We start from the raw sequence: 144,179 nt of genomic DNA on the forward strand, positions 1-144,179 counted from the left end.
GCTTTCGGAATCCGGAACGGCACCAGGCAGGGATGCCCGTTGTCGCCACTCCTGTTCGCAATTGTTGTAGAACACCTGGCTCAAGCCATCCGAAACAATCCCTCCATTCATGGGATCAACACCCCCTCGGCTCCCCGCAAGCTGTCACTCTATGCAGATGATCTGCTCTTATACATCACTCAACCCCGCATTAGTCTTCCAGCCATCCTAGAGGAGCTTGCCCGGTTTGGCACTCATAGTAACTTTAAACTTAATCTAAACAAGACGGAAGCTTTGAATATCTCTTTACCCCCGAAAGATCTGGACTTTGTTCGGGAGCGGTTCTCCTTTAAATGGCAACCACGCTCGATCAAATATCTTGGGACAGAGATTCCTTCAGCTGATCATGACGTATATACCCTAAACTTTAGCCCATTGCTGACTTCTATCAGACGTTCCCTCGAGAGCTGGCACAACCTCAAGCTCTCCTGGTGGGGGAGAATGAGTGTTATTAAAATGGATATCCTCCCGAAGGCATTATATTTATTTCAGGCTCTTCCCATTCTTTTACCGGGGACTTTCTTTCGGACGCTACGAGCTTTGGTAAACAAGTTCCTCTGGCAACACCAACCTCCCAGACTTAAGCATAAGATTTTATGTGCCCCCAAACTTAGGGGGGGTACGGGCCTCCCGGACTTCCAACTATATCATACATCAGCGGTATTTTCCCGACTTCTAGACTGGTTTCCGCAATCGAACATCAAACCTTCCACCTCAGTTGAGCAGGACATGGCAGGGGTGGACCTGCGTGCCCTGCTATGGGGGTATAACACCAGATATCGCACGATGCAGGGGCTCTCCCCTTTAACGAGGGCGGCCCTTACATTGTGGTACACTAAAGCTACTCCTTATGCCTTATCCACAGATCCCAGCCCATTAACGCCCCTGTTTGATAATCTGGCCCTCTCCTCCATAGCAGCTAAAACGTCCTGCGGGAACTACAAGCGTGACAGTTGGCCGACAGCAAACCAGTTTGTCCACCCCACCACTGGACATTTCCGTCCTCCCTCTGACTCACAAGCAGCCACCTCTCCGGACTGGTTGACCACGATTTCCTTAAACCAGCTATGCAGAGACCTTCACCTCTCGGGCAAAACACACAGACCACTCACGTTGTTTGAGGATCTCTGCAAACTAGCCCAAACCCCCAGACACACTCTGTCATTAATTTACAAAGATGTTCAATCTCGCTCATACGACGCCCTTCCGTCCTATACGAGTAAATGGACTAGAGACCTGAATTTAGATATCACCCCAACACAGTGGACTACCTCCTTCACCCACACGCATCACTCCTCTAGGTCAGGGTTTTCCCAAGAGAAGAACTATAAATTGCTCTCGAGGTGGTACAGGGTCCCGGTCTCGGTGCACAGGATGTTCCCTTCAACCACAAACATGTGTTGGCGCTGTCACGGAGCACAAGGTTCTTATATTCATATGTGGTGGGACTGCGATAAGGTTCGCCCATTTTGGAATAAAATATATGAAATTTATAATGAGGTATATCAGACCACGTTGCCTCCTTCGCCTTTGTCTGCTCTTCTATCCATTCTACCAGGGACAATTCGGTCCCAGAAAGGTAGTCTTTTAAGATTCTTTCTTTCAGCAGCCCGTCACACCATTTCCCTGTGCTGGAAGAGGGAATCCGCTCCCTCTATTTCAACTTGGGTGGATAACATTAATGACATCATGCTCATGGAGGAATTGCAGGCGAAGGCGGATGATACTTATGATAAGTTTACTATGCTGTGGTCTGTCTGGCGGCATCACTCTCAAAAGGAAATATTTCTTAACAATCTTAAACTCACTTGAACAATCCTTCTGCCATGATTGAGCAGAGAGTGGTGGCGCCGGGAGAGCCGCAGGTAACACCGGAAGAACATACATAATTGTTTCCACAACTGAAACTAGGCGACTGTGGTGCTTTTATCCTTCACATAAACCAAGTATTTTGATACATGTGTTGATCATTTCGTTTCCACTAAATGAATCTGCTGTGCACTCCCCCCTTTCCCCCTGACCTGTCTTCTTTTCTTTCCCATCTTCCTCTCCCCATCTCCCTGTAGTACTTACCTTCTCCCCCCCCCCCTCCCTTGATCTATTGTGTTTAACAATGTGCATTAGTAGTCGTTGTTGGTGACATGAGTTATATGCCTACTCATTATCAGGTACACTATGTTATCCCACCTGGCATATAGTCGTACACAAGTTTTCAATATTAACTTTGTAACCTTACCCTTCCCCATCCCCCCTTCCCCTCCCCTCCTACCTACCCTTGGGTTATACAGCATACTATGTCCATCTACTTGGACATGTTATACGCTCAGGAAAATGTTTGCAACTTTCTGCACTGTTAATCGCGTTTAAATGTTCATACGCTAAGTACCATCTGAATGGTTGTAATTGTTTACCACTACCCCCCATTTCCCCCCCCCTTTTTCTCTATTCTGTACCCTTAATTATTTTTACTGCAAAATGATTAATAAAATATATATTCAGCCTTAAATATAAAATGCTACCAAAAAACCTGTTAGCGATGGCAGGGATCAGGCCTGACTCTGCGATCGCTGCAGTTATGTGTTTAGTGTTTTGTAAGTGACAGTGATCGATCGATACTGCACTTGGGTGGGCTGGGCAGAGGGGCAAAACGCAGGTGCTAGCAGGTATCTGGGCTGATCCCGCTAACAATGCGTTTTTTTGGAACCCTAAACTGCTGGGGACGCTAGTATAGATCTGATCAGATTCTATAGCACTACGGGAGGTGTATGCTTTGCGTGTGGGTGTTAGCGGTATTGGCACTAACCTAGCGCTGCCTGGGGCGACGCAGACCCTGACCCTAAAACCTAATTGATATCACCCGCCGGGTGATCAGGGGGTTAAACCTTTATTGGGTAATAAATGGTGGGTGCCCTGATGCTATAAAAAACAAACTAACCAGAGTCACCCGTAACACTTATACGGTGATCAGTGGTGAAAGGGTTAACTAGGGGCAATCAGGGGGTTCAAATTTTTATTAGGTAGTATATGGGGGTCCCTGGCACTATATAAAAACCTGACGGGGAACCTAAATAACTAACTGGCTAACCAGCGTCACCAGTGACACTTATACTGTGATCGCTGGTGAAAGGGGGTGAAAGGGTTAACTAGCAGCAATCAGGGGGTTAAAACCATTATTGGGTAGTATATCGGGGTACCTATCGCTATAAAAACCTGGCGGTGAACCTAAAAAAATAACTAGCTACCTAGCGACACTAGCGACACTGATGCAGCGATCAGAAAAATGATCGCTTAGTGACACTGGCAAAAGGGGGTGAAAGGGTTAACTAGCGGCAATCAGGGGGTTAAAACCATTATTGGGTAGTATATCGGGGTACCTAGCGCTATAAAAACCTGGCGGTGAACCTAAAAAAATAACTAGCTACCCAGCGACACATGCAGCGATCAGAAAAATGATCGCTTAGTGACACTGGCAAAAGGGGGTGAAAGGGTTAACTAGCGGCAATCAGGGGGTTAAAACCATTATTGGGTAGTATATCGGGGTACCTAGCGATATAAAAACCTGGCGGTGAACCTAAAAAAATAACTAGCTACCTAGCGACACATGCAGCGATCAGAAAAATGATCGCTTAGTGACACTGGCAAAAGGGGGTGAAAGGGTTAACTCTAGGGGCAATCAGGGGGTTAAATCTTTATTGGGGGGTGATAGGGGGCTACCCTGGACCTAACACTAACTGTCCTGACAGTTTTTACTGTCACAACTGACACTGAATGCATTGATCAGTAAAGAAATGATCAATGCAATCAGTGACACTGTGACTGGGGGGGGGAGGGGGGGCGGGGGGGGGGGAGGGGGGGGTTTGTGTGCCTGTGTGTACCTACATGTCAGTGTAGTGTTGGTGCACACTTACTATTAGTCTTCTCCTCGTAGTCCGGTCAAAAAGACCGCCCCGAGGAGAATGACATCACTTCCTCCTTCCTGTGTAAACAATACTCAGTGGGAGGAAGCTTCTCATTGGCCAGGAGCGATCCAGAGGGGGTGGCCGAAAACCAACGGCCATCCCCTCATCACGGAGCGCTCCTGGAGCGAACCGGACCGTCGTATCCAACGGGAGGGGGTCCGATCGGACCCCCCACCCGCTGGAAGGCAATCACGTACATCTACGTGATTGTGCCTGCCTGTGCCATTGTGCTGACGTACATTGGCAATACGGCGGTCCTGAAGTGGTTAACAAGGATTCAACTACAGTTAAGTCTATTTATTAAACAGGTGTCCAGCAGACAGTTGATTGTAGAAGGGCGTTAAAGAAAACCCCTTCCTATTTCATGCTGTCAGCAATGGCACCACATGGAAGACAAATGTCACAAGGCCAGAGACAGAAAATTTCTTTGCATAAGAAAGGTGAAGGCTACAAGATCAGATCAGATCAAGATCAGCAAAGCTTTAATTATCAGTCAGAATACTGTAGTAAAAGTGATACAAAAATTTAACAGATGCAACCATCTCATAGAGACATTTAGGCCATTCACGGAAGTTAACACCTCAACAATGACGTCTTCTGTTGAGAAGGGTTAAAGAAAATCACCATACAAGATTTACTGCAGTTAGCTAAAGAAGGGGAAAGCCAAACTGGGGTCATTGTTTCCCGTGACACAATACGGAGTACACTGTAGAGGAAAAGGCAAGGAGTAAAGAGAAAAATGCATGGTGCCTACAGTAAAACGTGGTGGTAGTGTCCTTCTGTGGAGCTGCATGAGTGCTACTGCTGTTGGGGAGCTGCATTTATTTGATAATTGATTGCATCATGAATTCACAGATGTACTGCTCTATAATGAAAGAAAAGATGCTACCATCACTCCGTGCCCTTGGTCGTCATGCACGTTTCCAACATGACAATGATCCAAAACACACATCTAAGAACAGGGTGAAAGTGATTCAGTGGCCTCCTGCTCTGAACCCAAACACCTATGGGGAATCTTGAGACAAGTTGAGCATCACTCTCTGTGCAGCACCCAGGCTCTAAAAGAGGTCGTTCTTGAAGAATGGAAAAAGACAGATGATGTAATATTTCACCAACTTGTTCATTTCATGCCTAGACAGCTTGGTGCTGTCCTTACAAATCATAGAGGTTATACAAAATACTAGATGTAGTCAGGGCTGGTGCAAGGCTTTTTGACACCTCCTTTTGCCTCCCCCCCTTAGCTCCACCCCACCTTTTTAATGAAGCACCCAACAAATGCAGCCCACCAACGCCCATCAAATGCAACCCCACCAGCGCCCATCAATGCAGCCTACCAGCGCCCATTAATGAATGTTTGATCGTTTCCATTTATTCGGGAGTCGGGACACAGACACAGTCCTCTGCCGCCACTGCGCCTCTGACACTATGTGCAAACAGAGAGGCGGCTGATGCTGAGACTTAGTTGCTTGCTGCAGAGAGAAGAAACTAGGAACACCAGTGGGTGGGCACCCTAGGCAGCAGTGCGCCTTAGGCGGCTGTCTAGCTTGCCTAGTGGTAGCACCAGCGCTGGATGTATGGATGTAATCGTTTTTTTGTGGGATGTATTCATTTTTGCATCAGGTAATTTGAATACAACTGAAGATTTTTGTAATATAAGTTATATTATTAACCTTAATTTCATGTAGTGAGCTAAACAAATGTTTTATAAAAGTTTTCTAAAAATGTGGGAAATTGTTCTTGTATTCATTGAGAGATTAATTCAAAATCTTATTTTTCAAAAGGGGTGTACTCATTTTTGCAGAGCACTGTATATACAGTGGTGAATTATTTGACCCCCTGCAGATTTTGTAAGTTTGCCCACTTACAAAGAAATTAAAGGTCTATAATTGTTCATCATAGGTGTATTTTAAATGATAGAGACAGAATATCAACCAAAAACCCAGAAAAAACACGCTACAAATGTTATAAATTGAGTTGCAGTTCAGTGAGTAAATTAGGATTTTTGTATTCACCATAAAATCCTTTTCTCTGGAGTTCATTGATGGACACAGCACCCACCCCTCCTATTTATGTTTGTACTGCTTTTTGACAAACTGAGCTGCAGGAAGCAGGGTGAGGGGTTATAGCCAGTGGGACCGCCCCCTGGATGGTGCTGTGCAGTCTTGCCATTTTTACACGTTTTACATGTTCTGCCTAGTCCTCTCCCGAAGGTGGCGTGATAACCCTAAGGTCAAGAATTAAAGGAGCTGTGTCCATCAATGAACGAAAAAGAAAGGATTTTACGGTGAATACAAAAATCCTATTTTTCTCTTTCGTTCATTGACGGACACAGCTGCTTTAATTCTTGAACTTAGGGATGTGCCCAAGCAGTGTCAAAAAAACGAGGGGTGGAAACAGCAAAAAATAACTTCATCCACAACAAGAGGAACACCTCAACTGAGGAGTTGCCATCTTAAAAACGTCCGCCATCCAAACCTGCGGCCAACTTATGCATCTAAAGATGGTCACAACAAACTTGTAATTTAATGAAAGCGTGAATTGCAACGTTACTCAGCCACCTGCAAAACTTTGCGAAGTCCCCATGATGGAGTGCAGCGACCACGGAGCAAACATTCCATCCTGAACCTTTGCACCTTCACAAAGCTGTTGAGGGCCTTCAAGTCCAGGATTGGACGTACCCCTTTCTTTTTGGGGACTACAGATTGGAGTAGAATCCCTGAAACCTTTCTAACGTCGGTACAGGTACTATCACGCCGCGCAGCAGCAGGTCCTATACTGCCTCAAACAGAGATTCCCGACAAGCCGAAAGCAGAGGCAGGTTGGAGGGAAAAAATCTTTTTGGTGGACAAGAAAAACTATCTTGTATCCCGATGAAACCAGTTCGCAGACCCATTGGTTGGACAGCAGAGAGGTCCACTGAGCTGCAAACTCCTGAAGGCAAACCTTCATGCGGTAACATTTTTGCTCGCAGACTTGTTTGGCTTGCAAAACCAGGGATGCTTTTGCCCTTCAGCAGGCGCCTTATCGGACTGGGAACGCTTACCTGCTGACCCGGGCAAGTGAAAAAGCCGTTTCTGATCGGAAAAAGAGGGCCCTTGCCTACGGCGTGGCTCCTTACCCTTCCTGAACTGTGGGAGCAACGTGCTCTTCCCACCAGTAACATTTTTAATGTCATCCAGCGAAGCTCCAAATAGCCTCTCACCTTGGAACAGCACATCCACCAGTGCTTTTTTAGATGCCTGGTCCACAGAGAGCAGGGGGACCGTATCCAGAGCCGCATCACAGACATACTTAAGGCCATGCACCAACTGATATGCCAGCTTTACACAGACCGGGGGAAGTCTGCTGCTTCTCCAATTCACGGTGCAACAACTTTTCCCATTCAGTAAGTGTCTGCGACACCAAGGCCGTGGCCAGCACAGGTCATACCGCTGACCCCACCACTGTAAATATGGCCCGGGCCACTGCCTCGGCCCTCCTGTTGGTAGGGTCCTTGAAGGCAGGAGTCCCTTCTACCGGAAACGTGGTTACTTTATTTAACCTGGATACCGGTAGGTCAACGACAGGAGGAGGCGCCCATTTTTTCAGGAGGCTCCCCTCAAGGGGGTAATGCACCACCATTCTTCTTGGGACTGAAAAGACCCATTGCATTCTCCCCCAATCCTTGTAGATGAACTTATCAAAATAAGTCAAATACGGAAACACCTTAGGCATGCGGGTCGGTTTGCGGTACCCAAAAGGGACAGCCACCTCAGAAGTTCCTGCTGCAACCTGTATCTTCTGGGTATCCCGCACCGCTGTGATAAGTGCTCCTACTTGGGCTTTTTCCTGCGCTAACCCGGACACAGAGTCAGAGTCATTCCCACTGTCCAAACAGTCATGGTCCGCATCCTCTGACACGTCAGAACAGGGGCCGCCAGTCACCTCGGGGCTAGAGTTTTACATCTTTTGCGTAGGTTGTAACCGGTTGCAATAGCAGGGATGTTTGGAGAAGAAGCGCCAGCTTCTGACACCATGCTGACCCTCACTCGTCTGCCACAACTTAGGGACTTAAGTCAAGGTACACAAAATCCCACCCTCCTAGCTGCTCGCAGACTGAGAGCCCCCCCGCAGGACTCAACACCGAGTACTGCGCTGTGCTGCTGCCGTCCGCTCTACCCGGTCAGTCACAAAGTGCTGAGAGTAAAAAATCTGTTCTGAAGTATACAGACATCAGCACTAGAGGTAAACTGAGCTGAGGCTACAAGAAAATGGACGCTGGCCGTCCTAGCAAAAAATATAAAAATCAAGAAAATGGCGGCCGAACCTTCTAGAAAATGGCTGACAGCATACACACTGCATAAGGCTACAGGAAAATTGATGCGGCCTCAGCAAAATGGCGACTGCCTCCCCTCATGGCAAACAGCCTGAGTACCTCACTGTGAAGGAAAAAAGTAGGGAAAAATAGAGCAGACCTTGACAGTCAGTGCAGCCCCCCCCCCCCGCCAAGGCCTGGAGCCCCCCCGACCAGGTACATACACCGCACTTCATGCCCAGTCACACAGCGGCCCCAGCAGGGGGAGGAGGGAATGAGGAAAATGGCCGCGGAGTGTGCGGCGACCTCCCCACCTGTCAAACACAGCACAAACACCCCACCATGGCCCAGAAGCAGGGAAGGGGACGAGCGGACCCCCAACACCCAGTGCAGCCCCCTGCCAAGACCCAGAGCTCCCCCTGGAGGACCCCTGGCCAGGTACATGCACCGCACCCAAGTGCCCAGTCACACAGCGGCCCATAGCATGGGGAAGATGGAAGGGACAGGAAGAGAAGAAAGGGAGAGTGAGAGACCCCCTAGTTGACCTCCCAGGGAATGCCCAGCTGCTCCGTCCTGCCGAGGCAGGGGGAGCCATACTTACCCCTCCTGTTGGGACTGCTGGACGCATTCCACCACAGACCCATCACCCGAGCAGTACGGGGTGGCTGTTGGCCGTGGCACACTGTGACACGGACAGCAGTAGCCCGGTCATATGTGTGCCCGGGAGCATATAACTCACCGGTCACCCCTGAGCCACAAGGGGCCTGTCGTGGCTGACCCAGCGCATAGCTAGGCTCTGCTCAGGCTCGATGGCCAGACTGGGGAGACTACAAGGATCTATATTATCCAGCCTGTCACCCAGCCCGGCTGTTTATTGTAGATCACAGGATCAAAATTGCAGAAAAAATTAAAAAACTTCCAGGAACAATGATCCCCTCAGGGAGCCAGGTCCTTCCCCTACACTAGGCAGAAAAAAAAACAGCTGCAGGAAGCAGGGTAAGGCGTTATAGCCAGTGGAACCACCCCCTGGGCGATGCTGTGCAGTCTTGCTGTTTTTACATGTTCTGCCTAGTCCTCTCCTGAAGGTGGCATGATAACCCTAAGGTCAAGAATTAAAAGAGCTGTGTCCGTCAATGAATGCAAGAGAAATAAGTGTTTGATCCCCTACCAACCAACATTAGTTCTGGCTGCCACAGACTGGCTACAGTATGTGCTTATGTGGTACACAGCTTAGTCCTGTCAATTTAAGAAGGTGCTTTTAAAGACAACTCTATGTGTATAAGACACTTGTCCACAGAATCTCTCTTTCATTCAAACCCACCATCGTGGGCAAGACCAAAGAGCTGTCAAAGGACGTCAGAGACCAGATTGTTTCGGAAAACTTTTGGATATATTTATCCAGATCATCACCAAACAAACATTCCCCATGGAATGGGAACCGTGCCAATAACTTACAGGGAAGCTCAGCTGACCAGTTCTTAAGCCACACAAGTCTGGGCATGTGTACAGATAGGAGAGCCAAACAAGAAACCTGCTGTATAGAATCCTTTAAGGCATCTACAGCAAAACACAGTGCTTGGGGAATATCTGCCCTGTTTTCAGCAAGATCATCCTCCTGGTTAGGCCTGTCAGGCAATCTGACCTGATCCTTTAAAGGACTGGCAGACTCCAATTGCTGTGACAGCTGTCTGAATAGCTGAACTGGCCAAAGAAAAGGAAATCTTTATTAATTACTCCAGTTTCTTGTCAACAGGGTCTTTCAAGCCCTGTGTGCGTTATCCGCTGGACAAGTTAAGTTCTTGTTTAAAGGAAGAGACTGCCAAATCTACAGCTGGCATGCTCCATTTCTTAACAAACTTTTCCTCCATGGGATTTAAAAAGGGAAAACCCTGTCAGGATGTTTCCAATCAGCATACACCGCCTGTTCCAACAGCGGGTGCAAGGGGAAAGCCTGTGCAGCCTGAGGAGGCTTCAGGGACCCCAAAGAAGGCAAGGGAGGCTCAGAAACCTCTGCAGGAGGCCACTTAACCACTTCTGGACTGGTTCACACCGATATACATTGGTACTTTGAAGAGGGATATCATTGTTATGGCAGCAGCTAGCTACCATAACCACGGTATCATCTTCAGTGAGCGGTCCAGTTTCAGATAAAAAGTGGTCTCTGCGGAGGATTTGCCACAAGATCACTTTTATCAGTGGCGGGAGAGGGGGCCCCCTCTCTTCCGCCACTCTCTGGTGCCCTCTGCTTACCGGAGCAAATCAGTAGCAGCAGAGGGGATCGGGTCCTCTCCCTGGCTTGGTATGGAGACAAGTGAGGGGAAGATGGCCCCTCTCTATACCATTGCAGGGTGCAAGAGAAGTCAAAACATCACTTCGCCCCTAGCTCTTAAGTGCCCGTTCACACAGGGGCGACGCGACTTGCAGTGCGACTCACAGACGCGACCTGCACACGACTTCAGTGCAGACTTGCAAAACGACTTCTGTATAGAAGTCAATGCAAGTCGCCTGAGGTCGCCCCAAAAATAGTACAGGAACCTTTTTCTAAGTCGGAGCGACTTGAGTCGCTCCTATTAGAACGGTTCCATAGTACAGAACGGAGTCGCCTGACAAATCGCGGTAGTGTGAACGAGCACTTAAAGGACATTGTTTTTTTTATTTTTATTGCATTTTTGTGTAAATATGAGATCTGAGGTCTTTTTGACCCCGATCTCATATTTAAGAGTTCCTGTCAAGCTTTTTTTATCTATTAGAAGTGATGTTTACATTCCTTGTAATAGGAATAAAAGTGACCCTTTTTAAAAAAAAAAAAAACAATGTAAAAATAAAAAGGTAAAATAAATAAGAAAAAATAAAAATTAAACGTGCCTGTCCCTCCGAGCTCACGTGCAGAAGCGAATGCATACGTGAGCAGCGCCCGCATATGAAAAAACGTTCAAACCACACATGTGAGGTATCGAAGGGATTGGTAGAGCAAGAGCAATAATTCTAGCCCTAGATCTCCTTGAGCGGGCGTAATTTTGAAGAGTGACATGTTGGGTATCAATTTACTTAGCGTAACATTATCTTTTACAATATAAAAAGAAAATGGGCTAACTTTACTGTTGTCTTAATTTTGAATTTAAAAAAGTGTATTTTTTCACAAAAAAAGTGTGCTTGCAAGACCACTGTGCATGGTGCAACAAAGTATTGCTATTTTATGCTCTAGGGCAGTGATGGCGAATCTTGGCACCCCAGATGTTTTGGAACTACATTTCCCATGATACTCGTCTACACTGCAGAGTGCCAGAGCATCATGGGAAATGTAGTTCCAAAACATCTGGGGTGCCAAGGTTCGCCATCACTGCTCTAGGGTGTTAGAAAAAAATGTATAATGTTTGGGGGTTCTAAGTAATTTTCTAGCAAAAAACCTGCTTTTAACTTAAACACAAAATACCAGAAAAAGGCTTGGTCCTTAATTGGTTAAAGGCAGAATGAACCATCTCGGCAAGTATAGATCAAAAGCCTCTGCGATCGAGAGGCTGATGCCAATTGGACATCTTCAGGCCCCGATTCCACAGAAGCATACTCATCTGCCTGGCCATCTTCTAAGTCCTTAGCATCTAGCTCATGAGTGCTCAACCTGTGGCCCTCCAGCTTTTGCAGAACTACAAGTCCCAAGAGGCATTGCAAGCTCCTGTGAGTTACAAGCATGATTCCCAAAAGCAGAGGCATGATGGGGCTGGAGGGCCACAGGTTGAGCACCCATGATCTAGCTCTTCCCCTTCCTCAACCCATTCCTGCTCCCAATTAGGGGGATCTGTCACGCTTCTTGCAACCCTGTGGTATGGAGGCAAACATGTCAGCAATCCTGTGCTCTAACCTGGCTAGGGCTGAGAACAGTTCATTCCTGGAGATAAAGGGTGAAGCAGCAGCGTTGACTGTAGCCACAATACCAGACAGGCGTAGCGGCTCAGATTGCCTGGAAGCCTCGGGTCTCTCAGGGAATGCAACACTAGAGTTATGACAAGACTCCTCAGGAGCTACTGACATAGGTGTGCCTTTCCCTTTAATGTTAACCCTGCTCCTCTTTTTTGAAGACATTGCAAAAAAGGAGTACCTGGATTTAGTATTTTGCCCCAGAAGGGAGACCCTTTAATAGGGCTCACCAAGCCCCTATGCAACAATCTTGCTAAGCACTTTAGCCTGCCAACCAACCAACACTTGGGGACTCGCGTGACCCGGGTAAGGAGGAATGAGTTGCTATAAAAGGGAATGATACAGGCCCTACTCAGTCCCACAGCTGTCCCCTGGAAGCACCCCATGTCAGCCATTTACTGTTTAAATAAGATGGCTGTGCGCTGGGACACTCTGCACATGCGTACACGCGTGTGCGGTCAGGGCAGACACACGCGGCTGTGTACGCAAACAAATCCATATACGCCGTCTTAGAGCTACGGCGCATGCGCGGCACGGTGTACACACAACATACTGCATGGCAAGCCACGTGCGCCATGGCCGCCCAGTAGCCACAAACAGTCACGCACTCTGGTAAACGCACATGTGCCATGGTGAACCAAGTTGCGCAGTGACGCACCTCTCCACAAGGTAAAATCACAAAAGATAACAGGAAAAGGGTACTCCAATTTAAACACCAGCAGCTAGCCCAAACTCCCTCTGCGGTCACCACTACACAGGTGTCCAGCCTTAGCTAGATTGACAGATTGTCACATACATAGGGCACCCCACAATAAGTAAATAAGGGTGGATTTCACTTACCTGTCCAGGCGCAGGGGAACCTTAAAAACGAATAGCCCAATCTTCACCCACCACGGCGGGTTCCTGTCACTTGAGGACCTTTAAGGAAAGGGTACCCTTTTCATGTTTTAGGGTCCACTCCCTTGGACCTGTATAGCACCCTGCAGGAATGCCTTATCTCTGTGGTGTCCAGGACTCCACTATGCAGGATCCAGCGCCCAGAGGTCGCATTACAGGTAAAACCTCCTAGGATCCTTGCGTCTTCTTTGCTAGGCTCAGGTACCATTTATCTTAGCATATAAGCTGGTTTCAAATTGATCTGATCGGTCAATCCTATGATTTATTTTAGAACCGTGCTGGGACTTCAAGACCTGGAACTCGAGAGAGCTCAAACAAACGTGCCCATCCACCTTGCAGACACTGTTAAAAAACGGAAGTACTTCCTGTATGGGAGGAGTTATATAGAGGATCACTTCCTGTCTAAAGAACTTTGGTCTACCAGTGTCCATTCAACTGGTGATAAAGTATAACACAGTAGGTAATGTATATTAGCCCAACTCTGTGTCACGTGATGTATGATGAAGAAATGATAGACCTTTAATTTCTTTATAAGCGGGCAAACATACAAAATCTGCAGGGGAATTATTTTCCCCGCTGCATATATTTTATCCTGGTCTTTACCCAATCTGATCTCTTAATAGCAACATCAACAAATCTTACTACAAATTTTCCTGTGACTAGCAGTAAGAAGTAGCATAGCCTTCGATCTCATACTCCAGATATACAGCTATGAAGTGCCTGGGCACACTTGCACACCAGGAAGGCCACTGCTATTTTCCAGGAAGAGCTATGGGCAAAGTGCACATTTTTCAGGGTACTGCTTTACAGACACAATTTGCATTTCTAGATGTTTATGAGTTTAAAATAAAGTCTATACAGCAATCTAACACATGCAGATTTTCTCTATTTCATGCTGTGCTGCAGTAACATCTTGTGCCATGTATAGCTGTAAAATGCTATGGTTTCTTAGAAACTGAAAGGGTCAAAATATCAAAAGTCTTAAATCATTTTAATTAATGCGATGTATATAGTACTTTACAGATATAGTTTAAGTGTCTATATCAGCCTCTGCCCCAGTGGAGCTTACAGTCTTGCGTCCCTTTCATAGACCCACACTGTTCATTGTCCACAGAAGCCAGTTTTCCTGCTTTGAGTCAATCCAAAGCTAGAACATGCGATTTTTTAGCCATCTGCAAGCTATCTAAATGAAATAAAAGTCCATGCAAAGAAATATAATTTCTTCATTTTTATTTTTTGTTCCTATAAAAACTCTTGCAAGAATTCCAATAATAAAAATAATACAAGACCAAATACCTATGCATGTTCATCGATACAGTTTCCAACCATCAAGTTTGGTTCAAAACCAATTTTTTTTTGATCGATACATTAATAAATACGTCTTAGACAATACAACCGTTGAATTGCAGAGGTTTTATGTGAAAGTGTCTTTTTTGTTTAGTTGGCAACTATGAAAAGCTCCACTCAAAACAACTTTGTTTTGGTGAAAGGGACAAGCTGTGGTAAAGTTATTCTTACAGCTCTTGGTATACACTCATGTGAGACTCTTCCCCTCCCCCCATTGCTGCTTCTTCCAGTCAACCACACAAAAGCCAAAAGGCAATCTTTGAGCACCAACACATAAAAGAAATTGTGTTGGGAGAAGCAGTGTGGGGGGAGGAAAGAGCAAATGGAACATCACTGAACTTGAACAAAGGCAGGTGCTATAAAAGTATAATTTAACTTTCCAACCCAAAAGTCAATTCGTTTAGGTGATGTCTCACATGAACCCAACCTTTAAACCATGCAGATGTTACTGTCTAGTCTATAAAGTCATTATTCAAGCAATCGTGTTTTCTTCCAACCTCTTGATGATCTAACGGTGTTTAAAGAATACCTTTAAGGTTATTTTATTTCCCAATAAGGGGACACATCGTTAATTGATGTCCAATATCTTATAGGGAAATGCAGTTCTTATGCAGTTGACAAGAAATACTGACATAAAATGGAGGGAATCAAATACTGTGTGGAAGACCCAAACTCTAAATGTCTGCCCTTACAAACACAACATACAAATACAGTATATGTGTACAATAACTATTCTCCTAGTGGAGAGAACACTTCAGATAAGACAAGACTAAAATAGCTGTAGTGTTGCTTCTGTACACAACGTCCTGTTAGCACAAAGACCTAGGAAGGGAAAGGCTAGACATACCCATTATTATTAATTTTTTTAATGACCTAAAAAGGGATTTGTAGAATTGGATAACATACACAAGTGGCCTATACCACTTAAAACATGTCATTCTCATTTTGGTCCTAAGAGGGTCTGAAGCTGGTCCAAAAAGGGTAGTGTTTGGAAAGGAGTGCAACAATGAACATATATTAAAACAACACTAGTGTTTAAATGAAGGCAGTGTAGGTAGCTTCTGATTTATTATTGGGGAAAAGGAAAAAAAAAACTTCCTCTGCTAATTCAGAAAGGGTCAGTGCAGCAAGCAGCAGGATTCTATCCTTGGTCACCATAATATTTAATAGTTCCATATTAGAGTGGGCTGTATTGTTGACAAGTACCTGTGCAATTTCAAAAAGACAGCCAAACTAGTCACTCCTACTGACCCTTTAAAGGGAAACTATATTTTTTACATGTAAACTGCATCATGTAAATATTCTTATCAATTAGTAAATTAATGTTTTATTGTCTTGTTTTGGGGTATAGCTTATAAGTCTATGTGTAGATATTAAATATGCTGGCTCTGCTGTGCTTTCTGCTTAGTAGTGCAGCACAATTACTGTGCTTTATTGTTCCTCTTTTCTATATGTGCAGTACTGAAAACAAGGATGCTATACATTTAACTGAGCTGTGAAAGCACTAACCACAGCTGTGCTTGAGTAAAAATTTAAAAGATTCAGTCTTGTTAGAACAGTGAAAGGATTACTTATGAAGTAACCACAAGCCCCCCAATTGAGCTGTAATTACTTGAGCCTGACTTAGCTTGACACTTAGGTATCAACTGAATTCACACACTGTCTTCAAACATCTCCAGTTATATGACCAGAAAACAGAGAGCCCTGCAATTGTTTACACTGTTCTTAAAGTGGAACTCCAGTCTCATCCACTTCTGTCCCATATGCCTCTGCCATATGCTTGGTGGAAAAACGTTAATTTTCTCCTGCTCTTTCATTTTCTCCCTCTTCGAGCTTTTAATTTTCCACTGAAGGTCATTGCCGCAGGCACACTTCAGGTCTGCAGACACCCAATCTCCTTCAAACCCAATGACCGTCTCAAGCCCCGTACACACAATGAGAATATCGGATGAATGATAGTCCTTTTTTTGCATGCTAGTCTCATATCAAAATGAAGAGGTTACTAGAGTTCCGAAAATTCTCGTATGACAGAATACAACTTCGGAAGTTATGAAATGTATTGTATTATATTGTAATGTATTCTTTCGTTTCCAAGCATGCGTGGTCTTGGTCTTCCAATTTGTTTATAGATGAATACTGTCCTGATTAAAACGTAAAACATATGATCTGCTATTGTACAAGAAAAAATTTTGTGTTTGTCCCTTGTGATACTTTTGCATCAACTCTCGTGATTAAAGCTCAAAAGCTGTGCACCAACGACCAGATTATCATATGATCCTTTTGAAAGCAGTATTTTTCGTCCAATTTTCTATTTGTGTGTACTAGGCATAAGACACACCCCCCGGGCTTCAGGGTTGTCAATTACTGTTGCTGTGTCCAATGTGGTGCAGACAACTTTCACAGAGCCATTTTTATCTAGATGAGAAAATGAATGGAAAGCCCACCTACTGCGCACACTAAATCCAGGAACTAAAGCCAACATATACTACCATAGGTTTCTTTGTTGCCATCTATGTGTAAATGCTGTGTTTCACAGGGAGTAGAACCAACATGCAGGTGTGCTGATCGAATATTATACATAAACAGTAAGGCTTATGGGATGGTAACTTGGTTTATGGTCTTCTAACATTCACGTTTAGGCAAAACTGTGTATCGGTTTAGATAGGTGTGATGTCTGTTCATCTTTTTAAAAAAGGTAGAAAACCTTGAATAAACATTAAAAAAAGAGAGGAAGAAAACTGTACAGCATACAAGGAGGGAAAAGGGTGAGGGGTCAGGAGTATAAAAATATAGTTTGCTGCAGACTGGAGTTCTGCTTTAAATGCAGTATTTGATACTGATATGCAGTCAATGTAAGTAGAGCTAAATAAGGGGACATTTTTTGTAAAAAAAGAAGGCCTGTGCTGCTATAATTTGCAATTTTAAAATGACTATGATCCTTCCATAAGCCCAGTTATGACTCTATAAAAGGAGGATGGCAAAATTCCCTGCTAAAGAAATGACCAAAACAAAGAGCATTTACGAATCTGTATACAGAATATAAAAAGAGCACGGCAAGTAGTAAAACTGTGAAAGTCAAGTCAAATATTCCTTTCACTCAAACGTTACAAATCAAAAATATGTGCTCAGTGAAAATACATGATAGTTTCCCTTTAAGAAGCTGGGAATTATAGGGGTACCTGCTAGAACCAAGAGAGTCAGCAGTGTCCTATGTAATTACTCTGGTTCCCACAAAGCATTTTTTGCCTGTACTTCCTTCTACTGTCCAGAAAGTAAATAATGGTAAAACACGTAAAAAGCCCTTCCAAAAACAGAATGTCATGTTTATAAATTACACTTTTAAAATGGCATAATATCACTTCCAACTTGCAAATTTTGAAATCACTTGCTAAAATAAAATAAAATGGTAAAGACATACGATGATTTAAAAAGGAAAAAAAATCCTTGTTCCACCCTTAACCATCAAAATAAAAAAAAGAAAGGGTAACTGCTTCTTCAGGCCCTCTTATACATAAAATACATACATACATATATATAATATATATAATATACAGCTTACAGATTCAAAGTTCTGTAATGCTTCCAAAGCTGAGTGTAGCCAGTGCTCTATCGTGCCTTGCTCACCATAAATAGTATAATCTCCACCTAACTTGAATCGCGAATAGTATACAAAACACTTAATGTGGACAAGAGAGAGTAAAGGAGGAGGCATTACCAGAGATTATTCACAGTGAAGAATACAGATTACTCCTGTATTAAACTGCTTGTGGATGGGGGGGGGGCTCATGCTTTCGGCAGGAAATCTGGAGATTAAATACTGAGCAACAGCCTCATAATACAAAGATACAATTTTACCACACATGTAAAAATACACAGATGGCTTCACTTCTCAATATGTGCTAAAATAAGAACAGTCGGTGTTGTCCACAGCTGCCAATCAGATTTAAACAGACATTCCAACAGTTCTGTGTTGATAAAACATGGCATCTTTTGCGACTTTAGCTTCTAGTATTCTTTCCAATCTAAGTTTCCAGAAGTTAATTTCTGATTGGCTGCCATTGATTATTGCCTACACTGATCATTGCAAATTATTAAACAAACCCATTACTGTGTTTGCCAATATATATTATATGCAGATGTGTTTTTCACGCTCATACACATCTGCAGATATCCTCTGAGGCAATGGGGTAGATTTACTAAAGGCAAATAGCTCTGCAGAAACTGCACGGTTAGCAAATGAGATGAATCTTCACTTTGCAAAGAATACCCAATCACATGCAAGGAAAAAAAAACGATTGGATGATGGAAGTCAGCAGCGCTTCACTCATTTACTAAACTAAGCAAATGCACTTGCAAAGTGCACAGTCTATTTGCCTTCAGCAAATCCACCCCATTGTTTTTCAACTCTGGTCTGCAAAGATCACTAATGCTGGCCACACACTTTGCAATTTTCTGGCAAATTTGGAGCCTTCCATCAGCTTTCAACTATACCCAACTACCTTCCACCAAACTTTTTCCTATTTTCCAGTGGCAAAAAAACGATTGAGAATGGCATTAACATTGAAATGCTAAAATGCTTTTCTGTCACTGAAATAGTACTGATCATTCTTCCCCAAAATTTTTCTCATTTGGTTACTCTGAACTAGAAAAGCATGAAATGGTAGCAGATTGCTTTAGAAGAAAGATGATAGAAAGCTTCAAAAAATGCTAAGATTTACAGACCATGTCTTTTAGATTTCTAAAGAAAAACAAAGTTGCATTAAATCAAACCTGTAAATGAAGCATTCTTATTATTTCACCTCCGATTCTCTAAAGACATCTTAAAAGCATGCACTGCCAGAGGTCCATGAGCACTGGAGTTTGAACCATTTCTACACCACTTTCTTACATAACTTGTAGAAGTTGTAGTGTTTTCAGTGCAGATTTATAGATGTAGTGTGAATGGAAAAAAATATGGTTTAAAATTTCTGGTAAAATATGTCACTTAGTAAAATGCAGCACACTGCACTGCAGGAACAGTCTAGAACAGATGATCCTATTTGCTGGGTTCAGCCCGATCAACTCCAAACGTGCACTGACCATGGTAACGTCAAGGAATAAGGGTGTTATGTCAAGAATACACAGCCCACAGCATGTTCTTCTCTCTCATACTTTCCCTTCAACCCCAGGGTCATGTGGCACCAGCTTCTAGGTAACTCTGTAGCTTGCGAACAGTTGTTTCATCCAATGAGAAAAGATCAAAGTCAAAAGTTGTGTTTGTGACATTGAAGTGGCCCGTTTCTTCTATAAGATTAACGATCTGGGGAGGAAGATCACATACAGTGAGAAAAACATTGGCTTTCAATTTGCATTTTGAATTGCTTTCACACAATGTATCTATTACAATTTGTCAAGAAACCCCAAAACTGTCAGTTACGTGCCTACCACCTGCCAAATGGGTGGAATATCTTCTAGAAATCCTAGCTCACATTGCAAGCAACAGTGTCACACACTCAGTGGTTACTGCATTTTTCTTTTATAATGGCAAATCCCCTGCCAATGTCCAACTCAGAAACAGGAAGAGGTGCAAGTGAGATAGTTTCTTAGAGTGTGGCAAGTTAAAATGACTGTAATTGAGGTAAGGGGTCTGTTGCACAGAACATAGTTAACATGGTTGTTGGAGTTATAGACCTCTTTCACACAGTGGCTGTTCTGCCGCTGTTAAAAGCATGTTTTGTTATTTTGAAATTCCAAAACTCCAGGCACAGCGATCACTTGCAGTTGAACATTGCGATTAGCAGGGTTTACATGTGGCTGCATTTAACTGCGGTGGAACATTCTTGCCATTTTTGATGTGCTTCCCGTTTTTCATTCCTTGTTGCTACTGCTATCCACAGGAGAAATAGTACACTGCGATTACGTGCAGATAGCTGCGCTAAATCGGTCCTGGACTCTCTCAAATTTATTTTTTCTAACTGCACAAAACCTCATGTAACGAAACCGTTGCTAAATGCAGTGTGTGAATGGGGCCATAGGAAAGCATTGTGTGAGTTTAGGTGCAGTAGATAACTTCATCTATCCGCAGCTAAAAGCTAGTGTAAAAAGGGCCTTATGGAATGATAGCCATGTTGCATGTGTTTATCAAAATAAGAAACCTATTCAAAACAATAACATTTTATTAAGATCAAAAGATAAAGTTCCCCCTCTTGCTAACAGTGACAGAACAGAATAATTTTACAATTAATGATTTTAATTGTTAAATACAGATATTCCATTAACCCAATCTACCGATTTCCACACAACTCCTCTTCCCCGAACTCATTCTATAAGAATATGAACAAACCTGTTGCAGGATATTCCTCTCTCGCAGAGCCATTAGTCTTCTGTGCAAATCAACCAGCTCATCTGTGTATGCCTAAAGAAAATAGGGAAAAAGAAGAAAAACAATATTGCAAGCTCCACTAAATAAAATAATTGACAAAAAAAGTTAGCTCAAGTTTACCTTGTCATACACTCCCTTCTTCAGCATTTTATCTGACTTGCTGCAAGTCTCGGGACTTCTATGGCCAGAGCTCTACATGGAAGGAATTATATGGATGTTATGAATAAGTAATGCATATTTAGAGCTGGGAAATATTTTTGATTACAGCGAACATACTGGGTACAACTTTAATATATGTATAAACACATGTGCAGCACTCAGTGTTACAAACTTTGTATTACTAAACAATGTTTCAATGGTACAAACTACTACTCCACCAAAATTTGCTTGCTAATAACAAACTCCATTTTTATTCATCTGAACTGCAAGCATCCCATCCTGTCACCTAATTTCTCAACACTTTGAACTGAACCCAGGCTATGTTCACCATCCCGTTTGTCAGTACAACTTAAACAAATATGGCCAAACTCCTTTAGATAGTTTATCCACTTCTACGGAAAGTGTAAGAAAGAAAAAATAGAATTTTGACTAAGCCATAGATGGATGGGTTATATGCAGCTACTTTCAGGTGAATGGACACTGGCAAGCAGAGCTATAAGGACTCTCTATACCCCTCCAACTGCTAACAATTCTAAATTTTTGGCAAGCAATAAGATACATAGATGGTGTGGGTCCTGTACTGTACTCAAAGAAAATAATTTTACAGGAAAGTCAACAGTACAGGACACAGCTGAAGCTATAGATGACAGAAGTCAATATGAAATACAACTTTGGGGTCGGCGTTACAGCAAACACCAACAGGCCCACAGAATAGAGAGGAGTACCCCAAACTAAACAGCAGCAGCTTGAAGCATCTTATAGCCAAAGTCGGCACCACCAAAGGCATGCATGCCCACCTGTTAGAACAAACTCATGAATAGACCAGGTGGCGGCCCTACAAATCTGGACTAGAGGTCGACCAATATATTGTCCGATATTTGGTGTTTTTTTAATTAATCGGTATCGGCCGATTGTGCTGATGTATTATCACTTCAGCGCGACTTGCAAAAGACTTCTGTAATAGAAGTCAATGCAAGTTGCCTGAAGTCTGTGGAGCGACTTCTCCCCTCTGGGCAGTCTGCCGAGAAAATATCAAAGAGATACAATGTTTATAGTCATCAATGAAATTAACTCGGTGTGTAGGAGTTCTCAGTTTAACCACTTTCAGACCGGACCATTTTGCTGGTAAATGACCAGAGGTCTTTTTACACTTTGGCACTGCGCTGCTTTAACTGGTAATTGCGCGGTCATGCAATGTTGTACCCAAACAAAATTTGCGTCCTTTTCTTCCCACAAATAGAGCTTTCTTTTGATGGTATTTGATTGCCTCTGCGATTTTTATTTTTTGCGATATAAACGTAAAAAGACCGCAAATTTTGAAAAAAAATGATATTTTCTACTTTTTGTTATTAGAAAAATCCAATAAACTCAATTTTAGTCATACATTTAGGCCAAAATGTATTCAGCCACATGTCTTTGGTAAAAAAAAAGTCAATAATTGTATATTTATTGGTTTGCGCAAAAGTTGTCACATCTACAAACTAAGGTACGTTTTCTGCAATTTACGCAGCTTTTAGTTTACGACTGCCTATCTCATTTCTTGAGGTGCTAAAATGGCAGGGCAGTACAAAACCCCCCCAAATGACCCCATTTTGGAAAGTAGACCCCCTAAGGAAATTGATAAGAGGCATGTTGAGCCCATTGAATATTTTATTTTTTTGCCTCAAGCGATTGAATAATGACAAAAAAAAAAATTTTTTTTTTTTTTTACACAAAGTTGTCACTAAATGATATATTGCTCACACATGCCATGGGCATATGTGAAATGACACCCCAAAATAAATTCTGCTGCTTCTCCTGAGTACGGGGATACCACATATGTGGGACTTTTTGGGAGCCTAGCCGCGTACGGGGCCCCGAAAACCAAGCACCGCCTTCAGGCTTTCTAAGGGCGTACATTTTTGAGTTCACTTCTCACTACCTATTACAGTTTTGAAGGCCATAAAATGCCAAGATGGCACAAAACCCCCACAAATGACCCCATTTTAGAAAGTAGACACCCCAAGCTATTTGCTGAGAGGCATGTTGAGTCCATGGAATATTTTATATTTTGCCACAAGTTGCGGGAAAATTACAAACTTTTTTTTTTTTTTTTTTTTTTTCACAAAGTTGTCACTAAATGATATATTGCTCACGCATGCCATGGGCATATGTGAAATGACACCCCAAAATAAATTCTGCTGCTTCTCCTGAGTACGGGGATACCACATATGTGGGACTTTTTGGGAGCCTAGCCGCGTACGGGGCCCCGAAAACCAAGCACCGCCTTCAGGCTTTCTAAGGGCGTTACAGTTTTGAAGGCCATAAAATGCCAAGATGGCACAAACCCCCCCCAAATGACCCCATTTTGGAAAGTAGACACCCCTAAATTTAGGGGTACACTAGTGAGACTAGGTAATAAATGGCGGGTGCCCTGAAACTATAAAAAAATAACTAACCAACCAGCGTCACCTGTAACAGTTATATGGTGATCACTGGTGAAAGGGTTAACTAGGGGGCAATCAGGGGGCTTTATGCGGTAGTATATGGGGGTCCCTGGCGCTATAAAAAGCTGCGGCGAACCTAAATACCTACCTGCCTAACTAGCGTCACCTGTGACACTAATACAGCGATCAGAAAAACGATCGCTTATTAGGCTGGGTTCACACTGGAGCGATGCGGGAACGCCACGAATGCGCGGCGGGTTCCCGCATCGCATGCCTCCCGGCGGCAGTTCACACTGCCCTATGCGAACTGCTGGGAGTGTCAGTGAAATGTTACTGACACCCCCAGATCAGTTCGCATATCGCAGTGCGATCTGCAAACTCGGATCGCATGGTGTGAACACCCATGCGATCCGATTCTGCTGCGGGCCAAAAAAAGGGTCCCGTGCGAATTTGCGGCGGGTGCGGCGGGTGTGGCGGGTGCGGCGAATGGCTGAACTCGAATCGCACAGAGATCGGATGTGATTTGCACTGCAGTGCGGTGCGAATCACATCCGTTCTCATAAACCGCTGCAATGTGAACCCAGCCTTAGTGACACTGGCGACGGGGGGTGATCACGGGGTTAAACCTTTATTGGGGGGGTTAGGGGGGTACCTTAGAACTAAAGGGGGCTAACCCTAACTGCCCTAACAGTTATTAGTCACAAATGACACCCGCCGGGTGATCAGGGGGTTAAACCTTTATTAGGTAATAAATGGCGGGTGCCCTGAAACTATAAAAAATAACTAACCAACCAGCGTCACCTGTAACAGTTATATGGTGATCACTGGTGAAAGGGTTAACTAGGGGGCAATCAGGGGGCTTTATGCGGTAGTATATGGGGGTCCCCGGCGCTATAAAAAGCTGCGGCGAACCTAAATACCTACCTGCCTAACTAGCGTCACCTGTGACACTAATACGGCGATCAGAAAAATGATCGCTTATTAGGCTGGGTTCACACTGGAGCGATGCGGAAACGCCGCAAATCCGCGGCGGGTTCCCGCATCGCATGCCTCCCGGCGGCAGTTCACACTGCCCTATGCGAACTGCTGGGAGTGTCAGTGAAATGTTACTGACACCCCCAGATCAGTTCGCATATCGCAGTGCGATCTGCAAACTCGGATCGCATGGTGTGAACACCCATGCGATCCGATTCTGCTGCGAGCCAAAAAAAGGGTCCCGTGCGAATTTGCGGTGGGTGCGGCGGGTGCGGCGAATGGCTGAACTCGAATCGCACAGAGATCGGATGTGATTTGCACTGCAGTGCGGTGCGAATCACATTCGTTCTCATAAACCGCTGCAATGTGAACCCAGCCTTAGTGACACTGGCGACGGGGGGTGATCACGGGGTTAAACCTTTATTGGGGGGGTTAGGGGGGTACATTAGAACTAAAGGGGGCTAACTCTAACTGCCCTAACAGTTATTACAGTCACAAATGACACCAATGCAAAAAAAAAAAAAAAAATGACATTGGTGTCACTGTGACTGGGGGGCAGGGGTAATTGGGGGGGTGATCGGGGGGTAAAGGGGGGGTGTGAGTGTGCCTGGCATGTTCTACTGTGTGTGTAGAGTGTTGGTGCAACTCACCGATCCGCTCTCCTCCGTGTCGGAACGAAAAATACCGACACGGAGGAGAGAATACATCACTTCCTCTCCTGTGTTTACATTACAGGAGAGGAAGTGATGTCACGGGGGATTCCTATTCGTCGGGAGCGATCGCGAGGGGGTGGCCATGAACGAATGGCCGTCCCCTCGTCCGGGATCGCTCCCGCACGAATACCGACCGCCGCAGGCACCGGGCGGGGGCCCGATCGGGCCCCCGACCCGCGGGAGGCAAGGGACGTACATGTACGCCAATATGCCTGCCCGTGCCATGCTATCGACGTACATCGTCGTGCGGCGGTCGGCAACTGGTTAACCATTTAAAGACTAAATCTTTTCTGGCACTTGATGCTTACAAGAAAAAATCCTGTATTTTCTGCTAGAAAATCACTTAGAACCCTCAAAAATCATATATTTTTTTTAGCAGAGATCCTAGGAAATAAAATGGCGGTTGTTGCAATATTTTATGTTACATGGTATTTGCGCAGTGGTCTTTCAAACGCAATTTAAAAAAAAAAAATATTACACTAATGATTAACTTATCCTTGTGCAGTACCACAAAGTTTTCCTTGCACGATAAGGCCAACAGCTCCAAAACATGTCTGGTAGAGGCAAAAGCAGTAAGCAAACCTTGCACATGAGAGGTGGGGAGGCCTTTGAAAGGCTGACGAGACCAGGTTGATCCCCTGGCAATAGCAGAGGGTATCTGGGAGGAACTATGTGGACAACCCCCTATACAAAGGCATTTATTTACGTCTGCATGTAGTGAGTCTCCCCTCCTACATTCAAGATACTATCCACCTGCTCCAAATTCTTGAAGGAACAACTGTATCTCCATCGGCCATGCACGTGGAAGCATTATACAGTTCAATACTGCACAATCTAGGTATCGCATCTATTCGTAAAGTGCTATCACAATGCACCCGGTATGATTGGCGATACAATAATTTAATTGTAGGGTCTTTAGATTTTATCATGCACCATAACTTTTTTACTTTTAACTATTCCCACTTCCTCAAGGTGGGGGGTGTCGATGGGGACATGTTGTGCCCCATCATACGCTAACCTATACCTGGGGGAGTGGGAACGCACCTTTGTTGAGTCTGAGGAAATGGCTGCTTATGGTGACCATCGATGATGTATTTTTGGTTTAGGAGGGGCTGACAGAGCTCCGTCAGGAATTTTTAGGCATAATCAATAAAAACCCACTGAATCTTAGTTTCACCATGACTTTTCACCTTGAATCTATTCCTTTTTTGGATAATAATATCTACAAGGATGATAAAGGCTGCCTCTGCAGCAGTTTATATTTTAAACTCACAGCTGGCAACATCTTGCACGCCACAAGTTTCAATCCCAAGTAATTGATTAAATCAACACCATATACAGTTGCAAAAAAAAGTATGTGAACCCTTTTGGAATGATATGGATTTCTGCCCAAATTGATCATAAAATGTGATCTGATCTTCATCTAAGTCACAATAGACAATCAGTCTGCTTAAACAACACACAAAGAATTAAATGTTACCACGTTTATATTGAACACACCATGTAAACATTCACAGTGCAGGTGGAAAAAGTATGTGCACCCCTAGACTAAGGAGATATCCAAGAGCTAGATGGAGTGAGGTGTCAGCCAACTGGAGTCCAAACAATGAGATGAGATTGGAGGTGTTGGTTACAGCTGCCCTGCCCTATAAAAAAAAAAAAACACACGCCAGAAGCTCTCAGAAGACCTACGATTAAGAATTGTTGACTTGCATAAAGCTGGAAAGGGTTATAAAAGTATCTCCAAAAGCCTTGCTGTTTATCAGTCCATGGTAAGACAAATAGTCTATAAATAGAGAAAGTTCAGCACTGTTGCTACTCTCCCTAGGAGTGGGCATCCTGTAAAGATGGCTGCAAGAGAACAGCGCAGACTGCTCAATGAAGTGAAGAAGAATCCTAGAGTGTCAGCTAAAGGCTTACAAAAGTCTCTGGCATATGCTAACATCCCTGTTAGCGAATCTATGATACGTAGAGCACTAAACAAGAATGGATTTCACGGGAGGATACCACATAGCAAGCCACTGCTGTCCAAAAAAAAAAACATTGCTGCACGTTTACAGTTTGCACAAGAGCACCTGGATGTTCCAAAGCAGTATTGGCAAACTATTCTGTGGACAGATGAAACCAAAGTTGAGTTGTTTGGAAGAAACACACAACACTATGTGTGGAGAAAAAGAGGCACAGCACACCAACATCAAAACCTCATCCCAACTGTGAAGTATGGTGGTGGGGGCATTATGGTTTGGGGCTGTTTGCTGCGTCAGGGCCTGGACGGATTGCTATCAAAGGAAAAATGAATTCCCACGTTTATCAAGACATTTTGCAGGAAAACTTGGATGTAAACCCAATGTCATCCTTTCTAATCTACTGCCATAGGGGGTTATCTATAAGGATATACATGCCTCCTGCATGTATTTTTACCTGTCAAATGTCTCCCCTCTGTCTGTTACGAGACCCGAAAAACTGCATATTCTGTGAGTGGGTCTGTTGTCTGGAGCTCAGTGGATGGAGTCGTGATGTCAGTAGACTCAACGCCCACCTCTATACTCCCCTTTGTCAATATGCAATTTCTCCTGTGTATTTCTTAGACTGAACTTCTGCTATGATCTCTAACATCCAGTGAAAAGACAGGAAAGTAACCACATGACTTCAGCATGCCCAATTATGCTGAGGTGTGGAATATCCAATTCTGGCAGAGCAGCAGAAGAAAGGAGTGGGGGGAATTAAAAAATAATGCATGTCTCTTATCCACTTTAAGGCCATCTGTCCACTAGCTGAAGCTCAACAGAAGATGGGTGTTGCAACAGAACAACAACCCAAAGCATAGAAGTAAATCAACAACAGAATGGCTTAAACAGAAGAAAATACACCTTCTGGAGTGGCCCAGTCAGAGTCCTGACCTCAACCCGATTGAGATGCTGTGGCATGACCTCAAGAAAGCAATTCACACCAGACATCCCAAGAATATCGCTGAACTGAAACCGTTCTGTAAAGAGGAATGGTCAAGAATTACTCCTGACTGTTGTGCACATCTGATCTGCAACTACAGGAAACGTTTGGTTGACGTTATTGCTGCCAAAGGAGGTTCAACCAGTTATTAAATCCAAGGGTTCACATACTTTTTCCGCCTGCACTGTGAATGTTTACATGGTGTGTTCAATAAAAACATGGTAACATTTCATTCTTTGTGTGTTATTAGTTTAAGCAGACTGTGATTGTCTATTTTTGCGACTTAGATGAAGATCAGAGAGGGTCCATCTTAGTTCTCGACGTGGAGACTGCAGTAAAAAAAAAACGCTTACAGAGTGAATTACGGTGGATTTTTAAATATAAAGCAACTACATTTCCAGGGTTGAATGAAAACATTTCCTACAAACCATTCCTGGATGGCTTTGTATCTGGTAGATGGGAAAAATATAGTGTCTCCCACTGGCTTAATTAATTCTTAATATCCCCTTTATTTTTTCCCCACATTTTCCTTCTCCATTTCCCACTTCCCCTTTCTTCTTTATAGGTCTATTAGAATATCTAGATGCTAATTTAACCGTATAATGTATGATGTATTGATTTATACTGTTGTTCTTTTCATGTAAACATTTATTTTATCAATTTAATGTTTGGTTGTCAGAGGTGTACTGGCCAGGATCTGTTATGCCATTGTGTTTCCTTGGACACGGTGCTGATATTGCCTCTCCTTACTCTTTTCCATGTGTGGTCCATAGCTCAGTCTCTGGTACTGCCACCTGTTCACCGATGTGGCCTGTGTTGCTCCCATTCGGATGCCTCCTCACCATCGGCCCCTATGGGCTTCGTGCTGCTCACTCAGCAGCGGCATACCGCCCCATTAATTTTGCAGCCTTCTTGACCGTGCCTTGCCTTGAGTAGGCATTTCCATCTCCGCCTCTCGTATTTAATTGTGAAGGTTGGGTTCACAACGGCCCTCACTCTGGCCAAAGTATCCCCACTGGATGTGATATATATTTTTTTTTTGCATCGATGGCCACATGACGCCATTTTGCACCTATGGGCGGGGTTGCACCGCGCGGCCATAAGTTCCCTATTCTCGGCCAGACTGAGCGCATAGCTGGGATTCACGGATTGGCTTTCATTTAGGGGCCCCTTTGAAAGGGCTCTTTGATTTTCTCTCTCCACAATCAGGGTCGGCAATTAAAGCTGCCGCGCTGACAGTTTGTAGCAGGGCTGCTGTCTGGACTCTTTGTGAATCAGCCTCTTGTATTTAGTAAGATTACTATATTTGTATTCTTTGACCTACTATATTCTTGGAACTACATTGACCCATGTGTACACTCTACTATATTCCTCTTTGCCTCCACTTGGCCTGATTTATATATGGTCCTTTACTCAGCCCCCTCTTTGGAGAGTTGTTATAGCTACCCAGCAGAGGCCCACTGGACTTTTATCAATTCACACCTTGATCTTTATCATTGTGGTTGCTCATTACATCCTCTACTGCTTCTTGGAAGGTATTCAAGCATTTTTTGCTAGTGTCCCGTTAATGATATGTAGGCAACAGTTATACTGTCATTTTATTTGATTTTATTCTGCCAACTCTTATAGACTGGCTCTTTTCTTGACTTCCTTTATATTATCACTTCCAAGATCCATTGCCTCCGGTTTCTGGCCACTATTGGGGCAGCTTTTGCATGGTGATATCCAAGTAGGCCTCACAGCCTGGTAGTGGGCGTCCGTGGTGGTGCGGATGACAGTGCAGTCTCCGGCCCCTGATTTTTAAGCATAGTGACACACACATATGATGCAAACTTTATTACCTGGTCAGTATAACACCATCATTGAATCTACTTACATTTATATTTACCTTCAAGAGAATTATCCGCTTCGTTCTTTAGGACATCTCTGAAGAAGGAATCCCGAAATGCGTTAGTTATTGCTTTGTCTCGGAATTTTTCTGTATTGTTGTATGCTCACTTTTACGTATGTCTTTTTAAGTTTTTTACTTTTTGTACCAATGAAATTTAATTTTACTCTAATTGTACTCATTTAGTGCTGGTATAGTTCCACCCTTAGAGGGTATTCTTTTTTACTGACCAGGACTTGAGCCACAGGATGCAAAGTATCTGTGGAAGAGAGGGACCCAGTCATTGTCCAAGTTGGGTTCCCTATGGAGCAGTAAACCCCTTGCTTGACCCACTAACCAACACAGCAGAAGCCTGTGCTGTACTGAACACTAAAATTGCGCTGACCCAGGCAACATGTGGCTGCACTGTTCAACTGGGAAGTATAGTCAAGCCCTGTGGGCTTCATCACCTGCATAAAATCCCGTAGGGAAGAGGGCTGGCCACTGAGGTGTCCACATTTAACTCCAGGAGTGACTTGGATTTTAAGGGCACAGAAGGCAGCGCAGCAGGCAGACAGCTCCTGAATGCCTCCAGTAAGGAAGGGAGCCACAGCACAGACAATATCTGCAGAGAATTAAAAAGACCAGGCCCAATACTCACCAGTCAATGTTTGATGGCTGGCAGTATTTAGAGGGAAACAGAGCTGCATCCTTGGTTAACCCACTTTGGAAGGGCATTTCTCCCCTAGGGTTCTCCAGGGGCTGGAACTACTATGACATAGATCGTCACTACTCTGGACTAGAATAGCACCCTGTGGTTAATTCCACATGTTGCACTGCATCCCAAGGAGGAGCGCCAACCACAGGGTGCAGTGCCCAAAGTAACTTACAGACTGGTCCCACCCCTTCCATCTCCAGTGGGGTCCAGGTCTGGTCTCAGTGGCATGCCTAGGATACTGATCCAGAAACTGTGCTCTTATTATGCGAGGCTTGTGAGCAATTGAGTACTTGAATGATCCAGGAAGTAGAAAGTTCAGAACAGTCAGTAGTCTCACTTAGTCATATAGACGTAAAAAGACTAGCTAAAAACTGAGGACTGCAAGGAGTGGGATGAGTTTTATAGGGGTTCTTACATCTCTGTTTGCCAGAATCAAATCACCTAACAGGTAGCTTCCCCCATGTCCTTTCCTGCTTGGTTAAGAAACTCACTTTACAACCTGAGCCATTTATAACTTTCACAATTGCAATAGTTGTTAGGGGATGCACGAATTCCAGCAGCACTTGCGATGTTCAAGCAGGGATTGTGCAGTTTAGGAGTTAGCTTACCTGTGTTGCACAATTCAATTGCTAAGTTATTTTGAAACAAAAATGTTCTCAGATTGAAATCTACAAATATGTCACTAGGGACCTATGTCCCTTGGAACATAGGGGTTACTAGCCATTTTAAACACAAATGGCAGCAATAGTTGCCCATTTATTTCTTTCAGAACAAGTAAAATATGCAGATTTTTATTCTTCAAAAATATATTTAAATACAGTTAAAAAAGTGACTCGGTCAATTAAAAACATTCATAAAAGCTGTTAGCAGAAAAAAAGTGCAAGCACACTGAGGTAACTACACATACATTCAGCAAATTTCAATATCCTCTCCACACTCTAATACCGGGGCACTGAACAAAGCTTTAATACTACCATATCTGGAAATGTTGGAGCTTTGTCTGCTCCCTCTGGCTTTCTACATTTCTATTGGCTCAGTACTATTATGATCTGCCTTGCTAGCCAATAGAAATATGTGGGAAACAGAGGGTGTGAGCAAATTTTGATGGATGCTGTATGGTGAAAGAACATTTTTGGGGGGTTTTGGCCACTGAAAAATTCAGGATTAGCGAATTGGTGGAGAGAACCTTTTATTTCATCAGACACTTCCCTATTCACAGATCATGCTACATGCAGTGTAATCAACTCAGACTTTTCTCAATGGAGGGAGGGGGTGGGTCTCTGTCAGATCTTTTTTGCTGTGCTCACAGAAGCCTAAAGCCAGGTACACATATTTCGCTTTTTTTCGTTCAATTCTAGGGGTTCCAAGCGAGGTTAGTTCAGTGATCTCCCCCGCTGAGCTATTGTGTTCCGCCAGGGGGACATTCTTTATGGGGTCATTGGCTGAGAGCATGATCAGGAGTTGGTTAGATGCTGGTTTTCCAGCATTGCCAGCTTCTGTTGGACAGACCGACACACACACAGGCTGAATGTCGGACGTTTTTGTTTTATCCAGCTGTTGTTGCCTGACATTTGGCCTGTGTGTACCCTGGCCTTAGGGTTTATTAACACCAGTCAGCACTTTAGAACGCAGCGGCTGGTTTGCGGTGTGGTCTGTTGGGAATGACTGCTCTGTACTGCACATTTTCTTTTTTCTTTTTAAACAAACTTTACTGAAATGTCACGCAGACATTTCATAAAGTTCAATTGGTCGCAATGCGGTGCCTTTCTCTGCCCTGCCCTGAAACAAAGTAGTGCACTGTGCCCAAACAACACCGCAATGCAGTGGTGTAAATTGTGCACACAGGGGACAAGGTATTTTGTCATGCGGTGGGACTGGAATAACCACCCAGCGCAGTTCCACCACATCTCGCGCGAATGGAGCCTAAAGCTGGGTACATATTGTCAGTTTTCTTTCGTTCAGCCAGCAGGCAAGCACAGGCAATATGGATGCAGAAGCCCCCACTCCTGAGCTGTCAGAATACAACGATTAGTGTTGCAGCCTATGGGCTGTAAGCCGCTGATCAAACAAGGTTTTCCAGCAGTCCCACTCAGCAGCAGATCCAACAATTGGCTTCTGTCTAGTTGGAAGGGCTACACACAGATTGAAATGCTAGCGATCCCTGCAGAACCAGCCAAATTTCGATCCGTGTGTACCCAGCTTTAAAGCCATTAAGTCCTTAGTGCTAGAAGTTCAACAGTAGGAAAAGGACTGGCCATCAATGCACAGAAGATTTCTGCAGTATCCAACTGCCTGACAGACATGGGAAACAGTTCATTATAGGTAAGTGATATGACTGCAGCTATAGGCGCAAAAAGGACAATGGCAGACCTTTAGAGGACATGTCCGATGGGAGCCTCCCCTATAACCTAACCCACTCCATGAGTCCTCTGTTTTGTACCAAGCAATGGAGTAAACCAAAGAATGGAAAGGAGAGTGACCTGTGTTCTGTACGCCAAGATATGAAAATTAATGTTAAGTCAAAACTCCTCTTATCCTAATCATACAGTACAGGTTATAGGATTCAGGATATATCTGATGAATTGGGTGCATAAAATCACAGGAGGAGATTTATATTTGAATGTAACCTCTTACACTCAGATTTCATATCCATTGTTCAACGGTGGACCCTTGCAAGGTCCTGAGAACACAACACACAGGCAATGCATCTGATTGAAACAGTAGTCTTGAGGTATACTGAAATGGTTCCGACTATACTCAGGCGACATAGAAAGATTTCCTTTAAATGCTTAGGAGCAGAGCATGAGGGTGGGATAACAGTGTCGTCATTGAGGAGGAATGCTGAAACCACCTTCAGGAGAAAGGATAACCCTGGGTATAAAATAACCTTGTCATTGTGAAGTATGAAAAAGAGCTCTTTACAGGAAAGGGGCTCCAGTTCAGAAGTACGTCTGACAAATTCGACAGTGGTCAAAAATGCTATTTTGCATGAGCGATCCCCTCGGGCAGGGGTCTCCAAACTATGGCCCTCCAGTTGTTCAGGAACTACAATTCCCATCATGCCTAGTCATGTCTGTGAATGTCAGAGTTTTACAATGGCTCATTGAATGTGTAGTTCCGCAACAGCAGGAGGGCCGTAGTTTGGAGATCCCTGCCCTAGGGGATATTCCTGATGGGTTCAAATGGTGGTTTCTGGGCCACTTGTGACCCAGAGAGGCAAAATGTAACAGATAAAAGTGGTCAGCCTTCGCGCCGCTAAGTGGTAATAAGTGACTAAAGTGGAACAAAATCCAAAATCAGATATAATGAAACACAGATGCTGTGAAAAAGAGCCTGAGTGATATAAAGTGCAAATGCTAACTAAAAAATGCAGCAGGACAAAATAGTGAGCACAAACTATCAAATAATGAATATAAAGGGGTGGGTCCTGCGCAAATCGTGCCACTCAAATAAAATACACAAATTCAAAATAATATAAATATGTGCATACATACAATGCCGTGAAAAAAATATAGTCCAAAAAACAGCACGCATAAAAATATATAAAAAATATATAAAAAATGGAAAAAAGGTTTAATGATAGAACAATAATAAAATGTCCGCTACTCAAGGCTCCCAGAACTCTCACCTTTAACCAGTTGCCGACCGCCGCACGCCGATGTACGTCGGTACAATGGCACGGGCAGGCATAAGGACATACATGTACGTCCCTTGCCTCCCGCGGGTCGGGGGCCCGATCGGGCCCCCGCCCGGTGCCTGCGGCGGTCGGTATTCGTTCGGGAGCGATCCCGGACGAGGGGACGGCCATTCATTCATGGCCACCCCCTCGCGATCGCTCCCGACGAATAGAAATCCCCGGTGACATCACTTCCTCTCCTGTAATGTAAACACAGGAGAGGAAGTGATGTATTCTCTCCTCCGTGTCGGTATTTTTCGTTCCGACACGGAGGAGAGCGGATCAGTAAGTTGCACCAACACTCTACACACACAGTAGAACATGCCAGGCACACTCACACCCCCCCTTTACCCCCCGATCACCCCCCAATTACCCCTGCCCCCCAGTCACAGTGACACCAATGTCATTTTTTTTTTTTTGCATTGGTGTCATTTGTGACTGTAATAACTGTTAGGGCAGTTAGAGTTAGCCCCCTTTAGTTCTAATGTACCCCCCTAACCCCCCCAATAAAGGTTTAACCCCGTGATCACCCCCCGTCGCCAGTGTCACTAAGGCTGGGTTCACATTGCAGCGGTTTATGAGAACGAATGTGATTCGCACCGCACTGCAGTGCAAATCACATCCGATCTCTGTGCGATTCGAGTTCAGCCATTCGCCGCACCCGCCGCAAATTCGCACGGGACCCTTTTTTTGGCCCGCAGCAGAATCGGATCGCATGGGTGTTCACACCATGCGATCCGAGTTTGCAGATCGCACTGCGATATGCGAACTGATCTGGGGGTGTCAGTAACATTTCACTGACACTCCCAGCAGTTCGCATAGGGCAGTGTGAACTGCCGCCGGGAGGCATGCGATGCGGGAACCCGCCGCGGATTCGCGGCGTTTCCGCATCGCTCCAGTGTGAACCCAGCCTAATAAGCGATCATTTTTCTGATCGCCGTATTAGTGTCACAGGTGACGCTAGTTAGGCAGGTAGGTATTTAGGTTCGCCGCAGCTTTTTATAGCGCCAGGGACCCCCATATACTACCGCATAAAGCCCCCTGATTGCCCCCTAGTTAACCCTTTCACCAGTGATCACCATATAACTGTTACAGGTGACGCTGGTTGGTTAGTTATTTTTTTATAGTTTCAGGGCACCCGCCATTTATTACCTAATAAAGGTTTAACCCCCTGATCACCCGGCGGGTGTCATTTGTGACTAATAACTGTTAGGGCAGTTAGGGTTAGCCCCCTTTAGTTCTAAGGTACCCCCCTAACCCCCCCAATAAAGGTTTAACCCCGTGATCACCCCCCGTCGCCAGTGTCACTAAGGCTGGGTTCACATTGCAGCGGTTTATGAGAACGGATGTGATTCGCACCGCACTGCAGTGCAAATCACATCCGATCTCTGTGCGATTCGAGTTCAGCCATTCGCCGCACCCGCCGCAAATTCGCACGGGACCCTTTTTTTGGCCCGCAGCAGAACCGGATCGCATGGGTGTTCACACCATGCGATCCGAGTTTGCAGATCGCACTGCGATATGCGAACTGACCTGGGGGTGTCAGTAACATTTCACTGACACTCCCAGCAGTTCGCATAGGGCAGTGTGAACTGCCGCCGGGAGGCATGCGATGCGGGAACCCGCCGCGCATTCGTGGCGTTCCCGCATCGCTCCAGTGTGAACCCAGCCTAATAAGCGATCGTTTTTCTGATCGCTGTATTAGTGTCACAGGTGACGCTAGTTAGGCAGGTAGGTATTTAGGTTCGCTGCAGCTTTTTATAGCGCCAGGGACCCCCATATACTACCGCATAAAGCCCCCTAATTGCCCCCTAGTTAACCCTTTCACCAGTGATCACCATATAACTGTTACAGGTGACGCTGGTTGGTTAGTTATTTTTTTATAGTTTCAGGGCACCCGCCATTTATTACCTAGTCTCACTAGTGTACCCCTAAATTTAGGGGTGTCTACTTTCCAAAATGGGGTCATTTGGGGGGGGGTTTGTGCCATCTTGGCATTTTATGGCCTTCAAAACTGTAACGCCCTTAGAAAGCCTGAAGGCGGTGCTTGGTTTTCGGGGCCCCGTACGCGGCTAGGCTCCCAAAAAGTCCCACATATGTGGTATCCCCATACTCAGGAGAAGCAGCAGAATTTATTTTGGGGTGTCATTTCACATATGCCCATGGCATGCGTGAGCAATATATCATTTAGTGACAACTTTGTGAAAAAAAAAAAAAAAAAAAAAAGTTTGTAATTTTCCCGCAACTTGTGGCAAAATATAAAATATTCCATTGACTCAACATGCCTCTCAGCAAATAGCTTGGGGTGTCTACTTTCTAAAATGGGGTCATTTGTGGGGGTTTTGTGCCATCTTGGCATTTTATGGCCTTCAAAACTGTAATAGGTAGTGAGAAGTGAACTCAAAAATTTACGCCCTTAGAAAGCCTGAAGGCGGTGCTTGGTTTTCGGGGCCCCGTACGCGGCTAGGCTCCCAAAAAGTCCCACATATGTGGTATCCTCATACTCAGGAGAAGCAGCAGAATTTATTTTGGGGTGTCATTTCACATATGCCCATGGCATGCATGAGCAATATATCATTTAGTGACAACTTTGTTAAAAAAAAAAAAAAAAAAAAAAAGTTTGTAATTTTCCCGCAACTTGTGGCAAAATATAAAATATTCCATGAACTCAACATGCCTCTCAGCAAATAGCTTGGGGTGTCTACTTTCTAAAATGGGGTCATTTGTGGGGGTTTTGTGCCATCTTGGCATTTTATGGCCTTCAAAACTGTAATAGGTAGTGAGAAGTGAACTCAAAAATTTACGCCCTTAGAAAGCCTGAAGGCGGTGCTTGGTTTTCGGGGCCCCGTACGCGGCTAGGCTCCCAAAAAGTCCCACATATGTGGTATCCCCATACTCAGGAGAAGCAGCAGAATTTATTTTGGGGTGTCATTTCACATACGCCCATAGCATGTGTGAGCAATATATCATTTAGTGACAACTTTGTGTAAAAAAAAAAAAAATTTTTTTTTTTGTCATTATTCAATCGCTTGAGGCAAAAAAATAAAATATTCAATGGGCTCAACATGCCTCTTATCAATTTCCTTAGGGGGTCTACTTTCCAAAATGGGGTCATTTGGGGGGGTTTTGTACTGCCCTGCCATTTTAGCACCTCAAGAAATGAGATAGGCAGTCGTAAACTAAAAGCTGCGTAAATTCCAGAAAACGTACCTTAGTTTGTAGATGTGACAACTTTTGCGCAAACCAATAAATATACAATTATTGACTTTTTTTTTACCAAAGACATGTGGCTGAATACATTTTGGCCTAAATGTATGACTAAAATTGAGTTTATTGGATTTTTCTAATAACAAAAAGTAGAAAATATCATTTTTTTTCAAAATTTGCGGTCTTTTTACGTTTATATCGCAAAAAATAAAAATCGCAGAGGCAATCAAATACCATCAAAAGAAAGCTCTATTTGTGGGAAGAAAAGGACGCAAATTTTGTTTGGGTACAACATTGCATGGCCGCGCAATTACCAGTTAAAGCAGCGCAGTGCCAAAGTGTAAAAAGACCTCTGGTCATTTACCAGCAAAATGGTCCGGTCTGAAAGTGGTTAAACGAAGTGAATAAGCAAATCAAACAAACTCCAGGATTCTCTTATTTCATTCATAAATAATAAATAATAGCCATCAGGAAATCCAAAGGAGGGATGCAATGATACAATTCCGCCACTAGAGGGCCAGTCCCAGCTTCCAGAATAGGTGAAATGGATCTTCACTTCTATTTCACAGTGTATGGCTCAAAATAAGAGAGAGGAGGGGGAGAGAGAGAAACAGGAGACTTCCATAGTGTAGTAGTTTAAAAAACGGCAGGTAGATTTATTAAAAAGCAGTAAAGACTCTCACATTTTAATTGCAAAAACAAGCACAATCAGGAAGAGGGTATAATGACAACTTCCTCCCGCCTTACTCTACTTCCGGTTCGTCCTCTGGCCAATCCCTACGCGTTACGTCATGTGACTTCTTCATGGGGATCCCCATGAAGAAGTCACATGACGTAACGCGTAGGGATTGGCCAGAGGACGAACCGGAAGTAGAGTAAGGCGGGAGGAAGTTGTCATTATACCCTCTTCCTGATTGTGCTTGTTTTTGCAATTAAAATGTGAGAGTCTTTACTGCTTTTTAATAAATCTACCTGCCGTTTTTTAAACTACTACACTATGGAAGTCTCCTGTTTCTCTCTCTCCCCCTCCTCTCTCTTATTTTGAGCCATACACTGTGAAATAGAAGTGAAGATCCATTTCACCTATTCTGGAAGCTGGGACTGGCCCTCTAGTGGCGGAATTGTATCATTGCATCCCTCCTTTGGATTTCCTGATGGCTATTATTTATTATTTATGAATGAAATAAGAGAATCCTGGAGTTTGTTTGATTTGCTTATTCACTTCGTTTAAAGGTGAGAGTTCTGGGAGCCTTGAGTAGCGGACATTTTATTATTGTTCTATCATTAAACCTTTTTTCCATTTTTTATATATTTTTTATATATTTTTATGCGTGCTGTTTTTTGGACTATATTTTTTTCACGGCATTGTATGTATGCACATATTTATATTATTTTGAATTTGTGTATTTTATTTGAGTGGCACGATTTGCGCAGGACCCACCCCTTTATATTCAAAATGTAACAGATGTCTCCCCATTCTAGCAGTATGGGTGCCCCTGCACTATGAACAGGGGTTTGAGGAAATGCTTGGTGGTCCAAGCCTTGTGCTGAAAGGAAGGGCTGCACTTAGGTTTTCAAGCTGAATCCTGTTAAATTGGACAGGTGCTCTGCATTCAGAGGAGCAAGGGGGCCCCTGAAGAGGGTGATTTGGGGATTTCCACTGTAGAAGTCAAACCTTCCAACCTCTGGTCTGATGAATTGGTCAAGTGCCTCCCAAGCGTGAGTAGAATCAGTGCATCTTCCTTGGAAAGGCACACAGGTGAGGTGCCTTTTACAGGCAGCTTTATCTGTCCAAACTTTTAGCCATATGATTCCATGTATGGAATGGAGATTAGAGACATTTTTGAAATTTGTCTCATGGTATGTTCTAAGGCAGTGGTCATCAAATCTGTCCTCAGGGCCCACTAATCACGGTTCTAAGGTACCCACACAGAAAAGCAGTGTGGAAGGAAACTGCTGTAATTGCTCTATAACAGCACGATTCCGAACTACATGGTCCTGTTGGTTGTTCACTGTCCAAGTCCTGTAAGCTGTAGTTTGACTTACTGAAATTGCAGTGAGAGCTAGTTGCAGAACTGGGCTGGCAATGTTAAAGAGCATCTTTAGGAGAGCCTCAGATGTTCTATCAGCTAAATCTTTGAAAGAACATCTTTAACAGGAACAGCAAAATGTTTGGGTTAGAGACGATAGATCAACCATAGGACTAGCCCACTTCCTTGCAAACTCTTTTTCCACTGAATACAATGAGGGGTCTTCAGGCACTGGGTTCCATAGTGATGATTGATGCTCCCCACTGAAACCACTGACTGTGGAAGGCAATTCCACATCCTTGTCGCTCTTACAGTAAAGAACCCTCTACGCAGTTTAAGGTTAAACCTATTTTCTTCTAATTTTAATGAAGTGGCCACGTGTGTTATTAAACTCCCTTCTGTTGAAAAGTTTTATCCCTATTGTGGCCCAGTATGGCATTTGTACATTGAAATAATTTCCCCTCTCAAGCTTCTCTTCTACAGAGAGAGTAAGTTCATTGCTCTTAACCTTTCCTTATAACTAATTAACTAATGTCCTCCAGTCCCTTTATTAGCTTTGTTGCCGTTTTCTGAACTCGCTCCATTTCCAGCACATCCTTCCTGAGGACTGGTGCCCAGAACTGGACAGCATACTCTAGGTGCGGCCAGACCAGAGTCTTGTAGAGTTGGAGAATTATCATTTTATTTCTGGAGTTAATCCCCTTTTTAATGCCAATATTCTGTTTGCTTTGTTAGAAGCAGCTTGGCATTGCATGCCATTGCTGAGCCTATCATCTACTAGGACCCCCAGGTCCTTTTCCATCCTTGATTCCCCCAGAGGTTCACCCCCCAGTGAGTAGATTGCATTCATATTTTTGCCACCCAAATGCATTATTTTGCATTTTTCCACATAAACCTCATTTGCCATGTAGTTGTGCACCCCATTCATTTGTTCATATCTACTTGCAAAGTTTCCACATCCTGCGAGAAGTTATTGCCCTGCTTAGCTTAGTATCGTCTGCAAATACAGAGATTGAAACTGGTTACCCCATCCACCAGGCTGTTTATTGAAAAATTAAATAGGATCGGTCCCAGGGCAGAACTGTGGGGGATCCTACTTTCCACCCCTGACCATCCTAAGTACCCATTTATCACTACCCTCTGAACTCACCCTTGTAGCCAGTTTTCAATCCATGTACTCATACTACGGTCTGTGCCAACGGACCTTATTTTTAACAGTAAACATTATTGGGGAACTGTGTCAAATGCTTTTGCAAAATCCAGATACACCACGTCTACAGGCCTTCCTTTATCTAGCTGGCAGCTCACATTCTCATAGAAGGTTAAAAGATTGGTTTGGCAAGAATGATTCTTCATCAATCCATGCTGATTACTGCTAATAATACAGTTTTCATTACTAAAATCTTGTACATAGTCCCTTATCATCCCCTCAAAGAGCTTGCATACTATTGGTGTTAGGCTAACTGGTCTGTAATTCCCAGGGATGTATTTTGGCACTACATTGGCTTTTCTCCAATTAGCTGGTACCATTCTAGCCAGTAGACTGTCAGCAAATATAAGGAACAATGGTCTGGCAAATACTTGAATGAGTTCCCTAAGGACCCTTGGGTGAAAACCATCTGGTCCCGGTGACATATTAATGTTACGTTTTTCAAGTCTATTCCTAATTCTGTCATCTGTTAGCCACGAGGGTGCTTCCTTTGATGTGTCATGAGGATAAACACTGCAGTTTCACTTACTGAAGCCCCCCAATTCCCTTGTGAAGACTGAGGAGAAGAATAAATTCAATACCTTCGCCATCTCACCATCCTTTGTAACCAGATTTCCTTCCTCGTTCTTTATGGGGCCAATATGGTCTGTCCTCCCTCTTTTACTGTTTATATGGTATTGGGATTTTTTTTGCTCTTCTGCGCTTTTTCTTTAATGTTCTATCTTAGCCACCCTAATTGCACCCTTATATTTCTTGGTGCATTCTTTGTAAAGTTTGAACGCTGGTGATTTCCCTCAGCCTTGTATTTTTTAAAGGCCTTCTCCTTTGCATTTATATGCATTTTTACATTGGAGTTGATCCAGTCAGGACTTTTGTTCGCTCTTTTAAATGTATTTCCCAATGGGATGCACTGGCTAATGCCCTTATTTAATATGCTCTTAAAGCAAACCCATCTCTCCTCCATGTTCTTTGTTCCTAAGATTTTATTCCAATATCTTCTAGCAAGGTTCATAGTTTAGGGAAGTTGGCTCTTTTGAAATTCAGTGTCTTTGTATTACCCTTATGTTTCCTATTTGTGTGATTTATACCGAAGCTAATTGACCTGTGATCGCTGTTTTCTAAATTGCTCTGTATTTCCATATATGTGATCAGGTCTGTATTGTTGGTAATCAGTAGGTCTAGTAACGCCTTGTTTCTAGTTGGTGCATCTACCATCTGACCCATGAAATTGTCCTGCAAGACATTTAGTAACTGGTGAGCCTTAGACTAATGCGTGGTTCCCTCCACCCAGTCTATGTCTGGTTAATTTAAAACCCCCATTTTGATAACACTTACCATCCTTGCTGCTAATCCAAATTATGATAGGAGGTCTATCTCCCCCTCCTCCCTCAGGTTAGGGTGCCTATAGTTGGTGCATCTACCATCTGACCCATGAAATTGTACGGGTGTTAAGGGCTAAGTTCTGCTTAAAGTGGTTGTAAACTCTCCCCCACAACTTTGTCCCATGTAAATCAGCATAAAAAAACCCTAATGACTACTGCTTATAGATATCTCCTTACTTGCTTAGTATTGTAGTAATCCTTTTTTTTTCCTTTAGAATGTCATCACTGAGCATGCCCAGATCTCCCCTGATTTACGGCACACTCTCTATGTGCTTGTCTATCTGTTATCAGGACTTTCTACGGCACACTACTGATATCCCAGGAGACTTCATAATCACTCAGAGCTTCCTCCTACAACCCCCATGTGACCATGTGACATCACATGCAGTGTAAACCTGGCCCTTACTGCAGTCTTATCAGCTGAAGCTGAGAAGACTGACACAGGCAAACATTAGACAATCAGCCCAAGTAAATACTATGAAATAAAACAAGTCAGCTATGAACAGGGAAGCAGGGTTGCTATAGAAATGTTGGATTGAGAAGGAGGCTTGGTTAACAGTACAGAAAGTGCTCAATATAAGGGCGGAAATACACTCCACTGTGGACTCAGAAAACAATACTTAAGATGGCACTGCCTTACCCCTGGAAACAAGTTTTTTTAAAGTTTCTTTAAACAGTAAGTAATATGCGATTTGGGCTGGATTACAGTGGCTATCGTTTGATAATTACTTATTATAATGGATTAAATGAAAAGAAGCATCAGAGTGGAAGAGTTGACTTCCTCTTTAAAGCTAAGGGCGATATTCTTCCGTGAAGAAAAGGTCCATCACCTTTGGACACCAGCATAAAGCGGAGGATGCATGGAGTGAGGTAGAGTTATAGGGGAGGCACCCAGGGGGCATTTCCTCAAAATTTTTGCCAGTGTCCAATCACCTGAAGGTACACACCTATAACCCATGGTGAATGAATACTGTGCGTTGTGTCCCATAGTGTAGAAAGATATAATTATCTACAGATATAATTCTGTTACTAAACTTTAGCTTTCAAGTGAACTGCAAGTGAATATATAGATAAAAATATAATTTTTGTACCTTGTTATTTGTTGGAGGCATCTTCTGTATGGGGGTGGTGCCACGACTAGGAATACAGGAGTCATCACTGCTGTCACTGTCGCTGTCACTCAGGCTCATTCTGTCAAGGCACATACAGACAAACAAAATAGTTAGTAACACCTTAAAGTTGTAAACCAGATCAAAGCAGTTGCAGCGGCCCCGTACACCGCTGTGACCGGCGACACGTCTCTTGGTGTTATTCCCGGGTTTGGCGGTCACGGCACGCTGCTGAAGAAACGGTACGAGCGAGCCTTTCTTCAGTGCGTATGCCCTGATGATGTCGGCACAAGCGTACAGGGTAAATATCTCCTAAACCATGCAGGTTTAGGAGATATTTACAGTACCTACACGTAAGACTTATTATAGGCTTACCTGTAGCTACAAGTGGTGTAACAGGGTTTACAACCACTTTAAAGTGTTTTTCCACTTCTGCAGTATAATTTGAGAAAAACAAACTATATACTTGTTATGTTTTCCCACTCACACAGCATATCGAAAAATACAATTGAAACATATTACTTACCTTATATGTTTCTTAGGAGAAGATGTCATGGCTGACAACAATAATTTATAAACTAGTTCAGCATGATCTGTCTCAGTAGCTGGGCTGGGGACCGTCCAGTTCTCTTTAACATACAATGGAGAAGCCTAGCTCCTAAACTTCTAGGCTGGCCATGCATGGATCAAACTTCATCCGATTCAGCAGGGACCGGACGAATTTTGATCCATGTTTGGCCATTGTGGTTGAACAGAAGTCAATCTACTGACTGACTTCTGTTCCACTGCCTTGTCGAACTTCATCAGCACCACAGGCAATAGGCTTTGACCCTGATCAGTGAATCGTAACAGCCGGGAGTTCTCCCTGATGTCAGAATAAGATGACACAGCAAGGAGTCTCTCATCCACCTCAAATGTCTGGATGGTCAACTACAAAATAGATAAGCTGTAATTTTTACATTTTTTTTGTATAAGCGAATGGAGACATGTAACGTGGCTGCAAAAGTGAAAATACACTTTAAATGGTAACTGTAAACACATTAGCTCTCTTTGGTGAGGGGATTAAAGAGGAAAGTCAGACAAGAATTTGACAAAAAAAAAAAAAACCTGCCAGCCCAAAGGAGTCCATCACTGTCTTCCCGCAACACAAATACTTCTCAGGTCCTTCAGATCCAATGCCACCATCTTTGATTCAGGGGCCAGTTGTGATTTTCTAATGACTCTCAGTTAGGCTCCCCTACTGAGCATGCTGGTTCTGTTACCTCCTGGGATCTGTAACATGTATCCCAGGAGGCTGCAGCCAGGAGCGAGGTTGGGTTGCAAGGAATAAGGCAGTGGGAGCAAGTACCTGCTGGAAAAAAGTACTTTCCACTTCCGACTCCAAATGTGCAAAAAGGTGGGGGGTGGGATCTGATTTTTTACATAAGAAAAATGTAATCGAAGGTTTCGCCTTTAAGCTTCGACCAGATATGGGCTTTAAAGTACAGATCAGAAGCCTTGTTTTTATGTAGGCTTTTATTGCGGTCTGTGCCCTTGCTTATAGATATTCGATTTCTCTCTTTGTTTTTGTTTGTTTTTGAGTTGCCAGCAGAGCAGGGAAAAAAAATATAAAAATATATTATATATATATATATATATATATATATATATATATATATATATATATATATATATATAACAACCTGCGATCGCTTTAGGCTCGGTTCACATATAGTTATGTACATATATATTTGAACAAAGGCACAGGTATTTCAGGTATTTACCAAAATATATTCAAACTATAGTTCTATCATGGATATTGGCTGAAAGTGCACACACTCAGGTTTAATTTGAGGGTATTTACATCCAAATCGGGGGAAGGGTTTCGGAATTACAGCTCTTAAGGATAGCCACCCCCCCCCCCCTTTTTCAAGGGACCAAAAGTAACTGGACAATTGAATCAAAGGCTGTTTCATGGCCTGGTATGGGCTACTCCTTTGTTGTTTCTTCATAAATTTGGCAGGTAAAAGGTCTAGAGTTGATTCTAGGGTCTGATTCACACCTATGCAGGTTGAAATTTGCATATTCCAGGTGCATTTTGCGTTTTTCAATACAAATTTTTGATCCGTTGAAGTCTATGGAACCAAAAAACAGAGAAAAGTCCCTGGCCCTTTCCATAAAATGCTCAGATGTGAACGTGACCCAGAGGAAACCATGTTAAATGGACTGTAGTGTTTTCTGCAAAACTGAAAACTCATTAATAAACGCATAGGTGTGAACCAGGCCTAAATGTCGTATTTGCATTTGGAATCTATTGCTATGAACCTACATCATGCATTCAAAGGAGCTGTCTATGCAAGTGAAACAGGTCATTGTATGGCTTCAAAAACTAAACAAATCCATCAGAGATAGCCGCAACATTAGGAGGAGTGGCCAAATCAACAGTTTGGTACATTCTGAGGAAAGAAGAACGCACTGGGGAGCTCAGCAACATAAAAAGGCCTGGACAACCATGGAAGACAACAGTGGTGGATGATCGCAGGATCCTCTCTATGCTAAAAAGAAGCCCATTCACAATATCCAGACAAGTGAAGGACAGTCTCCAGGAGGTCGGCGTATCATTGGCAAAGTCTACAATCAAGAGAATTTCACGAGAGCAAATACAGAGGGTTCACCACAAAGTGCAAACCATTCATAAGCCTGAATAATAGAAAAGCTAGATTAGACTTTGCCAACAAAAAACATCTAAAAAAGCCAGACCAATTCTGGGAAAGCATTCTTTGGAATGATGAAACCAAGAACGATCTGTACCAGAATGAAGGGAAGAAAAAAAAAAAAAAAAAAGAGTGGAAAAGACTTAGAACAGCTCATGATCCAAAGAACAAAATGTCATCTGTAAACATGGTGGAGGCATGGGCATGCATGGCTTCCAGTGGCACTGAGTCATTGGTTTTTATTGATGATGTGACAGAAGACAGAAAAAATTAATTAATAAATTCTGCAGTGTTTAGAGATGAACTGTCAGCCTAGATTCAGCCAAATGCAGCAAAGTTGATTGGACGGCGCTTCATAGTACAGATAGACAATGATCCAAAACATACTGCAAAAGCAACCCAGGAGCTTTTGAAGGAAAAGAAGTGGAATATTCTGCAATTGCCAAGTCAATCACCTGATCTCAACCCAATTGAGCATGCAATTCACTTGACAAAACTCAAAGGCACAAAGACCCACAAAGAACAACTGAAGACAGCTGCAGTTACAGCCTGGCAAAGCATCAAAAAAAGGAGGAAAACCAGTCTTTGGTAATGCCCATGGGTTTCAGTCATTGCCAGTAAAGGACTCTCAACAAAAATATTAAAAATTAACATTTTATTTATGATTATATTCATTTGTCCAATTACATTTGAGCCCATGAAAATGTATAAAAATGGTTGCCATTCCTAAAATTTGTACTCGATATGTTAAACCCCTTGAATTAAAGCTGAAAGTCTGCACTTCAAATTCATTTGGATCGTTTCATTTTCATTTTATTCCGGTGGCATACTGAGCCAAAAGTATGAAAATCGTGCCCGTGTCCAAATCTATATGGACCTAACTGTATATGCGAATTGGATGCGTTTTGAACTGCATCAGATTCGCATGACATGTGAATCGAACCAGCATTTTATGGAACAGGTTCACATATGTCTGGGACTTCCGCAATCTGTTTTTAAAGAGTCCTGTACAATTTTAGGCCTGGGTTAAGGTGCAAATTTAAGTGTCATACACAAAAAAAAAAAAAATCTCAACTGATTAACAAAATCGCAGTGACTCCTTTGAAAAATCTCAAGGAAACCATGCCCAGATATATGTGAACCAAGCCTAAGTGGCATACTCAACAGTAAAGTATGATTAAAAGGTCTTTTTTTTTTTTAAGTTTTGGACAGAGTGAAGAGGGATTAGAACACTTGTCATTTCTTATTGCTGTCTGTACCCCAATTAGGGAGATTCAGCCTCTTTATTTTTCCTGTTTACCATTTTCATTAAAAGTAAAGAAAATCACAAATTTTGGATTGTCCCCAAAAAAAGTAATAGAGGGGGGCATTTTCCAATAGGGACACTAGTTCTTGTGACCTGGGGGCCCCAAGAGATTCCCTTAATTTGCAGGGATTTCCTCTCACTTCCTGATTTAGCTATGGAACAGGAAGTGAAGGGAAATCTCCCCAATGGACACAGATGGCAAAAAAAATTGGCAGGAGTTATAACATGTCTATTGTTCTACTTTAAAAGCAGACTATGAGATAAAGGCTGCCTTATTTGTATTCCTTACTAGCATCGTACTCACCGAGACTCTCGACCTGCTGTTTTATTCTTCGGCGTTACCTCTTCCCCACATGAGCTGTCATCATCAGACTCTTCTGACTGTAGATCTTCCACCATAGATCGCAAAGGTCCTAGATCATAAAGGATAGACAACAACACATAAACCCTCGTCTGAATGTAAAAGCAAACATCCCTGTGATTTTATTTCCCTGGTGGCAGTGTTAGTGGTGATCATCAAGACAGATCATTTACCGAGGTCTTCACAGTGCATAGGAAGTGGAAAAAGCCAATGTACACCCCCCCCCCCACCCCAATCAGCTGTCTGAAGTGAGCTGTTAGACCCAACTTGCATTCATCCACCCCATATTCTCTTAAGAATATCTTAATATCTGCAAACGCAGTCTTAGCCTCAAAGGTGTTTGTCTCCCTACAGTTGAAAAGTAGGGAGGCAAGCATCAAGAAAAAAAATATAGTACAAGTGTTGCACTAGTACGAAGTGATTCAGTTATGCAGGTCATTATACATATAAAAATGTGCATAATCAAATTACAAAACATCTATAACTTTTAGTGCATTCTTATAGAAAGCATCACAAGCATATCGGAATATTTCAAATGGCGATAGTCCAAATGAATGGTGAAAAAAAAGTCAGATTATTCAATCTTAGTGTTATTCCAGTGATTGTGGATAGTACCCACGTGTATGCATGTGCAAATCACCACAATGTGATTATCCACCACCAAAAGCAGGATAGATGCGCTTACCAGAAATTGTGAACTCGTATACCAGAAGTAGGGAGTTAAGATGATTTAAGCATATATCCCAAGAAGGATGATGCATAAGGCAACTTCCAGGGTCTCACACCTTAATGCTAAGGCCGGGTCACCACTCTTTCCTCCTTAGGTTTCAGGTTTATGCTGTATGGATCATCCTTCTGGAGATATATGCTTATATCAGCTTATCTAACTCAGTACTTCTGGTATCCCAGTTCACAATTTTTGGTAAGCGCATCCATCCTCCTTTGGTGGCGGATAATCACATTGTGGTGATTTGCACATGCATACTCGTGGCTGCTATCCACCATCACTGGAATAACACTGGGATTGAATAATCTGACTTTTTTCACCATTTAGACTATCACTGTTTTATTTATTACAGTATGCATGTGACACTTTCTTTAAGAATGCACTAAAAGTTAATAATGTTTTGCAAATTTTGATATAAATAGTTTACATGACTGAATCACTTCGTACTAGAACTATATTTTTCCTTTTATACAATGGTTTGTCAATTGTGGTGCTAGCAGCTTAATTCCTGAGAGTAATAGTGTGGTATTCTAATAAAGCATTAAGAAAAGCACTTGTCAGCAGGAGGGGTGTGTACCCCAAATTCAGTATTTGCTTAGGTTAAAAAAAAAAAGTAATTTAAGGTAGAATTTAGAGAACAACCAACACAATGGCTTATTTGCCCAACCCTCCTCTCACATAAATGTATGAAGGTTTGTGCCAAGAAGAGGGAAAGGAAATGTGAACATGTTAAGGGAAGTAAAGTAAAAATACTTTTGGCACAATGGTCTGGATTCATTATCTTCCCAGTACTTAAAGCTGACCTTCCAACTCAACGGCAAGGTCAGTTCATTCAAGTTGCCCCTCTCTCACTAAAACGCTGCAAACATGCACCTGTGGGGGGGGGGGGGGGAATTGTTAGATATTATACTGTACTTGTCATCTTTTCTGAGCACCTAGGCAAGGGTGACATCATTTTGCGTCCAATCAGATCTCAGAAATATGTGGAGTAGCATACATCTTGGGAAAAAACGACCCTACACTGTGCTGTAGCACCTTCTGAGATTTGGGCTACTTAGCATTTCTAGGGATCTTGTCAGTAAGGCTGCTTTCACACTGGGGTGGCAGGTCCGTTACCTATAAAGCACCGCTAGTTTTAGTGACCCTTTTAACCCCCAAGAAGGGGTTGACAAGGGGTTAAAAGCGTTTTGTTGCAGCGCTTCCAAAGAGCTTTTCAGGTGCTTCCGAAGCGTTGCCCATTCATTACAATGGGCAGTGTAGTATACAGCGCTCCCAAACCATCCCAAAGATGCTGCTTGCAAGACTTTTTTTCCCGTCCCTTAAGCACACCGCCCCAGTGTGAAAGCACTCAGGCTTTCACACTGGGGAGGCATCAGGGGCAGTTTTCAGGTGCAGTTTTTAGCGCAAAATTTCCTGAAAATTGCTTCAGTGTGAAAGTAGCCTGAGGTAATGACATCACCCCATGTAAAATAAGGGAACTATGCTGTAAGCAAATTAAGTAACAATCCCCACCACAGATACTTATGCAGCGTTTGGTGGGGAAGGAGGTGAAGGTCCCTTTTAACCACTTCCCCTCCTAAGGCCCCTTTTACACTTTCAGATACACATACGTTTGTCAGTTTTTCAAAATAAATGATCATCTTTTTACATCAGCATCTGTGCATGTCCTTTTTTTTATGGTCCGTTAAAAAAACCATAATGGACAAGCTGTCCGTTGTTGCATCCATTTTTAAATTGGTTGTTAGGAGCCATCACCTCGCAGGAGAGGAGAAGCACAGTATACTGTATACAGTGAGCGGGCAGTTTGTACAGACAGGCTCCCTCACTTTTCCAGCTTTAAATGTAATTTCTGGATCTGTTTTTTTTTTCTTTACTTTATAGCCCTGTGAAGGAGCAGTCATTCGGTCCTGCCACTAAAGTAAACAAAGGGGCAGAGTTCACTGGGTGATCCTCCCCCTTCTCAGCACTATAAAGTACAGGGGGAAAAAATATGACATTTTACAATTACAAAATTACAAATTACATTTAAAACTGGCAATGACAGTCAGCATCGGCAAGTGAGGGAGCCTGTCTGTACACACTGCCCCCTCACTGTATATACTGCTCTTCTCCTCTCTTGCCCCTCTCCTTGCACACAATGCCACCCCCCCCCACCCCCAAAGTGGACCTGTCACTATCATTGGTCCCCTATGTGATCATAATAAAATCATAGGAAAAAAAAAGCCACAAGAAAAGTAAAAAAAATAAAAAGCCTCCCCACTCCCACATGTGCAGGCATACAAACAAAAATGCAATCATTTGGGCGCCTACTTAAAAAAAAATGGCAAATGGTGCTACAAGTTACATATTACCATGCAAGCCAGAGTGAGATCAATAATTTAAGCACCAGAGCTCATGGGTAACACTACACTGATGTAATGTAGGGGCTTTGAAAGCTTTGCTTACTGTTTTATCACTGTTACATGGGTGCACACAATTTTAATGCTTGACATGTTCACTCAGTGCAACTTCATCTTTTATATTTCACCAATTGGGTAAACTATTGTGTTTGTGTCCCCTAAAATTAACTATGTATTTTTCACTGAAATTTAGCACACCGTTGTGCTAATAACCCCCCCCAAACTTATTCTCTAGGGTATCTGCTTTCATAAAATATATAAAATGATTAGCATTTTTAAGTACTCTTCAGGACTAAAAGAGGATTTTTGTACTCGCAATAAAATCCTTTTCTCTGCAGTTCATTGACGGACACAGCATCTCCATCTTTACCTTAGGGTTATATTGCCCCCTTTAGAAGAGGACTAGGCAGAAAGTGTTAAAAACAGCAACACTTCCACAGTACCAACCAGGGGGCGGTCCTACTGGCTATAACCCCTCACACTGCATCCAGCAGCTCAGTTTGTCTAAAGCAGTACAAACATAAATAGGAGGGGTTTGTCCGTCAATGAACTTTAGTACAAAAATCCTATTTTCTCTTTCGTTCATTGAAGGACAGCATGTTCATCTTGACCTTAGGGATGTCCCCAAGCAGTGTAAAAAAAAAAAATGAGGGGTGAGAACAGCAAGAAAATAACTCCACCCATAACAACCAGAGCTCCTCATGTAGGAGTTGCAACCTTAAACAGCCAGCTGCAAAACCTTGCAGCCGAAGCAAGCATCCGAAGATGCGCTCTCATCAACCTTGTAAAATTTAGTGAAAGTGGTACGACCAGGTCGCCGCCTTACACACCTAGAAAACAGACGCTTGATGTTGGAAAGCCCAAGAGGCATCAATTGCCATGGTAGAATGTGCCGTGACAGAAAAGGGAGGCGCCCGCCCCCTTATGGCATAAGCCTGAACCACAATCTGTTTGATCGATCGAGAAATGGAGACAGAGACTGCCAGTCCCTTCTTAGGACCAGCTACCGATACAAACAGCGAGTCCGACCACAGAAAAGGAGCCGTAGCAGACAGATACTCCCGCAGAGCCAGGACCAAGTCCAAGGAATGCAAAGCCACCTCTTTGGGATGTGATGGACGAGGACATAAAGATGGAAGCAACGTCCTCATTTAGATTAAAGGCCGAAACAACCTTTGGCAGAAACAAAGGCTGCGGAAGCAGTTTTGCTTTATCCTTGTGGAGGATCAAGTAGAGACACTTGCAAGAAAAGGCCGCCAACTCAGAAACCCTCCTGGCAGATGTAATAGCCACTATAAAGACTACTTTCTGAGAGAGTGTCAATAAGGGGATCTCCCTAATGTTTTCAAATGGTGGCTTCTGAAGCACGGAGAGCACCAGATTTAAATCCCATGGAGGTAGCGATGGTCGAACCGGAGGAGCCATATGTCGAGCCCCCAGAACCATTGTACTCACCAAGTCGTCAAGGGTCGCTAAAAAAAAAAAAAAAAAAAAAAAAAGACAACCAAAGCTGATATCTGCCCCTTGATGGTGCTTAAAGTGGAGGGCCACCCTTAAAAAAAAAAATATATAAAAATGTAGAAAAAAAAAAAATCAGAAAAAAAAAAAAGATTTTTATTTTTTTTTAACTTACCAGAAATGCCTGTTGCTAGGCACATCGTCCTAATCTGCCTCTTTCTCCTCCGTGGTGATCTTCTGTCTTCTCTCCTCCGTGCGGCGTCTTCTGGGTAATGGGTCGTGCTGTGTTCTGGGAACTGTGTGTCCCAGAACACAGCGGGCCCCATTCACAAAGCACTGTGCGACACGCGCATGCGCAGTAGGAAATGGGCAGTGAAGCCGCAGGGCTCCACTGCCTGTTTCCCTTAGCCAAAATGGTGGCGCCGGGACCCGAGAGCCGAGGGACGGGTCAGCCTTGGGCAGCCGACATCGCGGGCGCCCTGGACAGGCAAGTGTCTTATTAAAAGTCAGCAGCTACAGTGTTTGCAGCTGCTGACTTTAGAATTTTTTTTTTAAAACCGGCCCTCCTCTTTAAGGCAAGTTTCTGATCCACTCCTCGCTGCAAGAACAGCAGGATGCTGGAATTCGGGTATGTGTGCGGACGCCATCCCATCTCCTCACACATGGAGATGTAGGCCTTCCACGTATGATGATAAATCTACCCGGAAGAAGACTTCCGTGCCCTCAGCATAGTGGAGATTACCTAATCCGACAGACCTCAGTCCCTTAGCACCTGGCTTTCAACAGCCATGCCATTAAAGCCAGTCACGATAAAGCAGGATGAAATATTGGACCTTGCGACAGAAGGTCCTCTCACATCGGCAGCCGCCAAGAAACATCTGCCACCATTCGTACTATGTCGGCGTACCATGGACACCAAGGCCAACCTAGGGCAATCAGAATTACCGGAATACCCTCGGCCTCCACTCTGCGAAGCAGACGTGGTAGAAGTTCGAGTGGGGGAAAAGCATAAATCAGCCGATAATGCCCCCATGGAGCCACCAACGTGTCTGTCACGTCCGCCCAGGGATCCTTTGACCTGGCCACAAACCTCTGTACCTTACGATTGAGTCAAGAAACCAGGAGATCCACATCTGGCATGCCCCACCTTAGGCAAAGGAGCCAAAATACATCCAGATGTAGGGCCATTCCCCTTGGTCCAGCATCTGATGACTTGGGTAGTCTGCTTGCCAGTTTTCTACATTCGGAATGCACGCAGCCAACAGAGCCGGGACACACCGCTCTGCCCACCGCAGGATGCGAGCAACCTCCAGTGCTGCAGCTGAGCTCCTTGTTCCTCCTCGATTTTTGACATATGCCACCGCCGTGGCGTTGTCCGACCGGATCCTGACCGGACCCCCCTGCAACCTCTGAGACCATGTGGAGAGGCACCGCCTGATCACCCGAAGTTCAAGCATGTTGATCGGCAGGCGGGATTCTTCCTGGGTCCAGCGACCCTGGGCTGACTGTACACCTCAAACTCCCCCTCAACCAGTCAGGCTGGCGTCCGTTGTGATCACCATCCAATGAAGAGGAAGGAACGACTTCCCGTAACGAAGGGCCGGCGACCTCAGCCACCAGAGCAGTGATTCCCTGACTAGATGGCTCATCCGAATTCGACAATCCAGGGACAACTGAGATTTGTCCCATTTGGACAGGATCTCCTTTTGCAAGACTTGAGTGTGGTATTGAGCATGCGGTACCGCCTCGAAAGTGGCTACCATGAGACCCAGGACTCGCATGCAAAAACGCAGTGACGACCACCTGCGGGACACCAACAACTTCACTGTAGCTTGAAGAGTCTGCAGCTTGTCCGAAGGGAGAAAGACTCTTGCCTCTGAGGAGTCCAGAAGCAGGCCCAGGTACTCCAGGCATTGAGTCAGCACCAACACCGACTTCTGTAGGTTTAGTACCCAACCAAACTCCCGAAGAGTTTGCATGGTAATTGCCACATCCTCCCTTAATACTAAAGCGGAAGGTGCTCTCAGAAGGAGGTCGTCCAGGTAAACAAGGATTGCGATCCCTCGCTGCCTTAGCAAAGCCAAAATTGGGGCTAGCACCTTGGTGTAGACCCTCGGTGCTGACGCCAGGCCAAAAGGGAGAACTACAAATTGGTAGTGCTCATCCCCGACCGCAAATCGCAGAAACCTCTGATACTCGATGAATATGGAGACGTCCAAGTATGCGTGCTTGATGTCCAGGGATGCCAGAAAATCCCCCTGATGGAGTGCAGCGACCACCGAGCGAACTGATTCCATCCTGAACCCTTGTACTTTCACAAAGCTGTTGAGGGCCTTGACGTCCAGGACTGGGCGGGCCCCTTCCTTCTTTGAGACTACAAACAGATTGGAGTAGAATCCCTGAAACCTTTCCGGCATCAGTACAGATACTATCACCCTGTGCAACAGCAGGTCCTGCACTGCCCTGAAAAGGGCTTCCTGATGAGCCAGAAGAAGGTGAAGGTTGGAGGGGAAAAAAAAAAAATCTGTTTGGCGCACAAGAAAGAAACTATCTTGTATGCTGATGAAACCAGTTCGTAGACCCACTGGTCAGAAAGTAGGGAGGTCCACCGAGCTGCAAACTCCCGAAGGTGACCCCCACCGGACAGTCAGACGGGGCAAACCGTCATGCGGTAACAGATATGCTCGCATGTTTGTTTGGCTTGCAAAACCAGTAGGGGTGCAAACGGATCAAAAAACTCACGGCTCGGATCATTCCTCGGATCAGAGTCACGGATCGGATCATTTTTCAGATCAGCAAATAATAATTGAATTTGCAAAAACCTGTGAAAATGCCACCACCATATAGTCCCCACTGTAATATCCACAATCACTCCACTGTAATATACATCTCCCCCACTGTAATATCCACGTCATCTCTCCCACTGTAAATATTGGCCGAGCATGGCCAGGTACGGCTGGGTATCGCCGAGTATGGCTGGGTATTACCGAGTATTGCAGGGTATGGCTGGGTATGGTAGAGTATGGCCGGGTATTGGCAAGGTACAGCAGAGTATTGGCAGAGTACTGCAGAGTATTGGCAGGGTACTGCAGAGTATTGGCAGGGTACTGCAGAGTATTGGCAGGGTACATCTCCCCCACTGTAATATCCAAGTCATCTCCCCCACTGTAATATTGGCTGAGCATGGCTGGGTAAGGCCGGGTATGGCTGGGTATTAACGGGTATGGCAGAGTATGGCTGGGTATGGCAGAGTACTGCAGGGTATTGCAGAGTATTGGCAGGGTATTGGCAGAGTATGGAGGGATGGCTGTGACTGCAATTGTAACAAAGCAGCGCTGTGGGCACTACAGATGCAGCCCATAGCACTGCTGTCATACGATTTCTCCCCTCCACTGTACAGATCTGTACACAGAGGGGCAATCACATTGTAAAAGCCGACGGGTGAACCAAGATGGCCGCCGCTCCGGAACTAGGCCGAAGCCGCGGCCTTTCCTAAGGCCGAGACAGCGGATCGCAGAGTGTGCCGATCTGAACGGGGTGACCCATTCGGATCATGGTTCGGTGACGATCCGTTGCACCCCTAGAAACCAGGGATGCTTTTGTCCCTCAGCAGGTACCTTGTCGGACTGGGAACACTTATCTGCCGACCTGAGTGGACGAAAAATCCGCTTCTGAGCGGAAAAGGATGGCCCTTGCCTACGGCGTGGCTCCTTACCTTTTCTGGACTGTGGGAGCAACGTACTCTTAACCCCAGTAACATTCTTAATAATGTCGTCCAGCGAGGCTCCAAATAGCCTCACTCCCTGGAAGGGCAAATCTGCCAGTGCTTTCTTAAATGCCTGGTCTGCAGACCAGCATTTCAGCCAAATCAGGCAACGTAGCACTACTGCTGATACTGAGGCTCTAGAGAGCAAGAGGGCCATATCTAAGGCTGTATCACAAACATACTTAAGGCTCTGCACCAACTGGTTCGCCAGCTCCACGCAGACCGGGGAAGCCTGTTGCCTTTCCAACTTACTGTGCAACAATTTAGCCCATTCAGTAAGCATCTGACACCATGGCTAACACAGGCCGCAATGTTGACCCCACCACCGTAAACAGGGATCGGGCAACCACCTCGGCCCTTCTGTCAGCAGGGTTCTTGAAGGCAGGATTCCCTTCCACCAGAATCGTGCTTACCTTATTTAACCTGAATACCAGGGGGTCAACAATCGGAGGAGATGTCCATTTCTTCACGAAACTCTCCTCAAAGGGGTAACTCCCAGCCATGCATTTTGGGACTTAAAAGGCCTGCTGCAGTTTTCCCCACTCCTTGTAAATAAGCTTATCAAAATAAGTTGGGACCCGAAAAGGGATCGATACCTCTGTAGATACCCCCACCGTATCCTTCATCTTTAGGGTATCACGCACCACTGTAATAAGTGCTCCTACAAGCGCCTTTTTCTGCGCTGACCCGGACACAGAGTCATCCTCACTGCCTGAACAGTCCTGGTCCGAATCCTCTGATACGTCAAAACAGGGGATGCCTGTTACAGCGCGGCCCGAGTCTGAATCAGAGCTTTCCCCAGAAGACGGTGGGGGGGGGGGGCGTTTTTTACCCCCCTTGCACCCACACGCCACTTTCACCCTGGCAACAAAGGCCTCCAGGACTGCCGACAGAGCGTCCATAGGCACCGCAGGTGCAGGGGAACCAGTTGCAATAACAGGGATGTCTGGGGAAGAAGCGCAAGCTTCCGACACCATGCTGACCCACACTCGCTTGTCACCACTTAGGGACCTAACAAAATGTCCACCCTCCTAGCCGACAGAGACTGAGGGCCCCCCGCAGGACTCACCACCCTGACTAGGTACTGCGCTGTGCTGCTGCTGTCCGCTCTCCCCTGTGTCATCCACGAGGTGTCTATGTGAATAGCGCTGTTCTAGAAGGAACAAGCACCCAGTGCTAGAGGCAAAACTATCTGAGGCTACTAGAAAATTGGCCCCGGCCACCTCAGCAAAAACGTCTGAGGGCGCCGAGAAAATGGACACCGATCTTCCAGAAAATGGCTGAAAGGCAAAGACTGGCTGTGGCTACAGAAAAATGGCAGCGGCCCCAGGAAAATGGCTGCGGAGCACGTGGCGGCCTCCCCACATGTCAAACACAGCACAAACACCCCACCATGGCCCAGAAGCAGGGAAGAGGACAAGCGGACCCCTACTCCCAGCGCAGCCCCCTGCCAGGACCTAGAGCTCCCCCGGTAGACCCCCGGCCCGGTACGTGCACCGCACCCCCATGTGCCCAGTCACACAGTGACCCATAGCACGGGGAGGAGGGAAGGGACAGGGTGAGAAGAAAGGGAGAGTGAGAGACCCCCTATTCGACCTCCCAGGGAATGCCCAGTTGCTTCATCCTGCCGAGACAGGTGGAATCATACTTACCCCTCCTGCAGGGACGGCTGGATGCATTCCACCAATAGACCCATCACTCAAGCAGTACAGTGTGGCTGACGGCCACGACACACTGTGACACAGACAGCAGTAGCACGGTCATATGTGTGCATATAGAGCATATAGCTCACCGGCCACCCCTGGAGCAGAAGGGGTATGTCATGGCCGACCCAGCGCGTAGCTAGGGCCTGCTCAAGCTCGATGGCCAGGCTGGGGAGACTACCAGGATCTATATTTTCCAGCCTGTCACCCAGCCCGGCTGTTGATTGTAGATCACAGGAATCAAAAATGCAGAAAAAAAAAAGAAAAAAAATTCACAAGAACAATGGTCCCACCGGGAGCCAGGTCCTTCTCCTACACTAGGCAGAATAAAACTGAGCTGCTGGATGCAGTGTGAGGGGTTATAGCTAGAAAGATGGCCCCCTGGGCGGTATTGTGCAAGTGTTGCTGCTTTTAACACTTTCAGCCTAGTCCTCTCCTAAAGGGGCGATATAACCCTAAGATCTAAATGAAGATGCTGTGTCCGTCAATGAACTAATGAGAATTTTTTTTTTTAATCATGTAAACTAAAAATTTGGAATGTAAAAAATGGCTCTGGGACTCGGATGTAAAAACTGATGTGAACTGGTCTGTTTTTTTGGGGAAAAAACATGACTGAACTGATGAAACAAAAGGAAGCCTAAGGGTCCATTTACACGGGTGGTCCGCTAGGCGGACACCGCTCTGCTCAGCGGGAGATCGCTCCGCTGATCCCCGCTGAGCAGGTGGGTAAAAGGTCTGTCTCTACTTACTGTGCACAGCAGAGACGACAGAGCCCCGCTCTCCCCTATGGGGAAATCAGGTGAAAACATTTGTTTGTTTTTACTCGATCTTATCCAGCTGACATGTCAAGCGGACATGTCAACGCCGCTCCATAAAGGTGAATGGAGGGTCCGATCAGGTCCGCCTGAAAAACTGACAGGCAGACCTGATCGGAACGCCCATGTGAAAGGACCCTAGGGCCGTTTATAAATAAAGTTGAAGCGATTAGCGATTTTCTTTCTTGTAAAAGTAATCTGACCAGCTATGGAAGGGAGCTGATAAGGATGCAACTGGCTGCATCCAGTTCCAGGCACAAAGTATGACGTCAGAAACCAAAAGCAACAAAGATTTATATATATATATATATATATATATATATATATATATATATATATATATATATATACATACATATACACACACACATACATACATATACACTCACACACGCTATATATGTTTAGGGGGTTGCAAGTCGTTTTCTAGCAAAACAATTTTGATTTTTACATGTAGGAAAGGGATGTCAGAATTGACGTGGACTGGAAATGGTGTGAAAATGTAACATTTAAAATCAGATTATCACACTACTAGCACGCTCAAGGTTAACACTTATTCTTCTGTTCTTGTAATAGCTGCAGTGACTTCCCTTCAGGCCACTTCTTTATTCTATACATACACAAAACATGCCAGTTCTCAAAATTGGCCTCCAATTTTAATGTCATTTTAACATGCCCTAAGGGCTGGTGCAGTTTAAATAATCAGGGTCAGTGTTTTTTTTAACATAAGCATTAAAAAAAAAAAACAGCTAAATATCCTTATTAAGGTTATACCTTATTAAACTTATTAGTTAGGCTAATTTTATGTGTTTTCAGGCAAGACGATGGGAAGCTTTACAAAGAAAAATCCCTAGTCTGTCATTTGAAAACCTGGAACTTCAACATGTGAGAAACTTTTGAAAATTCCCCCTGGCCAGCGCATGGCACAATCATATGGGGGCATGCCAAAGCTTATGCAAACACTGACACTCAGTATCTGCAAAGGACTTTACTGGGGCCAGAATGGTGGAATGGGGGTTGGACAGCTGCACATTGTGGATGCTCTGGAGCTGTAAAGTGCACCAGCTTTTTACTTTAGTTTTCCCTTTAGAGATTAAATGGATTTGATTGCCCAAGAAAGCAAATAAATGAAGCACACAGCTTTCACTCTCTTTGTGCTGTTTTATAGGGACAGTGTATTACAGAAAAAAAGCCAAAAGGGGACATTTTAGAACAGTAGGGTTACATTTGCATGGGTGACTTAGCGCCAGTACAAATGACAGCACCAGAAATCTTCAGTTTCTGCGACCAGTGAGCGGCTAGCTGTGGTCACAGAAGCCCTGTATACTTCAATGACAGGTCAGCAACAGCCACAGGCATCTGTGGCTGTCCGCTTAGCCAGCGTTTTACCCGTTATGATCGCTGCTGGATGCACATCTAAGGAAATAAAGGGGATTCTCCGGCACATGACTGTGCTGAAATAAACCCCTATATTGTTAAACTCCAGTTTCAAAAACTGAGAATGTATATTTATTCCAGGGCAATTTTTGCAAAACTTTACATACTGTACATTCACATCAGTCCCTGACCTTAAGGAGCTTGCAATCTAAGGTCTCTAGGTTACATGTACACATATACTATGGCCAAGTTGGACGAGAGCCAATTAACCTACTAGCATGCCTTTGGATGTATCCATATGCCTTTTAACAAATAGCTAGTTAAAAAAAAAAAAAAAAGGACTTTTTTTAACAAATAATTTGGATAGGTCATTAGAGATTTTATAAATGCATGCTTACCTTGGCTGTGGTTTTGTGAAGGTTCAAAGTCGGACTCAGAGCTGGAGTCTGAAGTGGAGCTGCTGTTTGATGGGCTAGATGGGATGGACTACATACATATACGAATTAAGAAAACAAGGGTGGAAATGACGAGAAAAAAAAAAAGAAAAAAAGAAGAACAAATTAATTTGGTAAAATAAGGCAACACAGATTCGAACAACAATAATATAAATACATATTTATTAGACAAGTATAGTAGCAAATTTTAAAGGAACATTATTCTACCAAATAGAGGTTTGTTTGAAATGGCACTTTAAGCCCTTGTACACACGGTCGGATATTCCGACGGAATGTGTCCTATCGGACCGTTTTGTCGGATATTCCGACTGTGTGTGGTCTCCATCGGACTGTTTCAGTCGGAATATCTGACAGACCAACTTTTCCAACTTGCCAGTAAAATTTTCCGACAAAATGCTCAGATCGGACATGCTCCGATCATGTGTAGCCTACTCCGACGGACAAAGTGCCACGCATGCTCAGATCAAATTCCTAGACCAAAGCTATTGGCTACTAGCCTGAATGTAGTCACGTCGTAACGAAATAACGTCATCACGTTATGTACAATCGGATTTTCCGACAACTTTGTCCGACCGTGTGTATGCAACAGTTTCGGACAAAATCCGTCGGACAAAATCCAACTGATTTGGTTGTCAGAATGTCCGACCGTGTGCACAAGGGCTTAGAGGATTTCCTATGTAATTAAAGGTACGATCAAATTCCCTCAAAGGAGTTTCAGTCTGTAAAAAAAAAAAAATGAAAAAATAAAAGTGAGCAGCTACAAATCCTGTAGCTGCTGACTTTTAATAAAAGGACACTTACCTGTCCAGGGATCCAGTGCCATCCTTACCCGGGCTAGCTTTTTAATAGCCTTCAGGTTCCCGGCACCAACATGACTGTTGGCAACCATCTGTGCTGCTTGTGGCTTCACACCCACCTGCCTGCTGCACTTTCTGAATGGCCTCAGGGGAGAGAGGAGGAAAGAAGAACTTTCACTCAAATAGCAAAGTAGGAGCAGGCACCTGTCAAAGTGAGGTACCTGCTTAACCCAAAGAAATGCATGCCAAACGTGGCAGGGGAGGAGGGCTTAACCACTACAATACAGGGCACTTTTCGCCCCCTTCCTTCCCAGACCATTTTTCAGCTTTCAGCGCTCTCGCACTTTCAATGACAATTGCGTGGTCATGCTACGCTGTACCCAAATTAACTTTTTATCATTTTGTTCGCACAAATAGAGCTTTATTTTGGTGGTATTTATTCATGACTCAGTTTTAAGCGAAAAGAGAGCAGAAATTTGGAAAAAATAAATAAATATTTTCTTCATTCTATTTTAAAAGAAATCCAATCAAATAGAATTTTGTCATAAATTTAAGTCAAAATGTATTCTGCTACATGTTTTTGGTAAAAAAAAAATTGTATAATAATTGGTTTGTGTGATCATGGACATATGTACGGAAATGATCATGTACATGTGTGTGCAGATAATGATTGGGACATGTGATTTTAGTGGGACATATGTGGGGGACATGTGTTTTTATTATTTAGGGACGTGTGTTTGGGGACATTGTGTGGGGACATGTGTGTTTACACTAGACTGGTGATCAGTGAGTAAAAAGCTGTAAAAAACATCTCATACTCACTGATCACCAGCCGGGTGCAGCGATCCGCTATCCTCTCCTCAACAACTTCCGTGTGAGGAGAGGAGAGCCGATTGCCTTGCAATCGGCTGTTTGTTTACATCCCATGATGGCTGTGATTGGACACGGCCGTCATGTGATCCGGAAGGCCAATCACAGCGCCCTCCTGCCCATCGGAAATGCAACATGTCTGGGTGAAACAAGCGCTTTGGGATCCCGCCGATGCGCACAATCCCCCTCCTTCTGAAGGACATTCCTGAATGTCCACTCAGAAGGAGAGGGCACCCATCCGGCCGTATATGTACATTGGCTGGCGGGAGAATACACTGATTATTTCTAATGGCTATAGCCACTGGCAAAAATCGCATGCTGAAAATCCGACAAGCTGGTCGTACCCAAGTCGATTGAGGGATCCCCTTGGGTCCATTCAGCCTGCCCATAGATGGTTCAAATCTCTGCCGGTTTCTACTGAAATGGCCAAGATTCAAACCATGTATGGCCGGCTTTGGACTAAAGATTTCTGCATGTAAATAATAAACAAATAACTGGACTTAGTGATTGCCAATCCTTGTCTATAGGCACTTTAACATACGTGGAAGAAACAAGCAGAGCAAGAAGGGAAACAACATCGTTTTTTGTTCATTGAAAAAACTACTACTTTGACCCATCCACGAATTTGAAGTAGATGAGGGAATCCTCCTACATGGCCGGCTTTTACTTTCTGTTTAGCTTACACACTAACACTCAAAAGAGCAATAACTTCAAAAGTGGACAGTAATGGACCAATATAAAATTCAGCTAGTCAGTACAATAACAATCTAACCGCTTTGCATACAAAATAATTTTCATAAACTTTTTTCCTGGACATTTAGACCCCTTTCACACCACACCGCCCATAGCGTGGGCGGTAAAACGCAGCTATTTTTAGCTGTGTTTTACCGCAGGATTTGCCGCAGATTTGCGGCGCATTTCGGCCGCTAGCGGGGTGCTTTTACCCCCTGCTAGCGGCCGAGAAAGGGTTAAAACCGCCGGCAATACACCGCAATAGCTGCGTTTTGCCGGCGGTATTACAGCGCTGCCCTATTGATTTCAATGGGGAGCAGCGGTGGAGGAGCGGAAAACACACTCCAAAGAAGCTGCTGGCAGGACTTTTCCCTGACGTCCTGCCAGTGCACTGCTGTAGTGCAAAAGCCCTCGGGCTTTCACACTACAAACAATGGTGCAGCTTTTTTAGGGCGGATTGCAGGCGCTATTTCTAACGCCATAGCGCCTGCAAAACGCCCTGGTGTGAAAGGGGTCTTTAAAGCGGGACTGTACTGGGGAAAAAAATATTAAAAGCCAGCAGCTATAAATACTACAGCTGCTGACTTTTAATAAATGGACACTCACCTGTCCCGGGGGCCAGCGATGCCAGCAGCCGAGGCCGATCGATCGCTCGGCTCTCGGCTGCTGCCGCCACCATTCTGGGTGAGGGAATCAGGAAGTGAAGCGAATCGGCTTCACTTCCTGGTTCCCTACTGCGCATGCGCGAGTCGCGGAGTGCAATAGGAATTGTCCGCGCTGTCTCTGGGACCCGTGTGTGTCCCAGCAGACAGCGCGGCAGGACAGGAAGAGGTATCTCCACCCCCTCCCCCCTGAAAGGTGCCAATTGTGACACCGGAGGGGGGGAGGGTTCCGATCAGCGGAAGTTCCACTTTAGGGTGGAACCCCACTTTAAAGAAGAACTCTGATGCAAAACTTTTGTTCTCCCAGGCAGTGGGGCTGTGCCTGCACTGCATGAGTTAACTGCTCGTTTTTGTCTAGGGGATTGCAGAGTAGAGATATACTTCCCTAATCTGCCAATCCTTCAAGCGCGACACCAGTCCCTTCCGTTCCTGCCCTCACGCAGGCTAACGGTCTTGTGAACGTTCCTGGCGTAATCATACCCATATACCAGCTTCGGATGCGAGAACGGCAGGCACAGTTCACCGCTGGACCTGAAGGGAGTGTGGTTTTCCAGAGGATCAGATAACTATAGCTTTTCCTTGCACTCCTGGCCAAAAATGAGCAGTTAACCCATGCAGTGCAGGCACAGCCCCACTGCATCGGAAAATAAAAAAATTGCCTGGAGATCTTCTATTTGGTAGATTATTTTAGGAAATGCCCTGCATGTATTTATTATAAGCAGTCAAACTTACAAAAAAAGGTTTTAAAAATGCAGTTTATACATTTTTGGTTTCTAAAGTTTAACTCCGCATTGAATGGTACTAAACTTCCCTGAAACCTTAAAATATCTTAATAAAACCACTCTACAGCCCTGGCCAAAAGTTTGGAGAATGACACAAATATTAATGTTTGCTGCCAGACACAGTTTTTATGATGGCAATTTGTATATACTCCAGAATGTTATGAAGAGTGATCAGATGTATTGCAATTATTTGCAAAGTCCCTCTTTGCCATGAAAAATTAATTTAAAGTGGAGTTCCAACCAAAAATGGAACTTCCGCTTTTCTGGTTCCTCACTCCCCCTGGTGTCACATTTGGCATCTTTCAGGGGGAGGGGGTGCAGATATCTGTATAATCCAGGGCATAGATCGCCGCAGTATCTGCAGCTATCTACGCAATGTCCAGCCCCTCCTCTATCCCCCCCCCCTGTCTTTTGGGAGACACACAGATCCCAGAAGACAGCAGGGACCAGTAAGATTGTGCAGCACAACTCGCGCATGCACAGTAGGGAACCAGGCTGTGAAGCCACAAGGCTTCACTTCCCGATTCTCTTACCGAAGATGCCATCCCAGGAACCAAGGGACAGATCAGCTTCGGGTGAGGATATCGCGGGCGCCCTGGACAGGTAAGTGTCCCAATATTAAAAGTCATCAGCTGCAGTATTTGTAGCTGCCAACTTTTATTTTATTTTTTTTCGGCGAAACTTCGCTTTAATCCCACAAAAAACATTTCCACTGCATTTGTGAAGAAGGCTTCAGGGTGCCCAAGAAAGTTCAGCAAGCGACAGGACCGTCTCCTACAGTTGGTTCAGCTGTGGGATCGGGGCACCACTACTGCAGAACTTGCTCAGGAATGGCAGCAGGCAGTTGTGAGTGCATCTGCAGGCACAGCAAGGAGAATGCTTTTGGAGGATGGCCTGGTGTCAAGAAAAGCAGCAAAGAAGCCACTTCTCTCCAGGAAAAACATCAGGGACAGACTAACATTCTGCAAAAGGTACAGGGATTAGACTGCTGAGGACTGGGATAAAGTCATTTTCTCTGATGAATCCCCTTTCCGATAGTTTGGGGCATCCGGAAAAATACCGGAAATGAAAAGTTGAGCGCTACCATCAGTCCTGTGTCATGCCAACAGTAAAGCATCCTTAGACCATTTCTTGTGTGGGGTTGCTTCTCAGACATGAATAAAGAATACTACAAAAACATCCTCCAAGAGCAACTTTTCCCAAACATCCAATTACAGTTTGATGGCGACCAATGCCTTTTCCAGCATGATGGAGCACCTTGCCATAAGGCAAAAGTGATAACTAAGCGACTTGGAGAACAAAACATGGAAATGTTGGGTCCATGGCAAGGAAACTGCCCAAACCTTAATCCCATTGAGAATTTATGGTTAATCCTCAAGAGGCGGGTGAACAAAAAAAACCTCACAAATTTAGACAAACTCCAAGCATTGATTATGCAAAAATGGGCTTCCATCAGTCTGGATGTGGCCCAGAAGTTGATTGACAGCATGTCAGGGTGAAATGCAGAGGTCTTGAAAAAGAATGGTCAACACTGCAAATACTGACTCTTTGCATAAACTTCATGTATTTGTCAATAAAGCCTTTGACACTTATGAAATGCTTGTCATACTTCAGTATACTATAGTAACATCTGACCAAAAGATCTAAAAACACAGAAGCAGCAGACATTGTGAAAATTAATATTTGTGTCATTCTCAAACCTCTGGGCCACGACTGTATAAATGTAGACTAACCATTTTATAATACAGCTTTCATTGAATAAAATGAACAGTTCCTTTTGTTTGTGAACTTTGGCATTTTTTGGTGCAGATTTGCCCCATTTTGGTGCATTTTCTGAAAGTGCACCAAAAGATGCAGCACGCAGGACTTTTGGTGTGCTTTCAGAAAATGCACCAAAAATAGACATCTATGGGAAACCACTGCGCTGTGGCCAAACCACGGCGAGGCAGGGCTCTAGCTGAAAGATTTCAAGAACTGACTTTATTTACTAAGGAGTCATTCTAGATGCAAATATTTTACATGCACAACCCTACAATATAAATCCAGTATAATAATAATAATGAGAAGCAATATTTTTCTTTTGACACTTGATTTTTTGGCCTTTTGGGTTTTTTGATTTTCCAAAACTATATTATGTATACAATAAAAACATTTACCCTAAAAAAAAAAAAAAAAGGAAAATACTAAGAAAAGTAGACCCCAAGTTATTAAAAATGGGTGGAGTGTGGTACTTGGCACTTTACTGTTAAATGGAGAAGTTCAACTTTCGTAACAGGTTACACCCATATGCAAGATGTAGCACCGGCTCCCTCCACTTGCTGTCACAATTAAAAATTTAAAAAAATGCCCATGCGGGGGGTCCGCCTGCCTGGCTGTGTCAAACTGCAAGTACTGATGTCCTTTGCACTGTTGGCTCGTAGTTCTAAATGACCTACCAGGGTACTGTGGTGCACTTTGGTAACCCATGGATTTTTCCTGTCAGTGTGAAATTGCCTGCCCATAGGAGGTACGGACAGACAGCTTATACTGACAGTCTGTAGGAATCCTGCATGGCACCCGCGGTCTGCTGAACATAGGTGCAATGCTTTCCAGTAGGGCTGAAACAACTAATCGATTAATTGACAACTAATCGATTATGAAATTAATTGATTACTATTCTCATAATCGATTAATTGGCCAGTAACATAATGGGGTTTAAAAAAAAACAAAATGAGGCCTTTATAATACAAAAAGAGCAAATAATCGTTACTGTAAATAGTACTTTCACAGTTCTACAGTAAAAAAATTAACCCCTTACAATAGTGATTATCTGCTTTTTCTACTATAAAGGGCTAATTTTAGTTTTTTAACCCCATTATGTTACTAAACGTCTTAGACCTGGTTCACATCTATGTGTTTTTTGGTGCTTTTTTCAGAAATGCACTACAGTTCATTTACATGGTTTCCTATGGGACACGTTCACATCTGAAAGGGTCAGGGACTTTTAACGCAAAATGGTGCTTTATTGGTTCAATATACTTCAATGGAGAAGCTGCAGAAAAGCATGTAATGCGTTTTTGCAGCAATTTGTGTTTTTTAATCTGCCCAAAAAAAATGCAAATTGCCGTAAAATCACGTGTGCAAAAATCAAAAACGTACAGCAAAAAGCACTGCAGAAACAGATCAAAAGCAAACTGCATAAGTGTGTACCGAGCCTTAGGCTGGGTTCACACTGGAGCGGCTACGAGAACCGGATGTGATTCGCACCGCACTGCAGTGCAAATCACATCCGATCTCTGTGCGATTCGAGTTCAGCCATACAGATAGTATGGCTGAATTCGCATCGCACCCGCTGCAAACTCGCACGGGACCCTTTTTTTGGTCCGCAGCAGAATCGGATCGCATGGGTGTTCACACCATGCGATCCGATTCTTGTCTGAGTTTGCAGATCGCACTGCGATATGCGGACTGATCTTGGGGTGTCATTAACATTTCACTGACACTCCCAGCAGTCCGCATAGGGCAGTGTGAACTGCCGGCGGGAGGCATGCGATGCGGGAAAACGCCACGGATTCACGGCGTTCCCGCATCGCTTCAGTGTGAACCCAGCCTTATGCTGGCCACACAGATACATTTTCAGATGAGAATATTCAGACGAAAAATCTTTATACATTCGCTGAATGAAAGAATTTTGTTTGAAATTTTCACTTGTTTTTAAAATGAATGTAATATCTGAACGAAAACCACATACATTGTCTGAAAATTCCTTTGACTAAGAAGATTTCTATTATTTCTAAATTTTCCTGTCACTGTGGTTGAAAATGAAAGTCAATTTGACCCACTTTTTTTTTTAAGGTTATTAACCATTAGCCGATTAATCGATTAATCGAAAGAATAATCGGCCAACTAATCGATTATGAAAATAATCGTTAGCTGCAGCCCTACTTTCCAGGTTCCTACAAAAAAAAATAATAATAGAAAATGCGCATTTACCTGCAAAAAAAAAAAAAAAAGTGCATTTCTTTTTATTAAAAAAAAAAAAAAAAAAATGGCCTGGTCATCTGCATTTAGTGTAGTGCTGACCCTGACAAAATAAGGGTAAATGCCCCCCCACAGCAAAGTATGGGGATACGTTTAATGGATAACTTTTTTTTTTTTAACACCCAAATTGTAGTGGGTATACAAAAGAAAAAAAATATATAATAAAAAAAAAAAAAAAAGGGAAAGAAACACGCCTTTACCATTAACCACCAAGTTCTAAGAAACACATTGGACATTCTGAACGACACTTATTGCTTATGGTTATCAATAATCTCAAACAGAGGCAATATAATAACACAGTAGTGTAATAATAATAATTATTGGAGGTGGCAAAGACCTAAGAAGAACACTTTGCTTCATAAACACAGGCAGTCCGATGTGTGGCTCGGTCTTCAATATTCTTCTACCCTACATAAAAACTGCATTTATGTGACATTCAGGAGAGCATGGCAAATATCCTGAGATATCATAAACATAGTTTATAGAAAATGACTGCAAAATGTATTCCCTCTAATTAAACATTATACAATTAAAATGATATATTCCAATCTACTAACTTAATTATAATCTTGTATGATCTATCAACCCTCCCAACCACCAAAAAATATGCATCATTTGCAATGAAAACATGAGCAAAAGCTACAGGATAAAAAAAATAGATACCATGTTTCCCTGAAAATAAGCCCGGGTCTTCTATTAATTTTGGCAACAAAAGACACAGTAGGGCTTATTTTCGGGGTAGGTCTTACTATGTAATGTGCCGTCTTCTCTCCCCCTCTCTCTTACTGCCTGGCAGGCATCCCCAGTGTGAACTGAGTAAAAATGCTTGTAAAATCCTATAATCCACTCTATTACAGTAGAATATAATGTACAATATGTGTGTTTTTGTAATATAATTGTGCCAAATACCTTCGTTAGAACGCAGCTCTGAGCTTCTGTGACCCACAGGAGCTCTCTTCCCTGCAATTATACAGAAACACACACATTGTACATTTTATATACTACTGTAATAGAGTGGATTATAGGATTTTACAAGCTTTTTAAATGAGGGCTTATTTTCAGGGTAGGGCTTATATTGCAGCCTTTCTGGAAAATAACGCTAGGTCTTTTTTTTTCGGGAAACACAGTATCTCTGAAAGGTAAAAAATATTCTAGTTCCTTAGGAAGGAAAGGACTGTGGTGCTGAAATCCTTCATTAGCCAGGGAGCAAGTTCTTCTGTTATCAATAAAAAGGGTTCAACTGTAATTTTTCTTTTACAAGCACTGGCTACTGGGACATACCCGTACAGTCTTTAAATCCCCTGGAGAGGATAAGCATACAAGGACAAAAAATAAATAAATAAAAACAGTTCCTGGTAGCCAGACACATGGGGGTTCATTTTACTAAAACTGGAGAGTGCAAAATCTAGTGCAGTTCTGCACAGACACCAATCAGCTTAATTGAGCAAGCTGAAATTAGAAGCCAATTGACTACCATTCAGAGCTGCCCCCATATTTTGCACTCTCCAGTTTTAGTAAATCAACCCCATGGTTTCTGGCTACCAGGAACTTATTGGGTGTTTCACATAATTAGAGACTAATGCAATCTGCAGATCCTGCCTGGTAGTTTGGCAGCCAAATAAGAGAACCGACAACCAGGAGGAAGCAGAAACTGTATATGCAATAGGAAATTATGGCATACACCAGGGGTATTGAATTGAAAATTAAGGAGGTCCGAGCAGTAACATTTTCTTCCAACAGAGGTCAGAATCTCATGTTTGTGCAATGATTAAGATCTTTTACATCACAGCCACCCTCCTCTTTCACAATCCCATTCTTACATCAATGTCCTTATATCACAGTCCCCCCTTCACATCACACTTCATAGCAGTTTTATTAGTGTTCTGAACCCCTCTTCAACCCCCTCCCCAACAGTGGGGTCCTCTGCCCCCCCCCTTCACAACAAAGCCCCCCGCAGCTCTGCCCCCCTTTGCATCGCAGCCCCCCCTTGCATCGCAGCCCCCCGCAGCTCTGTCCCCCCTTTGCATCGCAGTCCCCCGCAGCTCTGCCCCCTCCCCTTTACATCGCAACCCCCCCGCAGCTCTGCCCCCTCCCCTTTACATCGCAACCCCCCCGCAGCTCTGCCCCCTCCCCTTTACATCGCAACCCCCCCGCAGCTCTGCCCCCCCTTTGCATCGCAGCCCCCCCGCAGCTCTGCCCCCCCTTTGCATCGCAGCCCCCCCGCAGCTCTGCCCCCCCTTTGCATCGCAGCCCCCCTGCAGCTCTGCCCCCCCTTTGCATCGCAGCCCCCCCGCATCGCAGCTCAGCCCTCCGCAGCTCTGCCCCCCTTTGCAGCGCAGCCCCCCGCAGCTCTGCCCCCCCCTTTGCAGCGCAGCCCCCCGCAGCTCTGCCCCCCCTTTGCAGCGCAGCCCCCCGCAGCTCTGCCCCCCCTTTGCAGCCCGGCCCCCGCAGCTCTGCCCCCCCCTTTGCAGCGCAGCCCCCCGCAGCTCTGCCCCCCCTTTGCATCGCAGCCCCCCGCAGCTCTGCCCCCCCCTTTGCAGCGCAGCCCCCCGCAGCTCTGCCCCCCCCCTTTGCATCGCAGCCCCCCCGCAGCTCTGCCCCCCCTTTGCATCGCTGCCCCCCGCGGCTCTGCCCCCCTTTGCATCGCAGCCCCCCGCGGCTCTGCCCCCCCTTTGCATCGCAGCCCCCGCAGGTCTGCCCCCCCTTTGCATCGCAGCCCCCCCAGCTCTGCCCCCCTTTACATCGCAGCCCCCCGCAGCTCTGCCCCCCCCCTTTGCATCGCAGCCCCCCCGCAGCTCTGCCCCCCCTTTGCATCGCAGCCCCCCCGCAGCTCTGCCCCCCCTTTGCATCGCAGCCCCCCGCGGCTCTGCCCCCTTTGCATCGCAGCCCCCCGCGGCTCTGCCCCCCTTTGCATCGCAGCCCCCCGCGGCTCTGCCCCCCCCTTTGCATCGCAGCCCCCCGCAGCTCTGCCCCCCCTTTGCATCGCAGCCCCCCCAGCTCTGCCCCCCTTTACATCGCAGCCCCCCTTTACATCGCAGCTCTGCCCCCTCCCCCTTTACATCACAACCCCCCGCAGCTCTGCCCCCTCCCCTTTACATCACAACCCCCCCGCAGCTCTGCCCCCTCCCCTTTACATCACAACCCCCCCGCAGCTCTGCCCCCTCCCCTTTTACATCGCAGCCCCCCCGCAGCTCTGCCCCCCCCTTTACATCGCAGCCCCCCATGCAGCTCTGCCCCCCCTTTACATCGCAGCCTCCATGCAGCTCTGCCCCCCCTTTACATCGCAGCCTCCATGCAGCTCTGCCCCCCCATTACATCGCAGCCTCCATGCAGCTCTGCCCCCCCTTTACATCGCAGCCTCCATGCAGCTCTGCCCCCCCATTACATCGCAGCCTCCATGCAGCTCTGCCCCCCCATTACATCGCAGCCTCCATGCAGCTCTGCCCCCCCATTACATCGCAGCCTCCATGCAGCTCTGCCCCCCCATTACATCGCAGCCCCCATGCAGCTCTGCCCCCCCATTACATCGCAGCCCCCATGCAGCTCTGCCCCCCCCATTACATCGCAGCCCCCATGCAGCTCTGCCCCCCCATTACATCGCAGCCCCCATGCAGCTCTGCCCCCCCATTACATCGCAGCCCCCATGCAGCTCTGCCCCCCCATTACATCGCAGCCCCCATGCAGCTCTGCCCCCCCATTACATCGCAGCCCCCATGCAGCTCTGCCCCCCCATTACATCGCAGCCCCCATGCAGCTCTGCCCCCCCATTACATCGCAGCCCCCATGCAGCTCTGCCCCCCCCATTACATCGCAGCCCCCATGCAGCTCTCCCCCCCATTACATCGCAGCCCCCATGCAGCTCTCCCCCCCATTACATCGCAGCCCCCATGCAGCTCTGCCCCCCCATTACATCGCAGCCCCCATGCAGCTCTGCCCCCCCATTACATCGCAGCCCCCATGCAGCTCTGCCCCCCCCCATTACATCGCAGCCCCCATGCAGCTCTCCCCCCCATTACATCGCAGCCCCCATGCAGCTCTCCCCCCCATTACATCGCAGCCCCCATGCAGCTCTGCCCCCCCATTACATCGCAGCCCCCATGAAGCTCTGCCCCCCCTTTACATTACATCGCAGCCCAAATTGCAGCTCTGCCCCCCCTTTACATCGCAGCCCAAATTGCAGCTCTGCCCCCCTTTACATCGCAGCCCCCATGCAGCTCTGCCCCCCTTTACATCGCAGCCCAAATTGCAGCTCTGCCCCCCTTTACATCGCAGCCCCCATGCCGCTCTGCCCCCCCTTTACATCGCAGCCCCCATGCCGCTCTGCCCCCCCTTTACATCGCAGCCCCCATGCCGCTCTGCCCCCCCTTTACATCGCAGCCCCCATGCCGCTCTGCCCCCCCTTTACATCGCAGCCCCCATGCAGCTCTGCCCCCCCTTTACATCGCAGCCCCCATGCAGCTCTGCCCCCCCTTTACATCGCAGTCCCCATGCAGCTCTGCCCCCCCCTTTACATTGCAGCCCCCATGCAGCTCTGCCCCCCCCCTTTACATCGCAGCCCCCATGCAGCTCTACCCCATTACATCGCAGCCCCCATGCAGCTCTGCCCCCCCTTTACATCGCAGCCCCCATGCAGCTCTGCCCCCCCCTTTACATCGCAGCCCCCATGCAGCTCTGCCCCCCCCCTTTACATCGCAGCCCCCATGCAGCTCTGCCCCATTACATCGCAGCCCCCATGCAGCTCTGCCCCCCATTACATCGCAGCCCCCATGCAGCTCTGGCCCCCCCTTTACTTCACAGCCCCCCACCCTTTACTTCACAACCCCCATGCAGCTCCGCCCCCCTTTACATCACAGACCTATGCAGCTCTGCCCCCATATAGCCCTGCTCCCCCTTATTTCACAGCCCCCTGCAGCTCTGGCCCCCCTTTCACATCACAGCCCCTCTTCTTCACAGCCCTATACAGCTCTGCTCCCCTTTACATCACTGTCCCCTGCAGCTCTGCCCCCCCTTTACTTCACATCCCCGTGTAGCTCTGTTTCCCCCCCTTTACTTCACAGCCCCGTGTAGCTCTGTTTCCCCCCCTTTACTTCACATCCCCGTGTAGCTCTGTTTCCCCCCCTTTACTTCACAGCCCCGTGTAGCTCTGTTTCCCCCCCTTTACTTCACAGCCCCGTGTAGCTCTGTTTCCCCCCCTTTACTTCACATCCCCGTGTAGCTCTGTTTCCCCCCCCCTTTACTTCACAGCCCCGTGTAGCTCTGTTTCCCCCCCTTTACTTCACAGCCCCGTGTAGCTCTCTGTTTCCCCCCTTTTACTTCACAGCCCCGTGTAGCTCTGTTTCCGCCCCTTTACTTCACAGCCCCGTGTAGCTCTGTTTCCCCCCCTTTACTTCACAGCCCCGTGTAGCTCTGTTTCCCCCCCCCCTTTACTTCACAGCCTCGTGTAGCTCTGCTCCCCCCTTTATTTCACAGCCCCGTGCTCCTCTGCCCCCCCCCCCCTTTACTTCACAGCCCCGTGTAGCTCTGTTTCCCCCCCTTTGCTTCACATCCCCGTGTAGCTCTGTTTCCCCCCTTTACTTCACAGCCCCGTGTAGCTCTGTTTCCCCCCCTTTACTTCACAGCCCCGTGTAGCTCTGTATCCCCCCCTTTACTTCACAGCCCCGTGTAGCTCTGTTTCCCCCCCCTTTACTTCACAGCCTCGTGTAGCTCTGCTCCCCCCTTTATTTCACAGCCCCGTGCTCCTCTGCCCCCCCCTCCTTTATTTCACAGCCCCGTGCTCCTCTGCCCCCCCCTCCTTTATTTCACAGCCCCGTGCTCCTCTGCCCCCCCCCCTCCTTTAATTCACAGCCCCGTGCTCCTCTGCCGCCCCCCCCTCCTTTAATTCACAGCCCCATGCTCCTCTGCCCCCCCCTCCTTTAATTCACAGCCCCATGCTCCTCTGCCCCCCCCCTCCTTTAATTCACAGCCCCATGCTCCTCTACCCCCCCCCCTCCTTTAATTCACAGCCCCATGCTCCTCTGCCCCCCCCCTCCTTTAATTCACAGCCCCATGCTCCTCTGCCCCCCCCCCCTCCTTTAATTCACAGCCCCATGCTCCTCTGCCCCCCCCCCCTCCTTTAATTCACAGCCCCATGCTCCTCTACCCCCCCCCCTCCTTTAATTCACAGCCCCGTGCTCCTCTGCCCCCCCCCTCCTTTAATTCACAGCCCCATGCTCCTCTGCCCCCCCCCCTCCTTTAATTCACAGCCCCATGCTGCTCTGCCCCCTTTACTTCACAGCCCTATGCAGCTCTGCCCCCCCTTTACTTCACAGCCCCGTGTAGCTCTGCCCCCCCCCTTTACTTCACACCCCCGTGTAGCTCTGCCCCCCCCCCTTTACTTCACACCCCCGTGTAGCTCTGCCCCCCTCCCCACCTTTACTTCACAGCCCCGTGTTGCTCTGCCCCCCCCCACCTTTACTTCACAGCCCCGTGTAGCTCTGCCCCCCCCACCTTTACTTCACAGCCCCGTGTAGCACTGCCCCCCCCCCCCCTTTACTTCACAGCCTCGTGTAGCACTGCCCCCCCCTTTTTACTTCACAGCCCCGTGTAGCTCTGCCCCCCCCCCCTTTACTTCACAGTCCCATGTAGCTCTGCCCCCCTCCTCATTTCACAGCACAGCCTCCTTTACTTCTCGGCCCTATACAGCTCTGCCCTTTACTTCACAGCCCACCTTTACATTACAGCTACCCTGCAGCTCTGCCCCCACTTTACTTCACAGCCCCCTGCATCTCTGCCTCCCCCTTACATCACAGTGCCCTGTAGCTCTAGGCCCCCCTTCACAACCCCATGCAGCTCTGGCCCCCCTTTACTTTACAGCCCTATGCAGCTCTGGGTCCCCCCTCTCTACATGACAGCCTACTGCAGCTCTGCCCCCCCCCCCTTACATCACAACCCCATGTAGCTATGCCCCCCTTATTTTCCAGCCCCCTGCAGCTCTGACCCCCCCCTTTTATATCACAGCACCCTTTTCTTCACAGCCCCATGCAACTCTGCCCCCTCCTTTACTTCACAGGCCCATGCAGCTCTGCAACCCCCCCCCCCCTTCACAGCCCTATGCAATTCTGCCCTCCCCTTCCCCTCACTGCCCCCTACAGCTTTGGCCTCCTTCACATCACAATCCCCTGCATCTCTGCCCCCCTATTACATCACTGCCCCCTGCAGCTCTGGCTCCCCTTTACATCACTGTCCCCTGCAGCTAATCCTCACCCTTCATATCACGGCTCTGCAATATCCTACCTTACTCAGGCACACATAGCAGGAGGTACAGCAGCAGGTACAGCAGCACTACATGAAGCCTAGGTTTACACTGGTGCCATGCAGACACTGCATGTGATTCACACAGAAATCACACCGCATTCCCATGCGCACCAGATGTGATGTCTGTGTGGTGCAATTTCAGCCATCAACTTTGTATAACTGAAATCGCATCACATCCACACCAAAATGGTGCAGGACCTGTTTTTCCCCCCGCACCTGACACGCATCACAAGGGTGTTCATACACCTGTGATGCGATTCTAGCAATCACACTGTGTTTTGCGATCTGTTTCGGGGTGTTGATAAGATAACATTGACACCCGCAACAGACTTTGTGGACGCCGTGCGCTTGCAATATGTGGGAAATGCACAGGATTCCCTGCCTTTCCCACATCACATAAGTGTGAAACAGGGCGGAAAGTGGGAGCGGGAACTGCTGGAGTTAATTTTTCATATTAACAGGCTGGTGATTGGTTGCTAGGACCGTCCATCATCCGAGCAACCAATCACCTGCTGTTTAATCTGAAAAGGTAACTTGTGCAGCTTCCACCATCCATCTAGTGTGCAGTGCCTCCTACTTTGTGTGCAAAACTGTTCTTGCTCCCGCTCTACACTCTGCTGTGAAAGAGTGGCAGCAGAGGCGGGGAGGAAGAATTGGCTTCTAAATGGTGGGACAGCCACTGTCCAGATGGGACCGTGACTCGGACTGAATCCAGACCGTGGTCACCCTTTAGTAAGGCCTGGCATATCCGATTGCAAACTATGCATTAAAGCAAGCTTTTTAAAGCATGAATAAAAACATATAAAAAAAAATATTCAGATTAAGCTCATCTTTCACAATAATAACAATAAACATTAACAAGGCTTTAGATACCTTTTAAGATAGCAAAATCAATGCAAGTGCCACAAAGCAAATAACTTAAGTACTCTGAATGAAGGATTTTTTTTTAAACATTGTAGGCTGATCATACAGATTTTACAACTAACTGATAAGAGCAAAATATATTAAAAAGAACATTTAGAGAAACTGGAATGTTTCTGGATTACCCCCGATTTTGATGATCTTTCTTCATCAGAGTTTGAGTCATCTGCCTCAACTGTTTTCTTAACCTCAGGGTCCGGTTTGGGCCTGTCTGCTTTGCTTACTGGTTTTTCTTTGACCTTTTTGTTATCTGTGTAACAAGTGACTGGGTTGCTAGGATTGGGTGGAGCACGAGGAGAGGTTGTTGAAACCGCAAGTCCTTTGGAGGTGCCTTTTTTTGGCTTTTTACTGCTGGATTTGGGAGAGTCTATGTTTGGTGGTCTCTTGCTGGAAGGTTTTGCATCAGAAGGACCCCCTTTTGGAGACATGTTCTCCAGTTTGGGTTCTTTTAGGGTCAGTTTTTGTTCCTTGAAGGCTACTTTAACAGGTGCTTTTTCTTCCTTAGTTGGTTTGTTCTCAGCTGGTTTTCGAGAGGAAGAAGATTCTTTAACTGGTTTACTTATGTCACTTTCCTTGCTTTTACTTTCTGAATCTTTCCTCATTCGTTCTCTATGTTCTTTTGTTACTTTGTGGGGTTTTGATGCTTTGTTGCTGTCTTTGCTGCTTTCCTGTAAACAGAACATTGCATTATAAGAAACTTAAAATGGTCACAAATCTGTCACGAGAGATTAAACTAGAAAATGGCAAACATACAAACCTTTGAGGGATGCGATGATGGCTTTGCTTTCTTTGGATCGGAGAATGCAGAGAGAGGAATTGTAGGTAACATGGGGTAGTCTGGACTAGGTCTTGATACAGTTTCTGCCCCCTCTGGCATAACCATCACCTTAAATATAAAATGTTACATCAGCAGACAAACTTGGTATGTAATCGTGGACAGATTCAGACCTTCTATACTAAGGTAACGAATACTCATAAAACCTGTGAAAACTTCCTATCTATGCACAACTAGGTGATCATTCCAAGGTCAAAAAGATACAACTATCAAAATGTGGGTTAAACTGTTTCCATAAGAAATTCAAACCAGAAATTATTTTGTGGAGTGCTGAGATGTATACTTGTAATATTAGTAGTTATTAACTTTTAATATAAGCTAACTTAGCAGCATTACTGTACTCACAGGAAGCAGCTAGAAATAGGAAGTCTTGGGTAAAAACCCCTCAAAAATGGGGGCGGGGGATATTTTTTCAGGTTTTTTTTATGGAACAATTGGAAGAAAAAAAAAAGTGTGGAATATGTTTTTTTACAATGATAATATATTTATGTCATGTTATTCAAACTATATAATAAGCAAATCCTGGGATACATTTCAAGTAACACTGTACATCTGGATGCAGTTCCTGAACCAGAGAAATATGCATTTCTGCCACTCGGGGAATTGGAGGGGAAAGGCTTCAGTTTAGTTTGCTTGTTTTTCCATCCAGTCCCCCCCCCCCCCCCCCCCCCACCCACACAGTTAGGTGATTGTTGGGATACAGTAGATAATGGTTTCTGTCCTCTTAGGTCTTAATTGACAGGTAAGAAGGTCAATTTGTCTGACAAAATTTGTTTATCTTATTTAACCTTTAAATGATTCCTATGAATGTTCTCCACAAATCACAGTATAATGCTTCCCTATAGTCTGGTCAGTAAATAGTTTTTTTCTTTTTCTTCTCTCAGTAACATGGTGAAATCAGCATCTAGAGTTTGTAAACATTTCCACAGTGCAATTTCTGCTGAGAGCAAAGCTGCAATTTGCAAATATTGTGAGAAGAAATATTCTTTTCCAAATGCTACAAGGATAACAAAACACATCCTGGCATGCCAGCTGTGCTCTAAAGACATTAAAAAATACTTTATGGAATGTAATGACCAGAATGAAAATGCAAGTAGCTTTTCCCTCCAGAGTTCTCATTCCAGAAACACTCCTTCTGCTGCTTTTGTATCAAAGTGTTTCTTTACCAGCAGCATCTTCAAGTAAGTGTTACAAACCAAAAAAAATACACAATACTTCATTTCCTAGATAAAATGACACCTGAAAATCAGGAGAACATTCATTCATCAAGTTCTTATAAGAGCAATATACGCTTCTGTATTAACATTGCCCATAACTGAAAATGCATATTGGCAGAAAGCTATTCAATTATTAGGAGGAAAAGGGAGGGGGGGAAAAGGGGGTGATTACCTGTTCTCATGGAATAACAATTATGGTATATGTTAAAGCGGGAGTCTGCCGGGAGTCCGCGTTTTTTTTTTAAAAGCCAGCAGTTACAAATACTGCAGCTGCTGACTTTTAAAATAGTGACACTTACCTGTCCAGCGCGCCCGCGATGTCGGCCCCCGAAGCCGATCTCTCGATCGTCTCTCGGGTGCTGCCGCCGCCATCTTGGGTATGGGAATCAGGAAGTGGAGCCTTTCGGCTTCATTTCCCGGTTCCCTACTGCGCATGCGCGAGTCGCGCTGCGCAATAAGGATGGACCCGCTGCCTCTGGGATCTGTGCGTTTCCCAGCAGGCAGCGGGGGACTTTCGGAAAGGGGCGTAATCTACGCCCCTTTCCGCAGAGAGCTATCCCGGAAGTGGGTGCAGATACCTGTACTGTACAGGTACCTGCACCCCCCTCCCCCCTGAAAGGTGCCAATTGTGGCGCCGGAGGGGGGGAGGAATCCAATGAGCGGAAGGTCCACTTTAGGGTGGACCTCTGCTTTAAGGACATTTCATTCATACATTTGTAATGAAAAATTAAAGCAAGTTTAGTTTATTTACTAAATAAGCTGTACTTTTAAATAATACTTTTATATACACTGCATTTCATGTTACCAGTGTAACAAAATTACTTTTAATTTGTAAAACTGCACCACATTGATTTTTTTTTTTGATTTTTTTTTTTCCAGAAAAACTGGAAAAAAAAAAAAAAAAAAAGTTCTCATGGCTTAAAAAAAAATTCTGGAAATTTTACATCAGCACAAATACCTTAGCAAAGAAAAGACACAACGGGAGATGGAAGAATGCTGCTCACCCCAAAAATACAACACAAGGGAGAAGGGTTCCCCCAAAGTGGGAGGGTTTGGGGGAACCCTTCTCCCTTGTGCAGTACCTTGATATCTTTCAAAACATAATCAGTTTTTTAGCTGTAATCAAGAAATTGGAGATCCAGTGTGAAAGGGGGGGTCACACTTTTTTCATGTCCTGTAAATTTGATTATATATCCAACTTTTGGAGAAGATTAAAGTGGTATTAAACCAAAAATGAAAATATAATTTATTGCAGATTACCAATTTTTTGGTTGTGGTGGCTGCATTTGTTTTCTTCTTTCAACTTTCTTTACCTGACCAAGCTATCCAGCAAAAGGTAGCAGTTAAGGGTTGAGACAACCCATTTACCATTAACTGTGTGCTTATAATGATCAGCTTTTATTAATTTACTATATACGTAAAACCTTTATTCCAATATGAAAAAAATGTACCTGCTCTTCCACCCACAGTGGAGACACCCTAGGACAGATCACCATGTATCATGTAAACTGGGCCTAAAAAAAAATGCTGCTTTTGCAGGCGTTTGTCATTTTTTGTTTTGTTTTTTTCAGCCTTTAAAAGCACTTCTATGTTAGCCTATGTGTCCATGCACACATAGGCATTCACAGGTGTATTAGAAGAAGCGTTAAAAGGGCTTATAAAAAAAAAAAAAAAAAAAGCATCAAAAAAATTAGTATTCCAGCCAATGGAATCCATTAAGGCTTAAAATGCTTGACACGCCTAAATGTGTGTGCAATATGTGGCTTTCCTGCCAGGAGTTCTGGTGTATAGAGTAGCAAAGCAAACGACCTGTGAGTATGAGACTTAAAAAGTAGCACTAATGAAGTTACCAAATTTAAAGAATGGTAAACTGCAATTTTTAAATTTTTTTTTTGTTTAAGGGATTAATACTGCTTTAAAGTGGTTGTAAACCCTTACAATCAACTTTGACCTACAGGTAAGTCTAGATTAAGGCTTACCTGTAGGTTCAAGAAATATCTCCTAAACATACACGAAGAAAACAGACTTTCACCAATAAACATGAGTTTGTAAGAAGTTGTCCTGAAGGTACTGTACCTAGGTATACATAGTTCACGTTTTCTTGTCAGTATCCATTAGCAATATCATAATGGTTCCTTCTGTGACAACTTACGCGCCACTGCAAATCCTTTGTAGTCCCCTCTGACTACTTACCCCTCCTGCTTTGAGCAGCTTCCTACGGAATTCCTTGGTTGGATTATTGAAGGTCAGCTTCTCACAGCGCAGATGGTTTACTGGTGGATTTCCCTCCAGGTTTAAAAACAAATCATATGTAAAACACACCTTCTTGGGTTCTTCCTGCACAAGAAACAACAATAATTGAATATTGCATTTTTTTTTAAAACCAAAGTATAAAAATAATGAATAAAATCTATAACTACCTTATTTTTAAAGTATACTTCAATCGGTAAAATGAAGCCAGCATATCCAGTTTCTTCTACTTTGTAAGGGGGTTCCTTGCACACTACAAGAAATAAGATTCAAATGTGGCTGCAAGAACCAAGGTAAGTCAACTACACCATTAACCAGAACTCTAGGATATGAATGCATCTGGGATAGGCTGTGAACATCTAACACACCTGTCCTTCCCCTACTCCTCCAGATTCTGCAGAGGCCTAAGTTAGCTCTATAGTTTGGGTATCAAATGACTCCCCATAGTCTCCTATAGGGACTTTTGTTACCAATAAATATGCTATGAATAAAGACACAGCAGGACCTGGTGGAATGAGTGTATGGCTCAGAATCTTTAGAAGACAGAGTGGTGAAAAACAGGCACAAGTGAGATGTACATCTCAGAATCACCTACCTTCTCTTTAGCTGTAGACGCTCACTTGCAGTCACATTGATCTGTATTAGAATGTGTTTCCCATTAAAATCAATAGAAATTAGGGTTGCACCAATACCAGTACCTGTGCTGATACTAAACATTTGCTCAAGTACTTGTGCAAAGGATCCGATACCTTTACGATTCACATGCGGTATCCCGCACCGCTCCTGTGTCTTGTCATAGTGACTTCAGTCTGTGTTCAGAGAAGAGCGGTGCGGGAAACCACATGTGATTTTGTCAGGAATCGCACCGATTTCCTGTTCAAGTCACATGTGATTCTTTGCAGTGCAGTTTGAGCCCATTCATTTTGTATAGGTTCAAATCGCACTGCACAGTATCAGTAACTGGAATCTGCGAGCACTTGAGCACAAGTATTGGTACAGGTACTCGCTCTTAAAAAAATGGGTACCAGTGCATCCCTAATAGAAAACATTCACCAACATGCATAATGTGTGTTGCGATCCACATAAATTCACGCCAATGCTCACTGATCAGAGTTTTGACATGCAGACATTTTTTTTGTAGTTGCTGTTTATTTTAACGGAAACACGTGTACTAAAGCAGACAAGTTAAATACTACTTAAATGTTTAATAGGAAATTAACCTTATTAATTACTTACGGTAGGTCTCTTGCACATGAACGTAATCATTTACTGATGCTTTTACTTCGGATCTTGTGGATAGAAAGATCCTGAGTAAAATGTTCTATAAAGACCTTGCATTAATGTGCATATATGTATACAAGTGTAAAATTCTTCTTCTTCCTCTTCTATCTCCCAGTGTTAAAATATAAACACACACATATTCTATTTAATCTAACAGTTCAGTACTCTTTACTGTATTACTGATCTTCATGCAGCCGTGTGCATTGTTCCACAAACAATGATGTACCTGTGTTCAAATTAGGAACAAAAAGGTTTTGCATTATGCCAGTGTGCAAGAGGCCTTCCTGAAGTACAGTTCTTTTTCCAATGTGTCGGAATGTTTTTCTCATGCTCAACATTGTAATGCAGCAGAACTTAAAAATACTTACCACGTTTAGGTCTGGGAAAGCTGTCATGAAGCCTAAAAACCACCTTCTCCACAAAATGTTGAATGTCAAACTGCTCGGGCCCGCGAACAAACACCATCCAGTCATGGGTAAATCCATCAGTAGTTGGCTTCTTCCTTAGCTGAGCACGATGTCCCAGCTCGAGCTTCACCTGAACAGTGCACTAGAAAACAAAATGTAAAATACTCTCACCAAGGAGTCCAACATTTTGCATGTAAGGTTATGCCAAATATCAAATAAACTATGTTCCAAAGCCTAGGCAGACCTAAGCTAGAAAGGCTGTGACAGATATCGTCGCTTGCCATTTGTCACAAGTTGCATCCTAATTTTAAAAAGGCAAAATGTGTTTTTAGGCTTGTTGAAAATTGCACACAAGTAACTAAAATAAACGTGTGCAGACTCATATGTAAGGCAGTTTTGCAAGCCATCCCTGTGTGTGCCAAATACTGTTACCTACTGACTCTCATTAGTTATCATACATCCTAGAGTTCTGCGGTCTTGTAATAAAAAAATAAAAAGAAAAAAAAACATGGGTCTTAGGTATTTATTGTACTAAAAAAAAAAGAAAAAAAAATACTTATCGCCCAGAAATAAAGCTGCCTCGCTGCAACAATGTACAACCCAATCACCATGGACTATTTAATCATTATATAGTAGAAAGGAATAGTACTAGATACATTCAGGGGTCAAAAACTGAAGACTGGAGAAGTATTTTACCAGCTGGTACGTTTCCAATATCAGCAGACCCTGAAGGTTGAATACATCATTAAACAGTACTAGCCCATGCTAGAGGTCAACTGCACATCAAAGCGGAGACAGGCACTCATGACAGACAACACAATCCAGTTACATTTTGTAGTTGTCATGTTGTACAGTAATCAAAAGTACAATGGTGTTAGATCCTCTAGCAGCTATACAGTCAGGTCCATAAATATTGGGACATCAACACAATTCTAATCTTTTTGGCTCTATACACCACCACAATGGATTTAAAACGAAACAAACAAGATGTGCTTTAACTGCAGACTTTCAGCTTTAATTTGATTTACATCCAAATCAGGTGAACGGTGTAGGAATAACAACAGTTTCTATATGTGCCTCCCACTTTTTAAAAGGACCAAAAGTAGGGATGAGCTCAGGCGTGTTTGCACGGACCACATGCCGAGCCCGCCAGGAAGTCAGCGCAGCGCTGCACTAATCACAGGCAGCGAGACATTGCCCGATCTCTGCAGCGCACATCGGGGCAATGTCTCACTGCCTGTGATTAGCGCAGCGCCGACTTCCTGGCGGGCTCTGCACGTGTTCCATGCGAACACGCCTGAGCTCATCCTTAACCAAAAGTAATGGGACAATTGGCTGCTCAGCTGTTCCATGGCCAGGGGTGTGTTATTCCCTCATTATCCCATTTACAAGGAGGAGATAAAAGGTCCAGAGTTCAGTTCAAGTGCACTATTTGCATTTGGAATCTGTTGCTGTTAACTCTCAATATGAGATCCAAAGAGCTGTTACTATCAGTGAAGCAAGCCATCATTAGGCTGAAAAAAACAAAACAAACCCTAAAGAGAGATAGCAAAAACATTAGGTATGGCCAAATCAATGGTTTGGAACATCCTTAAAAAGGAAGAACGCACCGGTGAGCTCAGTAACACCAAAAGGCCCGGAATACCACAGAAAACAACTGTGGTGGATGACCGAAGAATTCTTTCTCTGGTGAAAAACCACACCCTTCACAACAGTTGGCCAGATCAAGAACACTCTCCAAGAGGTAAGTGTATGTGTGTCAAAGTCAACAATCAAGAGAAGAAGACTTCACCAGAGTAAATACAGAGGGTTCACCACAAGATGTAAACCATTGGTGAGCCTCAAAAACAGGAAGTCCAGATTACAGTTTGCCAAACATCTAAAAAAAAGTCTTCCCAGTTCTGGAACAACATCCTATGAACAGAGGAGGCCAAGATCAACTTGTACCAGAGTGATGGGGAGAGAAGAGTATGGAGAAGAGAAGGAAAGGAACTTCTCATGATCCAAAGCATACACCATCATCAGTGAAGCATAGTGGTGGTAGTGTCATGGCGTGGGCATGCATGGCTGCCAATGAAACTAGTTCTCTTGTATTTATTGATGATGTGACTGCTGACAAAAGCAGCAGGATGAATTCTGAAGTGTTTCAGGCAATATTATCTGCTCATATTCAGCAAAATGCTTCAGAACTCATTGAAAGGCGCTTCACAGTGCAGATGGACAATGACCTGAAGCATACTGTGAAAGCAACCAAAGAGTTTTTTTTAAAGGGAAAGAAGTGAAATGCTATGCAATGGCCAAGTCAATCAACTGACCTGAATCCGATTGAGCATGCATTTCACTTGCTGAAGACAAAACTGAAGGGAAAGTTCCCCAAGAACAAGCAGGAACTGAAGACAGTTGCAGTAGAGGCCTGGCAGAGCATCACCAGGGATGAAACCCAGCGTCTGGTGATGTCTGCAAAGGATTTGCAACCAAGTATTAAAAAGTGAAAGTTTGATGGATGATTGTTAATCTGTCCCATTACTTTTCATCCCTTAAAAAGTGGGAGGCACATATACAAACTGTTGTAATTCCTACACCTTTCATCTGATTTGGATGTAAACACCCTCACATTAAAGTCGACAATCTGCAGTTAAAGCACATCTTGTTCATTTCATTTAAAATCCATTGTGGTGGTGTATATAGAGCCAAAAAGATTAGAATTTTGTCAATGTCAAAAGGTAAACAGAAAGTATCCTAAAAAGAACAAAGTATCCGAGAGGCTATGCTGTCCCTGAGCAGGTCGATTTTCAGTTTTATCCCGCTGATTGGTTGCTATGAAGCATCACAGAATAAGCAAATTTGTTCCTCGTGCACTTTCAGAATTCTTTATCTGTTTGCAGAAACCTTCACATTTACATGTTTCTAAGCCAAAGAGCAAATGGTTAGGCATTCTGGTAAATTCTGAGGCTTTGTTTAGACACGAGACTCTTCACTTCAGGCTGTGTTCATCTGAGCAATTCAATGTTCCTAAATTGAATTACCATTGAAGAGATGCTTTACTTTAGATGAATTGTGTATATTTCAAATGTGCAAGAAGCGCCATCCTACAATAACTGACTAGATTTCTAGAACTCTGTGTATGTGGAGATGGATCCATGAAAATACCAGTATACACAACCATATACTACTGCACATCATTACATTATAAATAATAAAAAAATAACAAGGATGAAAAAGGAAGTACTGTTTTCTTTCAGTTCCCAGAAATGTTTGTAATGGTTTCCTAATTGCTTTTGTAAATTCACACTTATAAAATGAAAATGCAGCCATCACATCACTAGTGACATTAAAATGCTATTAGTGAAAGGGTTAACTACTCATACTCTTTATAGAAATATCTAGAACATAACAGTTATCTTTCCAAACTTGAGATCTCCCCAGCTATTCACCCATCTGTAGAAAAAGAAAGGATGAATCGCTGTAATACAAAATAAAGATTCTGTCTCTATTGGAATAATACAGACATTTTAATCTGTATTGGTTCCTCCAAAACCAGCAAGAAATGATGGAAGTCATCGTATCACAGGAAACTGAATTTAGCATTAAAGAGAAATGGTAGCCAAATCGTTAAATACCCTCTTGTGACAGCTAGCCATTTAGATACATTTCTCACATTACACAGCGTGACAGGTGACATTACTGATTCAGCAACTCAGCTTTCCTTGTCACCCTCCACTATCAGCCATCTCATTGGACAAAGAGTCAGCATCACTTCTGTCCACTGAGCTGACCGGGCAGAATGAAACTGACCCAGCAAGCACAACTATACGACCCATCCTAGAATTTAGATTACAAAAAAGAAAGTCAGGAAGGGAGTAATAACCTCATCCATATCCTTTTACATTACTGTTTAGTGTGACCTGCTACAGAGCAGAACTCCAATTTTATTATTTTAGTAAACATTAGCAGAAGTTTCCTTACAGACTGCTTTAAGCTACATTCTTCAAACCATTCAACTTTGTACAATGTGCTGTACATGACATACCCTGGTGACCGCCTACTCCTTACACTGTGCTATACATGACATATTCCAGTGTTGTATGTGACATACCCTGGGACCACCTACTCCTTACACTCCGCTGTACATGAGATACCCTGGGACCACCTACTCCTTACACTCCACTGTACATGACATACCCTGGAACCGCCTATTCCTTACACTGTGCTATACTTATATAGCTTATACTTATATTCCAGTGTTGTATGTGACATACTCTAAGACAGTCTAGTCTATAAAGTGTGCTCCATGGCACACACTTAGGTCTGGATTATGTCACATTCAGTACAGTGTAGCCCAATTTTACAAGCCATGCACTATGCTACTTACTCCATACCAATACACTTTCTCTGCCATAATTTACGTTATATATGCCATATCTTTAATTATTGCCAATTCTATTTGTACTACTAGGTCTTCGAATTCCAAGCTATTCAACGAACCAGAACTATTTTACAAGAATAAAAGTCCTGACACAAAAATATAATACCATATGAGATTTTACCTACAAGTGCTCATTCTACAAAGCCCCAAACCCTTGCTACTATGGGTTTATTTCTTCTGCCCTTGTAAAGCCAAATATACCAGGTCCCTTCACTGATGCCAGTTCCAGGTGGGGGAACTTGGACCACTTTATTAACGTTGCCCGTCACTGTGCTTGGGCCTCTCCTAAATGTAAAATTTTCTCCTATTTGACCCACACTACCCTTGCCTGTTAGCATGCCTATTCCACTATCAATTTTAATTGAGGCATGCTTGGTCCATTCACTAGTTGTGTTTCTGCTAGTTTGGCCCATAAGTCCCCCCTTTTGTTGCTTGTTTGTCTCACACAATCATCCTCCTCCTGCTTGCTTGGCTCACCCAGTCTCCCTTAGCTGCTTGCTTGATCCACTTAGTCCTCCAAACCTGTTTGTTTGCCTTCCCCACCTAGTCCTCCCATTGCTGCCTGCTTGCCTGACTCACCCAGACCTCCCATTGCTGGTTGCTTTCTCTCGCCTACTCAGTCCTCCCCTCGCCATTTGCTTACCTGGTCCACCTTGTCTTCCTCTTGCCGATTATATGCTTAGCCCACTCTTGTTCTCCCCTTATTGGGCCCACTCTTTCTACTTGCTTTTTCTTGTCTTCTCCCCAACTACCTTTCTGAACTTAAAATGTAAGTAACCTTGCTGTAAACTCGAAACTCCTAATCTCTAAGCTTGTCCCAAGTCAGGGACTCAAAATGCTGAAGATATTGGATCAGCAACAACAGTTAGGCAACTAGGAAGTCAGCAATAACACCCTGCATAAATCTTATATTCCATGTGGCCATATTAGGTCAATGATGTCACGCGTATTCCCACCCTTTGTGTATTTGCAGCAGTAGAGCTGCAAATGCTCTGGCCATAGTTGCCAGGAGAGTTATGAGTGACAGCTACCATCCAGGTTCAGTTTAATCAAACCTGTGTTTGTCCCTCATGGCAACTAGGGATGAGCTCTGACAGGTTTGAACATGAGTGCGGAGCTATCCTGCCAGTAAGCAGTCAAAGCTGGCAGCCAATCATAGGTTGTGCAGGGGGCATGTATTATATGTGCAGCTGCAAAGTGGAGAATACCTCTGCCACCTATGACTGGCTGTCACCTCTGAAAGCTTCCCAGCACGATAGCTCAGGCTGGTTCGGACTCGTATCCAAACTAGGGATCGACCAATATCATTTTCTCAGTGCAGATACAATACCGATATTTCAGCCACCTCTCCTGACAATATTTTGTACATTTAAAAAAAAAAAAATTTTACACTGTCATTTAACTTTTTTTTTTTTAATCCCTGTTATTGCCGTCACAAGGAACGTAAACATCCCTTGTGACAAGTACTATTTAGGGAGAGATCGGGGGTCTATAAGGCCCCAAACCCCTCGTTTGCACTTTAAAGTATGCAAAACGTCAAGCTTGGCGTTTTTGAATACTTTATTTTTTAAAACGGGTGCCTTTAAGATGCCAGTAATCCGGGAAGTGATGTCATGACATCGCTTTCGGATTATTAGATCTGAGACCCAAACGAAGCATCGGCTTTGTTCAGGTCTTCGGCCAGTCAGCTGAGGTGCCGGCTGGTTTCTTGGGCCTTTTCGCTGGGACAGGAGAGCCCAGGCGAGCGGCGGGATGGGACGTCCCCTCCCGTTGTTTGGAATAACAGCCAAGGGCTGCTGAGCCACATCGGTTGTTATTACAATAAAGCCAACCATCCGTTCTAAACAATGGTACCGGGGTAATGCCTGCAGCTGCATGCACCACCCAGGTAAAACCCCTTGAAGCAATAGAGGCAAATATTGGTCTACTTTGTGAATGATACCAATTTTTCAGAGAATGCTGATATCAGGCGCTGATAATCGGCCTTACCAATAATCGGTCAATCCCTAGTCCAAAACACGCCATAGCTCATCACTACTGACAACACTAAACCCCTACTTCACAATTAGAGGCAGTGTTGTCAGCCCACCATGTACATTTACAGTTATGCTGTGTCTACGCACAACTACCTTGTTATTACTGATAAATTAAGCCCTACCACCCACCTTCAAGGGTCTGTATCAAGTATTGGAAATGCATTGTTTACCAACTGTTTTCTTATCAGAAAAAATGAATGAAGATTGGTCTACACATATTAACATAGTGGAGCGTGCTGGATTACTCTAGCAGAAACGTCTCCTAAACAAGGCAATCTATTATACATACAATCGGGGATGTCAATAAGGCGGTACAGCCAGCCCTCCTATATGAGGCCCAGGCCCCATCAGTTCAACAGGGTAGCCTGGGCACCTGACGAGCAGTTGTACCACTTTGTTGCTAAAAACCCATCCCTCTGTGGAAAGGAGGAGAAGCCGGCAGAGGGAGCCACAGCAAGTATCTGCGTTTACTATGGAAGCTTCTGTACAAAGCACTTCCTGTTCATTCATCTCCAGTGCAGCTGAGGCTGCAATGAAAGGGATTGAGGAATCATTTTCTCAAAAGCGAGACATCAGAGGTCTGTTTATATCACCAAAGCACTCCCAACAGGGCTGTTAAAAAATAAAGAAAAAAAGACATTAAAAAAATTGTTAAATATAATTAAAAAAAATAATAAAAGTGGCTGTATAGGTCTATTTTTTAACTTTTACCTACAGGTAAGCCTATAATAAGGCTTACCTGTAGATAGAAAAAAAATATCTCCTAAACCATATTCCCCTGGCAATGAGCCACTGACTGAAGCGGCGCATGCGTGCAGGGGATTCTCGGCTGAAAGCTCGGCAGACGCCGAACCCTGCCGGAAAGAAGTCTCCCGCACGCATACATGGGAGTAACGACATCACAGCTCCAGCCACTCACAACACTGGAGCCGCGATACCCAGAAGACACGCCGAGGAAACATGTCATCTCCCTCGGCGTGGACCAGGTGAGATACCGACGCCTCATTCTAAGGTAAGTATTTCATAATGAGCTAGTATGTATCGCATACTAGTTCATTATGCCTTTTGCCTTACAGGGTTATTAAAAAAAGTGTCAGCGGGTATACAACCGCTTTAAGGGCCCCTCACATTCGCTTTCCTCTCTGAAGAGCACGTGAAGGAGCTTTTGGATCGTTCTGCATAAAGCGTTTGACAGGAGGTAAGGAGGCATTGTACCGCCTCCTGACTGCCTGCTTGCTTCAACCCTGCACTAGTGGGACGCAACCTTATGCATTGCACGAGAGGTTGCGGGGCACTTGCAAAGCAGCGCCATTCACTTTAACAGAGTATAATCCTGGCCGTGAGTACAAAACAAAGCATGGTGCCCGCAGCATGTGTAAACTAAGGATGAGCTCAGGCGTGTTCACAACTCCACGTGCCCGCACCCGCCAGGAAGCCGGCACTAATCACAGGCAGTGAGACATTTTCCCCATTCGTGGCTGAACAGATCGTGAAATGTCCCACTACCTGTGATTAGTGCTGCAGAGTGTCAGCTTCCTGGCGGGCGCAGGCACGTGAAGTTGCGAACATGCCTGAGCTCATCCTTTGTATAAACCCTCCAGGCGCTGACTCCGCAGCTTAAGGAGATAGTGGTTGTGGGGAGGTAAAAGCGCATGTCAACCCTAGGGCTTTATCGCTCCACTCTCCACCCTAAGGGCTCATTCACACAGGTCCTTTGGTCATGTGAATGAGTGGTTTGTTTATGCGGCTGGAGCTGCCTGTAAGACCCCATACACACTATACAACTTTTGTTGTCTGATTTCCTTTAGATTTACCAAAGCCATGTAATGCAAGGACCTACCTAATTGCACACAAACTGAAACTCTTAAGGTTTGACCTCATATAATATGGAGAAAAAAAAAAAAAAAACATCCAAAGACGAATATTTGATATTACAGTACATTTTCAGGTGCAAACTGATTCAATCTCTACATGTTTTGCCTTGGTTATTGGCTTCTTCGGGAGAATTGACAGCAGGCACAGTTTACACTAGAAATAGAAAGAGTTTTTAAGAAAATATAACATAATAAACAGTTCTGTTATGTATTTTGACAGTTTATTATGTTATCTTTTCTTAAAAACTCTATTTCCAGTGTATACTGTGCCTGATATCAAAATTCTCCTGAAGAAGCCAATAACCAAGGCGAAACATGTAGCGATTGAATCAGTTTGCACCTGAAAATGTACTGTAATATCAAATATTTTTTCTAAATAACCTTGTTGTAAATGTGCACCTTTAAAATCCCCAAAACCTTATTCCTCGAAATATATATTTCTGATATTATATGGTTTTGGTAAATCTGAAGGAAAAAAAAAATCTACAGAAAATTGTATAGTGTGTATCCAGCTTTACTCTCTGGAGATGCAGTGACTGTATGAACACAGCCGCAGATCCTAATCTGACAGGTGTGGACGAGTGGCAATGTATGCACACCGTCTGTATTTGAGGCCATTAAGGATGAGCTCAGAGGTGTTCGCAGCTCCCCGTCAGGAAGCTGACACTCCGCAGCGCTAATCACAGGCACTGAGACATTTCCTGATCTGTACAGCCGCGGACCGGGAAAGGTCTCACTTCCTGTGATTAGCGCTGTGAAGCGCCATCTTCCTGGGAAGGCACATGGAGCTGCGAACGCGCCTGAGCTCTTCTTTAGGGTCCATACACCTGCACCCACACGCCTGTCAAATTAGGACTTGCGGCTGTGTTCATACAGACGCAGCATCCCCCATAGGATAACATAGGCTGCCTGCACACAGCCTCAGCCACGTAAACCTCTGATTCATGCTACATCACCCATACGAATGAGCCCCAACACCTCATTTACACACACACAGCTTTATTTAGGAACTCAATACAGCATTGGGTTTTAGATTTGGCAGGAATTGTGGAAGTCATGTTGTGTTTGTGGCCACTAATATTGGTTTTAGTTTATTTTTAGCGGAAATATTGCTTGTGTCGGGTAGACTGTACAGGGCCCTGGGATTTCTCCCAGCAGTCCTGTATACTATGAGGAAGGTCCCTTTCCTTCATAGGGGACACCTGAATGGTGCACACAATGATGTTCTCATTCAAAGTAAATGGCTGGCAGGTATGAGAGTGACAAATGACAAAAGGCTGGAGACCCCAATGAATGGTGTCCTTCTGCTGGGGCCCCTCTGCTCCAGTATAGGGCCCATTCTTCCTCTATATAAGTGGCCCACACGTTCCCATTGTTATTCTCCCCTGCTTTGCTCTGTCATGACAATGAGCCGGCTCTATGTACCTGGCCCTCATTCTGCTTCTATCAGACAAGCTGCTCTCCCCTCTCGCTCACTGATTCTCTTGTTCAGTACCTGACTGTCCATGTCTCTGCGCTCAGATGGTTTCCTTCCTCTCGTGCTCCTCACGGCGCCTACGGCCTCATCCTCCCCTATTACGGCCCTTATGCTTGCGACTTGTTCAGCACAACCAGACCAAAAAAAATATAGAAATGCACCGAATCCGCGAACTCCACACAGCCCCCCGAATAGGCCCGAAACCCCCTTCTGCGCTTAATGGATCAATCCGCCTGCCGATGCCACAGCCGGGATACCGGAATGTACCACCTTGAATCTGACCAATCCGTAGGTTGGTGTAGGCGGTGCTTCCTGTCAGGAAGAGATTAGAGAGAAAGAAGCAGATAGCAAATCGATCCGATAGGCGGAGAGGCTGTGACTGACGTCTAAGTCCACCAATAGCTATCACTCGAGGGTTTCCATAGCGATAGCAGGTTCCGGCTCCACATTCCGAGATTTATCGCTCCGCCTCCTTTTTTTTTTTCTCGAAGAAGTGATTTCTTGTTAAGTGGGGTTATTGTGTTGCAGGGGCAGGCGTCTTGTAGTGGCCGACCGAGGCGGTCTCCTTCTTCTTACATGATCAGGAATCATGTGTAGGCTTTTCCTCCACATACTTCCCTAAGACTTACATTATTAGGAAATTATATACATATATATAGTATTCCCCTCCCCACACTTGCCAGCCACTTTATTGGGTACACCTGTTCAGTTGCTTGGTAACACAAATTGCTATTAGCCAATCACAGGGCAGCAACTCCATGCATTTAGACATCTAGATGTGGTGAAGACGACTTGCTTAAATTCAAACTGAGCATCATAGTAGGGAAGAAAGGGGATTTAAAGCAGACCTTCAGTCATTTTTTTCAACTTTCCATCTATTAAATCTTCTGCCCTTGTTGTTTTAACTTTGGATGTTTTTTTTTGCTCTGCCAGTAAATACCTTATACAGCCCACTTCCTATTTCTTGTCTGCTAAAAAGCCTAGGCTTATGTCATCATTCACAGCTCTCTGTCTCCTGAAAGTTTGGAAGGAAGGGGGATGAATCATAAGAGGGCCAATGAGAGCTGCAGAACTGGAGGTGTGCCTCTGTGTGCACAGCTCCCAACTGTCTCTGATTTGGAGGGACTGTCCCTGATTTGATGCAATGTCCTTCTGTCCCTCTTCATTTGTCCCTCATTTTGCTTCCAATCCATATAGTTGTATATAAAATGCACTTTTTATCTTTCAAAAAGTGTTTCCCAGTGCTAAACCTTTCATCCAATTTCTAAATTGCTGCATTTGTAAATTTTAAAAGCCAAATATAAAGGAATAGTAGTGGTAAAAAAAAAAGCCCTTGTAGATTTAATTAACCTTTTTTTTGGTTAATTCTCCTTTAAGGGGGTGTGGCAGGGGGCGTGTACTATGCCTACATACATTTGCTAGTAGGTGTCCCTCATTCCAATCTCAAAATGTTGGGAGGTATGTGTGTGTAAATCCAGGAAGTGAACAGGCAGCAGCTTCAGCTGCCCACAGTTAAAATGGCCGCAGCCAGAGTCAGTGGATGGAGATTTCTGCAGCATATTTGGCAAGTACAGAATCACAGTATATAAAATAATATGCAAACTGGTTGGAGGGAAGCTTCACAATGGCAAAGATGTTTTTTTTACAAATTATATGAGCAGACTGCAGTTCCTCTATGAACTGGCATGGTTGTTGGTGCCAGATGGGCCGGTCTGAGTATTTCACAAAATGCTGATCTACTGGGATTTCCACACAACCATCTCTCGGGTTTACAGAGTGGGGACAACCCACGAAACGCGTCAAGATTTTTATTTGATGCTATGCCACAGTAATCATGTGAATACCATGGGTTTGACTTGCTTGAATCATCAATCAATTATCTACATTACCTTATTTTTTCACACAATTTTGAGTATACTGCTTATTTGCCATGTACCAATCATGTTTATCTTTATTCTGTATCATTTATTTTTCTATCAATCATGTTATCTATTGCACTATGCTGGGAACAGGTGCCATGTTGAACTTCTAGTGACCAGAATGAGAGCAATAACACCAAATTTAGCACATCTGCTCCCCATTCACACCTGAGACCATGTAACACGAATGAGTCACATGACACGGGAGGGAAAATGGCTAATTGGCCCAATTTGGACATTTTTACTTAGAGGTGTACTCACTTTTGTTGCCAGTGGTTTAGACATTAATGGCTGTGTGTTGAATTATTTTGAGGGGACAGCAAATTGACACTGTTATACAAGCTGTACACTCACTACTTTAAATTGTAGCAAAGTGTCATTTCTTCAGTGCTGTCACATGAAAAGATATAATAAAATATTTACAAAAATGTGAGGGGTGTACTCACTTTTGTGGGATGCTGTACGTCACAGCTCGGCTCCCTTCTCCTCCCTCCTTCCTTCCTTCTTCCCCCCGCCGCCGGGCCAGTAGTAAAGCGCATCGTTGCCTCGTGCATGTGCAGTAGTGACCCGGCATGAAGCCGTATGCTACATTGCCTGATTCCCTTACCCACAATGACAGCGGCAGCACCTGACAGCTGATGGAAACATGCCAACATCGCTGGACTCCAGGACAGGTAAGTGTCCTATTATTAACTGCTTCAATACAGGGCACTTATAACTCCGTCCTGCCCAGACCACTTTTCAGCTTTCGGTGCTCTCACAATTTGAATGACAATTACTCAGTCATGCAACACTGTACCCAAACAACATTTTTAACATTTTTTTTCACACAAATAGAGCTTATATTTGGTGGTATTTAATCACCACTGGGTTTTTTATTTTTTGCGACAAAAAAAACAAACACTTTTTTTTACGTTCCTATGATAAAATTTTGCAAATAATTCATTTTTGTTCATAAATTTGGGCCAAAATGTATACTGCTACATATATTTGGTAAAAATAACCCAAATAAGTGTATATTATCATCTCTCACTGCCCGTCCCGCATCACTGCTCTCCTGCCATCACTAAATAGACCAGTACTGCCAGCCTGCCACCAATGCAGCGACAATGCACATTTGGTGGCATTGACTGACATGACAAGTGACAATCCACATCAGTTGGCAAGTGACAATCCACATCTGGTGCCAGGTAACGTGGCACGTGACAACTCACATCTGGTGGCAGATGACATGGCAAGTGACAACCCACATCTGGTGCCAGACAACGTGGAAAGTGACAATATGAAAATGGTGGCAGGTGACGTGGCAAAGGACAATCTGCAAATAGTGGAAGGTGACATCTTTAGTGACAATCCGCATCAGGTGGCAGGTGACGTGGCAAGTGACAATCTGAAAATAGTGGCAGGTGATGTGGCAAGTGACAATCCGAATCTGGTGCCAGGTGACAGTGGAAAGTGACAATCCACAGCTGGTGGCAAGTGACAATCCACATCTGGTGGCAGATGACATTGCAAGTGACAATCCAAATCTAGTGGCAGATGACGGTGGCAACTAACAAGCTGTATCTGGTGACAGGCGATGGTGATAAGTGACACGCTGCATCTGGTGACAGGCGATGGTAGCATGTGGCATGATGCATCTGGGTGATGTCCACTCCTAGATGCCCATTACCTAAAGATGAGCCTAATTTCCACCAGAGCCATTGCGATGTGAAGGCACTGGTCTAAACCTTTAAATAGGTGTGATCCAGGGCACACTTAGAGTTGCCACCTTTTCTTCAAGCCAAACCCGACTTTGCGGCACACTGCAAAATTTTATTTTTAAGGGGGGAAACTGTGGGCTCTGGTGTAAAGGGGAACTCTAATGTATAAGGGGGTTTCTGATCACCAAACCTTCCACTTACATCAGAGTTTCCAGTATTACCCCTTAAATTAGGGTTCCCAATGCCCTCCTTACATCAGAGTCCATACGGCACCCCTTACACCTGAGTCCCCCTTACCTTAGTGTACTCACTCGCTTGGAGACAGGTGAGAGAAGGGAGGGAGGGGGAGACTTCCGTTACAGACATTGGATGGTGAACTCACTCACCCGAGGATGATGGCTCAGGCATCAACACCTTTCTTCCATGATGGATCTGTCGGTTGCTGAGCTTCAAAATTTCAGCCCACACATCCCTTTCCTGAAGTCCAGAGCTCCAGGCATTGGTATGTGGGTGGGCAGGCAGAGGGGTAGGGGTGGGCCCATGTGCACACCTATGCACTTGGCGGTTATGGTACTTGGTTACTTGGGGAGCCATAGTCCATTCTGAATATTGTGTCTGGTGGTCTGAAACTCGGACACATGATTTAAAACCCGGACTGCCCAGGTGAATCCCAGACAGGAGGCAACCCTAGGTACACTAGTGTTGGGGTAGGAATTTTGTAGCATAATTACGCAATTTTTATATATTTATGCAGTTACCAATTGTAAGGCATGTAGGGGATCAGAGGGGTGAAGAGCTGGCTTAGAGACAGCCCAGTAAAATAAAAGTGGCTTTATTCAGGAAAAGAAAAATGGCAAAAAAATAAACATAAGACCAGACAGACTTGTCTTGTTACACGGTTGTGCACACAGGTACAGCTCACAGTTCAGCAGCACACAGGCTTACAGGTAAACGTTCATGGCTCCAATCAGAGCTACAGTCTTTATGTGGTTAAGCTCACCCAGCAGGTACACCATCCAGCAATGGACCTTTTCACACAGCGTCCTGCTGTGTCTCTCTCTCCTACTCAAATAGCTCCACACTGACACTTTCAGCACACCTGACAAATAGCAGGTCTGAAGGGGGAATACCTGCCCTCTTCGATTAACCCCTTCTTAACCCTGCCCCAGGCTGACCCTCTACATATCCCCCCCCCCCCCCTGTTCCAGGCCAGGGTCTGGACTCGACAAATCCAGTGGGCATAGACCCAGGAAAGGGCATCTTTTTTTTTGTTATAAATGCACGTGCCCAGGTCTATGCCCCCTTCCTCCTCTGAATCCACATCATTTCTAGACTGGATTGCTGCTGTAAACCTATCATAGTAATTTTTATCAGCAGTTTCCATTAGGCGGTACACTTCCTGGTACTCCTCTGTGAGGAGCGGTTGCACCAATTCAGCCCAGCGGCTTCTGGGCCACCTTTTAAACAATGCCATGATTTCAAATTCAGCCAGGCAGTCCTCAATGTGGTCGTCTGGTAGCATCGGCTGTAAAAAGTCACCAGCACAGATTCTACCTTTGTTACCACTGAGAGCAGCGCCAACCTTTTCTACTATCTCAGAGGTTCCTGTCCCTCCGTGAGAGACCTGCTCTCCACAGTAGGCTCAACCACTACCCTGTTTCCCCTAAAATAAGACCTAGCGTGAGTGTCGGTGATGGCTGCAATATAAGCCCTACCCCGCAAATAAGCCCCACCCTCTTTCCCCGAAAATACCCTACCCTGAGAATAAGACATAGAAGGACTTTAACTAGGGCTTATTTGGGGGGTAGGGCTTATATTGCAGCCATCGTCGACAATCACGCTAGGTCTTATTTGAGGGGAAACAGGGTAGCACTTGATCCCCAGGTTTAGACTCTCTGACCCTGGCAGACCGGTTGGCAACCCCCCTCCGGGTCTTCGCTAATGGTTTATGCCCATGTTTAAGCACTTTGCGATTTTTGGCTACCCTGTAGCATAGAGTATGATGCACAACAACTCGGGTGAGCGCATATCTTATGCAGGATGCTGTGGTTCACCACTCAATGATGTGACCTGTTCCCTGGCGGGGATCAAAGGGGACTCCTTCCTCTGAGCACCAAAGAAATCACTTTGGGAACCCCCAAGATATGACAAGTCAGGCCCAGAGGGAGAACTCTCTGCCTCCAATCCTACAAACACCTCCAGAGGATCTAGGTCAGCTCCTGCAGGATCACACATCTGACAGATTTCTTTACTGTTTACCTCCTGCAACAAAGTATTTAACGCTTCACATGAGGGTTTCTTCTTTTTAGGGGAAGCCCCTGAACCTTTGAACTTTTGTTAACAAAAGTCCGAAAACAGGGGGCAGTCTCTCCAATTAGAAAATCATGGGGTAACCCCGGGATCACCCCAACTCTCAGTGTAGCAGTTCCTGCAGTTATGGACAGGGTTACATGGGCCATTGGATAGTCCTTGACAACCCCATGTACAGAGACCACTCCAATCTTTTTCCTGGGTATCAGATTACCCCAAAACCTGTGCGATCGGAGCAGGGTAACCCCACTTCCCAAGCCAAGAAGTGCTACAACCTCCTGCCCATTAACCTGCACTACACTCTCAAGTAGGCTTAGATTGTTCATGGGACCAGTGGCAAAACAAACATAGAGCCATGTCACATTCCACTGGCTCCTCCCGTCTTGGACACTGGGCCACCATATGACCCAGTTTTTGGCAGAACTAGCAGCGAACCTCAGGGGGTTCCCATTCTCCCTGCCGACTCACAGGAGGGTTTGACGTTAGGGTGCTCCTAGCAGGAGTGTCAGGCACCCGAGCAGACACCATGCATTCAACTGGTGCCATCTTTGCGCTGAAACGCACTTCCTTAGAACAGACCAGCTCTCTGGTAGTAGAGGGACTCTCCTGGACCTTTTCTGCACAACTGTAGCGCTCAACAGCTGCAGCCATCTCATCCAGGGACTGAGGCTCGGACTGAGCCACCCATCGGTGGAGCTCCCTGTGTAGTCAATACAGAAAACTGTCAAGTGCAACTATTTCCACAATCTGAGTCGTTGTCTTTTCCTCAGGTTTCAGCCAATCTTTAAGCAAGTGCATCAGGTGGTAGAGCTGTGCACGGGCAGGCTTAGCCTTGTCAAAGCGCCAGCCATGGACTTGGTTCGCCCTTAAAGCGACACTCACTCCCAGCCTTGCTAGGATTTCTGCTTTCAGGAGCTTATAATCCCGTGCTGATTCAGGGGCCAAGTCACAGTACGCTTGTTGGGGGTCTGTGGTCAGGAAAGGAGCCAGTACATCTGCCCAGTCTTTATCAGGCAGACCTTCCTTTGCTGCAACTCGCTCAAACATCGATAGGTATGCTTCCACGTTGTCTAAAGGCTGTTATCTTTTGCAGGGTCTGCTGCACTGCCTTCCGGAGGTCACTCTTTATAGTGAGGTCATCTTTCATCATCTCAGCCTGCTGGGTCACTGCCTTTTGTAATCCCGCTATCTGTTCACTCAGTAAGCGGTTTGTTGGTGGGCCTGCGCTTGTGTATTAGCCAGTACCAGCTGCTTAACCACATTCTCCATGGCTTGTTCAGAAGATTTCACCATATGTGCAGCTTTAACCCAGAACATGGGATTGGACTGGACCCCTCAAACTGCCCGCATTCTCCACCAATTGTAGGTGAAGAGCTGGCTCAGCAACAGTCCAGTAAAATAAAAGTGGCTTTATTCAGCAAAATGGCAAAGAAATAAACATAAGACTAGATAGACTTGTCTTGTCACACAGTTGTGCACACAGGTACAGCTCACAGTTCAGCATCACACAGGCTTACAGGTAAACATTCATGGCTCCAATCAGAGCTACAGTCTTTATGTGGTTAAGCTCACCCAGCAGGTACACCATCCAGCAATGGACCTTTTCACACAGCGTCCTGCTGTGTCTCTCTCTCCTACTCAAACAGCTCCACACTGACACTTTCAGCACACCTGACAAATAGCAGGTCTGAAGGGGAAATACCTGCCCTCTTCGATTAACCCCTTTTTAACCCTGCCCCAGGCTTACCCTATACAGGCATTTCTATTTTTATGTCCTCTAAAGATGTGTGGCTCTGCACTTCTATATATTTTTACTACCTTGATTTCTCCTTTTTCATTCTTCGTCTTTCACCCATGCCAAGCTTTCAGCATATTTTGTCATTTCCGGTCGGTTTATGCTGCTTCCCCCCTTCTCTGCTGTAACCTTGGTAAGGGCAGAAGAAGAAGAAGTCCATATCATTTCTGATTAACCTCTTCAATGCAGGGCACTTATACTCCCTTCCTGCCCAGAATTTTCAGCTTTCAATGCTCTCACAATTTGAATGACAATTACTCAGTCATGCAACACTGTACCTAAACAAATTTTTATATTTTTTTCACACAAATAGAGCTTTCTTTTTGTGGTATTTAATCACCACTGGGTTTTTTTTTTTGCGACATAAGTGGAAAAAGAGCGAAAATTTTGAAAAAGACTCTACTTTTTTTTGTAATTTTTGTGCATAAATTTGGGCCAAAATTTATCCTGCTACATATCTTTGGTAAAACTAACCCAAATATGTGTATATTATTTGGTCTGTGTGAAAGTTGTAGAGTCTATAAGAAGCTATGGTGCCAATCGTTAAAAATTGATCACACCTGATGTACTGATAGCCTATCTAATTTCTGAGATAGTCAGGAAAGTACAAAAATACCCCCCAAATGACCCTTTTATGCATACTTCCAATTACACCCCAAAATACATTCTGCTACTCCTCCCGAGTATGGTGATACCACATGTGTGAGACTTTTTCACAGCCTAGCCACTTAGAGAGGTTCAATATGCAGGAAGCACTGTGAGGTATTCTAGGAGCATAAATTACATGTCTAATTTCCTAATGACTTATTACTCTTTTAAAGGCCTGGTCAATGAAATTACCCACAAAATTATCCCATTTTGGAAAGCAAACACCCTAACGTATATTCTATGAGGCATTATGTGTCTTTTGAACAGTTCATTTTTTTCCACAAGTCTTCAGAAAACATGGAAAGAAAATTAAAACATATTATTATTTTTTTTTACACAGTGTGGTCAATTTATAAGATATTTCTAACACATAGCATGTATATAGCAAAAATGACACCCCAAAATACATTCTGCTACTCCTCCTGAGTATAGCGATACCACATGTGTGAGACTTTTAACACAGCCTGGCCACATAGAGATGCCCAAGATTGAAGTAGTACCTTCAGGCATTCTAGGAGCATAATTTACACATCTAATTTCATTCCTACCTATCACACTTTTGAAGCTCCTGAAGCACCAGGACAGTGGAATTACCCACAAAATGACCCCATTTTGGAAGGCAAACACCCCAAGGTATATTACTCCGATGGACTGGTGACAAGCACTCGGTTACTCTGATGAGCTGGTGACAGGTACTTCGGGTACTCTGATAGGCTGATGACAGGTACTTGGGTACTCTGATGGGCTGGTGACAGGTACTCAGGTACTCTGATGGGCTCCCGGGGGCCCGCACTTGTGGCGAGGAGGGGCGGACGTCATATGATGTCCACCATGGATGGGAGAGTGTTCCTGCTAGTGTCATTTTACTATGAAGGAAAATAATTTGATTCCGTGCAGTCGAAGATTTATTAAGTACCAGCAAAAAAATAATATAATTTAAATAAATGTGTAAAATCAAATTACATATATAAAGAACTAAGAAAAGAGTTCGAGAGCTGCGCCACAGATGCTATTAGATAACCAAATGAATAATACATAATAATAAATAAACTATATATATATATATATATATATATATATATATATATATATATATATATATATAAATTAATTTAAATAATATATAAATGACTTTGGATCCTCAAAATGTTAACATTAATCAAAAATAAATTGCTTAAGAGTGACTTTAAAGCAACAGTTCATCAACACAAAAAAGAAAAACAAGGCTTGTAGAATTAAGTCCTTTGTATGAGTTCTTATCAGGACACCACGGTGAATCCACACAAAACAGCAAGCAAGTGCCTGTCACCGAGAAGTGGATGCGCTTACCAGATATCAACACAAATGGGGCTTTAATAGTGGACCATCTGTGTCATTATTCATACACCAAAACTCATGGATCAGCCTTTCCCGTGACTTGAAACTCCCAAGATCAGCAATCCCAAATTGATATTTGCACTATTAGTAACTCAAAAAGAGGAGGAGGCCCTCATAGTGTAAAACCGGCACTTACAATAACTTCCATCAGAATACGCACAAAGAAGACAATCAGAAAGCCGGCCGGCATTCATTTGGGAGCCCGTCCTCCCCTCGTACAGCGTGGTGGCATCACTGCGTGCCTTCCCAGGCGCGTTTCGTCATAGATGACGTTGTCAATGGGGAACAGGCAGCGCAGCGTTGTGCCACCATTTAAAGCCAAACCTCATTCTGAGATGCTAAGATCTGGCTAACGGCACCATTTTGATTAATGGCAAAACACCTATCCTGCTGCCCCTACTGATTACTCCCACCTAAGTGGGGTAGAAAGATGAGAAAAATAATATAGAGGTAGGTGTGGCACTGTTCATTTAAATAGCTTAAATAATTAATGATATAATGATGTGCCTAGTACAATTAATTAATATAGCTTGTGAAAAATAAAAATGAAAATTAAAATAAAATCTATTGTATGTAATGATATAGATGCAGAAAAATGCACAAAATTATAATATAAGATGTGATACTACGCACAAAATTAATCCATAGAAAATGGTGAATAAATATAAAAAAAGCCCACGATTGCATGAAAAAAATGCAAAATTTATTATATATCTCCAACATGATCAGATATTTACAATGTGAATATACTAATACAATTTAAAATTTTAATATAAAACAAATATAAAAGTTCATAATCCCAAAAAGATTAAGTAGATGAAAGTGCTTTGTTCTGTTCTGGTTAATTTTTTGCAAGACATTGCAGACCGGAGACCAGACAGATCATCGTGTATAGTGAACATACAGTGGCCATTTTTGCTGAGGTATTGCAGACCGAAGTCCAAATTGCCTGTATTTGATAATAAACCTCAGCGATTAAGAACACTCCCCTCTGGTCTCCGGCGGCCATTTTTGATGTGGTATTTCGGACCAAAGATTAATATTACTGCGGCGTCAATTGGTAGTTTTTTGCATTACTTAATTTAGATGATTAGTACAAGAGCTAAAACGAAAAAATTAGATTAATACAATATAATTAATAAAATATATGTTTGTGACATTCGCATTGCACTATACATTTGATGGGTAATCTTAATTTGTTACATCATTCCAAATTACCGTAATTAAGTATACCTGAACCATGCATATTAAATTACTAGAATTATTATAATTAGGAAGGAAGACACCATTACATTAAACTGCATATTAATTGAAAAGACCATGGTTACCATATCTCAGGAAATTGAGATCACTGAAAGATGAAAATAATAATAAAAAAATAATAAAAAATCCCATATAAGAATCTTTTGATATAAATTTTTTTTTTTAATAAATGTTTTAATAAATTATAAAAAACATGACGTGCATGTCCAAGAGAGGGAATGAATAATTACAATAGAAAAAAAGGAGAGTAAATAAAGTTGTATGTGTGATGTATTGGATTGAATAATATTGAGAAGATTTTTGTAGTGTATAGATGGAAGGATTTAAATTCATGTTTAAATCGCCTAGAGGCGATTCAGTTCGCATTGTGCGCTATATAAGTATTTCATTCATTCATTCATTCATTCATTCATGTTGTGTATTTTAAAACCAAAAATTTAGTTAAACAGTTTAGATCCAGGTATATCAAACAATTCTTTATGGAATTTTTTTTATTATTTGTTTTATTATTATTTTCATCTTTCAGTGATCTCAATTTCCTGAGATATGGTAACCATGGTCTTTTCAATTAATATGCAGTTTAATGTAATAGTGTTTTCCTTCCTAATTATAATAATTCTAGTAATTTAATATGCGTGGTTCAGGTATACTTAACTACGGTAATTTGGAATGATGTAACAAATTAAGATTACCCATCAAATGTATAGTGCAATGCGAACGTCACAAACATATATTTTATTAATTATATTGTATTAATCTAATTTTTTCGTTTTAGATCTTGTATTAAACATCTAAATTAAGTAATGCAAAATACTACCAATTGACGCCGCAGTAATTTTAATCTTTGGTCCGAAATACCACTTCAAAAATGGCTGCCGGAGACCAGAGGGGAGTCTCCTTAATCGCTGAGGTTTATCATCAAATTCATGTAATTTGGACTTCGGTCTGCAATACCTCAGCAAAAATGGGCACCGAGTGTTCACTATACACGATGAGCTGTCTGGTCTCCGGTCTGCAATGTCTTACAAAAAATGATGTGTGTAATCATGTGACCGCATTGCACTATAAAGAGGAAGTGAAGCAGGCACGAATGTAATGCTCCAGAAGATGTCAGTACGATGAAACTAGTAGAGCTGAGATACACAGACGTCCCTGCGTCATTTCCGGTTGACGGTGACAGTGTAAGCAGTAGATACTTTTATATTTCATGTTAAATGTGAGTACATTTCCACACGTTTTTTACAAATAAACAAGGTCTTTTACAATATTACACTATTGGCATCCTTCTCTCTTTTGTACGGTGCGTAAGGCTAACATTACCAGGACATCTAGGATAAGATAATTTTCCAGAGTGCTGCACAATGGCAAAAACTGTGAATGCTCCATACCCCGGGAGGGGGAATGATCTCTAGTGAGTGCAGTCACAATAAGAGCACGAATAAATCACGTATGCTGTGTGCACCTTCCAAGAGGAACAAGAGCAGCGGGGTTTTTTTTTCCTTCACCAGAACAAAGCACTTTCATCTACTTAATCTTTTTGGGATTATGAACTTTTATATTTGTTTTATATTAAAATTGTAAATTGTATTAGTATATTCACGTTGTAAACATCTGATCACGTTGGAGATATATAATTCATTTTGCATTTTTTCACGCAATCATGGACTTTGTTTTTATATTTATTCACCATTTTCTAGGGATTCATTTTGTGCATTTTGTGTGTAGTATCACATCTTATGTTATAATTTTGTGCATTTTTTCTGCATTTTTCTACATCTGTATCATTACATACAATAGATTTTATTTTTATTTTCATTTTTATTTTTATTTTTCACAAGCTATTAATTAATTGTACTAGACACATCATTATATCACTAATTATTTAAGCTATTTAAATGAACAGCGCCACACCTACCTCTATTTTTTTTTTTGTCATTTTACTATGGCCTGGTATGGAACTGCAGTAGGCTGGATTTTATTTTTTGCAGGGGTGGGCAGACCCAGGGCTGGTGCAAGGATTTTTGACACCCTAGGACAGTGATGGCGAACCTTGGCACTCCAGATGTTTTGAAACTACATTTCCCATGATGCTCAACTATACTGCAGAGTGCATGAGCATCATGGGAAATGTAGTTCCAAAACATCAGGGGTGCCAAGGTTTGCCATCACTGCCCTAGGAGAAACTTAATTTTGCCCCTCCCATTGGCTCCACCCCTGACCCCACCCCTTTGCCCTGCCCATGTGACAGGAGGTGGCGCTATACAGGAAGCATCAGCTCTGCTTCCTCTAGTGCTGGCTCCAGTGCTGTACTGCGCCTCTAATTACATACCTCACAGCTTTTTGAGATGGGAATGAGGGACATCTATCAGCAAAAGTATGCAGGCATAGGACACACCCCTTGCCACGCCCCCTTAAAGGAGAATTGTACAAAAAAAATATTAGTTAAACCAATAAGTGCTTTTTTACCACTACTATTCCTTTATATTAGCTTTTGGAATTTATAAATGCAGCAATTTATAGATAAAAAGTGCAATTTATATACAACTATATAGATCAGACCAAAATGAGAGACAAAATGAGGGACAAATGAGGAGTAATGAGGGACAGAGGGACATTTCTCCAAATCAGGGACAGTCGGGAGGTATGTCATTACACTACCAGTCGGACGGAGCATCTGCCTGAGAGTTAGTTACATGCTGCAGAGCATGCAGACGCGGAGGGAAACCAGTGGCCAGGTGCCTCTAGGCAGCAGTGTGCCCTAGGCGGTTGGCTAGTTTGCCTAGTGGTAGCACCGACCCTGGGCAGATCTTCTCTTTAGATAAAGGTCCCCTTACACTGAATGATCAGTGAAAATGAAAAAATGACACTGTCCACTGCTCTACTGACTAACACTGTTCATTGCCCTATTGACATAGTCCACTGCTTTACTGACACTGTCCACACACCGTCCGCTGCCCTACTGATACTGTCCACTTATTAAGGTAGTGTAAGTTTATATTTTTACAGTGACATTTGTTTTATTATATTTTTGTAAGTTTTCCTTACTATTTAGATAGGCCTTGCTGGGTAATTTCTTAAAAAACAAAAGGGCATGAACCCCAGTGATCATTGATCTCTATCATGTTGTTCTGGTAGATCTCCACCTCTCAGAGGTTGCCTACCCCTGCTCGAAGGTATTCAAAAGATTTTGGAGAAACTATCCACATTTTCCATAACTCTCCAATTCTTTTGAATCGCCCTCTTGATACGTAAATAAAGATCTGAAATAACTGTGGCCGACAGCGGACTACAGTTATCTGGCACTGCAGATTTACCCTTTCCGTTCTTTGACCGTCCCTGTGTACCTCTAGTGGTTAGCTTGAAATAACTTGCATCATCTTCCTGAGCCCAACAGAGAACAGTGTGGGAACTGTAGTCTCCTGAACAGACATCCTGATTCTGCAGAACTATTCCTGGACTACACATCCCAGCATGCCATCTGCCTCAAAGAAAGAACTCTAGAAAAGGCTTTAAAAAGGGTCAGCAAACTAGGCCCAAGCCTCTTACTTCCCAGGGACTGTCAAGTACACAAACTCCACTGATATGCAAGAGGGCTGTGGCCTACCACACGGGGACATGACGATCCCAGCTCCGACGCTGCTTGCTACACACAGGGACATCACCGCAGTGTCGCTGTAACCCACTAGATCAGATGACTCACAGTCCCAGCAGCCAGTCTGGCATCTCCGCTCATTCTGCAGAATGATGCATCGACTTGATTCTCTCTTCAGGAGGTTACATAGTTACATAGATAGTAAGGACACCAGTCCATCCAGTTCAACCTGTGTAAGTGTGGGTGCGTGTCTACAAGTCTCCCTATCCCTGTACATTGTGTCTCTTTAAGATGCTCATCTATTATATTATTATTTATTTAAGGTACCCATATAGCACCGTCAATTTATCCAGCACTCCACACATACATTGCACACTCACATTGGACCCTACTAGACTTGTGCACAAGGGAAAATTTTGTTTAGTTTTGGTTCGTTGTCATTCGTAAAATACATCATTTCGTTCTGTTATATTTGTTATGTTACGTTAATACGTTTTCGGATAATTCGTTATTAGTCGTAGAGTGTCGAATTCATTAGTTCGTATTCGTTGAAATTCGCTATTTATGTATGTATATACATTCGTGATAATGATTCGTAGTTTGGAAAGTCGTTTGTTTATTGAATCTTTTAACACACACAATGACAACGTCTCTTCTCCTCGGCTCAAATACAATACAACACCCTTCTAACTCAGTTCTCAGGAATGCACTTTGCCAGTAATCCATCCTCCGGCACAAAATTAATTAGCTGATTGGACTATAAGATTTACTTTGAGCTGACCTTTTGTTTCATTAGATCTTTAAAGAATTACCGAATTCATTTGAATTCATTCGTTATATTTCTTTCGTATTCGTTGTTATTCGTTATTTGTTTATTCGGACATCCGGATGCATCCGAATGTCCGAATGATGCAAAATTTGGCCGAATTTCGATTAGTTATGAAACGAATTGCACAAGCCTAGACCGTACCCTCAAGGAGCCCGCAATCCAAGGTCCCCAACTCACATACATATACTAGGGCCAATTTTGAACAGAAGCCAATTAACCTACCAGCAGGTCTTTGGAGTGTGGGAAGAAACCAGAGTACCCGGAGTAAACCCACAGACCCACACAGGCACAGGGAGAACATGCAAAATCCAGGCAGGTAGTGTCGTGGTTGGGATTTGAACCAGCAACCCTTTTTACTGCTAGGCGAGAGTGCTACCTACACCACTGTGCCATCCTGTGCTGTTCCTCAGTTTGGTGAGAGGGAATCCGCCCACCAATACAATCTTTGCTTTATCCTATCTCACAGAACACTGTATACAGACACCTCACATCTGGAATTGCCTTATCCTATCTCTCAGAACACTGTATACCCACACCTCACATCTGGAATTACTCTAATGATTACAACTAGCCAGGCACAGTTGTTTTGCTTTGACCACATACCACCGCGCCACATTCAGGATTCTTGTTCTATGAGCTCCAACTTGCCAGTTAAGATCATTGCAAGGCCTTGCATCCTGGACATTGTAATACTATTGCCATTTAAAGGGACACAACCCTAAGATCTAGACTACCCAGTCTCTCATTAGGATTAAAGGTATAATAGGCTACCCTGGGATTCCCCTTTTTGCAGTGATAGTATGTATAGCAACTAGTGGTGTCCTTTAGATATTCATTCATTTATTGTCTGTTTCTATGTGCATTGCTATTTTATACCTGTGATTCCAAGTTGTTTACTTAATTATCTCAGGAAACCTTTTGAACTGAGTTTTGGCTGTTTACCCAGGACTTAGTTGACCAATACCCTGTTACTTGACTCTCCATGTGAACAGTAAAATCAGAGAGAGATAATCAATCTACATTGTGTCTGTGTTATATTTAAATATACATATAATATGTACATATACGTGTCAGGAGGGCTGGAAAGTTCACAGAATCAGAGTGGCACAGATGAACATGCAATAATGCTTTAATTCCAGAGAAGAAGGTCTACATCCTGGATGTGGAGGTAGAATTCACTCTGGATTATGTTTGGGTGTTGATGGATTGGCAGGAAGAGATACCTGCCTGTTTCTGGGAAGAAGAGGTGCCCCTAGCAGAAGGGGTAGTTGCTCGGGTGATCCCACTGCAAGTGAGGGAAGAGGCCACCGAGGGGCCATCATCACCGAAGGCCAGAGTGGGGAGCACTGGATCAGTTGGTGCAAATTCCTATGGGTGCTAATGCACCTCCTGCCTTGTTCTACATGGATATGAGTCAGCTAGTTGACAGCTTGGTAAGGAATGGCTCCGGCAATGCAAACCAAGGATACTCCAGTTCTTCTCAGGGCAGTTGCCAACACCCGCCAGAAAGGAAGAGTTTGAGACCTGGATGAGTTAGGTCATTCAGGCAGTAGAGGAATGGCGTGTCCCAGAAGCTGTGAAGCAACAAATTAGTGAGAGCCTTTGACGCCCTGCAGCTGAAGTAATCTGTAATTTTAGAATGGTAAAGAAAGCTTATGTCAATATGGACTATATAGAAGCTTTGTATGCTGTATTTAGAAATTTTGAGACTATCTTGGATCTTTTGTACAAGTTCAATCACACTCACCAACGAGGGGAGAGACTATCAGAGTACATTTCTTGAATAGACAGAATGCTACACCAGATTATCCTTAAGAAGGGTATCGATCCGAAGGATGCAAATCAAACTCGTCTTGGTTGGGTCTTACAAGGGACCCCTCCAAACCATCCAAATGTCTTGAAACTATTGCTGAAGGGAGCACAAACGGTTTCAACATACCCTGAGTTGATTAGAGAAGTACATGAGAAAGAGGCTTTGTTGGAGGAGAAGAGTAGGGGAATAAGAGAGCTGAGTTCTAGTGGAGAAAGGAGAGAGAAATTGTCTGCTCATGTTGTCCATGCTGAAGCTGGTTTCTCGGATTAAGACAGTGAAACAGAACCAGAGCAAGAGGGAACTTGCAGTTCAGACAAGAAGCTAGTTGGCGAATCGGGGCCAGTAGAATTGATGACCCAAGTTGCCCAGGCTCAAACCCAGATGCTTTGATGCGAGTAATGGAGACCCAAGAGAAGATGCAAGAGCAAGGACTTCATCCAGGAGGGTCAAAGCCTTCCCAAACTAAGGGAAAGATATATTTTGGATGTGGGGAAACTGGGCACTTCAAGGCTAATTGTCCTAAAACAGGAATCAACCTGCAGAAACCCAAGTCCTATGCTAATCCCAAGTCCCAAGGGGAAGGAAGACAGACTCGGGAGATCAATGCACACCCTTATAGTCGAGCAGTTAAAGAGATTCCTCATCTTGAGAGAAGCTGATTAAGGCTTGGTCTATAGGGTCACAAGTGAGGAACCTGGTAGGGCCTTCCCCAGTCGTTTCGCTTCAAGTGGAAGGGATCTATACTCAAGCGCTATTAGATACCGGAGCTCAGGTGACACTGTTATATAGGGATTTCTATGACAAACATCTGAAGTATATCACCTTGTGTAAACTAGAAGAGCTGGAGATTTAGGGTATAGGTATCAAAAGTTCCATTATGATGGATATATCCCTATCAAGATAACATTCGATTCTTGGGGGGCGTGGCTACCGCGCGCTGGTGGATGGCTGCATAGGGAAAGAGCTCCGCTCCAGTGACGGGAATCTTACCGCCCTAGGGGTCCCCCGAGCCGGCAAAATGATGGAGAAACCCACCGGAGAGTCTCCCCACCCTCCGGAGATGTCGCCAAAGCGGAGAGGTCCCGCGCAGCCCAAAAAACTGCCGGATTTCTTCCCACCGGCGGCCCGCGAATTGAGCCAAAATGGCGCCGCTGGCGGCATGCACTCCTCCCCTGGATCTTCTACGGCCTCCTCCGGGAGCCCAGCACCCAGCGTCGGACAGGGGAGAAGGTCGCCAGGGACATCCACACCGATGAGCAGCAGCCCTGCAAAATCTAGGCCGAGGCTATCAGAAGCAGCATTGCAGGTTAGTGCTGAACATAGCTCCTCTGCTGATACCAGAGAACTCACTGAGTGCATCTCTGAATTCCCTGCCACCAACCAGCCTGTCTCTGAATCCACTCTCAAGGACATGCTTGTCTCCCCGCGTGCCTCCCTACACACAGACTTTATGCAGTGTATTAGCAATTTCAAAACTGAAGTAGGAGTGCTTACTGGGAGAGTGGATCATGTGGAACAGAAAATGGGGGATTTTGCTGTAGCCCATAATACATTAGTGGATGCACACAATGAGCAATCTGAGGACATTGAGTGTCTCAAATCCAAAATGGCGGACCTGGAAGACAGATCCAGACGCAATAACGTTAAAGTGAGAGGAATCTCTGAGTCTGTCTTACCTGCACAGCTTGCCCAACATGTCCAAGACCTCATGAAAACCTTGCTGCCCTCTCTATCAGATCAAGAATTGATTATTGATCGCATCCATCGGCTCCCTAAACCTCCGCACTTGCCGGACAATATCCCGCGCGATGTTCTGATGCGGATTCATTTCTTTCATGTAAAGGAGCAACTACTGTCAGCGTTCAGGAGGGAGGCCCAGCTCCCAGGTAGATTCTCTCACATACAAATGTACGCAGACCACTCCCAATTTACCATGCAGAGGCGTAAAGCACTCCTGCCTGTCACTAAAGCCCTCCGGAACCATGGAGTCCCATATCGGTGGGGTTACCCCCTGAAACTGCTGATTACCTACGAGGGTAAATCCTCCGTGGTTACTACCCTCCAAGAAGGGCTGGATCTGCTACGCAATCTAGACATTCTCCCCGAGGAACATACTGCACCTCTGGCTCCGTCCCCACCTACAAAGTTGGATACTCAGGGGGACTGGCAGACAGTACAGTGGAGAAGAAGGAAAAAAAATAAAAAAAGGGTTCCCTGATGTAGACTGCTGCAACACCTTTATCGACTGCTGTTTCCCAGTCGCTGGATGCACTCCAGTGCTCACCCTTAATTCCCCCCACATTAATGGGCATCCATAATGCCTTCAGATCTCATTGGAGATCATCTTTTTTATTACTCTCTGTTCTGGACTTTTGTTTCGTATTATTTTTATTTTTTTACAGCTGTGTTACAGTACTGTTCTGGTCTGTCTGTGTCCGAACTGCTCAAATTCATTCTGGTCCTTTTCTTACATGCATCCTGGGAAACCCGAATCCTCAGGAAACTCCTGAACTTACCTTCAATGGAATTCCATCCCACCTAATTTGCATTTGACTGCCATTTTCAATGACGCTTAATTTTGTCTCCTTTAATGTACACGGCCTTAACCATCCGGTTAAGCGGAACTCTGTGTGGAAGGAGACCTTAAATCTAGGGGCGGATGTGTTATGTATTCAGGAGACTCATTTTTTAAACTCAGCCGCTCCTAGGTTCCAGCACAAGAGCTTTCCTCACATATTTCAGGCCTCCGCCTCAGAAAAAAAGAGGGGAGTGGCTATTGCCATAAAAGACACAGTGGCCTTTTCCCTTTCTGAGGTACTGATTGATCCCGAAAGGAGGTATTTAATTCTGCTAGCTGAACTGAACAATAAGGCATATACTATTGTGAATCTTTATGCTCCCAATGTGCACCAGCTACGGTTTCTGAATAGACTTTTTTGTAAGGTCAATAAGTGTCGTAAGGGTTCATTGGTTGTCTGTGGAGATTACAATATGACGGTCGACTACACAATGTATACTACATCCAGGTCTAGTCGATCCTTGCCGAGACTCCAACCCCTTTTGGCTGCTGAGGATCTATATGATGCCTGGAGATGCCAACATGCGAGCGAGAAAGACTACACGTTCCACTCCGCTAGACACAACACCTACTCCAGGATCGATTTGATTCTGGTAGATAGGCTGTTATTGCAGGCAGTGTCCTCCTCCACCATCCATGACATCTCATGGTCGGATCACGCGCCCGTATCTATTAAGGTGGTGGAGGGGCACGCTCCGTGCTCAGCCTATGTTTGGAGAGCAAACTCCCAGCTATTTCAGAACTCCTCGCATGTTGCTGCTATCTCTAAGAACCTGACTGAATTCTTTGAGATGAATGCCCGCTCGGTACGAAGTCCTACTACCCTTTGGTGTGCCCATAAGGCTTTCATAAGGGGAATTATGCTCCAAATTTGCTCTAGAGAGAAGAGAACCAGGACCCAGCAACTGGACTGCATCTTGGCGGACATTCGGACCTTAGAATCCTCCAACAAGCTTAAGCCGGATCTCAACACGGCCCATAAGCTTACTCAGCTCCGTGTTGACCTTCGACGCTTACTGCTTGCAAAGTACGATAAATATGTGTATTCTCTCAAGCTTTTGCACTATTCCTCCAGCAATCGTGCTGGCAAATATCTAGCCAACAGGGTGAGGGCAGCCAGGATTAAGACCAAAATTCCTTTCATTTACCACCCCATAAATAACGGAAAGAAAATTAACCCGCAAGAAATAGCGGATGCCTTTGCTGATTATTACTCCTCCTTGTACAACTTAAAATTGGATGCAGACACTCCCCAGCTCACAGATGATAGCATACAATCTTTTCTATCTAGTATTAATCTCCCCTCTCTCACTAAGGATCAATTGGAATTTCTTAACCAACCTATCTCACCGGTAGACATAGGGAAATGCATTAAATCTCTCCCCCTGGGCAAATCTCCAGGACCTGATGGCCTAACTAATGATTTTTACCGCACCTTCTCTGACCTACTTTCCCCAAGGCTTTCAGAGATATATGCTGAGGCATTTGCCTCAGCTTCCTTCCCCCCTGAGATGCTTAGGGCTTATGTGGTCACGATTCCCAAGCCGGGAAAGGAACCTACTACCCCCTCCAATTTTAGACCAATCTCCTTATTAAATACGGACGTTAAGATATACGCCAAAATTCTTGCCCAGAGACTTCTTCCCTTTATCCCTACGTTGATCCATCCGGATCAAACAGGTTTCACACCTGGTTGGCAGGCTTCGGACGCCACCAGGAGGGTTATTGGTGTTATCCAATACGCAGGGACCTTCTCTGCTCCTCTCTTTGGATGCGGAGAAGGCGTTCGACAGGATCCACTGGGGATATATGGATCGGGTCCTACGGAAGTTTGGCTTCGGTGGACCGATCCTCTCTGCTATTCTTGCCCTTTATTCCGCCCCTTCAGCACAGGTCTTCACCTCTAATATGTTGTCGTCTCCCTTTTCTATCTCGAATGGTACCAGGCAAGGGTGCCCCCTCTCCCCTACAATTTTTAATCTTTTGATTGAACCACTAGCAGAAAAAATTAGATCTCATCCTCAGATCATAGGCATCCCAATGCAAGATGGCCCCCACAAAATCAATTTATTTGCAGATGATATTATCCTCTTTCTAACCCTCCCAGCTTCATCCTTACCACAGGCCCATAAGGTACTGCAGGAGTTTAGCCTGATCTCCTACTACAAGGGGAACTTCTCAAAATCGGTTATCCTAGACCTAGACATTGAACCCTCCCTCCGTACTGACTTGATGACCACACTTCCATATACTTGGAGCAAATCCACTATCCCCTATCTAGGACTTCAACTTACCAGGTCAGCTCAGAATCTGGCAGATGCTAACTTCCCCCCACTTATCGATAAATTAACCAAGGAGGCGGGCAGACTGGCCAGATCTGAGCTTTCGTGGTCAGGGCGCCTTGCATCCTTTAAAATGCTGATGCTCCCCCAAATTCTGTACATGTTTAGAGCATTGCCTATCACCCCTTCCGGGAAACATTTCTCCGGACTTAACTCTCTAATGCATACATTTATTTGGTGTTCCAGAAGACCTAGGTGTTCCAAAATATTGTTGATAAAACACAGATTGGCGGGCGGTATGGGCATGGTAGACCTTAAAGACTACTATCTAGCATCCAGGCTTGTCCAACTAAAACATTGGGTTAACTCTGCCCAGGAACCTAAATGGCGCTGTATTGAAAAAGCCCTTTGCCCTACCCGGAACTTAAAGCTCCTTCTTCTCATAGACTCAATTAGACCATGGCCCCTCCATCAGCTCCCTGATACTCTTCGAGCCTCCCTGAAGGCCTGGAGAGAACTTCTTAGATCCACTCCACAGACCACTAAATTGGCAGAACTCCCTATTCCTTTACAGGCCTTAGACTTCATAATTCCTAACTTCATGGTAAAGGAGTGGGCTGAGAAAGGAATACGGTGGCTGCAGGATCTTTTCCAGGGACCCTCAATGATGCCATTCCACTCCTTACGGTCACGCTTTCATCTAAAGCCTACCCACATATACAAATACTATCAAATTTCCCACCTACTGAAGGATGGTAAGATTACTCATGTCTCGTTAGCAGATTCTCTTTGGCACTTCTATGCCGCCAATCCTACCCTACCCAAAGGAATATCTCTATTCTACAACTTCTTCCAGCAAAAGCTTACCTTTATTAAATCCCGTCCATACCTGCGCTGGGAGGAGGACTTAGGGAAGACCTTCTCAGAGGTACAATGGTGCCACGCACTCAAAGCTAACTATAAAGCCTCAAAATGCGTAGGACACTGGGAGATAGCCCAAAAAATTGCGTTACGGTGGTACCTTACACCATACAGGATTTCGAAGTTTGGCCTCGCTGAGTCCTCCCCCCTGTGCTGGAGAAGCTGTGGGGAGGTAGGTAACCTCTTCCACATGTTTTGGTCTTGCAAGCACCTTACAAGCTTCTGGAACACCATATTTCGTGTTATTTCCAGTATCACTGGTTTCTTCTCCGCCCCTGAACCAGGGCTGGCAATTCTCAACCTCGGCATTGAAAAATACCCACCTAATTTTAGAATTGTAGTATCCCATATTCTTCTGGTAGCTGGAACACTGATAGCTAGGTTCTGGAAAAATAATCAAGCACCCAATGCCTCAGAAGTATGGTCGACCACCCATCTACACTACACGTATGAATCAATCCTAGCCCTTAGGCTTGGGAAAAAAATAAAGTTTGATAACAATTGGCAAATACGGGAAACGTGGCATAAAAGAACCCAAGTTACGTGAATCCATGACCTGAGAGCTAACTATCCCTAATAGAATGTGGAGACCGCACAGGACTACTCTCACTCTTACTAATTCTCACCCTTGGACATGAGACAGACCAGTCTTTGACAGTTTCTTTTTTCTTTTTTTTTTTTTACTTTTTTGTTACCTGTTATGTTTCAGTTTACTTCCTAGTTTGCTCACCAAAAACGTTATCCATCTCCCTATCATTTGCCCGTTCCTCCCCCCTGTCTGCTTATTATCCTAATACCGAATATTGGAGTACTCGAGTGGCGGGAGGGAGGCTCGGTCGCCCCCCCCCCCATACGCTCTGATCCTCTTTCAGTGTGGTGGGTGGCGGGATTCGGAGGCTGAGGGGAGGGACTGGGAGTATATGCTTATCTGTATATTGATGTATAGCCTAATTGACGACAATGACATATATAATGCATAAGTTTATTCTTCGGTATGGGCTGTTCGTGTCCCCTTTGCTCCTGGTTCCCCTCTTTATTTCTTTATTTCTGATATGATACAACTGTTGGGGAGATGTGGAGATTATATTGTGATTATATTGTGATAACATTGTGATTGTATTCTGATTATATTGTAAAATTCTCTTAATAAAAACTATTTACAAAAAAAAAAAGATAACATTCGATTCTTCATTGGCTGGGAACCCAGAAACATTTGATTGCTTGGCCGTTGTTTGCTCTCGGCTCCCTGGGTCAGAACAAAATTCCTTGTTGATAGGAACTAATACAAACCTTGTGAGAAGGTTTATCACTCCGTTGGCTGTGGGAGGTGCTACTGTGAAGAGGATTCACCCACAACTGAGGCAGGCTTTCCAATGTCTAGTGTAGGAGCAGAAGGCGCCTGCTGAAGGAGTGAGGAGACTGTTGGGACTGGACACTCGAGAGAGTATTGAAACCCGGATAAAGTATTTGCAAGAAGGCCACCATCAAACTGTGCTTGGACCAGCCAGGTCCCTTTGTGGTATTGGAAGCTGACCCATTAGAAGATAAAGGGATAGAACTGGTCCCTGAGGTCGTGTCCACCAAGGCATTCCTGAGAATCCCTGGCAGTGTTCAAAATTTTACCAGTCAGCCTGAAACCTTTTATGGTGATTGAGAGAGTGAGTGTGGCCACCCCAGTGACAGTGGATGACCTGGTTCAGAGGGAACCTGGAAGAGTCTCCTGTCCAGCGTCCTCCTTTGTGTTAAAAAAAAATTGGTCCATTTGGATGTGTATTGACTATAGAACTTTGAACCAAAGTTAAGTGATCTTCAAGATCTCCAGGAGCACCTGGCCAAGTTGAAAAAGTAATCAAAAAGTCCAGGAGTCCTTACGCCTCCCCTATTGTAGTAGTGCGGAAGAAAAATGGGTCCATTCGGATGTGTATTGACTATAGAACTCTGAACTCTGAAGAACTATTTTCTGACCAGTATACCACACCTCGCAGAGATGCTTTGCAGTGTCTGTCTGGAGCCAAATGGTTCAGTGTGTTGGATCTGAAGAGTGGATACTACCAGATACATATGCATCCCGATGACCAAGAGAAGATGGTGTTCATCAGCTCACTAGGGTTCTTTGAATTTAATCGTATGCCACAGGGGTTGACAGTGGACCCAGCCACCTTTCAGAGGTTGATGGAGAACACAGTGGGCGATAGACATGTGCATTTGTTTTCACCCGAATGCATTTTCGTCCGAATTTCAGGTAAAGCACAGAATCCGAAAAACAAAAGATCCGGCATAAATAAATGCTTTATTTTCGTTTTTCATTGTTACAACAGTTCGATATAGAATAGGAGATTCGACGTGACTCTGACAATAACAATCTGTGTCTATAGAACCTGTGGTCGAATGTGCATAACCTTACCTCTATTAGTCCAAGATTATATAGAGAAAATATTCGACAGAGAAAGTTTTGACAGAGAGAAGATTCTGCAAGTTACTGTCCTAAAAAGTGTTTGGGGACCTGGGTCCTGCCCCAGGGGACATGTATCAATGCAAAAAAAAGTTTTTTCGAGAGCAGTGATTTTAATAATGATTAAAGTGAAACAATAAAAGTGTAATATTCCTTTAAATTTCGTAGCTGGGGGGTATCTATAGTATGCCTGTGAAGAGGCGCATGTTTCTGGTGCTTAGAACTGTCCCTGCACAAACTGTCATTTATGCAGGAAAAAAAGTCCTTTAAAATCACTTATGAATTGTCGGCTCTGTATTACAGAGAACACTCATTGAAAGTCATTGATAAAAATAAATAAATAAATAAAAAAGTGGGGGGTTCCCCAAATTCAATTACCCCGCATCAAATTAAAAAAAAATGACGTGGGGGTCCCCCTAAAAATCCATACCAGACCCTTTATCCGAGCATGCAACCTGGCAGGCCGCAGGAAAAGAGGGGGGGACGAGAGAGCGCCCCCCCTCCCTCCTGAACCGTACCAGGCCACATGCCCTCAACATTGGGAGGATGCTTTGGGGGTCTGTGACCCCTCAAAGCACCTTGTCCCCATGTTGATGTGGAGAAGGGCCTCATCCCCACAACCCTGGCCGGTGGTTGTGGGGGTCTGCGGGCGGGGGGCTTATCAGAATCTGGAAGCCCCGTTTAACAAGGGGACCCCCAGATCCCGGCCCCCCCTGTTTGAAATGGTAAGGGAGTACAAAAGTACCCCCCCTCTTTTGCTGCGGCCTGCCAGGTTGCGTGCTCGGATAAAGGGTCTGGTATGGATTTTTAGGGGGACCCCCACGTAAAAAATGTTTATTTGATGCGGGGTAATATGCATACCAGACCTGAAGGGCCTAGTAATTGAATTTGGGGAACCCCCCGCTTTTTTATTTATTTATTTATTTTTATCAATGACTTTCAATGAGTGTTCTCTGTATTACGGAGCCGACAATTCATGATTTTAAAGGACTTTTTTCCTGCATAAATGACACTTTGTGCAGGGACAGTTCTAAGCACGGGAAACATGCGCCCCTTCACAGGCATACTATAGATACCCCCCAGCTACGAAATTTAAAGGAATATTACACTTTTATTGTTTCACTTTAATCATTATTAAAATCACTGCTCCCGAAAAAACGGCCATTTTTAAAACTTTTTTTTGCATTGATACAAGTCCCCTGGGGCAGGACCCAGGTCCCCAAACACTTTTTAGGACAGTAACTTGCATATTAGCCTTTAAAATGAGCACTTTAGATTTTGAATGTTGGAGTCCCATAGACTTTAATAGGGTTCTAAAGTTCACACGAAGTATGCTATATACTAGCTCCGTCTAATCTTCTTTATACATTCGACAGACACAATAAGCCATCAAAGACAGATTCAACCGTAATTCATGTGGATTTTCGGACATATGCAATTTTTGAATGAAAAATGAAATAAATAAAAACTAATTTCGGGAGTAACTAAATTAATTAATTTTTCGGACGAAAACGAAATTCCGAAACGAAATATTTTACTCTGCACATGTCTACTGGGCGACATAAATTTGATACTCATGTACTTGGATGACATCATTGTTTTTGGCAAGATATTAGAGGAGCATGAAGTGAGGCTTGAGAAAGTCTTCCAGAGGCTTCATGCAGAGGGACTGAAGCTGTCATTGGAGAAATTTCAGTTCAACCAGTCTTCAGTTACCTATTTTGGCCAAGTGGTCTCGGCTGAAGGAAAAGCCACGGATCCACGAAAACTGGAAGCCGTCACCTCTTGGCCTCGACCAAGTACTGTTACCAAACTGAGATTATATTTAGGATTTTGTTCCTATTATAGGAGATTTGTGAAGAACTTTGCACAAATTGCAAAACCTCTCAATGAGCTGTTGCAGAGGGAAGCAAGTGAAGATTCGTTGAAGCCGAATTCATGGGGACCCAAACAGCTGGGACTCATAAAGCCACGTCAGTCTGTTTGGGATCAATGGACGCCGAAGTGTGAGAAGGCCTTTAGACGTTTAAAGGTGAGCCTCACTGAAGTGCCAGTCTTAGCCTACGCTGACCCGTCAAAGCCTTATGAGCTGCATGTTGATGCTAGCCAAAATGGGGTAGTCCTGTATCAAGAGTCGGAAGGCAAGCTTCGTCCAATAACGTATGTGAGTCGGAGTCTAACCCCCCGTGAAAAGATCTACAAGTGATTGGCACCCATCTCTTAATAACAACACTGCCGCTGATCCCCCCTCCACACCACTGCTGCCACTGATCCCCCCCGGCATCATCACTACTGCCACTGATACCCCCCACACCACCACTACTGTCACTGATACCCCCCACACCACCACTACTGTCACTGATACCCCCCACACCACCACAACTGCAACTGATACCCTCCACACCACCACTACTGCCACTGATACCCTCCACACCACCACTACTGCCACTGATACCCCCCAGACCAGCACAACTGCCACTGATACCCCACCACACCACCACAACTGCCACTGATACCCCAGCACACCACCACAACTGCCACTGATACCACCCACACACCACCATTACTGCCACTGATACCCCCACACCACTACTGCCACTGATACCCCCCACGCCACCACTACTGCCACTGATACCCCCCATGCCATCACTACTGCCACTGATTTCCCCTCCCCCACACCACCACCACTGATACCCCCCACACCACCACAACCACTGCTGCCACTGATCCCATCCTGCAACCACCATCCTTGCCACTAATACCATTCCCCTCCCCACCACTCATCCCATCCCACCCCCCCCAACCACCATCCTCACCACGGATCCCATCCTCCCACCACCACTGCCACTCATCCCATCCCATCCCCCTCTAACCATCACCCTTGCCACTGATCCCATTACCACCACCACATCTGTCACTCATCCCATTCAACCCCCCTATCACTGATCACACCCCCCAACCACAACCCTTGACACTGATCCCATCACCCTCACTGCTACCACTCATGCTGCCACTCATCCCATTCCCCACCACCACCGTTACTACTGATCCCATCCTCACCCAACCACCACTGCTGCCACTAATCCCATCCTCCCCACCACTGCCACTCTTCCCATCCTCCCCACTGCTGCCACTCATCCTATTTCTCCCTCACCACTGCCACTCATCCCATCCCCCACTACCACCACTGGCACTCATCCCCCCAGGGGCGTAACTACAGGGGTCACAATTGCAATAGCGCACATGTTGCCCCTGAACACATAGATGGGGAGGGGTGCATTCAGAGGAACAAATCCCCTCAATTTTTCTCCTGCAGCCACTAAAAGTCTGTTTCTCCTCCTCTCCCTCTGATAGGGATTAAAGTAACTGCAGGAGGAAAATGGAGGGGATTTGTTCCCCCTCCTATCCAGGTCCTGCTGCCCCCAGGATCAGTGGGAAGAGCTCTGGCTGGAGGTCAGGGAGGCCCTCAATGGTTTCTTTCACCGGGGCCTTGAAGGTTCTAGTTTCGCCACTGCTCTGAACATGTTAGGAACCCTACTGCCATGGTCTGCGCTTACAATAGTACGGTGAACGACTCCACTGGCTACTCTCCTTACAGGTTGATATATAGAAGAGAGGCTTATTTGCCTGTAGATCTGGCTTTTGGAACATCTTTAAATCACACTTCTCAGGCCTCTAATCGGGGATATGTTGATAGACTTCAGAGAAGTTTGAAGACTGCCTGTGAAAAAGCCAAGGAGCCATCCAGCGCTAGAGAACAGAAAAACAAAAGGAACTTTGATCTCAAAGTGAGAGTCCAAGACTTGCAACCAGGAGATCGAGTGCTATTGTACAACTTAGGGGTGCCAGGAAAACATAGGTTGACCAAATGATGGCGTTCTCAACCATAAATTGTCTGCAAATGATTACCAGTGCTGCCTGTTTACCAGATCCGCCCAGAAGGGAAGACAGGCCCACTCAAGACATGTCATCGGAACCACTTGCTGCACATATCTGAGCCCATTCGAGTCTCTCCCCCCTCCTTGCCCTGATGCACCCGGTTCCCCTACTTTGAGATCTAGAACTCATCGAATACCCAAATCCACCTCCCCAGGAGGCTGAAGAAGAGAGAGTGATACGCTCCCCTAAGAGAGGGACTGGAGACGTAAAACTAGAATCAACCGACAACCCTGAGGTACAAGACCTTGGAGAAGCGCCAGCTTCCGCTGTCCCTGAAGCAGAAGGAGAAATTGCTCCTGAGCATCTAGAAGAACCCAGGTGTCGTTTTTGGGGGACAGAACCTGAACCTTTGGAAGGTATATACTCAAGACTTAGAAAATCTGTCCCCCCAATAGACTGACCTACGACACCCTTGGAAGAAGCTCTGATGAATGCATTTCCACAGCTCAACATTCTAGCCAAGTGCCAGCCTCCTTTACTAAGCCTTTAATAGAGGATGACCCTGATCCGCCTCCTGACACTACTGGGTGGGTCATTAATCTATTATTGGCCTGTCATCAATATGATATAACTCTGTCTGATGGTGTATGTAGTTTATTGTTAGAAAATCCATCTATTAGCCAGTTGTTTGCTCCTGTTGGTAGTGGTTAGGTTAGTAGAACAGTTTGTTACTCATCTATAAGTGTAATAATCAATAGATAATTTAGTAAGATTGTATCCTGTCTTCGGGGGCCAAACACTTTCAAGTGGGGGGAGGATGTAGCTGACAGCAGACTACAGTTACCTGGCACTGCAGACTTACTCTTTCCCTTCTTTGACCATGTTCCTCTAGTGCTGGGCTTGAAATTACTTGTATCATCTTCCTGAGCCCAGCAGGGAGCAGTGTGAGGACTGTAGTCTCCTGAACAGAAATCCTGATTCTGCAAAACTATTCCTGGACTACACGTCGCAGCATGCCATCTGCCCCAAAGAAACAACTCTGGGGGAGGCTTTAAAAGTGGTCAACAGACTAGGCCCAAGCAAGTTGCTTCCTGGGGTCCATCAAGTACACACCCCTCTGCTACTGTGCGGGAGGGCTTCGGCCTACCACACAGCAACACAGCGATCCCAACGGTGCTTGCTACAGAAGGAGACATCACCACAGCATCGCTGTAACCCACTAGATAAGACAACTCACGGTCCCAGCAGCCGGTCTGGCATCTCTGCCCGTTCTGCAGATTGACGCATCGACTTCGGTTTGGTGAGAGGACATCTCCCGCCCGCCAATACAATCTTTGTTTTATCCTATCTTGCAGAACACTGTATACAGACACCTTACACCTGGAATTACTCTAATGCCCCATACACACGAGCGGACTTTTCAACATCCAAAGTCCGAAGGACCGAGTCCGTCAGACTATCCGATCGTGTGTGGGCTGCAACGGACTTTTGATTCGCCAAAGTCTGACGGACTTTAGAAATGAAGCATGCTTCAAATTTTCCCGAAGGAACTCCGCCGGACCCGGTCCCCTTCGAAAACTCCGCTCGTGTGTATGCTACTCCCACGGACTAAAACCGACGCTAGGGCAGCTATTGGCTACTGGCTATGAACTTCCTTATTCGAGTCAGGTCGTACGTCATCACGTTCGAATCAGTCGGAGTTTAGTGTGATCGTGTGTGGCCAAGTCCGTTCGGCCGAAAAGTCTGTCAGAACTCCGTCGGAACTCCGGCGGAACTCCGGCGGAACTCCTTTGGAAGTCTGTCGGACATAAGTCCTCTCGTGTGTACGGGGCATAAGGCGGCGTACACACGCGGGGACTGTCTGCCAAAACTAAGTTCGTCAAACAGTCCGCTCAAACTTTTGAATGAACGAACACGCCCACACACGGCACTTTTTGAGCGGACAAATACGGCAAACTTTGTTCGTCGTACTAAGTCCGCGCAACTTTTGAAATGAGCGGACTCGCCCACACACGAGGCAACAGTCCGCTCATTTCGAGCGCGTGTGCAGGTAGGCGGGGCCCGCGACGGAGACGCCGCGGGCTCCGCCGCCTGGAATGGACTTAAAGGGGAACCCCAACGCCGAAAAAAATCGGCGTGGGGGTCCCCCCAAAGTCCACAACAGACCCTTGTCCGAGCACGCTACCCGGCCGGCCAGGAAAGGGGGGCGAGCGAGCGCGCCCCCCCCCTCCCGAGCCGTACCAGGCCGCGTGCCCTCAACATGGGGGGTGCCTTGGGGAAGGGGGGGCCGCGCGGCCCCCCCACCCCAAAGCACCTTGTCCCCATGTTGATGAGGACAAGGGCCTCTTCCCGACAACCCTGGCCGTTGGTTGTCGGGGTCTGCGGGCGGGGGGCTTATCGGAATCCGGGAGCCCCCTTTAATAAGGGGGCCCCCGGATACCGGCCCCCCACCCTATGTGAATGAGTATGGGGTACAATGTACCCCTACCCATTCACCTGTAAAATAAAAGTACCCAAAAAAAAACACAACACACGAGATAAAATATTTTATTGCACAGCTCCGGGGGTCTTCTGTCTTCGGGGGTCTTCTCGCCGGACTCCTCTGCTATCTTCTTGTAGCTCTTTTGCTAGCGGAGGAGTCCGGCTTTCTTCCTCCCCGCTGCCGGCCTCTTCTCCCGACTTCGGGGGTCTTGTCCCCCTCTTCGGTTCTTCTGCCGGGCCACCGTGCCTTCTTATAGCTCTTTTGCAGGCGGTGGCCCGGTCTTCTGTCGCCGCTGTCGCCGCCGCCTTCCGTTCTTCTTCTTCTTCTTCTTCTTCTTCTTCTTCTCCAGGAGATGTTGACACGTCGCTCTCTCCGGCCGGAATGCCAGAGCCGCGCTGTGCGGCCACTTATATAGTGACAATGGGGCGGTGTCACATGGTATATGTCACATGGGTTGGTCACATGGGTTGATGTCACATGGGGACTATGACATCGTAAGGGGGCGGGGTCACCATGTGACCAACCCATGTGACATATACCATGTGACACCGCCCCATTGTCACTATATAAGTGGCCGCTCAGCGCGGCTCTGGCATTCCGGCCGGAGAGAGCGACGTGTCAACATCTCCTGGAGAAGAACAAGAAGAAGAAGAAGAAGAACGGAAGGCGGCGGCGACAGCGGCGACAGAAGACCGGGCCACCGCCTGCAAAAGAGCTATAAGAAGGCGCGGTGGCCCGGCAGAAGAACCGAAGAGGGGGACAAGACCCCCGAAGTCGGGAGAAGAGGCCGGCGGCGGGGAGGAAGAAAGCCGGACTCCTCCGCTAGCAAAAGAGCTACAAGAAGATAGCGGAGGAGTCCGGCGAGAAGACCCCCGAAGACGGAAGACCCCCGGAGCTGTGCAATAAAATATTTTATCTCGTGTGTTGTGTTTTTTTTTGGGTACTTTTATTTTACAGGTGAATGGGTAGGGGTACATTGTACCCCATACTCATTCACATAGGGTGGGGGGCCGGTATCCGGGGGCCCCCTTATTAAAGGGGGCTCCCGGATTCCGATAAGCCCCCCGCCCGCAGACCCCGACAACCAACGGCCAGGGTTGTCGGGAAGAGGCCCTTGTCCTCATCAACATGGGGACAAGGTGCTTTGGGGTGGGGGGGCCGCGCGGCCCCCCCTTCCCCAAGGCACCCCCCATGTTGAGGGCACGCGGCCTGGTACGGCTCGGGAGGGGGGGCGTGCTCGCTCGCCCCCCTTTCCTGGCCGGCCGGGTAGCGTGCTCGGACAAGGGTCTGTTGTGGACTTTGGGGGGACCCCCACGCCGATTTTTTTCGGCGTTGGGGTTCCCCTTTAAGTCCATTCCAGGCGGCGGAGCCCGCGACGTCTCCTTCGCGGGCCCCGCCTACCTGCACACGCGCTCGAAATGAGCAGACTTCCCTCCGAGCGGGAACAGTTTGCTCATTTCGAAAGTAGCCTACACACGGGCGGAATGTTCGCTCAAACCAAGTTTCAGCGGACAGTTTTTCGGAATTTCCGAAAAACTTTGTTCGTCAAACTGTCCGCTGAAACTGTCCGCTGAAGCCCCACACACGAGCGGACTGTCCGCTGAAACACTGTTCAGCGGACAAAGTTGAGCCAACAGTCCGCCCGTGTGTACGCGGCCTTAGGATTACAACTAGCCAGGCACAGCTGTATTGCTTTGACCACCCGTGCTACATTCAGGATTCTTGTTCTATGAGCACCAACTTGCCGGTGAAGATCGTTGCGAGGCCTTGCATCCTGGACAATGTTATACTATTGTTATTTAAAGGGACACACCCCAAAGATCTAGAATGCCCAGTCTCTCATTAGGATTAAAGGTATAATAGGCCACCCTGGGGTTCCCCTTTGTGCAGTGATAGTATATACATCAACTAGTGATGTTCTTAAGATATTCATTAATTTATTGTCTGTTCCTATGTGCTGTTCTATTTTATTCAAAGTTGTTTACTTAACCACTTTCAGACCGGACCATTTTGCTGGCTTAAGACCAGACCACTTTTTGCATTTCGGCACTGCGCCGCTTTAACTGACAATTGCGCGGTCGTGCAACTTGGCTCCCAAACAAAATTGACGTCCTTTACAAATAGAGCTTTCTTTTGGTGGTATTTGATTACCCCTGTGGTTTTTATTTTTTGTGCTATAAACAAAAAAAAGAGTGCCAACTTTGAAAAAAACGCATTATTTTTTACTTTTTGTTATAATAAATATCCCCCAAAAATATATAAAAAAACTTTTTTTTTCCTCAGTTTAGGCTGACACGCATTCTTCTACATATTTTTGATTAAAAAAAAAATCGCAAAAAGTGATTATTGTTTGGTTTGCTCAAAATTTATAGCGTTTACAAAATAGGGGATAGTTTTATGGTATTTTTATTAATAATTTTTTTTTACTAGTAATGGTGGCGATCAGCGTTTTTTTTTTGTGACTGCGACATTATGGCGGACACATCGGACATTTTTGACACATTTTTGGGACCATTGCCATTTATACAGCAATCAGTGCTATACAAATGCACTGATTCCTGTGTAAATGACAGTGGCAGTGAAGGGGTTAACCATGGGGTGGCATTGTAGGGGTTAAGTGTTCCTAGGGGCGTGTTACTAACTGTGGGGGGCTGGGCTTTGTGTTAGTGAACACTGATCTCTGCTCCAATCACATGGAGCAGAGATCAGCATCACTTGTTGCTAGGCAGAATGGGGAGATGCTGTTTACAACGGCATCTCTCCGTTCAGCCTCCCCGTAAGACGATCGCGGGTGTCCCCATGGCGATAGAGTCCGCGGGACCCATGACCGGACTCACGGGGGTCCCGACCGGCATGCGAGTGCGCTGCCGGCGGCGCACACATGATGGCAGGGCGGCATATAGAAATGGACGTACCTTACGCCAATATGCCTGCCCGTGCCATTCTGCCGACATACATCGGCATGCGCCGGTCGGGAAGTGGTTAATTGTCTCAGGGAACCTTTTCAAACTGAGTTTTGGCCGTTTACCCTGGACTTAGTTGACCAATACCCTGTTACTTGACTCTCCATTTATACAGTAAAATCAGAGAGTGCTAACCAATCTGCATTGCGTCTGTTTGTTATTTAAAGGTACATACAAGGAATGCTCACAGGGTCAGAGTGGCGCAGATGAACATGCAATTCTAAGCAACCCCCAATGGGATAGTGCTACATAACTATTTAGCCACTTGGAATATCTTGGTGCACAATGGAAGCAGCGGGTGGTAGCGATGAGGCTCCAGGTCAACTTTTGCATCAAGGCCCACAAGCTTCAAGCTATACCTCTGGATGACTACAATAATTTTTTTTAGTCTTTCATTCTTCTATTTTTCAAAAGAACAAGCTCTCTTGAAGGCATATCAGAGATAAGACAAACAATTTACCACTGAGAGGGGTGCTTACAACGATCGGCTCTTATTTCTTTATGTAAAACCTTTATCCCAAAAGGAAAAAAAATGCTGCTTGTTGTAACTGATTATAAAGTATTAGCTGGAATTTTGGTTCAACTTGTTTATTAATTAAATCTGTTAGTATATCTAATGCCGCGTACACACGTAGCCGACTATCCAATGGACTTAGTCTGGCGTACTTCCCGCCAGACTGTCCGTCGGACTTTCCGAACGGGCTACTTGCCCACACACGGCACTTTTTCAGCGGACTAATACGGCGTACTAAGTCCGCGGTACTATCCGCCCTACTTTTGAAATGAACGGACTCGCCCACACACGCGGAAGAAAGTCCGCTCATTTCGAGTGCGTCTCCAGGTAGGCGGGGCCCGCGAAGGAGACGTCGCTGGCCCCGCCACCTGGTATGGACTTAAAGGGGAACCCCAACGCCGAAAAAAATCGGCGTGGGGGTCCCCCCTCAGGTCCACATCAGACCCTTGTCCGAGCATGATTCCCGGCCGGCCAGGAAAGGGGGGATGAGCGAGCGGTCCCCCCTCCTGACCTGTACCAGGCCGCGCGCCCTCAACATGGGGGGTGCCTTGGGGAAGGGGGGGCCTTTGCATTCCAAAGCACCTTGTCCCCATGTTGATGAGGACAAGGGCCTCTTCCCGACAACCCTGGCCGTTGGTTGTCGGGGTCTGCGGGCGATGGGCTTATCGGAATCCGGGAGCCCCCTTTAATAAGGGGGCCCCCGGATACCGGCCCCCCACCCTATGTGAATGAGTATGGGGTACAATGTACCCCTACCCATTCACCTGTGAAAAAAGTACAAAAAAAACACAACACACAGTAAAAATTGTTTATTGCACAGCTCCGGGGGTCTTCTGTCTTCGGGGGGGTCTTCTTGCCGGACTCCTCCGCTATCTTCTTCTAGCTCTTTTGCTAGCGGAGGAGCCCGGCTTTCTTCCTCGCCGCCGCCCTTCTTCCGACTTCGGGGGTCTTGTCCCCCTCTTCGGTTCTTCTGCCGGGCCACCGCGCCTTCTTATAGCTCTTTTACAGGCGGTGGCCCGGTCTTCTGTCGTCGCCACCGCCGCCGCCTTCTGTTCTTCTCTTCTCTTCTTTTCTTCAGATCTTGACTCGTCGCTCCCTCCGCTCACAATGACGGGGACCGGGCGTGCGGCGACTTATATAGGGACATCACCGGATGATGTCCCCGCCTATTATGATGTCACAGTCCCAGCATCCTCTGGGACTGTGACACCATAATGGGCGGGGACATCATCCGGTGATGTCCCTATATAAGTCGCCGCGCGTCGCGTCAGAGCCATTGTGAGCGGAGGGAGCGACGAGTCAAGATCTGAAGAGAAGAAGAGAAGAAGAGAAGAGAAGAACAGAAGGCGGCGGCGGCGGCCGAGGCGACAGCAGTGACAGAAGACTGGGCCACCGCCTGTAAAAGAGCTATAAGAATGCGTGGTGGCCCGGCAGAAGAACCGAAGACCCCCGAAGTCGGAAGAAGGGCGGCGAGGAAGAAATCCGGGCTCCTCCGCTAGCAAAAGAGCTAGAAGAAGATAGCGGAGGAGTCCGGCGAGAAGACCCCCCGAAGACAGAAGACCCCCGGAGCTGTGCAATAAACTATTTTTACTGTGTTGTGTTTTTTTTTAACTTTTTTTCACAGGTGAATGGGTAGGGGTACATTGTACCCCATACTCATTCACATAGGGTGGGGGGCCGGGATCCGGGGGCCCCCTTATTAAAGGGGGCTCACAGATTCCGAAAAGCCCCCCGCCCGCAGACCCCGACAACCAACGGCCAGGGTTGTCGGGAAGAGGCCCTTGTCCTCATCAACATGGGGACAAGGCACCCCCCCATGTTGAAGGCACGCGGCCTGGTACGGCTCAGGAGGGGGGGGGGGCGCTCACTCAACCCCACCCCCTTTCCTGGTCGGGCGGGTAGCGTGCTCGGATAAGGGTCTGATATGGACCTTGGGGAGACCCCCACGCCGATTTTTCAGCGTAGGGATTCCCCTTTAACTCCATACCAGGTGACGGGGTCAGCCGGCTACCTGGAAACGCGCTCAAAATGAGCGGACTTTCCTCCGCATGTGTGGGCGAGTCCGTTCATTTCAAAAGTACGGCGGATCGTTTGGCTGACTTAGTACGCCGTATTATTCCGCCGCAAAAGTGCCATGTGTGGGCAGGTAGCTCGTTCGGAAAGTCCGGTCGGAAAGTCCGCCAGACTAAGTCTGCCGGATAGTCTGCTACGTGTGTACGCGGCATTAGTGTTACTGGCAATCAAAGGGTTAAAATGTATTAGTGGGGGGCAATCTGACGCTGTCTGGGATTGATGTTAATTGACACTACTGCTATCTGGCGTTAATACAGTGATCAGTAAAAAATCTGTACACTGTACCTAATGACACTGTGACAGGGAGTGAAAGGATTAACTGGGGGGCGACCAAGGAGTTAAATGTGCCTAACTGTGTGTACTGGTGTCTATGTAGTGCTTTACTCACTGTAGATGCTCTCTCCTCTCATGCTTCATTTCCTGTGCCTGTGTTTACATTACACAGGCACAGGAGGTCCTGTGATTCATCAGAACCGATCAGCAGGTCCAGGCCATAAATCATTGGCCTGGACCTGATGATTGATCGGTTCCGAATTTAATCCCATCACTGCAGGGTCGGCGGAGGCGCTCGCACCCCCAACCCGTGGGGGCGTATCACATACAGGTATGTGATTTTAAACAGAGAGTCCGCCCTGCTGCAGTCAATGTATGTAGGGTGGTCCAGAACTGGTTAATTAATCACTTCAATGACGGGCACTTTTGCCCCTTCCTGGCCAGACCAATTTTCATCTTTCAGCGTTGTCGCACATTGAATGACAATTGCACGGTCATGCAACACTGTACCTATGTGGAATTTTTATCATTGTTTTCACACAAATAGAGATTTCTTTTGGTGGTAGTTAACCACTAAACATATGAGATCATCTCTCATCGCCAGCTCTCCCTCCTCACACAGACAGCGTGTGAGGAGAGAGAGAGATGAACGGCTGCAGCCGTGGCATGCAAGTAAAAAAAAAACACGGGGGGTGTGACCGGATGGAGTTGGGCGTGAGCGAGTGAGTGGGAGCGTGTGTGTCTGAGCTCCTGCCTCCGCCCGGTGTCATGTGGAACACCGCTCTCTGATGAGCATAGCTGTGATGATCAAGACCCCCTCTGCTGTATCTCTGTAGCGTGAGCGTGAGCAGCGTGCAGCGTGGCGCGAACTGCCTCCCGAACGCCCACCGCTCTGCACCGACGGAAATTGACGGAGATCCCCGAGTGCTCCCGAGGGCTTCCGAGACGTGCGGTCGGAAAGATTCGCTACTACGCTGGTTGGTCGGAGATCCACGGAAGGGAGGAAGCCTAGACCCCATACGAGGCTAATCCAAGGACACGCCGAGCAAGCTCCATGACGGCCTTGGATGACAGCATTCCTCTCGGCGATACCGGTCTGCTCTATTGAGGGAACAACCTGTCGGCAGTGCGGTGAGAAAATGTTATTGAAGCTAAGGGGATGCTAGCACCTGAGCAGAGCCTGCGGCTTACCTGATACCTCAAGGTGGAGAGTTGTATAGGCAATCCCTGCTTGTTTGGAAGGTCAGCCCTTTTTTTCTACCTGTCTTACTCTGGATGACTGTCCGTTGAAACGAGCTTATTGCATGAATATAATCAATAAGAGTTTTGGCAGTGTGTAACTCGCGCTTGGTGACCTGTTCAGATCTCCTCCCCAGGTTCTCTCTTAAAAGCTTGAGCCCTCTGCCGGGAAGCAGCGAACACTAATATTACAGCATTAGCATCAGCCTTTATCCCCTGCCGGTTTAGTGAACCCTCTATGTGCTTTTTACCATGCTTAGCAAACGTGCGATGGAAGACGCACTCCACGGAGAGGGGAATCAAAAAACGCGGGCTGCTAAAGAAAAGCTGAATCAAGCTTCTGCAGCTTCGAAGCTTGAGCGTTTTGCACGTGTATCCTCCCCAGTTGGGAAAGTTCAACATCACCCGCTGGGACAATCTAAAATGCAGGGGTCTGCCGGGGACAGGAGGAGTGCAGGTTGTCCCCCACCAGATCCTGGTACCCCGCTGCCAGGAGGGGGCGTAGCTGAGCTGCCCCAAGAAGACAGCAGGGTGCCCCAAAAACCTAGGGAGGGTGGGGAACCGACTCTGCGTGAAATACTTATGGCAATCAATGACTGCAAGAACTCTATCTCTGGGCTAGACAGCCAACTGAGCAGCATCCAAAACGAAGTACACGCGATGAGCCAATTATTAAGCAATACTATTGTTAGAATGGACGCCCTGGAGGGAAGATTAAGCACGGTGGAAGATGGACTATTCCCTCTGCAGGAAAAAATAATTACACTTCAGAAACAAATTGTCGCACAGGCATCAAAAATCGATGACATGGACAATAAGAACCGCAGGAATAATGTGCGACTAATTGGCCTGCTAGAGGGTAGTGAGGGTCTTGACCCCATAAATTTCTTGGAAAATTGGTTCAGGGAATTACTGGGGGAGGTTTCCTTTTCCTCGACCTCTAGCATCGAAAGAGCCTACAGAGTTCCTCCCAGATCTCATCTATCTGAGGGACGCTGTAGACCAATGATCTTAAAATTCATTAATTATAATGATAGAGTGATCTTGATGCGGAGAGTTAGGGGAATGGGAGACATCTTCTACAAGGGGTCTAGGGTGTCATTTTATCCAGATTTTTCGCCAGACCTACAAAAACAGAGGGCGGAGTTTATCCCTGTTAAACGTACTTTAAAATCGCATAATATAATGTATGCCTTATTGTACCCAGCCCGTCTCCGTGTGTCTGCTTTGGGCTCAACAATCTTTTTTAGCTCTCCGCAGGAGGCCATGAATTGGCTAGAGGAGCATAAGGGAGCCCTCTAATGACACTCGGAATTGGTCTATGCTGGTTCCTCCCCCCCCCCTTTTTTTTTTTTTTTCTTCTTCCTTTATCTGTGTGGGCAAGGTGAGATGAGTGGGGAGGGGGGAGGGGGGGAGACAGTAAAATTTGATACTAGCATCTGTGGGAATAATTTTTTATATACTCTATATCTTATATACTTACTTTGCTGTGGAATTAAGGTGTACTAGGCTACTGCTTGTTGACTACTGATGGGTAACAATAGGGCATAATAATTTAACTAGGAATATGGTAAAACACTATGGACTATAGAGCACTGTGATATGATAGGATGAACTTATAGATATATAGACGAATTTATAGATAATATAATATTGCATCGTTAATTGTGAACTAGCTACGATGGAGGAGTTGAGTGTGTGGGTTTGGTTAATGTACTATAAATACGGGAACACTATAGGCTGATAAGTTGGGTGGGAATAGGTATGGTCACAGATGGGGTGAGTTGGGAGGGTGGGTGTTGGGGGGGGGCCAATTACATGGGTAAATATAATTTTGTGCTGTTATGTATGTTTATCACTAGAAACAATTGGTGAATCCATCTTGGCGAAGGAATAGGGAGCCAAATGGCTGCCGTTTTGGGTGAGATGGACGAACTAAATTGGTTAAAGCTGGGGTATAATGCCTTGGCCCATGGTACACTGAGATATATGGTGGATAGATAGCCCACATAATTTATTATTTATAGAGGTAATAGGAGGTCAGAGTTGAGTTGGGGGGGTGGAGTGGGGGGGGGGAACTTATATGTTGTCTCCCCCCCCCCCCTCTTCCCCCCCCCTTTCCTTTTTTTTTTTTTTTTTTTTTTTTCTTTCTTTCTTTTCTTATTTTTTGGTTTGGGGGGGGGGGGGGGGAAGGAAGGGTAGGATTGACATTATGGAGCGGTTATGTTTTCATCTTTCAATTATTGTGGACAGGGAGGGACATGATCGGGTGGGGGTCCAGTGAGCTCGGACATGGCTGAATGGGATATGGGTATACCGGTTACAATTGAGACCCCTAGGGGTGGCTCTGATGGGCAGGGTTGGGCGGGGGGTAGGAGGGGAGGGAGTTTTCGAACGTATGCTGAGAGGGATAAGGCGATGGGTGGGGACAGTGTGAGTAGGAGGGAGGCGACGGGGAGAGGATGCGGTTCCCTCTCCCCCTACCCTCCCCCCTTTAGGGGTATATCAATTATTGGAACAGATGGGTGAGAGGAATACTACTGGGGCCTATGGCTAGGTGGAATATAACCTCGTGGAATGTGAGGGGCCTGGGAGACCCTAAGAAACGCAGGTCTGTGATGTTAGAGACGGAGGGAAGGGGACCTGGCCTGCTTTTTCTTCAGGAAACCCATTTAACTCCAATTACGGCCCCCCTGCTCCATGATCGTAAATTCCAGGCATACTATCACTCTTTCCACTCGTCATACTCTCGTGGGGTGAGTGTGCTAGTATGGAAAGGTACGGATTTTCTATGCAAAGAGTCCCAGATAGATCAGGAGGGGAGATTTGTGTTCTTGCACTGCTTAGTGGCGGGGCAAGAGTACATTCTAGCAAATATTTATATACCCCCTCCCTTTAAATTAGAGGTTATGGATAGATTTCTTATGTTCAGCCTGGGCAAAATGGGCATCCCATGGATAATTGCCGGTGACTTCAACGAAATTATAGACAAGCGCCTAGATAGGTTTCCCTGCGCAGCTGGGAATAGTATAGGTCGTCTACATGAATTTCTACTGGAAGTGGGATTATGTGATATCTGGCGTATGCGATACCCTCAGGATAGGCAATATTCCTGCTTCTCCAGTACCCATCGGACGTTATCAAGGATAGATATGGGTTTGGGGAATAATGAGGCAGTAGGAGGGGTGACAGATATAGAATATGGGGTACGTAGTATCTCAGATCACTCTCCCTTAGTTATAACTTTGAATACGGGAGTGCGCGCCCCATGGAGAGAGTGGAGAATAAACCCCGCTTGGTTGGAACTAATTGATGGATCTAACCTCTTGGGGGATGAAATAGGGGAATTCCTTCAGGCAAATAGAGGGACAGCGGCCCCTGGTATGGTTTGGGATTCCCTTAAAGCCTTTATTAGGGGATTATTTATTCAGAAAATTGCAATACTAAAACGGGAGTCTCGAATTCAGGAAGAGCAAATTCGTAATAACGTTATTCAGGCTGAGAGAGAGTTTGTAGAAGACCCATCGCCGGGGAAACAACAAACCTGGGAGGATAATCAACAGATATACAAAATGGCACTCTTAAAAAAAGCGGAGAATCAACGTATTTTCCAACACCAATATTATTTTGGCGAAGGGGAGAAGGTAGGTCGAGTCCTCTCCTTATTAACTCGTGTCAACAGTCCCCCTACAGTAATATCGGCAATCAAAACGCAGAAGGGTGGTACTGTATTTAGGCCCTCCGAGGTTATGTTGGAACTGGGGGAGTATTATAGGACACTATACAAATCACCGGTACAGAGTTGTGAAGATCTGGCCACTAACTTTTTGCACCAAATAGATATCCCCGTGCTTTCAGACCAGGATAAGTTGAACTTAGATCTACCATTTACTCTGGAAGAATTAAAATTGGCAATGAATAGTATGTCCAACTATAAAGCTCCTGGACCCGATGGGCTACCAGTGGAAATCTATAAGCGATACAGCGAACAGCTGATACCAGCGTTACTGGAAACCTTAAATCACGCATTGGAGGCGGGGGAACTCCCCGCTTCAATGCGGGAGGCCAATATTATTTTAATTCTTAAAGAGGGGAAGGACCAACAAGAGGTCTCGTCGTACCGGCCGATCTCTCTGTTATGTTCAGACATAAAAATATTAGCCAAGGCCTTAGCAACCCGTCTAAATAGTTGCATCCATAAATTAATCCACCCAGATCAATCCGGGTTTATCCCGGGCAGAACAACTAATTCCAATATTAGGAGAGTATTTCTAAACTTACAAATACCTAGAGACGGTGGTAATCCAGGTGCTATACTAGCTTTGGACGCCACTAAGGCCTTCGATAGCCTGGACTGGGATTATCTCTGGGGTGTATTGGAACGTTTTGGCTTTGGCACCCAATTTACCAACTGGGTAAAATTATTATATAGGGGACCCAGGGCTAAGATTAAAATGGGGACCCTATTCTCCGACATGTTTTGCCTAGAAAGGGGAACGAGGCAGGGATGCCCGCTGTCTCCCCTCCTGTTTGTGCTGGCGATGGAACCCCTGGCTGTGATGGCGAGATCACGCCCTGACATCCGGGGATTCCGGCGCGGAATGGGAGAGGAGAAATTGGCTTTGTTTGCGGACGATGTTCTATTTTTTGTGGACGAGGTACGGTCAACTTTGAGCAATGTGGTACGGTTAATGGAGGAATTTGGGCAGCAGTCAGGATTGGTCATTAATTGGAGTAAATCAGCCCTTATGCCATTAATAGAGTCTGAAGAGTTAACGTTGCCTAGAGTTGAGGGTTTAGAAGTGGTACCTAAGTTGAAATACTTGGGGGTTTGGATTTCCAGAGATGTAGATCGATATGTAGAGGAGAATTTGGTACCACTGCTGGCAAAGTTGAAGCAGAAGGTCAATAGCTGGTGTCGCCTCCCTTTGTCTGTGGCGGGACGCTGTAACCTTGTAAAAATGATCTGGTTGCCCCAGATTTTGTATATCCTCCATAATTCACCAGTCTGGATTAACCAGAAATGGTTTGACAGACTTGAGCGATTAATTAGAGAACTAATATGGAAAAAGAGACAGCCCCGGATTCGGTTGCGGACGCTGCAACTCCCCGTGGAGAAGGGAGGAGTGGCGATCCCACACTTAAAAACATACTTCCTATCAGCCCAGCTCCAGCATTTAGCTGGGGCTGGACTGGAGGAGGGTAGCTATCCGAATCATAAACTGATGATTGACAATGCATACCATAGAATTTTAGTTGAAGTCCTGGAGGCTAATTCATTTGCCCATAAGTGCCCCACCAACGCTCTAGCAAGGAAAGCGTGGCAGCTAGCTAAACGACTGTTGGACCAGGGGGGGGTAACAGAGTATACCCCCCTATGGAACAATAGAGAACTAGCGGAACTAAATAGTATAGATCGCTCTCTTGAATGGGAGAAGAGAGGGATTGGAAGATTGGTGCATCTCTATCAGGGGAACACTATAAAATCTTTTGAAGACCTTCGCCAGGAATTTGGTATCTCTAATAAAAATTTTTTTATATATTTACAAGTGAGACATGGGATATACTCCCAGTATGGTACACTTGTAATTGAGAGGAAGAAGAATCCCCTAATACAGAGACTTCTTGAGCAAGGACAATTAAAGGGCCAGATCTCATACCTATATACAAGACTTAAGGACAAAGTTCTGAATGGAGAGGCATTGGATAAATGTAGGAAAAGATGGGAGGATGACCTGGGTCCAATTGAGCAGGTACAATGGGACGAGATCTTAGCACAGGGGAATCTGGTGTCCATCTCCCCATCGCAGCGCATGTCCCATAAGCTTTTTTTATATAGAGCATATTACACCCCTAAAAAAATGAGGAGGATAAATAGAAAGCTTAATGGTGAGTGCCCTAGATGTGGAGCACCGGGAGATTTAATCCATATGGTTTGGAAGTGCCCAAAATTATACCGCTACTGGATAGATATTGTACGTAGTATCAATAGGATTTTTAATACTAGTTTGGAACCCGAAGCTAAACTTTGCTTGCTAGGGATTATGAATATGAGTAGAATGCCTGCTGTGACAAAAATATCCATATCTAGGTGCCTGTATCAGGCTAGACGCTTGATTGCGCTGAACTGGCAAGCAAAAACTCCTCCAGTACTGAGCGCATGGACAAATGCTATAAACTCCACGATCTGGTGTGAACGGGCAATGTACATTAGACAAAATAATCTTAAAAAATTCAAGTTGCTTTGGAATCCATGGTTGCGTGATATCGGCTACCCTCTAGATGAGATACCGTAGGATGAGACCTAGGCCGTACTGTACCTAGGCCGGGCCTGGTGGGACGTGGGAGATTATTGGAAGACTCTTACTACTGTATCCGAGCTTCCTTGCCGTATCGCTATTGGTTTGGCTTGTTGAGTAGATTTGGATGGACCTCACAGCCGGCGTTCGAAGTACAGGGTTGGGGGGGGGGGGGGTAGGGATTAGCTCCGTAGCCCATTAGGGATAATTAGATGTTAGCTATGGTAATGCTTTTGATATTATGTAATGTATCTTTCTTTGTTCTGTTTTAAAGGATAAGTTGTTATTCCCTGCTGGTATGCAAAAAAAAAAAAAAAACTTGCTCCTACAAACTGTAAAAATATGCTATTTGTATGTATATTTTAAATGCATATATATTCAATAAAGATTAATTAAATATAAAAAAAAAACACAACACACAAGGGTTAAAATAGTTTATTGCACAGCTCCGGGGGTCTTCTTCCGTCTTCGGGGGTCTTCTCGCCAGACTCCTCTGCTATCTTCTGCTAGCTCTTTTACTAGCGAAGGAGCCCGGCTTTCCTCTTTGCCGCTGCCCTCTTCTTCCGACTTCGGGGTCTTGTCCCCCTCTTCGGTACTTCTTGCCGGGCCACCGCGCCTTCTTCTAGCTCTTTTACAAGCGCTGGCCTGGTCTTCTGTCGCCGCTGCTGCCGCCGTCTTCTGTTCTCTTCTGGAGATGTTGCCTTGTCGCTGCCTCCAGTCACAATGGCAGGAACGCGGCGTGCAGCGACTTATATAGGGACATCACCGGATGATGTCCCCATCCATCATGATGTCACAGTCCCAGAGGACATCACCTCACCTAACATACACTGACCCTACCTAACATACATACACTGACCTCACCTACATACACTGACCTCACCTACATAGATACACTGACCCTACCTAACATACATACACTGACCTCACCTAACATACATACACTGACCTGACCTAACATACACTGACCTGACCTAACATACACTGACCTCACCTAACATACATACACTGACCCTACCTAACATACATACACTGACCTACCTGGATACATTAACCTCACCTACCTACATACACTGACCTCACCTACATACATACACTGAACTCACCTAACATACACTGACCTCGCCTAACATACATACACTGAACTCACCTACATACACTGACCTCACCTACATACACTGACTTCCCCTAACATACATACAGTGACCTAACATACATACACTGACCTCACCTACATACACTGACCTACCTAACATACATACACTGACCTACCTAACATACACTGACCTCACCTAACATACACTGACCTATCTCACATACATACACTGACCTCACCTACATACACTGACCTCACCTAACATACATAGACCTACCTAACATGCATAGACCTACCTAACATACATACACTGACCTACCTAACATACATAAACTGACCTACCTAACATACATACACTGACCTCACCTACATCCACTGACCTACCTAACATACATACACTGACCTACCTAACATACATTGACCTACCTAACATACATACACTGACCTAACATACTGTACATACACTGACCTACCTAACATACATACACTGACCTACCTAATATACACACACTGACCTCACCTACATACACTGAATTACCTAACATACATACACTGACCTACCTAACATACATTTACTGACCTAACTAACATACATACACTGACCTCACTTACATACACTGACCTACCTAACATACATACACTGACCTCACCTACATACACTGACCTCACCTAACATACATAGACCTACCTAACATACACTCACCTACGTAACATACATACATCCACTGACCTACCTAACATACATACACTGACCTCACCTACATCCACTGACCTACCTAACATACATCCACTGACCTAACATACATACACTGACCTACCTAACATACATTCACTGACCTACCTAACATACACACACTGACCTCACCTACATACACTGACCTCACCTACATACACTGACCTACCTAACATACATACACTGACCTACCTAACATACATACACTGACCTCACCTACATACACTGACCTCACCTAACATACATAGACCTACCTAACATACACTGACCTACCTAACATACATACATCCACTGAACTACCTAACATACATACACTGACCTCACCTACATCCACTGACCTACCTAACATACATACACTGACCTAACATACATACACTGACCTACCTAACATACATTCACTGACCTACCTAACATACACACACTGACCTCACCCACATACACTGACCTCACCTACATACACTGACCTACCTAACATACATACACTGACCTCACCTACATACACTGACCTACCTAACATACATACACTGATCTACCTAACATACACTGACCTACCTAACATATGTACACTGACCTCACCTACATACACTGACCTAACCTACATACACTGACCTCCCCTACATACATACATACACTGACCTACCTAACATACATACACTGACCTCACCTAACATACATAGACCTACCTAACATACATACACTGACCTACCTAACATACATACACTGACCTACCTAACTTACATACACTGACCTACCTAACTTACATACACTGACCTACCTAACTTACATACACTGACCTACCTAACATACATACACTGACCTCACCTACATACACTGACCTCACCTACATACATAGACCTACCTAACATACATAGACCTACCTAACATACATACACTGACCTCACCTACATACATAGACATACCTAACATACATAGACCGACCTAACATACATACACTGACCTCACATACATACACTGACTTCACCTAACATACACTGACCTACCTCACCTACATACACTGACCTCACCTAACATACATACACTGACCTCACCTAACATACATACACTGACCTCACCTACATCCACTGACCTACCTAACATACATACACTGACCTACCTAACATACATTGACCTACCTAACATACATACACTGACCTACCTAACATACACACACTGACCTCACCTACATACACTGACATACCTAACATGCATACACTGACCTCACCTATATATACTGACCTACCTAACATACATACACTGACCTACCTAACATACATACACTGACCTCACCTACATACACTGACCTACCTAACATACATACACTGACCTCACCTACATACACTGACCTACCTAACATACATACACTGACCTCACCTACATGCACTGACCTCACCTAACATACATAGACCTACCTAACATATATAGACCTTCCTAACATACATACACTGACCTACCTAACATACATTCACTGACCTACCTAACATACATACACTGACCTCACCTACATCCACTGACCTACCTAACATACATTGACCTACCTAACATACATACACTGACCTACCTAACATACACACACTGACCTCACCTACATACACTGACCTACCTAACATGCATACACTGACCTCACCTACATATACTGACCTACCTAACATACATACACTGACCTACCTAACATACATACACTGACCTCACCTACATACACTGACCTCACCTAACATACATAGACCTACCTAACATACATAGACCTTCCTAACATACATACACTGACCTACCTAACATACATTCACTGACCTACCTAACATACATACACTGACCTCACCTACATCCACTGACCTACCTAACATACACACACTGACCTCACCTACATACACTGACCTACCTAACATGCATACACTGACCTTACCTACATATACTGACCTACCTAACATACATACACTGACCTACCTAACATACATACACTGACCTCACCTACATACACTGACCTACCTAACATTCATATACTGATCTACCTAACATACACTGACCTACCTAACATACATACACTGACCTCACCTACATACACTGACCTCACCTAACATACATACACTGACCTACCTAACATACATACACTGACCTACCTAACATACATACACTGACCTACCTAACCTACATACACTGATCTACCTAACATACACTGACCTCACCTACATACACTGACCTCACCTAACATACATACACTGACCTACCTAACATACATACACTGACCCTCACCTACATACATAGACCTACCTAACATACATACACTGACCTCACCTAACATACATACACTGACCTAACCTACATACACTGACCTACCTAACATACATACACTGACCTCACCTAACATACATAGACCTACCTAACATACATACACTGACCTACCTACATACATACACTGACCTCACCTACATCCACTGACCTACCTAACATACATACACTGACCTACCTAACATACATTGACCTACCTAACATACATACACTGACCTACCTAACATACATACACTGACCTCACCTACATATACTGACCTACCTAACATACATACACTGACCTACCTAACATACATACACTGACCTCACCTACATACACTGACCTACCTAACATACATACACTGATCTACCTAACATACACTGACCTACCTAACATACATACACTGACCTACCTAGCATACATACACTGACCTCCCCTACATACATACATACACTGACCTCACCTAACATACATACACTGACCTACCTAACATACATACACTGACCTCCCCTACATACATACATACACTGACCTCACCTACATACATACACTGACCTACCTAACGTACACACACTGACTTCACCTACATACACTGACCTGCCTAATGTACATGCACTGACCTCACCTACATACACTGACCTACCTAACATACATATACTGACATACCTAACATACATACACTGACCTCACCTACATACACTGACCTACCTAACATTCATACACTGATCTACCTAACATACACTGACCTACCTAACATACATACACTGACCTCACCTACATACACTGACCTCACCTAACATACATACACTGACCTACCTAACATACATACACTGACCTCACCTACATACACTGACCTACCTAACATACATACACTGATCTACCTAACATACACTGACCTCACCTACATACACTGACCTCACCTAACATACATACACTGACCTACCTAACATACATACACTGACCTCACCTAACATACATACACTGACCTACCTAACATACATACACTGACCTCACCTAACATACATAGACTGACCTACCTAACATACATACACTGACCTCACCTAACATACATAGACCTACCTAACATACATACACTGACCTACCTAACATACATACACTGACCTACCTAACATACATAAACTGACCTACCTACATACATACACTGACCTCACCTACATCCACTGACCTACCTAACATACATACACTGACCTACCTAACATACATTGACCTACCTAACATACATACACTGACCTACCTAACATACATACACTGACCTCACCTACATATACTGACCTACCTAACATACATACACTGACCTCACCTACATACACTGACCTACCTAACATACACTGACCTACCTAACATACATACACTGACCTACCTAACATACATACACTGATCTACCTAACATACACTGACCTACCTAACATACATACACTGACCTCACCTACATACACTGACCTCACCTAACATACATACACTGACCTCACCTAACATACATACACTGACCTCACCTACATACACTGACCTACCTAACATACATACACTGACCTCACCTAACATACATAGACTGACCTACCTAACATACATACACTGACCTCACCTAACATACATAGACCTACCTAACATACATACACTGACCTACCTAACATACATACACTGACCTACCTAACATACATAAACTGACCTACCTACATACATACACTGACCTCACCTACATCCACTGACCTACCTAACATACATACACTGACCTACCTAACATACATTGACCTACCTAACATACATACACTGACCTCACCTACATATACTGACCTACCTAACATACATACACTGACCTCACCTACATACACTGACCTACCTAACATACACTGACCTACCTAACATACATACACTGACCTACCTAACATACATACACTGACCTACCTAACATACATACACTGACCTCACCTACATACACTGACCTCACCTAACATACATAGACCTACCTAACATATATAGACCTTCCTAACATACATACACTGACCTACCTAACATACATTCACTGACCTACCTAACATACATACACTGACCTCACCTACATCCACTGACATACCTAACATACATTGACCTACCTAACATACATACACTGACCTACCTAACATACACACACTGACCTCACCTACATACACTGACCTACCTAACATGCATACACTGACCTCACCTACATATACTGACCTACCTAACATACATACACTGACCTACCTAACATACATACACTGACCTCACCTACATACACTGACCTCACCTAACATACATAGACCTACCTAACATACATAGACCTTCCTAACATACATACACTGACCTACCTAACATACATTCACTGACCTACCTAACATACATACACTGACCTCACCTACATCCACTGACCTACCTAACATACACACACTGACCTCACCTACATACACTGACCTACCTAAAATGCATACACTGACCTTACCTACATATACTGACCTACCTAACATACATACACTGACCTACCTAACATACATACACTGACCTCACCTACATACACTGACCTACCTAACATTCATACACTGATCTACCTAACATACACTGACCTACCTAACATACATACACTGACCTCACCTACATACACTGACCTCACCTAACATACATACACTGACCTACCTAACATACATACACTGACCTACCTAACATACATACACTGACC

The 144,179-nt window shown here is 44.9% G+C and overlaps 1 protein-coding gene across 1 annotated transcript; it reads right to left on the reverse strand.

Annotated features, from left to right (window-relative positions):
• Nucleotides 1–14,317: 14,317 nt before the first annotated feature.
• On the reverse strand, nucleotides 14,318–92,492 carry LOC143974679 (protein ENL-like). The gene is made up of 12 exons (XM_077476301.1): nucleotides 92,192–92,492; nucleotides 82,322–82,502; nucleotides 80,843–80,925; nucleotides 80,616–80,759; nucleotides 77,128–77,256; nucleotides 76,496–77,038; nucleotides 60,237–60,324; nucleotides 47,537–47,645; nucleotides 43,216–43,315; nucleotides 20,933–21,004; nucleotides 20,774–20,845; nucleotides 14,318–19,750 (listed from the first exon to the last, which is right to left on the reverse strand). Exons 1-12 carry the CDS (start codon nucleotides 92,201–92,203, stop codon nucleotides 19,622–19,624), a joined length of 1,662 nt encoding a protein of 553 aa, XP_077332427.1. The 5' UTR covers nucleotides 92,204–92,492; the 3' UTR covers nucleotides 14,318–19,621.
• Nucleotides 92,493–144,179: the final 51,687 nt, after the last annotated feature.

Source organism: Lithobates pipiens, unplaced genomic scaffold (assembly GCF_037356315.1).
Source record: "Lithobates pipiens isolate NorthernLeopardFrog02 unplaced genomic scaffold, aLitPip1_a1.2 Scaffold_13, whole genome shotgun sequence".
Taxonomy (NCBI): domain Eukaryota; kingdom Metazoa; phylum Chordata; class Amphibia; order Anura; family Ranidae; genus Lithobates; species Lithobates pipiens.

Excerpts from the sequence above, each read along its gene's own strand:
- LOC143974679 (XM_077476301.1), bottom strand. Across the intron at positions 60,325-76,495 it reads AAAGATCATCAAAATCGGGG|TCCATCCCATCTAGCCCATC; the intron begins GTAATCCAGAAA and ends ATATGTATGTAG. Across the intron at positions 21,005-43,215 it reads TGCCTCCAACAAATAACAAG|AGCTCTGGCCATAGAAGTCC; the intron begins GTACAAAAATTA and ends CCTTCCATGTAG.